General features: G+C 43.2%; 2 protein-coding genes across 5 annotated transcripts; both read right to left on the bottom strand.

The window, feature by feature from the left end:
- Positions 1-66,426: 66,426 nt before the first annotated feature.
- On the bottom strand, positions 66,427-90,481 carry LOC311046165 (SUN domain-containing ossification factor). Of its 4 annotated transcripts, none has more exons than XM_084058333.1 (24): positions 90,178-90,481; positions 85,711-85,816; positions 85,019-85,153; positions 81,810-82,084; positions 81,116-81,223; positions 79,839-79,977; positions 79,276-79,405; positions 78,261-78,385; positions 77,767-77,834; positions 77,240-77,347; positions 76,211-76,316; positions 75,804-75,824; positions 74,859-74,914; positions 73,194-73,276; positions 72,592-72,657; positions 72,403-72,465; positions 71,853-71,949; positions 69,711-71,102; positions 69,293-69,380; positions 68,865-68,969; positions 68,030-68,196; positions 67,449-67,540; positions 67,277-67,341; positions 66,427-67,134 (listed from the first exon to the last, which is right to left on the bottom strand). In XM_084058333.1, exons 1-24 carry the CDS (start codon positions 90,243-90,245, stop codon positions 66,679-66,681), a joined length of 4,119 nt encoding a protein of 1,372 aa, XP_083914459.1. In that variant the 5' UTR covers positions 90,246-90,481; the 3' UTR covers positions 66,427-66,678. The 4 variants fall into 4 exon arrangements, with proteins under 4 accessions (XP_083914459.1, XP_083914460.1, XP_083914461.1 ...); XM_084058334.1 differs by having other exon boundaries at positions 67,286-67,341; XM_084058336.1 differs by having other exon boundaries at positions 66,994-67,134; positions 67,254-67,341.
- Positions 90,482-97,001: 6,520 nt separating this feature from the next.
- Positions 97,002-134,748, bottom strand: dnm3b (dynamin 3b; the record flags this gene model as incomplete). The annotated part of the gene is given in 20 exon segments (XM_084057160.1): positions 97,002-97,078; positions 97,766-97,939; positions 98,376-98,611; positions 98,803-98,970; positions 100,542-100,656; positions 104,826-104,935; positions 112,654-112,794; positions 112,796-112,826; positions 117,580-117,650; positions 118,044-118,130; positions 118,510-118,648; positions 120,136-120,203; positions 121,129-121,264; positions 121,750-121,892; positions 123,398-123,558; positions 124,063-124,161; positions 124,725-124,928; positions 128,400-128,549; positions 128,808-128,881; positions 134,588-134,748. Coding segments are annotated over 20 exon segments (2,511 nt in total). The 3' UTR covers positions 97,002-97,035.
- Positions 134,749-137,630: the final 2,882 nt, after the last annotated feature.

Genomic DNA, 137,630 nt, shown 5'->3' with positions numbered 1-137,630 from the left:
TGCACAGGCAGCTGCTACAGACTTACTACCAGTCTCTGTCACATACTATATATTTAACCGCCTCCACACACACTAAAGCTACACACATACAGATAGACAGGTGCACAGCGCCGTTGCTATAGATGTCATACAGGGTGTGACTGGTTCGGCTCACAAAGAAGTCACCTATATCATTGGTTCTCAAAGTGGGGTCCGGGGACCCCCAGGGGTACTTGAGGGGGTTCCAGGGGGTCCCCAGCTAAATGATGGACGGGAACCAAATGGACCCTTATGGGTCTGTAACTCTGAGAGTGTACAAATGGAACCAAATGGTCCATTTGGTTCCATTTGTACACTCTCAGAGTTAAATTGACATAGATTTTACAATATAAATTGCGGTCCAAGTGATAGAAATGCCATTAAATGGGGGTCTGTAGACCTAATGCATGTCTACAGACCCCCATTTTAATTTCAAGGTCCTTGAAATTAAAATGATTGAGAATAACTGCTAGAGCTGTAAAAAATCTTCTCTTATGGGGGTCCCTGGCATATCTTTTGAAATGGGGGTCCGCGGGCTAACAAGTGTCAATTTGGGGGTCCTTGACATGAAAAAGTTTGAGAACCACTGACCAATATTGTTGGGTTCGAGCCAACAGTAATTCTTGATCAGCTGAGAGACCTTTTGTATACAGTACACACACACAGCCTCAGACCTGATGGTCTCGCAAGAGCCGGCAAGATGATTGAGATGATTCGGTGCACTCCTGAGGCCTATCTGTTAGCAAGATCAGAGTAAATAGGTCAAGTAAATAGAGTGCAAAGAAAATAATAAGTCCTACAAAATAACTAAGATAGCAAATAGAAACCTAACATCTGTCTAATTAAATGCTATATAAATAACATACATACTGTAGTCATTTTACTGTAGTCTTTTGTGTGTTGCCATTTTGTACTGTAATTGCACTGTAAATGGCTGGATATTACATTTCAAAATGTTGCCATTTATCAGTGTTTTGATTGTATTTTATGACCTGTGTTAACTTTTGCTGATGACAACATGAATCAGTCACAGTGACATGCATTTGCTTTGCAGCGTCCATTTCCCTCTGTTTTGTTATGCCATAATATTGCACCACAGCAAAAAAGTGCACATGCAGAAGTGTAGGCTTTTATACAACAGTCAAAATGCCTCTAAATATTAATATTTGATTCTACATTAATATTAACAATTGGCCAATGGCCTGCCTTTTGCTTTGGTGATGGCAAAATCTTGTGCACCCTGTTTTCACAAACACACGCACACAGACATATACAGTACATACACACACACAGGCATGCACACACTGTCACAGTGTCACACAGTGAGACACACACACACACACACACACACACACACACACACACACACACACACACACACACACACACACACACACACACACACACACACACACACACACACACACACACACACACACACACACACACACACACACACACACACACACACACACACACACGGCTCTATTTTGGGACAGGTACACCGCACACTATAGTGTGAGGTGCGCAGAGCACAGGCAAATTGACAATTTACAGAGGCACCTGCTGTATTTTGGGTATTTTGGGGACTCGCTGTGCGCTTTGGTTCCTGTGAACTTTGATTTGCTGTGCGCTGAAATGGCCAGAGAAGCGCAATTGAGGGTGTATCATCTGCAAACCAGTAGCACACTGTAATCTTGGTTTCAACCATTGGGTTTCAGCGAGGACCACCATTTGCGTCATTTGCCACATGCCTGCTTGGAACTGGAACAAGTACACCCACGTATAGAGTACAGTGGTTCTCAAACTTTTCGTATTTGGCCACGGACCCCCATCTGAAAAGGTTTCGCGCCAGGGACCCCCAGAAGAGAAGATTGATGTTTTTCTTTTTTTCAAAATTATTCAAAATTATTCAAAAAAAGCCTGCACTCAAATGTTGTGCTATGTTGTGCTATGTGCCTTCACTTCAGTTTGCGGAGGCACACCCAAATAAATGTCAATGTCATCGCTTAAACCCGCTTTATGCATGTCATTTTTAAGAAGCCACCCTTTGATTTAAAAGCGTGTTTGTTTCTGGCTCACAATTGTTGCCTGTGTTGGTAGGATATAAGCTACCAGATTGCATAATTGCTTAGTATTCAGGCCTATTGTTGAAATAGGCAGGGGGGTTTATGGATTGAATAGATCGGATACCTGTATAACCCTATATACCCATGAAATAAGAATTGCCTAAGCTTGGGGAAATTAGAAATGTTTATGGAAATCGTTTGAATTGTGCATTTGTTGCTCTAGACGGCTGTGGTTGCTCTGGATGTAAATGCACTGTAAATAACTTCTTCTGATCAGCACAACTGGAACACTTGTCATTTTGATCGATTTAATTTAGTAAATTACAGTTATTTGCAAGTTATTTGTGGACTGAAACGTAGGCCTAGTGTGGATCTGTGAATTACAGTGCAATTGAAATGCCTATTATAAAGATTGTATAGGCTCAGGTTTGGTGTGTCAGGGAAACAACATTTAATAAAAGCACTCATGGATGGTAATGCAAAGATTGAACAAACAACTATTTTGTGTTTCCAAATAAAAGCACCGTCCGTGTTATCCCTCTAGCCAGTGATTCTCAAACATTGTCATGCCAAGGACCCCCAAAATGATTATGTATTTGGCAGTGGACCCCCATCTGCAAAGATTTTGTGTCAGGGACCCCTGTAAGAGTTAAAGTGGTTTAATTTGGTTGCTATAGATGTATATTAACTCATTTTGATGGGAACCCCCTGAAACCCCCCTCAAGGACCCCTGGGGTCCCCGGACCCCACTTTTAGAATCACTGCTCTAAGCTGTACGTGGCTTAGAGACTATGCAATGCCGCTGAATAAACTTTCATGCCACGCAGAAACAATTGACATGGCGGCGTTCAGGGGATCACAATCCTACTTTTATTTTTTTAAGCAATTAAGTTATTGGCGAGCAAGAGTGTGTGGTAAACAAAGTGCGATTCCCTCGCTGATAGTTCTAGCCGATGTTCAGTGGCTGTGTTTATCTTTTTGTCTTCTTTATCACGCTCACCTCACATTACAACAAATGTACGCCCACTGCTTTGGAAAACAATTGTGTCACTGCACCAATATGGAAGGCAGCCCTAAGTACTTTGGATTGGTTCTGCAATACAGCATTTTTATACTCTCTAATTGATTCCACCCAGTTTTAGCAACAAAAGCTGGGAGATTGTCCTCAGTCTATAGTTGAGGAAAACGTTTAGAGACTGAGTTGTGAGTCTAATACAGCAGATGTCATTCTGGGCTTTTTTTCCCTGTGTGGGACCAGTTTGATAGAACTGGAGTCTATCATCAGTGCGTCAAATGATTTCCAGTTTGGAACAGCAGCTGTCACACATCTGGCACAGCAATATGCCGTGCTGATCAAGTCCCGCGATAAGTAGCGCATTGTCCAACAGTACATCTTCAAGTTCATCATAAGGCAGGAAATGAAACTTGGGAGTACTGAGGTCCTTCTTCCTACCCAGAGATGATTGCCATGATGCTGACAAGTCTGAAGAGCTTACAGATCTGGCCCATCATGTTGACAGTTGTGGGATCCTTTCAGGCTTCCAGCACTGACTGCAAATGAGAATACAGCCTTATGAATAAAATCTAAACCAAATTCAGGAACCGTCTATATGTGAAAGATATGGATGAACTGATGAGACTGAAGTCGTCCATAGAATCAGGAGGAGCTTAAACCTCAACATAGTGTGTACAGCCACTGGAAGAGTGTCTGTACACAGAAGAGACAGAAGAGAAAAACTATAAGATATGCTCCAAGCTCCATTATTCAGAACAACATCATTCAGTTTCTTTTCAATACAAATTGGACTGTTTTTTCTTTTTATTGAAATTGATGTGCCAATTTTCTATTGACACTAGAACTGTGCTGAGAAATAAACAATAAGGAAGGACATTATTTCTGGAGTTTTATTGATACGAGTACACAGACGCTGTATTGATGCCAGCCCTAGCTGAGATAAAGACAACATGAACAGGAAAACAGAAAACATAGACTTTTCAGGCACTCTCGCCCCTCCCAAGAGGAAAAAAAGGGAAGGGGCATGGTAAAGGGAGGGTCTTATCATCTTCCTGGGCCTAAATCACCAGGTGGCCTTGGCCATAGCAGTGCACAAACAGTCTGTACTGTCGCTAAACATACATACAACATAAGTATACCTTAATACAAGTATGTGTACAAACAAATGGTTCTCTGTCTACAAAACCAAAGTGAGAGATAGAGAAAGGGAGTAACTATGGCCTCACAGAGCTACGGTCTTAAAGGTCATAGGTTACAGGCTATACCCGGACCAGTCCCAGGCACCTACTAGCTCGAACTGTCATTATCTGCAAATTATGGCTGTATTTGTAACTCGCACCTGGCACATGCATTACCTTGTTGACTGGTCGGAATGCTCTAATGGAGACACAAAGTCTTGAATCTATGTGTGTGCGGGCATGTGCGTGTGCTCAGTGCACGTGGACTGCAAATGGTTATAACTGGAAAATTCCCAATCAGGCTGCAGTGGGTCAGGCGATGTGGACATCTTGGAATCAGAAGGTTCCCAGTTCAATCCCTATAGCTGCTCTTGGCTACGTGTTGGGGTAAAGTACAGGGGTAAAGTACAGCACCTGTCAACCACCATGGACTCTAGGGGTTTGAATCCACCACAGTGCATCTGGCTTGGCTGAGCATTAGATACAAACACAATTGGCCCTGTTTGGGGAGGGAAGCTGGGTGGGGAGGGCGATCTTTGCTATGGGCGCGCCCCAGCGGTGCCTGTCACAAGGGGCGTGTTGAATGGAAAGAGTAGACAGAGGTGCTACGTTCTCTGTCTGGGGGCTTCTCACTGCCAGGTAATCCAGTAGTATACCGTACAACAGCAGAGGCAACACAGAGATGTGTGAGGACGGGTTAATTGGCATAACGATTCAATTGGGGGGGAAATAATTTGCTACTCTAAATTTAGAAGAAAAAAAATGTCATGTCTGTGCTGCCAAAATATCACACAGTCTCATATAATTTGTTTGTGTTGTCCGTTTGGTGGTTTGGTGGGTGTTTATCAGAGGCAGCTGACAGAGAAATCACACTTCCTGCCACACAGGATTAAAGAAAATACTATTTAACAGAGCAAGGAGGACCAAAGAAAATACTATATGATTGCAAATGAGAATAAGCCTGCTTCCTAAATGAGGACCAAGAAGTTGGGACTGGTATAATGTTAAAGGTTATGGTATAGTATAGCTCAATACATGCTGGATTCAAAAGAAATGTAGCATATTCACTTAATTATTATATCTAGAGCAGGGGTCTTCAACAGGGGGTCCTAGGGGGTCCTCAGAGTTACTACAGGGGGTCCGCCAAATCTTTGTGTGATATGATTTTTCTTTTTTACCTCCTTAACCACTTAAGATCCCTTTTCTGAGGAGAACTTTAGCCAAAAAATAGCAGATCTACAAGCTCACAACGCCTCGCACTGCGAGGCGTTGTGAGCTTGTAGATCTGCTATTTTTGGCAAAGAGGTAAAGGTGTAGAGGGAAATAAGAGCAGACCAAGTAAACAAAACAAACAAAACAAAAAGTATAATCTGAAACACAATTTATACAATATAGAGGGGGTCCCTGCTTCATCTCTCTCTCAGCTAGGGGGTCCTTGGCCTGAAAACGTTGAAGACCTCTGATCTAGAGTTTGCATCGAGTGGCTGCTCATTTCCTGTGAGCCCAGGTTGTCTGCCCGGGTGAAATACCCTTTTGTCATTGGTAAAAAATAAATTGAGGGAACATTGCATTACCGCAAACAGTAACAGTACGTTTTCTTTGGAAGAGATGATCAATTTCACTTTGGGAAGAACACAAGGTTTAGCATTGGTGAGTGACGTCACTTTGCAGGTCTGACTGAAGTTGTGTGAATGTAACGGTGTAGCCCTGACTGAAGCCCACAAACCTAATAACTCCTCTGGTCAGGGTTATACTCCCTCTTGCATGTTTAGGCAGATGTTTGGTTTCCCAAACAAGAGACTGGGGTTCAAATCTTGGTATCGTTACACGATTCAAAGACACAGTTCTATTTGCATCAGGAAGCTGTAGCATTTCACGTCCACCTCCTTCGTTGGCAAGACAAGACAAGTGAAAAATACTGCTCCAAAAAGACTCTACTATCTCAATCCTGTGTGTACAGTATGTGCACACACACACGTTTGTAATTGGGAGGCCATCAAGATTTTAGGATGGCGATTTTATGAATGCTATTTTATTATTCGTTTTTTGCCATTTGTCACCCTAAGCCCCAAAGCCGAAAATACGACGCTTTGTGAGCTTGTAGATCGCCTATTTTCGGTAGTAGTATGTGACACTGGTGCACAGAAGTACAGCAAAGTATAAATCAGGCATAATTCTAACCCACACTAAAACCTCACCTCTAAATGTCTAATCAATCAAGCCATAACCTCAACCTTAATCTTTTCCAATTGCAAGCCTAACAACCAAGAACCAACTAACAACCATTTCTCTTGTGAGGACCAGGAACATTTTACTCATGTTGTCTATTTCTCACATTCTACTTGACATTTGGCCCTCACAAGTACAGTAATACAAGTATACACGCACAAACACACACGCACACACACACACGCACACGCACACACACACACACACACACACACACACACACACACACACACACACACTTTCACAAGTTCAAGCAAACGTGTCTGACATCTGCAGCCCTGCCCTGGTTAGCCCTGACCTCACATGGTCTCCCTTCCTGCCTGTGTGTGTTGGCTGAGAGACTTTTTGTTTGGCAGTCTATGAAACTCGACAGTGCAGAGAGAGATGATAATGAACCTCCTCCTCTGATATTTTGAGACTCTGACCCAGTTTTGATTTGTTCCACAGGGGGTGTTCCTGTGATACATCTCTCTCAAAACACAACTGTAAAGCCTCATTCATAAGGAATGAGTCCTCCATCTAATTTCCCCGTGATTTGGGCCCCCCGGTGCCAAGCGACTCAACACAGAGAGGAGTGATATTCGTTGATGGATAGCTGAGTTTCATTTATGCCGGCCGGCCAAGTAGCTTGAGATTTACGACCTTACGCCTCTCAAACGGGGAGGAGAATGAATTGCAGGTGTGAAGGGGATCAGATTGGAATAGATGGTTTTAGCGTGTGTTTATTTGTGTGCGTGCATGCGTGCAAATGTGTGTGTGTGTGTAGGTTATTTCAGCATTTCTGAGTGTCTCAGCATGTGTAAGAGTGGGCAACATAAATTGAGATAAAGATAAAGTGTATGAGAGATATAAAGAAAGAAAGGCGAACATGAAAGATACCAGATAGCTTGAATGTTTGAACGGTGGTCTGTGGTGTAGTTTGCCGTGAAGACGGTCAAACCAATTACCCACACGAGAAGCAAAGAGACAGACGCATAATGATGCAAGGGAACAACTAAATGTCAGTCGGTAATGGCAGCCCATTATGGTAAACACAGTCAGGAGCATCCTTAAGGCTCCTTCGTCCTTCGGGAGGGGAAGAGTGTCATAAAAAATAACACGGTGAAAGAGAAGTGCGTGCAGCAATGCAGCATGAAATATGCCCTCCATCCGCAGTGACTCAGCCTGTGAATCCAAGGTAAAAAGAGGAATACATTTTGCCTCTCTCTCGCCCCCTCCCAGCTACCCCCTTTCCACGTCCTTCTGTCTTTTGCTGTTTTCGCTTCGCTTTCTGTCACGCGTGCATTTGAATTCGCACATGTCGATGCACGCACTCACACACACACACAGACGCATCACACACATAGCGTCTCTTGAGATAAAAAGAGAGACACTCACTAAAGCACATTATCATGATGACACACACACATTCATCAGGTTCCTTGGAATTTGTTCGTTTGTTGGAGTGTAAATGAACAAAGGCCTCGTTCATTATCCTCAAAACAGACAGGCACAAATTCATACTCGCACACGTTCAAACAATCTCTCCTGTTTCCCCTTTTTTATAAACAGCGGATCCAGGCACATTGTCCCGCCCGGGGGCCTGCCTCGGTTAATCCGTTAACCACTTGAGCTCCATCATCCCTATTCTCAGGGGGAACATTTGCCGGAAATAAGCTCACAGCGGGTCACACCACGGTGCGTTGTGTGAGCTTGTAGATCGGCTATTTCCACAGCCAAGAGATCTGGTGTGGTGTAGAGGGGGAAAAGAGAGCGCACCAAGTACAGTTGCAACTCAGGTTCGCTTTACTAAGAATAGAGGGCTTAAGTGGTTAATTCTATAGTAGGCCTGGGTGAGACACACAATAAGAACCTTTTGGCCTCCGTGCTAACGTCCCCCGGCTACCGGATCCTCACGGAGAGGCTGTCTATTGTTACGATGCTTTCTTATGCAAATGGGGTGTGTGTACATAACAAGGACTACAAGCGAACTGTCCTGGATAGATACGGCTGCGCGTACGTATGAGTGGTTTGAGGTGCATTCCTACACCATTAAGCACAAAGGCGTGTTTATGCATGGGCGAACACACTCGCATTCTCACACGGGGTAGTAGGCCGAGCGGCAGATTGAGCGAAGCCCCATAAATACGTACTCACTCACGCACAAACGCATTTGTGATTGACTCGTGCGCGCAAGAAAGCAGGTGCACAGTCGCATACACACACACACACACACACACACACACACACACACACACACACATGCGCGCATGCTGCTCTACAATACATAATGTAGGCATGCGCAGTTGCGCACACACACTACTCACACTGAAACATAAACACGAGCAAGTAGTTGCACATTTGTGCACAACATGCAGTATTTATAGAAGAATGCATGCACACAGACGCACGAGCGTGCACGTGCACGCCCACAAACATGTCTGACCATAAATTACATGCTTGGAGAGACTAACGCAGTTAATGCTGTACATAAAGAAATTATATTTTCACTCAGCTCGCTGACATATTGACACCCTTCCCCATATAAAAATAAATCCACGCCCACGCACGGCTTTCATTTCTCCATCTATCTGTCACACACACACACACACACGCACACACACACACACACACACACGCACACACACACACACACACACGTCACATAGATAGTGAGAGCGAGCCAGGGACAGCTTTCTACCGTGGCGTCAGTCATCCGTGGCCTGCTCTGATGCAGATGTGCTCTCGAGCTCGTTAACCTCGGCCAATGGGAGCTGCCCGCTCGCAGCTGCGCAGCCGACAGGCCCGCTCACCCATCTCGCACTCCCTCACCAGGCTGCTGGGGGGGCTGGCATGAGTAAAACCCACTGGCACAGAGTCAACACACACACACACACACACACACACACACACACACACACACACACACACACACACACACACACACACACACACACACCTGCATCATCAAACATCATAACCAGAGACATTGGGACAGACATGACAGTATTTCTAAACAGGTTTGCTTGCATCGCCGACCTCCACTTTTCATCGGAATGCAGCGGCCGCGCCAACGCCCACGTCCACACAGTGCACGTGCACGAGGTCAGCTTGTTCAAGGCCAGAAATATAAAAAGGTAATTTATTGACAGAGGCGGTGTTCCTCAGGCTCACTCAATTATATATGGCGAGGTAGCGGGATGGGGGTGTTCTCTACGAGTTAATATCTGCTCCTGTAAATCTCCACAGCATGCTCCGCATCCACAACCAGCGGGGATGCCACTACTACTACTACCACTACTACACCCGTCTTACCGTAACCATAGCAACTACTTGGGACTACCAGGGTTGCTGCGAGGGGGGTGGGGTCAAGGGGTTGAGTACTGCTCAGGCGGAGAAATCAAATCTGCCTGTTTTTTTGCCGAGACGGCAAAGCTCTGAAAGATTGGACACCCGGGTCCTTTCTTTGCTCCTTTGACACGTGGGGAGAAATCCCTGTCCCATTGTGAGCAAAAAGCCCTATCTGGCTGATCCAGATACTGGGCGGATCGATTCCTGCGTCCCTGGCTATCTGGATGTCCCGTTGCGTGTGGAGAAATAAGTACTCGGATTTGGTGCTTAAGTAAAAGTGAGCTTGGAGATCTATTGTCAGCTGTTCTTATCACTGATGGACAAAACCTCCTAACTCACTTGAGCTGGATTTGGGTAAAGTGGTGATAATATAATGACACATGCAAGTATCTGACAATATATAAAGTCACAATACCAACTTTGATGAGTCAGTATTGTTTTGTTTATAAAATCAAAAATATATGTTGTTTTGGAGTTTCTGCACGACAGCAGAGATTCAAAGAGACACAAAGTCTCATGATTTTTCAAAAGATATAAAAGCTCATAGCACGAAGTGACGGGCTATGAGCTTGTATATCTGCTATTTTGAATAGCCAAAGTATAAAATAATGGCTAAAGTGTTTAAAATCTAAAATTCCCGGTTTTAATGGGTTAAATAAAAGTAGCTAAATGTAGAAATACTCTGTTAAAACTAAAAGTCCTGTATCTAAATTTGTATATGGGGAAAAAGAACAAAAGTTGTCTTATTTACAACTGCAGCCTGGCAAAAGGCCTCTTGAGGGAGTGGGGAAAACAAAAAAAAACAACACAATATAAAAACACAATATAATAGGTTTATAGAACACAGTTAAAGTGCACACAAAAATGCAATACTGCAGAGCCGAATAGACAACAATAAGGGTTACTATAAATAGCATAAAAGTACTCAAACAAATAATATCGTCCATTTATTTCAAAAATAGTAGATCTACAAGCTATAAGATAGCAAATCTGCTATTTTTGAGTGGCTGAAGAGTACAATATGGGTTTTATATTAACAATACAAATCTGCAAAGTAACTTGTAACTTCTTAATGTTTGTAGTGGAGTTAAAAAGTACAATATTCACTTCTGGAGGTGTAGTGGAGTAGAAGTAGAAAGTATTGCTAAATGGAAATGCTCATGTAAAGTAAAAGTTGCACTTATACCGTACTTGAATAACTGTACTTTACTCCCCCATACTACCCACTGCCTGTGCACTGACATCAGCTGGATGTATGATCTATGGAAAACGTAGGGAATCTAACCTGGGAGCTTCTCTGACTGAGTCATTCAGTGTGTCGCTGATTTATTCCTTTATCCTTTCTCCCAGGTAGTTTTTTGCCTCTCTTCACATCAGAAGCGGAACCCACAGGTGGTAGCTTACCTAGCGTAGTCATGGCAACTGCTCGAGGAAAAAAAAAAGGCCAGAGTGTTCAGCAGAGAAGAGAAAGTCCTTTCACTTACCTTGTCTTTAGGTGCCAACGAGTTTGGAGACGTGTGTGGGCGATTCTCACTGAGTGGAGTGTCTCGTTGCGGCCATGATCAAACTCATGACTCATCATAGTGAAACAGGGACAGAGTGGGCCTTGTGCCGTTCATGGGGATCCAGCTGGCCCTGGTGAACACCCCCCTCCCCCCCTTCCCCATTCAGACCCAGAAGAGGAGAAGAGGAAGCTAGTCTCATTAATGTTTCTTCCTATTCGTTTTTTTGTTTTGCTTTGTTCTCCTTTTTGTCATATTGTCCATGTGCTGGTGTATGGCTGTACAGGGTAGAAGCTCTTTAGAGGGTTGAGACGCCTCAAATTCATGCCAGTCCACTTTCTCACAAACAGTCCGGTTCCGGGTGTTGCCTGTCTACATCTCCGTGTATCTTTCTGTGTTTCTTTCTCTCCATCCATATGCCCAGAGTGTTTGACACAGAGACCAACTGCTGGCTGAACACACCTTCTGCACAGCTTCTTCCAAAAAGACGCTGGAATCATTCAGCCTTTGCCTACAATGGAGAGCTGTACATATATTTGGTGGCTGCACACGGCACCAGGACTTTTGAGGAAATTCAGTCCAGAGACCTTCTCCTGGGCGAAGGTTGAGCCCAAGGGGAAAGGCCCATCTCCGACGTATAGGATGTGCTGTTGCGTGGTGGGAGATCGTACCATCCTCTTTGGAGGAATCACAACACCTGCTGACCTGTATGTCTTAGACTTTAGTCCTAGACTGAAGATATGTTATGTAAGCTAGCAGTTACTCAGCATGGTCTGGAGCAGTCAGAACTCCCACACAACATTAGGTGGGAGCTGGCAGCCATGACTACAACAAAAAATAGTTCTCTTAACAAACAAACAAAAACTGAACAAAAAACAGTGAGCCCACTGAAAATAAATTAAACATAATAATTTCATGCACGATGAATGAAAGGACTGGATACCCCTGCAGCTGCACCGTGAATAATATTGTGGTCAGATGGATTAGCTGCATGCATTTTCAGAGGCTGATTATTTTAATGGTCAATTAATCGATTGTGTTCCGGCTCTGATCTGTGGAACTAACGTAGTATACTTTTTCAAAGTTTTAAAGAACAAATACCATGATAATGTTTTTTAATTAAAAAAAAAAATCTTCATTAAAGGGAAACTATGTAAGAAATCTGGTCCGTGTGTGTACAAACCATAGACCGTAAAAGAATATGGACAATGTTACGCCATTGGTTTCTATAGAGCGTAAATGAAGCCTATTTCTCAGCAATTTCAAATCTGCCATCTTTCTATATCCAGTCCAAAATGCCGAAATGTCTTCACTCGATAAAACCAGCAGAAAGCCTAGAAACATACCCTACTTTATCATCATTTTTTTAATTAATGGGACCATAATTTACTAAACGTATATCATGATTTAAAAAATACCTTAAACTAGTGATTGAAAACAGTGTTTGTGAAAAGTTTTACTAAGGTAATAAAATCAAGTGTAAAGTTCGCCCAAAACGTAATGTATTGCAAACGGTAGAAGTTGAAATAGCAACATCTGCTGGGCCATTAATAGGAACAGCAGGCTAAACGAGAACCCGGAAGTGAGCTTCAAATTCAGTGAAGGGGGTTTGCCCCTTGGTACAAACACACTCCCCCCTCCCCCCTCCCATCTCTGACAGATCACATAGGTAGCTGTCTTTGATGCTTTAATTGATTAGAGAGAGCACTAATGAGCACATAACAAGTTTGACACTTTTATGACCCAATCAATCAACTCAGTGCACAACCACTTTGAAGTTCAAAGGGATCAATTAAGAGCTCTGGTCCAAATGAACCCTTATGGGTGTGTAGATTGGGTCACCCTCAAAAGAAGGAATGAAATGAGTAAGTGGTCTAATGCATATCAAACAGGGGGTGCTTGAAATGAAGAAGAATCACTGAGCTACATGGGGTGGGGGGTTGGGCAGGCCATGGCCGCGGGCATGAACGTAGTGTCGATGATGGCGGCGGGGCATGAGTTGGCACGCAAGGTGCTGAGCCATCTGTCAGTCAGCGCTGCTCCATTCCAGGCCCCAGCCCCCACACACACACACACACACACACACATGTTCTCCAACCACAGATGGACAGTCTTCAGAAAGGTGTTAGTCACGCTTTGGACAGCGGAGTGATACGACGTGAGGCCGCGCCGTCTGCCTACCAGAGGCACCGAGGCGAACGCATGCCTCGGGGAAAAAAAGAGGAATGAAAGAAATAATAATCTGTTTGGGATCGACAGGGGTCTGTTTGAACAGGTTGTAAAGGGTTAAGAGGGAGAGGGCTTGGCAAACAACCAATGTTTACACAGAGCACTGGATAAACTCTGGATACAAGATATTAAATGTTACACCCGCCACACACCCGCCACACACGCACACACACACACACACACACGTGTGTGTGTGCACGCACGCACGCACATGCCGCTATCTGCTTCTCCCATCTCTATTATTTGATCTGGTTCATGTACAATCATTCTCAGCACTCTTCTACTTTCACTTCTCCTTCGTCTTCTCTTTTTCTTTCTCTTCATCGTTGCTGCTTGGGCGACGATGGTGATAGACTTGAAATCAATGTCACGATTAATTAAAACTTTTGCCTCGTTTATAATTAATACAAACAATTATTGTTTATTTTATTTTTTTAAATAGTGAAAAAAGCACATCTACTGTACCAGCTTGTATATCGTCAATTTTCACCATTTTTGTACGCCACCTTTGTACAATGAAGTATAATACAAGGTTAAGTGGTTAATCAGACTAATCGAACTGTTCCTTGTCGATTCCTTGATACCTAAGAGAAAAAAAATGCTTCTCAATTATTCGATTAAGCTACATGAGCGAGATTAAGACGACTTTTGGTTAATTGCCCAGCCCCAGTTGCTCCAATCACAAACGAACACCTTCAGCTGTTTCTCTCAATCCTCTTGTCCTCGTCTCCCTTTCCCTCTCCTGGTTCACTCTTTACCACTGGTGGAAGAAGTACTCACATTTTTAGCCGCATGCTGAAAGCTGGCGGCTCTACAGACAGACTAAGACCTAGTCCGACACCCAAGCGACACCTGAGTGACACCTAAGTGTCATTGGCTGTCCTGGCTGTCCTTCACTCCTTTAAGCCAATGGCGACACGAATGGGGAGACAGCCCGCCCCCCGCAGTAACCCTGCTCCGCTGCCTCCCCTCATTCACAGACAGTGCAACTTTTACTGCAGCCTCAGGCAGGAGGGTTAGCCTAAATGCTAGCGCGCTTCATTAGACCTAGTTTGGCTATTAAGTTATTATTTGGCCATGTTCACACTGACTTCAATCTTAGCTATTGTTGGGAAGACCCGTGTGGTGTCACAAAATGTTGCCACCACACCACTTATATAAAAAACATTAGAGCGTTTAGCGTCGCAGATTCTGTGACGCTAAATGTTGCCAGGTTTGGCGAGAGAAACAAGCAATCCAAAAAACAAGTAATCAGGTCTATGAAAAGATTGGGGCAAAAAAAGCCTGCCGCATGCGGCTTTATTATGACTTTGGTCATTTCTTGTTTACTTAAGTAAAAATATCAATACCACCACCAATACACAGTTACAAGTATAAGTCCGGTATTCAAATTTTACTTCAGTAAAAGTACAAAAGTGGTGGCATCAAAATATAAGGTATCAAAAGTAAAAGTACTCATTATGCAGAATGTCCCATTTCACATTTCAAAAGTAACAGGAAGTTTTCAAATAATTGTAGTCGTGGAGTCAAAGTAGGCTACAATATTTGACTATAGATGTGGAGTAGAAGTAAAAGTATTGAAATGTGTCCTTATAAGTACAATACTTGTACTCCTCACTGTTAATGTTCTCCTCTCCTCACCTCTGTCCTCCTCCTCCTCCTCCTCCTCCTCCTCCTCCTCCTCCTCCTCCTCCTCCTCCTTCCTCCTGTCAGTGATAATCCTGTGGGAAGCGGCGGTGGTGGCGTCGGCGGCCTCGCCAGGGGTTTTCTGGGGAGTGGATTTGTAAAGAGAAACACTGGTAAGCCTCTCTCCCCCCCTGTCTTAATGGCAGATTAGAGCAGCGTGCCGACGCTAAGTCGACAAACACGCTGGAGCCCCATCGCCTAGCTAGCAGGCAGGTACAAGTACAGGTGGAGTGCCTAGCATCCATCATGAGACGTGGAAACAGAGGAAATGCCAGAGTGGCATGTGGTAGAAAAAGTACTCACATTTTGTACTTTAAGTAAAAGTATCAATACGGCAACGTAGAAATACTCTGTAAAAAAATCCGGAGCGCAACATTTACTAGAGTAAAAGTACAAACGTATTGGTATCAAAATGTACTAAAAGTACCAAAAGTAGAATGTACTCATTATGTAGAATATCCCATAAATGTATAAAAAGCGTAAGAATCTTTTGAAAATAGCAGATCTACAAGCTCACAATGCGTCGCATTGTGAGCTTGTAGATCTGCTATTTTCAAATGGCAGAAATGTATATAGGGCTGAAGTGGTTAATGTCTGTTTTGTAATAATAGTAATCAAAATCTACAAAGTAACTGTAACTTAAGTTTTCAAATACTGGTACCAGGTAAAAGGCCTGTGTTAAAATGTTTATAAGTACAAAAGTATTGGCATTCTTACAAAACAAAAGTAAAAGTATGTTTTTCAAAAATAACCTTTTAAAAAAATAGCAGTTATGAGCTTGTGGATCGGCTATTTTAGAACAGACAAAGAAATGAAATACGGCTTGATTGGTCAATGTTTGTTTTGTAATCATCTAAATCTACAAAGTAACTTGTAACTAAGGGTTTCAATAATTGTAGGGTAGAGTAAAAGGAACAATATTTGCCTCTGATATCTAGTGGAGTAGAAGTGTAAAGTATAACAAAAACTGGAAATACTCAAGTAAAGTAAAATGACCTCGTAATTGTACTTAAGTACAGTACTTGAGTAGATATACTTGCCTAGCATCCATCAGGAGACAGAGAAAGAGAGGAAAAGAGAGAGTGGGAGGAGACAGAGGGGGGGGGGGGTGGATGATCATAAACTAAACATAAGCTGCTTAATGTACCACTTGCTAATTAAATCTTTCACAGAGGAAAGATCAGGTACGGCAATAAGGACACTCAAACCCCCACCTTTACGCTGATTTGCGGTGATCTTTGGAAAGGCCTGACCTTTACAGAGATGTTGAGCTTGAGTTTTGATTGGCCCACATACTGTGTGAGATTGATTTTTATTTTATTTTACACCTGGACAATCTGAAGATTTGATTTGACGTCTTTCCACATATAGACCAATTGTAAAAGTTTAAAAAAGACCCCCCACCCTCTGTCTATAAATATACCTTTTGATGCTACTGAGTTTTCATATGTCATTGTACTGTATGTATTACTGATGAATTGAGTATAATGGACGACAATGTAAACAAGCTCCCTGGGGCTTTTTGTGTCCTTTTAGCATAACCTCCTGTACTGTTAACAAATGTGTGCCAAAGTTTGGTGCAAAAGTGTGCCTGGGACCCCCCGGGGACCCCTGATGTGGCCCTGGTGTGACTATTGTCATGGCAGACCCCTGAACAGTGTTTGTGCCAAGTTTGGTGTGGATTAGTGCAACCGTGCACCACATCAATAAAAGACAACAATTATTATAAAGTTATGTTGGAGTCTTTTCGTTTGACTTGTCCGGGGGGGGGGGTTACTGAACCTAAGCACCAAAGTAAGAGATAAAGATAAAGATAAATACTACAAAATTGCACTTAAGTACAGTACTTGTATTAAGTTACTTTACACCACTGGTGTCACACCTTACCATGCAGTTCTCCGGACCCTCCTGACTATTTTGGCGTCATCAGTCCTCTCTCTGCCTACAGTCATGAGAGCCCGATATGACCCCATATGCCAGGTGAGGTGAGCTGACAGCTCATGGCTCAGCAATCTGATCCTGCACTGCTGATGCTCACATACACACAACCTGACCTACATTACGACACACATTAGTTGATGGTTTGCTTTGGTTTGGCCTGTTTTTTTGACATTATTTTAAATACATTGTACATGATACAGGCATTTTAAAATAATCAAGGTCGGTACAAACAGGTCACAGACTTATTTCCATTGTGGCTTTTTATGTAGAACAGTGATGTGTATTGTAAAGACAACACACATCCTCTCCACACTCTCCTTAAAATTAAGTCTTAGGTCCTGAAAAACACCCTTGTTATGGTCAAATAATACAAACAAATACAGTACGTATAGTATACTTCCACTGATACATGTGCTTTTTGTCTCCACCAGGCCAAAGGAGTGGCCGAGACTATGTTTTGCCCCCTGTCCGTCCGTCCGTCCGTCCGTCCATGTGTCCGTGTGTCTGTCCGTCCTTCCGTCGGTGAACAGCTAATCTCCGGCACCGATCAACATGAAACTGTGCACAAATAGTCCCTGGAAGCCAGAGCAGAACCTCTGGCCCAAATTATTAACATCGGCGCCACCAGGAGGCTGTTTTTTGCTAAAAAAAACTTTTGGTATTACTCCTACAGATTTTGGCCAGATATCACGCAAATCGGTGCACATTATGTCTATCCTCATGTCTATCTGATTTTTGTTAAAGATTGGCATCTAAAGTTTGCAGGAGTGGCTTGTTTTGAACAAAATGCTTCCGAACATGGCTGGCCCACAATAACCTGACCAGACCTGAAGTCTGACCTGGCGGAGACCTGTGCTCCAGGGAGCACTTTTTCTAAATTAGTTTACTCTGGGACCTTTTCCAGGGGCCAAGGTTTTGTACTTGTTGGATGGCTAATGCATCTCCATTCCATTCCTGCTATGACTGCCTTCCACATTTTGTCGGCCCTGGGTAGGCAACCCAGCCTGGCGGAGACCTGTGCTCCGAGGAGCACACTTTTCTAGTTCTGAATCCATAGCTTGCTCTAGCTGTTTCTGAGGCTGTGGGCTTCTCCTACTCTGGGGGAGTAGTCAGTGAAGTAATTGGGGGCCCTATGGTTGACTATTCTATGAACTGGCGATGCTTGCCTCAATGTGCTGCTCTCCACTCGGTTTCAAATCAGGTTTCGCTACATCTCAGTCATGCTAGTATACTCTCATAGCACTTTGTTTATGCGCTGTTCCAGTACAGCTGAAAGGTCTGACAGAACTCATTATCCTATTGGGATATGGGAAAATAAATGCTCTAGGTTGTTTTTATTTCTGAATTTATATGCTGCCTGACTGTCTCAGCCTCCACAGAGTCAGTTATGTTAGCAGTGGTTAAGCCATTACCAACTCTACAGATTCAGTGAAAGATGCCCACAAGCGCTTCAAGCCGGCTCATCTTTCGCCAAAATAGAGCCCTAAAGGTCGATCAGACCAAACGGCAACGTTGTCAGGAGATGATAACATCGGGTGAAGTTGGATGATGTCTCATGAGGTAAAAGTTGCTCCACACACACTGCACAGACTACAGCTGAAAGTCAGTTGATGGTGCTGTTCTGTGCCTGCATGAGAATAAATATGTGGGTTGTTTTAGTGCCAGCAGAAGATGAGTATGTCTCTCTGTATTTGTTTCTGGTGAGTCATGTTTGACCCAGATCATTATGGGGCATAAAGTCGCTACAGGAGTTTTGTGCATGGTGGAGAATATCCACCACCATATGAAAGGATGTCTGCTATCTTATAAATCATGATGTTCTTTTACCAGAAATGAGTATGTTCCATAAAATGAGTGCGCACGCACAGTAGCAATGCCACAATGAACTCACTAGTGCATCATCGTTGTTCGATTCATCGCACACACGAGAGCGCACGCACGCGCACACACACACACACACACACACACACACACACACCTTTTTTCTCTCTCTCTCTAGGCATGCTGTCGAAATAATCTTTCCTGTTCGCACATATCTATTTTTAGGGGCAAATGTTCTCCCTTCACGATGATCTCTGCTGCTGATTCAACATACTGAATCGGGTGATCAGGTAGCGCTATTGCCTGACTACCACCGATGGAGCGTGACACCCCGCAAAATACGGCTGATCGAGCTCAGCCGATTCACTCTGCCATCATCATCGGGACAGAGATGTTTGTATTTGGAGGCTGGGGCACCAGGGGATTCTCTACAACTGCGGCTCCCAAACCTTTTAGGTCAAGACCCAAAAGAGAAAGGAAAATAGCCGATCTACAAGCTCACAACGCGGCGCAAAGCGACGTGTAGTGAGTCCCACAATCACTGTCAGTCCCACAATCCCTCGCACTAGATTGCTGCATGCTTCCACAGAAAGTTTATGGGGAGCATTTAAGGGCATGGTCCCACATGTGCAAATTAAATGTTAAGCCTGTTCACTTCCATTCTCTATGCGAGCGAGGGGGCTAATAAAACATTTGCTCCCGGTGGCAAAGAAAAAAATACTTTTTAAAAGATTTATTTTTGGCATTTTTATGACAGTAAAGAGACTGAGAGACACAGTGGAGAGAGAGGACATGCAGACAGAGTGCAGGGCACGGTGCACCCTCACCATTCGGCCATCGGGTCGTCTAGCAAATTTGCAACTTCAGCTTCACATGGAGTTCAACTTCAGTGGTGTAGTAAGTACTGTACTTACGTACAATTTTGTATTTTTACTTTACTGGAGAATTTCCAATTTTCACTACTCCACTACATCTCGACAAATATTGTACTTTTACTCCACTATAATTATTTGAAAACTTACTAGTTTTCAAATAATATTTGAAATTTGAAAACTTACTAGTTTTCAAATAATAAAGTTACTAGTTACTTTGTAGATTTTGATTATTATTACAAAACAGCCCGATATACATTTCGGTCATTTGAAAATAGACGATCTACTGTACAAGCTCCGTTTATACATGTGAAAAGTTGTGAAATGGGACATTATGCATAATGAGTACTTTTACTTTTGTACTTTAGTAAGTAGCCTATATTTTGATACCAATACTTTTGTACTTTTACTGAAGTAAATTCTGATTACCCGACATTTACTTGTAACAGAGGTTTTCTATATTGTGGTATTGATACTTTTACTTAAGTAAAAAAATGTAGCACCATTTCCACCACTGTCTTCAACCAATACCAAAGAGGTGTGTGTGGCTGCCACAGCAGGCTTTAGTTTTCTTAGTGAGCCAAGGTGCAGAACACAACAACCACAACTGCAACCACAACCACTCAAACACACAACAAACCAGCATGGTTTCCATGAGCTTCACAATTCCTGCAATGTCCACATTCAGCACGGCAACATACGCATTTCGACATGTGTGACAAAAAACACCTATAGCTCGCTCCTCGCTAATGGAGCTAAAGACAATGGCGTGATTGTGCGGTGGAAATGTAGACAGACAGATCTGCAGGCCTATGAAACGGTACAACAGCGAAGAAGATCTAATATGCTTTGAGCCAAAACCTCAATCTATGCATTTTGTCAAATGTGGTAACATCAAACAAGATCTCTTTTGTTGGACGCTTTCGTCTGAAGTGCCTTGGAGTTCTGCCTTTCTTCTACTACTGCACAGGTAATGATTTATATCTGTTGGCATGATGTGGGCGTGTGTTGACAGTCAGACCGTATGTAGGGCAAGAGAAAGAGGTGTGTGTGTGTGTGTGTGTGTGTGTGTGTGTGTGTGTGTGTGTGTGTGTGTGTGTGTGTGTGTGTGTTTCTCCAGTAATGACTGAATGATTCCACATCACTGGATTTGTCTCCTGATGTGTGCATCCTTTCGGTTCTTCCACATAGGTCCAGAATAATGACCTGTGCGTATTAAAGATGAACACACACACACACACACACACATCAAAACAAATAATCTAGGCCTACGTGAAAAACAAAATCATATACAGGCATGCACAGACACACATACAGTATATGAAAAAGCAAATTGTGTGCGCGCGCACACACACACACACACACACACACACACACACACACACACACACACACACACACACACACACACACACACACACACACACACACACACACACACACACACACACACACACACACACACACACACACACACACACACAATGCATAATGTACAGAGATGAAGTATGCACAGATAGATGCACAAACACATGCATAATGCACACACATACACACCACCACATATGCATGATTTACATGCAGGAATATCAAATATTATGGGTAAGCACAGACATACACACAACAACATACTTTCATGAACATGTATGCGCATTGCGCACGGATGCACGTGCGCGCGCACACACACACACAAACACAGGCATTTTACACATATACAGACACAGACACACAGGTACACTGCACAAGCAAATGCACATAAAATCCATCACAACTTAGGGATGCACAAACAAGTGCACGCTCACACACACACACACACACACACACACACACACACACAGACACACACACAGAGCAGACACAATGCAGACCTTTTCACGGTGTGTGGACAGCCTATTAACAGGACAAAAGCACATGTTTCTCCATTCATTTGAAAAAGATCAGTGGATTTGCACAAATCCAACCCAATTTAGACATTTGGAACAAAGCTTGCCTTCTTTTCTCGCCATCTCCCTCTCCCTCGCTCTCTGTCTCTGTCACGCGCATTCACACATTTGCATGCTCTTTGAGGCAATGGGGGGGTTCTCATCCAAAAACTATGGCTGTGAGAAAAGGGGATTGTGTGGAGACTAGAGACACGGGGACAGAATTAGCGGAAGGCGAGAAAATGAGAGAGAGAGAGAGGACAAAGAGAGAGCCAAGAGAGAGACAAGTGGGTGAGTTTCATGGGTGAGTCCCCCCCTCTCTCCAAAGAGACTTGAGGGGTGAATTTATTCGCCACTCACCGAAAATAACTTTCGGTGAGCCACACGGACAAACTATAAATTAGTCGCTTACGGTAAGTCCACTCTGTTTTAAAAGGCTTTGATCTCTGAGTGAAGCTGCACACATCACTAAAAGGTTAACACTGTCGCTTTATTAAGGACCCTCTCTCTTCTCTCCTCCGTTCTCGCTCTCTCTCTCTCGCCACTTCGCTTTTTTTTTATTATGGAGCTGAAATTAGCAATTCAAATGGCGGCTATTTGGATATGCTCACCCGGCTTCTTCCTCGCAGCTTTCCAGGCAGTTTGACAATATTTTTGTTAAGCCCCAATTCCCCTTAACGCAACTGTAGCAACGAAGCAGGGGGAGGATATTGGGGGTGGCGTTTGGTGTGCGCGAGTGTGTGTGTGTGTTGAGGGGGGGGGGGTGTACGCAGTGAAGTGTAGCTGTGGCTGTGGCTGTGGGAAGGTCAGAGAGAGGGGACAGCAGCAGTGGCCCTTTTGCCATTTGGCAAACTGTTTCAGTTCAGCTAATACAGAGGCCAATGATGACTAATAAAACGGGTCCTTTTTTCTTTTTTTTTTACAGCAAAACGGTTTCAATTCATTAAGGGATTATGGAGCTGTGCCACGCTGACTGTCAGAATATACTGCCTTTTTTCTGTATCAGAAGCTGGCTGACCTGCTGCCAAGCTAGAAATTACTGTAGGCTTTAACTATGTAGCTGAGATGTAGCTCGCAGTTTATGAGAATCTCCAAAACGCTGACACGTCCTCCATCTGTCCCTATATGCCTAAATACAAGGACAGGCAGTCGTAGAGACGGATATAAATAGCAACGCATCAAATTAGCTAACTGCTACCCCGTTAGACGTACCAGCTGCTCGCTGTGTCAGATGTTAGCGTAAAACAAACACGTCTCAGTGTCGTTAAAAAGCCCCGTCGCCTCTCTCCTCATGACTTTAGCCCTCCGGTTCTCAAAGTGGGGTCTGGGCTGGGACCCCCAGGGGTCCTTTAGGGGGCTCCAGGGGGTCTACCCAGCAAAATGTGGAAACAGCTATTTTGACAAATGTTGATAGATCTTCTCTTATGGGGCAAAATCTTTTCAAATGGTCGTCCGCGGACGCATTCATACCAATTTGGGGGTCCTTGACATGCATGAAAATGTTTGAGAACTACTGCCTTAGCCTGTAGCCTAAATGCTCATAGTTTGTGGAGTACGAGCGTTCGTTCAGAGGGTTCCAGCTTTGCAGTCAATCAGTCTCTGTGTTTAATTTGGTGACAGTGTTAGTGATGGCGGCAGTAAAGGGCTTGATACACTTGGCTGAGCACGGTGTCGCACAACTAAGTATAAATCCGGCTTAAGGATTCTGAGGCACTGAGAGAAACCTGTGCTACATCAGGTTTAATTAACATTACCATTAAAGGCACCTTCAGGAGAAGTCAAACACACGCGCACACACACACACACACACACGCATACGCACACGCACACACACGCACACGCACACAGACATTAATTTATTATGCACAGGCAAATAGTCTAAGGACACATGCACAATTAGAATGCAAAGCCACGAATACGCGGAAGAGAACAGAAGAGAACCATTCACAAGTAACACATACATAATATGCATTATGAACATTCATTTCAGACACAGTACATTATCGGCATAATCACACAAATAGGAACGGACTTCAATAGACGCACGTAGACAAACACTTAGACAACATTTGGAATGCAAAGGCACAGATCCGCAATTATACAGAAGCGTACACACGTTGCACGTGATGTGCATATGAGCATATACAAAGACAACATAAGCGCACACACACACACAGGCACGCGTACACACACACACACACACAGGCACGCGTACACACACACACACACACACACACACACACACACACACACACACACACACACACACACACACACACACACACACACACACACACACACACACACACACACACACACACACACACACACACACACACACACACACACACACACACACACACACACACACCTCTTCTCTCCAAGAACTTCCAGAGAGGAGGGAGGATGAGATTAAATATCCATTATTTCCTCTGCTTCACTGTGTGTGTGTGTGTGTGTGTGTGTGTGTGTGTGTGTGTGTGTGTGTGTGTGTGTGTGTGTGTGTGTGTGTGTGTGTGTGTGTGTGTGTGTGTGTGTGTGTGTGTGTCTGTATGTGTGTGTGCAAGTGTGTCTGTGTGTTGCTAATGAGGCAAATGAAAGAAATGTGTAGCCCTTCATTGTGAACTCAGCAAGTGAAGGGGCCTTTAACGGTTGGGTACAGAGCCCGTCCAATTTGACTCCATCACAGTCTATGTTTGCACACTGCTAGCCAAAACATTATGGAGGGTTGAGAGAGAGCAACACTGGCACTGGTGGAAGAAGTCCTCCGATGTTTTACTTAACCCATTGAGACCTGAGGCCCATTCTACAAATGCCTTCTAAATCAGTGGTTCTCAAAAGTTTTTTGTGCCAAGGATCCCCAAAATGATATGTATTTGGCCACGGAACGGAACCCCATCTGAAAATATTTTGTGCCAGGGACCCCCAGAAGAGAAGATTCATGTTAAAGACAAGCAAAATTATAAAAAATGTCACAAAGTGACGCGCTGTGAGCTTGTACAACTGCTATTGTATTAACACATTTTTCTGGGGACCCCCTGGAACCCCCCCATCTCCCATCCCCCCCCAAGGACCCCACTTTGAGAACCAATGGGAGAGCACAACTGGCTAATTCAATTTAACCCCACCAACCCTGCCCCCCCCCCCAGCACTGTCAATCAGGTCGGACTGATTAAGCCCTGTTTGTTCATCTAAATGTATTGTATCACCTCGCTGCCAAAATATAAATGTGATCCTTTCATGCATGGTGGCCCGCAGTCTGCCGGGCGCAGCGCTAAGTCAGCTCTCTACTTAATAAGTCCTTTTCATTAAACAAGCGTTCATTAAACATTCATTCATTCACTCATCCTCATTTGCATTTTTTCATCATGAAAGCATTCATGAAACATTCATTTGTTCACTTGTTCTCATTTGCACGTCGGGATGCCGCAAATGTATTCTTCGCGTGGCGGAGTTTCACATTTGAATTGGGGGGCCGAAATATGGGGAAGGAGAGGGGGTGGGGGGGAGAGAGAGAGGGGGGGAGAGAGAAAGAGAGAGAGAGACGCACGCACGCACACACGCACGCAGAGAGAGAGAAGAGAGACAGGGGAGAGAGAGATAGACATAGAGAGAGAGAGATATACATAGAGAGAGAGAGAGAGAGAGAGAGAGAGAGAGAGAAAGGCAGAGGCAGACAGCGAGGGTCAGAAGAGGAGGGCTAGTTATAACTCCATTTGAGCAATCTGTAGTGTAAGTGAAAGCAGAGAACATTATGCAGAAGCATTCAGTAGGGAAAGAATGGCCTGTTGCATAATACAAGGCCACACTATGAAAATCTATCATTTTCAAACCCAGGGCACATAGAAAACAGTAATAGTGTCCTTTTTTTGTGTTGTTGTTTGGCAGGAGAAAAGCACAATACTTCCTAACCAAAATACAATCAGCTATTTTACAAAAGAAAATTGTGATTGAATATGCAGGCCATTTAACCATTTAATCTTGTGTGCGATGAATCGAACAACGATGATGCACCAGTGAGTTCATCGTGGCATTGCTACTGTTCTACGTCCTCTCTGCTCTCATCGCTGCCTCTTCCTCCTCCTCCTCCTCCTCCTCCTCCTCCTCCTCTCCTCCTTAAACTCATGCCATCAGGGGACAGGCATCAACGTGAGTGACAGCTCGTGTGATCCCCCGCCCGGGGACGGAGCGAGAAGAAGCACTGTCAACATGAATATCCTTCCAGCGAGCGCATCGGTCACTGAGCGGCCGGCGCTCACATGAATCTTCATACATGGCCGCGGCGAGAACATATGAGCCATCAGCATGGCTCAGACACCCCCCACCCCCCTCGGCATAAACGGTGACAGATACTGTCAATAAAGCCTGTCCCTGCATATCGTGATGTACAGTAGGCTATGCAGCTGGCTCTGCAAGACATGCGTGGTGATGACGCAAAAACAAGGGGGGGGGGGGGGGGGGGGGGGGGGCAGTGGCTCTGGAGGTAGAGTAGCCACTGGGGAACAGTGGTGGAGAAAGTACTCAAATGTTTTACTTAAGTAAAAGTATCAATACTGCAATATAGAAGTACTTTGTTACAAGTAAAAGTCCGGAATTCAAAATGTACTTAAGTAAAAAGTGCAAAAGTATTGGCATCAAAATGTACTTAAAGTACCAAAAGTACTCATTATGCAGAATGTCCCATTTCAAATTTTCAAATGTACAGTATAAACATCTTTTGAAAGTAGCAGATCTACAAGCTCACAATGCATCGCGACGCATTGTGAGCAATGAGCATTGTGCTGTGGCGAAAAATAGGAAGCATTGCTTGGAAGTCATGACTGACTTGAGCATGTCACCTAGTAGCACCAGCATGCTGTCGCCAAACCCACACAAGGGATACCCTGAATTAATTACTAGTGGTGGAATAAGTACTCACATTTGTTACAGTAAAAGTATCAATACTGAAATGTAGAAATACTCTAAAATAAAAGTACCAAAAGTAAAAGTACTCATTAAGCTGAATGTCTAATTTCACAAGATTTAAAATGTATAAAAGTCTTTTGAAAATAGTATACACAGGGCTGAAGTGGTTCATGCATGTTTTTTTTTATATAATAATAATATAAATCTACAAGTAACTAAAACTTCCAAATAATTGTAGTGGAGTAAAAGTACAATATTTGCCTCTGATATGTAAGTGGACTAGAAGTAAAAGTATTGAAAATTGGAAATACTCCAGTAAAGTAAAAGTAACTCTACTCTACTTAAGTACAGTACCTGAGTTAATGTACATAGTTACTTTACACCACTGTTCATTACAATAAGTGGATCCTCCATTTCTACCATTTCTTCTATAAATTTAGAGTTGCCAATTATACCCCCCCCCCCCCTCTCAGAATTTTGTTGTTATGGCAGTCCCCGAATTCCCCTCACACTTGTGTGTAGTCTTGTCTTGGCTGGTTCACCTGCCAGTGAGGAGCATCACCAGGATGATGTGTGAGAAGGAACAGTTCAACACCCCCTGCAATCCCCCACTTTGCTGGGGATCCCTTGGAACCCCTTCAAGGACCCCTGGGGGTCCTTGAAGAGGAAACACTGGGCTAATCATCATGAGTGAGGCCGTTTTCAAACCCAAAGATCAGCCGGTTTGAACTCGGTGGGAGGCGAACTTGGCGAGATCTATTCGCAATAGGAAGTGAATGTACCCTGCTTCGTTCAAATTAATGAGGAACACATATTTGTCTTTGCATTCGGTGTGGCTGTGCCATCAGGCATTTTGAATGAGAGCATGTATGCAGCTACAGATTGGCCCTGTGAAGAGAGGAAGCATCGGCCGATTACTTTAAGGACGACTTCACCCATTTTCTAACTTCATATAATTGGTCATCACTAATAGTCATGATAAAATGGTAAAAAAAAAATCTACTCGGTCTGTGTCTCATACAGTAGGAGGGCAGTGGAAACTTCAGAAACCCGCCTACCAGTGACATTAGGGAGGTTTTATTTCAAACATGATTTATTTTAACGATTTATTAAAAGAACAATGGCTTCCATTATAGCATGCTAACTTTCCAGGAATAGAAAGCCTGCAGTTTCTATTAGCTTGGATTCCCCATCGATGATGTCACTGGTAGGCAGGGTCCACAGCCCTCCTCTGTGACAAACTGAGTAGACAAAAATGTCATTAGTGAGGACCGATTATATGAAGATGGGATAAAAATGGGTGAAGTCGTCCTTTAAACAGACCTTTGAAGCCCATGAGGCTCTGTCGGCTTTGTGTGCATCTGGTCTACCTTTTGTCATCATGTTTGGTTCTTCAGTTTGTCGGTTTCTGTTGTATTTTGACTTTTAACACTACACACAGCACCTATTTTCACCCATGATACTCCTTACACATAGCTTACATTTAAAAAATATAGGCTTGTGGGCAGTGGGTGGGCGTCACAAAACGTGACGTTTACGCCACTATCGTGTCCATACATGGAGACCACTTTAAACTTGATTTGGGCCGTAAAATCTAGGAGGTGAAGGCCTCTAACATCTAGTTTATTATTATACAAACGGCCCAGACTCATACACTCAGACCGAAGTGTACAATGTCATGAAAGAAAAGCCTCGGAAATGTAATTTCTCCCAAGAGCAAACTGAAGTCCTTGACATCAAACAGACCGCAAAGAGCAGGTGATGTAAAATTATATTGAGAGGAAAGGACAATAGTCCTCTGAGAAGCATTTCTCATTTTAAGACCAGTTCATAAGCCCAATTCAAAATTGTCAAATAAACCATGCAGTTGGATGTACACAAAATGACTGCTGCGTTGACCTTGGCTGACGTATGTTCACGTCTGGTTTGGGTCCACTATATGTCTGCACGAACGCAAAGTGGACCATGAGAAGTACTCAACTTCTTTACTTAAGTAAAAGTACCAATACTGCAATATAGAAATACTCTGTTACAAGTTAAAGTCCAGAATTCAAAATCTACTTGAGTGAAAGTACAAACGTATTGGTATCAAAATGTACTTAAAGTACCCAAAGTAAAAGTACAAAAATGTTTGAAAATAGACGATCTACAAGCTCACAACGCGTCGCGATGCGACGCGTTGTGAGCTTGTAGATCTGCTATTTTCAAATAGCCTATGTATAAAATAAGGCTTAGGTGGTTCATGTATGTATCATAATATCATCATTTATATCTGAAAAGTAACTAGTAACTAAAGTTTTCAAATAATGGTAGTGGAGTAAAAGTACGATATTTGCCTCTGAGATGTAGTGGAGTAGAAGTAAAAGTTCTGAAAATTGGACATAATCAAGTAAAGTACAAAATTAAGTACAGTATTTAAGTAAATGTACTTAGCTACTTTACACCACTGGTTGGTATGCTCCGAGTATGCTATATGTACACTGGACTATCAAATGCAAAAGTCTACGGACTGCATTTGGTGAAAATGCAATTCTGACTGAGACACCTCTCTCCCCACACTGTCGGGGAATCCCAGCAGAGCTATACCATTCTGATCACCGGGGTAGATCCTTTTTTTGTTGATCAAATGCTATTTCCTTATTCTCTTTGTGAATAAATAAGGCTATGGGTTTGTGATAAACAAATGATCAAACAGCCTTCGTCATTACCCCATATATTATCCAACCAAAGGCAGGCATATGATGCTGCCTGCCCGAGGGCAATGAAGAATGCCCGAGTGACAACCTCCATCCCTCTCTATATACGTCAGGATATATACGTATATCTCCGTATTTTGACAGAGAGCTAGTCATTTTCAAATTGCACGTTCATACATTAAATACACTCTCGCTGGCTTTGAAAATGCCTGTGAGATGAAGCGTTCTTATGCACCCACAATTGTCATGCTTATACATGCAAACTAATCTGGCGGACAAAATCAATGGGTCACATTGAATTTCTGTAATACCATGAAAGACAAAGCCTTCAGCTGTCATTATAAGAGCATTCTTTACATCAGTGATGTCCCTGCTTCATTTGAAATTGACCTGTCTGGGATTACTGGATAGAGATTGAGGGCCCTTTTGTTTCAAAGCCTGAGTGAGCAGAGGTCACGGTAACCTTGGCACAGAGGTCAAGGGAGCTCTATCGCTCTCTCTCTCTGGCTCTCTGTCTCTCTCTCTGTGTGTCTCTCTCTCTCTCTCTCTGTATCTGACTGAGTCTCTCCGCATTGAAGCCAGGAGGAACAGATGCAGCTTATTACACTCTCGTCTTCCTTGGTGGGTGGGACGTTATTAAAGATTACGGGGAGATAATCGCCGCGGTATCACGCCGGGTGCCAGGATCAGCCCGTTACAATATCATCACATGCAGGAGAGAGAGTTCACCCCAGCTGGGGGGGATATTATTGGTGCTGCATGCATGGCCGCTCGGTCCAGTGGGCTCCGTCTGTGTTGAGTCTGAAAATGGACTGACGCTTGTCAGGAGATAAGCCTGTGTACGGGCCAAGGTGGGCCTGCATCCCACACACAGCTACACAAATGACAAACACAGTTTTGACTGTGTGTGTGTGTGTGTGTGTGTGTGTGTGTGTGTGTGTGTGTGTGTGTGTGTGTGTGTGTGTGTGTGTGTGTGTGTGTTTCTTTGCGATAGCCTTTGTGCACATGGTGTGTGTGTATATATGCATTCTCTGGCAATACGACATACCCAACTAAAGGAAATTCTAACTGGAACCATGTCCTTCTTGTCAGTAAACAAAAAACCTCCCCATTTATCAGTCCGTGTGAGGCTGCTTATCAGTAGACTATCATTATCTGAGCCGCAGCCACGGACAGCTGCACTGTAGACTCGAGCACGGGGGAAGAGAGGAGGCCGGCGGAATACAAATCAGATCGGGGCCATATAACAGGAGGAGGAAGGACGATGGTGGAGGGAGGGAGGGAGAGAGGGAGAGAGAGAGAGAGAGAGAGAGAGAGAGAGGGAGAGAGAGGGAGAGAGAGAGAGAGAGAGAGAGAGAGTGAGGACCCCAAGGCCTGGTTAACCCATTCGATCCGGGGGAACGCATCTCTGTCATTTTAGATTTATTTGGCTATTCAAAAATAGCAGATCTACAAGCTCATAGCACGGCACCGAGTGCCGCGCTATGAGCTTGTAGATCTGCTATTTTTGTGAATTTTTTTGCGCACATTTTTTTATATCAATATGTTTTTAAAGCGAACATTTGTAACTCAAATCTTTGCTTCTGGGGGTCCCTGGAACAAAATGTTTCACAAATGTTTGCTTTAAAAAATATACAAATGTTAACACGATTAAAAAAAAAATAGCAGATCTACAAACTCATAGTGCCGCATTATGAACTTATACATTTGCTATTTTTGAATAGCCAAAGAAATCTTTAAAATGACACAGATGCGTTTCCGGGGTCTTAACGGGTTAAGGCCACAGAAACAGTTAATTAGCATGGATGTTCATAAAGCTACTGTATCTTACACCAGGGCTACAGCCAGCTTCCTCTGTGGCTGACTGCAGGACCTGTGTGTACAGTAGACTGTAAGGAAATGGTTCCTCCTAGCATCCAGAGATATGTTACTATAGCCTTCTGAGGATTTGGCATTTTCAGACCCAGGCTATACTGTATAGTATGAATTTATCATCACACGCCAGGAATTGTTTATTTGCAGAAGGCCCAGTGGTGGAAAAGGTACTCAAATGTTTTACTTAAGTGCAAGTATCAATACTGCAATGTAGAAGTACTCTGTTACAAGTAACGCAACGCGATGCAACGCGTTGTGAGCTTGTAGATCGGCTATTTTCAAATAGCCCAGGTATAAAATAGGGGTAAAGTGGTTAATGTATGTTTTATGATGTAATAATTTAAATCTGCAAAGTAACTAGTTGCTTAAGTTTTCAAATAATTGTAGTTGAGCAAAAGTACAATATTTGCCTCTGAGATGTAATGGGAGTAGAAGTAAAAGTATAGACAACTGGAAATAGTAGCTCAAAAATGTACTTAAGTACAGTACTTCAGTAAATGTACTTAGTTACTTTACACCACTGGCAGTAGCACAATCCTACTATAAATGTGTGAAATCTCTGTCTGACCGACCGACATACTTGCCGCGGGCATCGTCAATAATGACCCCAGGGAGTGCGGTGCCCGGCGTCGAGACGGTGAAATAGGCTGTTGTCCAGAACCACCGATATGCCCATATAAAGGCATAATGGAAATCCGGTGGTCCAATTGTTAGCGGGGGAGGGGCAAGCAGAAATTTTAAAGTTTTGCCTTTCAGTGCACGATCTGAAAGTTTGATGCTTTTCCGTGGGGGAAAATTCAGTTGTCATGGCATGAATCTCCCCCATGAGATCAATAAAGGTCTATCTACCGTAACTTTTTAATACTAAATGAGTAAATAACACTTTCAAAATACTTACACTAAGTTTACACCAAATCTCTTTGCCAAATGTTGGTTCCCTCCTTTTTTCTCTCTACACCAAATCTCTTTGCCAAATGTTTGATCCAGAATAGGGTCACTAAAGTACTCACTAGGGTTCATGTTGTTGAAAAAATGTCATTACTGAAGATGCTAAATTGACATGTATATTTCCATTAAGTGTTTGGAGTAAGCTTGATTAATCTGCCCTGAAACCTACATTTGTTGTGTTGTTATTATGACAGAGTGGTAGCTGGAAATTGCGGGTGTAATTCCTACTCCACCGTACGGCCGGGGTCGTGAGCCAAAAATAGCAAATCTACTATTGTGATGCAATTGTGAGCTATAGATCAGTGGTTCTCAAACTTTTTCATGTCAAGGACCCCCAAATTGACACTTATCAGCCCGCGGACCCCATTTCAAAAGATATGCCAGGGACCCCCATAAGAGAAGATTTTTTACGGCTCTAGCAGTGATTCTCAACCATTTTAATTTCAAGGACCCCCAGTTTGACATGCATTAGGGCTACGGACCCCCATTTAATGGCATTTCTATCACTTGGACCGCAATTTATATTGTAAAATCTATGTCAATTTAACTCTGAGAGTGTACAAATGGAACCAAATGGACCCGTTAGGGTCCATTTGGTTCCATTTGTACACTCTCAGAGTTACAGATCCATAAGGGTCCATTTGGTGCCTAATCTATCATTTAGCTGGGGACCCCCTGGAACTCCCTCAAGGACCCATGGGGGTCCCCGGACCCCACTTTGAGAACCAATGTTGTAGATCATTGATTTGCGGCATTGCAACACCGTTGTACCACAAAGTGTATACATCAGGCTCAGGCGTTTGAGACAGCAGCACATTCAAGCGGGGAGAGCACAATTTGAGCACAATTGTGGTTTCATCATCACAATTTCACAGCCAAACAAACTCGCTATTTGGCTGCCTGCTGGCCATGGCTGACACACAAACCCAACAAACAAACGCTAATTAATATAGTTTGTCTGTTCACCCGAAGCAAGGTCGTTCTCACAGCACCTGGGCTATTAGGCCACACAGACTGCACAGAAAGAAAGAGAGATATTGTGTAGTCTATCGTGTCACTATAGAAAATGTGCTATTATGTGCTGCATTAGGAGAGAGTGCAGTTTAAAAGTCAGCGTAAGAGTAAATAACATTTGTTATCTGTTTTAGTTAGAGTATACTCTTAGGGGGAGGATTACAATAGTGAAGGCCACGGACCCCTGGTACGACTGTTTATCTCTGGGACCCCAAATCTACCCTGTAAAACCGTCATCATTAATTTAACACTGAGATTGTTGCACTCGCAGAGTTACAGACCTGCAAGCGTCCATTGGTTTCTAACCATCAATCATTTAGCTGGGGACCCCCTGGAACCCCCTCAAGGAGCCCTGGCGGTCCCCGGACCCCATTCTGAGAACCACTCCACTGGATTACACAACATCGCATGGATAAGCAATTTTGGGGCGGAGGTCAGATCTATCGATCGCTAAAATATGATAAGACGCAAAGTACTACATTGAAAACCATTCAAAAGAATGAACTTAAAGTCATATAAATGACAATACACACAACACAATATGACAGGTGATACAATGCAAAGCAGTAACCTATGCTATGTGACACATGTGACAATATGATACAATAATACTTACTACTTTTAGGTAAAGAGAAGTCCTGCACACTTCAGCCAGCAGAAGGCAGAAGGTCTGGTCGGTGCTCAACAGGGACAACTTGCATCAGAGGAAATAATAATAATACATGGGCACTTCAGAAGAGACTACCAAAATACAATAGCCCAAATCGCACTCGACTGGTCTTCATGCGTTTTATTGTTTTGCAGGGGTGACTGACGTTTCGACTTTTGTCTTCCTCAGAGTCAAACAGTCCTGTTTGACTCAGCCCTGCAAAACAATAAAACATGTGCAGAGTAGACCAGTCGAGTGCTCCAGTATAATTTTATATGGGCATTCTCTTCTGAAGTGCCTAGGTATCATTATTATTTCCTCCGATACGTAATACTTTGCTAGTCAGGTCAATTTGCATGAAAATTAAGTTTGCAAGGCCAGTTTAAAAAAAAAGGGTGGGGGCTAAATCATAAATAATTACATGTAAGAATAAAAATAACACACAGTGCACACAGTACAGCATGGTGAGATTAAGTGGGAATTACTTAATTAAAACAGTATAAGCAGGGAAACACCCATTATGGCAGTGACCCCCGCAGCCTCGTTAATTTCTCCAGAACAAACACAGTGTCACCTCCGCAAGCGAATGCAAATTCCTCCCTATCTGCCGTCATCTTAAAAAATTCATAAAAAAACCACTCACGGCCAAGTCCTTACCTATCTAGCAATAATAATGGCATGTTGTCATGAATAATGCATGAGGGAATTATAAAATGATAGATCCCTTTGGATGCAGACCCACCTGTGTTACCAAACACCTAGGGTGCCATGCTGTAATTACTCTCAGCCAGCCGCACATTACATTTAAATTTGAATTTTAAATTTCAAAGTGAGTACACTTCCATGAAGTCACCTGATCAAACATGTCAGAATGGACCACGCATCAGTGGCCGCAGTGCTCCGGCAATCCCCCCCCCCCCACTTCCTCCTGTGTGTGTGTGTGTGTGTGTGTGTGTGTGTGTGTGTGTGTGTGTGTGTGTGTGAGAGAGGTGGGTCGCCGGGGGGGGGTCGGTGGATAAATCTGGGCTTCCCTTCCCATCATTTCATCCTAGTCATTGATTGGATGTGAGCTTGGACCATCTGTCCCATGTTAATTGCACATGTGCTGTTATGTAGCCCCATTGGGTGGCTAGGTGGCAGTACAGAGGGGGCCTGCTCATAATAAAAGTCAGTGTGCGTGGCTCATTTCCAGCCAAACCTGTCACGGTTTGAGTCAGGGCAGGATTGTAGGACCCAAGTGCAGGAGAGACAGAGGCAGAACTGGTCGGTTTAACGGGTTTAATAACTCAAAAGGTAATAATACAGGCAAGGGACTGAACTCAGGATGTAACAGCACGCAACATAATACAATGAACAAGCAAGGACAGGTAGCAAACACAGGGTTTAAATAGACAGGGAAATAATAAGACACAGGTGAACTCAACAGACAATCAACACTGGGATAGGCTGAGGGACTAAGAGGACACAGGAGGAGAACATGACTAATCAACAGGGAGGTGAGACAAGACAGGTAACAATAACTAAGCAGAACAGGAAACAAGACTACAAAATATGGTACAGAACAAACGCAGGGCAACAACAACAGAGTAACAGAATAACAAGACTAGGTACAGAACAGAACAAAGGCCTAATAAGTCCAAGACCTTATGAGGGCAGGAAGCTCTAAATAATAAAGTCAGAGTCCACGGCCCGAGGAGTGGACCGTGACAGGCCTAAAGAACAGGCCTAAAGTGTCCACGACCATATAAGGGAAAACCATTTATAGCACATTCGGGCAATATTCCAAAAATCACCTGGAGAGGCAAAAAGGAAATAGTTTTTTCATATGCAGCAAACTAGACCAAACTATCTAAACAATACAAGTATCTGAGTCATCTAGGTGCTTTGTGTTAGTGATTAGCTCTCAATAGTAAGAATTACTATTGGACACAGACGGACAGACAGACTGATGGATACAGAGATAACCGGAGGGGCATCGTTCCCTACGGACATCGTTCCCAACGGACATCGTTCCCTACGGACATCGCTCCCTACACACACCATTCCCTACGGGCATTCAGCTAGTAACAAAGTAATAATGGAAAACAAGGCAGGTGCGTGGAGCAGCTGATGGCCTCCCACTGTCTGAGCTGGCAAGCCGTGGTGGACGTACGCAGGACGCTGAGTGAAACAAAACGAGTACCCGATAGGGATGGGACCACATGAAAATTACATGTCACGATTATTGTGGCAAAGGTTTTTGCGATTAACGATATTATCGCGATAGTCAAAATATGCTTTAATGCTTTTTTAACCACTTTAACCCCCAGCATCCCTATTCTGGGAGGAACTGAGCTTGTAGATCGGCTATTTTTCTACTGAATTTGCAGCTCAGCAAAAGCTAAAGCTAGCTCTCCACCGGACCGACTTTTGGGCCGACTTGGTGTCGGGAAGCGTTCGATATCGTCGGCCCGTCGGTTAGAGGTCCGTCGGGTGGTCCGTCGGGACCTTTTCGGCCGACCCAGAGCCGACCGAACATGTTCAGTTCTTTGGCCGACTGGGGCCCGACTGGGAGTAGCCATGTAGCAGAGAAGAAGTGACAGCAACACAGAGAGAGAGCTCTCGGTGTTGCCAGATTATGTGAGAGAAACAAGCGACCATGTCTATGAAAACCTACATTCACTGTTTCTCGTTGTCGCTCCCAGAGAGAGAGAGATTGATTGATTTGACCTACTTTTGCACTGTGGTGATGAAATCCTAGTGTATGACGGAGGACAATTTCACGATAAATTTAAAATCTCTGGGTTCCGATTTTCTTTCAATCGTTTTTTTCAATCACGATAAACGGTAATAAGGATTATTGTCCCATCCCTAGTACCCGACATTACAGTGAATGGCAGGGTCCTGTAGGCGTGCCCATAGAGTGGACGTTCCCTAAGCACCTGCTCACTGCAGATAGACCCTTAATTCTCCCTTGGCCGTGAAACAAGTGAACGGAGGAAACAGCTAGGCTTTCAGTTCCGACTTTAATATTAGATGGTGGTGATGATGAGAGAGGAACGGGGGCAACATGAGACGGGAAGATTGTATGAATGACATAGGGGGATCTGAGCAATCTGTGCGCAGCCAAGATGAGAAAGAGAAGGTGAGAAGGTGGGGAGAAGAAAGGTGAGAAGGTGGGGAGAAGAAAGGGGAAGAAGGTAGGGAGAGAGGAGTAGACAGACGGGAGATGGAGAGAACAATACCATACACAGCAAAATCCAGGTCAATTTTTACACTCTCTGAGTTAAATTAACAGCCATGACTTCACTGCGTACAGAGAGAGGCCGAGAGGGAGACGTATAAGAGCGAAGGAAGCCTGTGATCTTCCATCTCTCTCTGGTTGAAGTGGGGGAAACAAGGCCATGCTAATGGAGCACAGGGAGTTGTGGAACAGAGCTCCATCTCCTGGCCATGACAGGTGTCATGTAGAGTTCCACAGAGCATGATGTCGACTTTCTGACGCGCAGGTTCAGCAGCCATGCCGAAAATGCCAATTTGTTAGCCTATACTGCATGGTACGGTGCCGCTGGGCTCCCCCAAAGGCAAAGCAACGCTTTGTTCCGTTGCCAACTCTGTGGGATGAGAGGCGCAATGTGGGTCGTCCGTTTCCCCACAGATCTTACTTATGAGGATGTCCGATGGTGAATTCTCCGTCGCGCCGTTGTTCCGGGAACGCCGGACGGACTATGGCTTTCATGTTGAGGACATCTAAGGTTAAAGATGGGCAGATTCATGGTGAATCCGGTACATCTCTGAGTCATCACGTCATGCAATGCGGTGACTCTTGCCACAGCAGACAGGGAGCAGGATACCAGCCTCCTCCCCTGAGAAACAATTAGCCGTCAACTTCAGAGGAGCACAATGATTAGCATCTGTGCAAAACAAGGGGGTAGACTCAGTTGCTCTATTGATTTTCCTTACATAATGTAGCAGCAATTGCATAATGTTTTTTTCCCCGCTAACCTCCACCGCGACATTAACCCCCCCCCCCCCCCACAAGCACACCCCCCACACACACACACACACACACACACACACACACACACACACACACACACACACACACACACACTCACACACACACAACCACCTCTAACCCAGTAGTGGAAAAAGTACGGTACTCAGTTACTTTCCACCATTGCCATATATAACCCCATCCCCCTACTACACAGTGCAATGTAACCTCATTTGGACCACTTGGCTAATTAGGGCGTCTACAAACCCGCCATATGCTCTGGCCAACAGTTAACTCCTGAGTGTCACTACTTGGAGCATCAGAGGTAGCCGTTAGAGCATAACCGAGGCACGCTGCGAGCCTGCGACCGTCTGTTTACCATTAGCACATTGTGCAAACCTTATCCTACACGCTCTCCAATTATCTCACCTAATATTTAGGAGCTTGTTGTACGGCTTTTGTTTTGCTACAAAGAGAGAGAGTACATCAATTGCAGTGTCGGCTTGATAACGGGGTAACCGCCGCTTTTATTGTAGTGAATTAATCACTGTATAAGTGGCAGTACACACAGCATGAATTATGCTCTATGCAGTAGTTAATTAAGATGAATGATTAATCATCCCCTATATAATCTACAGAACTCTTCACAATCTATTTAATACACTGTCATTGCTGAGCTCTTACTGCCCTATCACAGCTTAGTAAGGGATTCGACTACTCCACATGTACGGTTGGGGAGGGGGGGGGCAGGGAATCAACTGAAGGGCAAATAAAAAGGCACGGCGGCTTTTCTCTCATATGTACAATTCATGTAATTATGGCCGTAGCGCCGGGGGCCACTCGACTGTACAGACAGGAAAAATAATTTAATTCATAAAGGGGGGAGAAGGGGGCATTTGGTTTTACATATCAAAGAAGGGTGGGGAGCATTTTGCTTTAGAGGCAGATTTTTTTCAAATCCTACAAATTCAATATTCTCTTTTTGATTGAAATGCGGAGGTCTTGCGTGGCCCTGCCTCTTCACTTGATTGGCGCGTCGAAGGGTTCTAAGGTATTGGATTCAACTCCTTGAGGCGATTGTCAAGTTCCATGTTAAGTGCAGTGAGAATCTGGTGGCGCGCTATCCAAAAAAGTCCTAAGATGGCGATTCCCATAAGCGCGGTGGGTTTGCGCTCCCCATTAAACCGAAGAATACAATAGCTACAGCACAGTGGCAGACAGAGCGTTTGAAGTTGGCTCCTTCTTGGCCTCGGGGCGTCCAGCCTTTCAGAATACTGCCTTAACATGACAGCAAGGGGCTGCCAGCAACGCCATTCACCACTACAACAAACGTCTATCAAATCAGATACATTAGTAGGGGCTAATTGTTCCCCTTGGGGGAGTACAGTAGCTAATGAGAAGTTACTCTAAGATAGGACATAGCACGCTGTCCAGCCAAGCAGGAGTACGTATATGCAGAGAAACGCGTAAAGTCAGCTTTCCGCCATGGGTCGTTGCTACAAGTCTTTTCTCTGTCTGAGCGCATCGGTCTCATGAGATCATTCATGAAAACCCATTACTTTTCCATAAATTTTCCATGCGGACACATAGGGGATGAGCGACGTACAAGTTCAAACCAGGTTTGTTCAGATTACAGTATAGAACCCAATAGAGCAATGTAGTTTCTTTCACAGTCTTTTTTTCACAGATGTTTTGTATTATTATTATTATTTACCCCCAATTTAGTCATTGCCAATTCCCCCATATGTATAGTTCCTGTAACTGCCACCCACCCTACCGTTTGGTCTGGGGAGGGTGCAGACAACCACATGTCATCTCCGATACACATGGAGTCACCGATTTTCCAATTCACACCAAACTTGGCATGAAATACAAGTGAGCATATAGTTTAACTCCTTGAACACCTTGGTAGTAGCACCCTCTCCCAACCCCACCCCTCCTTCCTCTGTATATAAACCTGTTGATGCCAAGCTGAGCTTTCTACCAATATGTATTGTATTGTATTATATGCATTACTAATGAATTGAGTACAATGGACCACAATGGAAACAAGCCCCCTGGGGCTTTTTGTGTTATGCTTTTAGCATAACCTTTTACTGGACTACCTGTACTGTTAACAAACCTGTTAATAAAGTAATCAATCAATCAATCAATCAATCAAAACACCTGTTAGTCACACCAAAAAAACTAAACTGCCCATAATGTGTGCTATTTAAGGGGCACTACAGCAGTGTTTAACACTTCAAATGGCCGTAACTCTGCGCGATACAGGACTAGATGTGAAGGCCACGTATAGCGGCCTGATCTACGTACTGTAGGCCCCAAATGGAAATCCACTTGGAGCCTACAGTACAGTAAGACAAGTATGACATACTATGTCATAGTATGACAAGTACAAATTTCAGACAAACTGTAGTTTCTTGGAATCTTGTGCAACGGTAATGCCATTAATGAATGGGAGTATCAAACATATGGCTTGTCGTTGAGTGTTTCTTCCTCACTAAATAAAATATAACCCTATTAGTGATCTGGCCCATCTCCTCAGCAGTGGTGGAAAGTGACTAAGTACATGTGCTCATGCACTGTACACTAAGACAGACTTTTACTTATAACAGAGTGTTTCTACTTTCTACATTGCGGTATTGATACTTTTACTTAAGTAAAACATGCAAGTACTTTTTCCACCACTGTGTGTGGAGTGGACTGAAAAAACGCTCATCCAACAATGTACTAGAAAGTGTCTGCATCTCTCCCAGATGAGCTGAACACCTTCTATGCATGCTTTGAGGATAAGACCCCAGCCATAGATCTGCAACAGAACTAGGACCCCTGCCCACTGGAAATATCGAGAACAGATGTGTGCAAAACCTTCAAAAAGGATGAATAGAAGGCCCTCAAGGCATGTGCAGATCAGCTGGACGATGTCTTCACTACAGTACCACAGATAATCCAACTAATCTATTTGATCGGTTATGAAAAACAATGGATAATTGGTCATTTAAATTCATCCATTAACTAGAAAAGGTGCTCCTCCTGTTGATATATAAAACAAATACAAATAATTGCTAGAATCTATACTCTAGGTCAGGGGTCTTCAACGTTTTCAGGCCAAGGACCCCCTAGCTGAGAGAGAGATGAAGCAGGGACCCCCTCTATATTGTAAAAAATTGTATTTCAGATAAACGTTTGCTGCTCTTTTTTCCCCTCTACACCTATAACTCAAAAATAGCAGATCAACAAGCTCACAACGCCTCGCGCTGCGAGGCGTTGTGAGCTTGTTGATCGGCTATTTTTGGCTTAAGTTCTCCTCAGAAAAGGGATGCTAGGGTTCAAGTGGTTAATGTAAAAAAAAAAATCACGTCACACAAAGATTTGGCGGACCCCCTGTAGTAACTCTGAGGACCCCCTGTTGAAGACCCCTGCTCTAGGTGTAGCCCTAAAGTCTTCACTAACATCTACGACCTTTCTCCTTTGTAGATCCGCTATAGTCCCAGAGCATGTTTTAAAAAGACCACCATTGCCCCCTGTCCCTAAAAAAACAAGCTGTCTGTCTGAATGACCACTTGCACCAGTCATCGTGAAGTGCTCGGAGCGGCTAGTCAAAGCCCGTTTCACCTCTTCACTGCCTGACACATCAGACCCGCTACAGTCTGCCTACAGTGGAAACAAGTCAACAGACGATGCCATCTCCTCCCTCACTCCCCACACTGACCTCTCCCATCTGGATGTGACTGAGGAACACATAATGTGTTGTTGGGTTTTTTTTCCTTCATCTCTCCCACATCTCTCTCTCAGCTAGGGCATGGGTTCCCAAACTTTTCAGCCCGCGACCCCAAAATAAGGCGGAAATTGACTCGCGACCCCACCTAAACCTGGAGGTCATTTATGCACATAAACTTGCACGTTCGGTGTGCATTTGTAATGTGTTAAAATGGTAAAATGTACCATTTGTGATCATTTTAGATGGTATTTCATCCATTTTGTTGAATTTAAAGTAAAAAATAAAAATAAAAAACCCCCTTTTTTTTTTTTTTTTTTTAATGACCCAAAATAATTTCGCGACCCCACGTCAGTCTCCCGCGACCCCAAGTGGGGTCGCGACCCCTACTTTGGGAACCCCTGAGCTAGGGGGTCCTTGGCCTGAAAACGTTGAATACCCCTGGTATAGAGGAAGAAACACAAATGTAATTCTGCGATAGAGGCCTTCAGTATACATTTATACATCTCACACACACACACACACACACACACACACACACACAGTATGGAATAGCATATAGCATGGTACTGTATGGCATATATCATGGCACTGTATGGAAAGAACTCAAAGGAAAGACTCTATTCCATGGAGTGTGGCTGCATTGTAATTGTCAGTGTGGCTTGGAGGAATAAAGAAATTGTCTCCGACAACAACAGACATCCTAAACAGAACAGGTGAATGTGTGTGTTTGAGGTACAAGAAGTGCTACCAGCAGGAGTGCTGTTGGACGCCATCCAAGAAAGATTTATTAGCAGGTGTGTATTTAAAGCCATTCACCCCTGTGCGGTAAACGGTATGACAACAGACCCCGGGCCCTCAAGACACTTTTTTTTTTTTTACTGTAGGAATAACTACCCTCTTTACACACACAACGGGTGTCTTTATTTCCGCGAACAATCAGGCCGTGATGGGATTAACCATTGTGTCTATACGACTGTGTGGTCACAGGATTAGGGGAATGATGGAAGAGGAAACATTGACTGTTCAACACAACAACAGCATCCCGACAAAACACCTGGCATTGGGCTCCACTAATGCCACCTTGGCAGGCCGCCCCAAGACCTCAGCTCATACCCTGAGGATTAGCAGCAGATGGTTGGCTGCATGATAAGATGCGCCAGAAGCTGCCGTTCCCCCCCCCCCCCCCCCCCCCCCCCCCCCCTTTATTGTGGAAAACAGGGGGAGCGTACATTTGACCCCGGCCCACAAAGTCACAAAGTCACAACCCAAAATGTGTTCTTCGCCACTTAAAAACCCCATATGGTTGAGCGGAGTCCCTCGGGGCTCTATGCTAGTGTCTTTTCTGTTTTTCTGTTATTGTGGGGAAATAGGGTTGCCAACATCCAGAACTGTCCCTCGTGCGCACGCGCACGAGGGACCCATGCACGGGTTTCCCGCGGATAAAGTTACTTTTTTTGTTACTTTATTTCGGTTTTAGGGTTAGGGTTAGGGTTGGGAACAGGCTGACATGCCACACAAACAATGATGCCGTTCCCACCGGAGAAAATCTCACACACACGCACACGCACGCGTGCGAGCACTGTGCCTGCTCTGTCAACTGAGCGGTCCTAGCGCCCTTCGCATACAGCACACAAACACGCAGCCAGACACACTGCAGTGTGCGCAAACAGAAATATATTTTTTATTTTTCCCTTTACACCGGAGTCCGGGACAAACAAAGTCCCGTACGGGACACGCCCCTTTTGGCTCAAATACGGGGCGTCCCGGCTAATAATTGGCAACCCTACGAGGAAAGCTTTCGCTGATAATAGCCGATCGACATGCTCACATCGCGTCGCGGTGCGAGGCGTTGTGAGCTTGTTGATCTGCTATTTTTCTGCGGATGCTGGGGTTTAAGTGGTTAAGTTAAAATGACCCTCCTCAGTGGTGGAAAGTGCATTTACTCAAGTACTGTACTTACGTACAAATTGAGGTAGTTTTACTTTGAGTTCCATACATTCTTTTTATACTTCTACTCCACAACATCTCAGAGGCAAAATATTGAGCTTTTAGATTATTTGAAAATTTGGTTCCAAGTTAGTTTGCAGATTTAGATAATTACAAAACATACATTAACCAACTAAGCCCTATTTTATACTTTATCGACTGTAAATCACGATGCATTATGAGCTTGTACATCAGCTATTTTTCAAAGATTTTGAGAACTTGTGAAATGGGACATATTCTGCATAATAAGTACTTTTACATTTGGTATTTTGGTAACCACTTAAACCCTCTATACTTACGTATACTAAACTATACTTAGTAGTTGACTGGGGCCTGCTCTGTACTTGGCCCACTCTTTTTTCCCCTCCACACCAAATGTCTTCGTCGGAAATAGCCATCTACAGTACAATTTCTCAACATGACACAACACAATGCCGCATTGTGTTGTGTCATGTTGAGAAATTGTAGATGGTTATTTTGTAAGCTTGCAGATCTGATATTTTCAGTGAATGGTCATCCCAGAATAGGGATGCTATAGGATTCAAGCAATTCAATATATTTTGATTCCTTTGATACTTTTGAATACAGGCCTTTAACTTGTAACAGAGTACGGTATTTCTACATTTGTGGTGTGGCTACTTTTGCTTAACCCATTAAGACCTGGAACGCATCTGTGTCACTTTAGATTTCTTTGGCTATTCAAAAATAGCAGATATACAAGCTCATAGCGCGGCACCGAGTGCCGCGCTATGAGCTTGTAGATCTGCTATTTTTGAAAAATCTTGAAACATTTTTTTTTTTTTTTTCAAAAAACTGTTAGGATTTAGAATTTTTGTACGAATCGCCTCAGGTCTTAATAACCCAATAAAAAATGGGAAAGCATCTTACTTCTTCCACCACTGATCCTACTGGCTGCAGCTGTGCAAAAAACATCCGCCTGACAGGCAGTTTGGGAAGGTAATAATGCAGAATTCATTAGCCGTGAATAAAGAATAGGTTTAGTACCTTCAACAATAAATATGACAGTCACTGTTCATTGTGCGCATGATATGCCTAAAAATACTGTGATGTAGCAGAATAGCATCCAGTCCTTTTGTCTCAAGCATGCGAGTGGTTTGAGGGCGCAATACATTTTCTGTCAAGGAGCCCGTTAACCTGTCAAGCTTCTATATGTGCACCTTTTACTTTCTTTATGCTTCCTTTACCCTCCAGCCCCAGTGGTGGAAAGCAACTAAGTACATGTACTCAAGTACTGTACTTCAGTACAATTTTGAGGTACGTATACTTTACTGGAGTGTTTCCAATTGTCTATACTTGTACTTCTACACCACTACATCTCAGAGACAAATATTGTACTCCATAACAATTACTTGAAAACTGTATATTTTGATTATTATGACAAAAACGTACATTAACCACTTCAGCCCTATTCAAACCGTGGCTATTTGAGCATATCTACAAGCTTGTAGATTTGCTATTTTCAAAAGATTTTTTGAAAATCGCTTGATAACTTTTGAAACGTGGACATTCGGCAGTCCTACAACCTGTAGTTAGGTTTTAGTTAAGTAAAGTTTGATGCCAATACTTTTGTGCCGTGCGTTTACTCAAGTAAATTTAGATTACTGGACTTTTACTTGTAACAGACTGTTTCTACATTGCAAAAGAATTGAGTATTTTTTCCACCACTGCCAAGGTGGCCGTGGTTTAGTGGGTAAAGAGACTATCTGGTCATCAGAAAGTCACTGGTTGGTCTCCCGGCCCCGGTCTATGTGCCAAAATGTCCCTGAGCAAGACACCCAACTCCTAACTGCTGCCCCCTGAGCGTTTATCATAACCATCTGAGCATCCATCAGCTGGGTGAAGCTGAAAACAGAATTTCCCCGACAGGACTGATAATGTAAATCAATTCAATCTTTCTACTACACCTATCTTTCTACATCTTTTACAATTTTGTCATTTAACAGAGCTGAACCCGGCCTCTTCTACTATAACTATAATTATTTCTGTTTGCTTCTCACAGCACGACTAGTCACACATTTATAACTCTTAAAAAAGTGTGTGTGTGTGTGTGTGTGTGTGTGTGTGTGTGTGTGTGTGTGTGTGTGTGTGTGTGTGTGTGTGTGTGTGTGTGTGTGTGTGTGTGTGTGTGTGTGTGTGTGTGTGTGTGTGTGTGCAGTGCACACAAGAGGAGGGCTGTGACTGTCAAAGGAGTTATGTGACAACTGGGTGTGCAAGACAGCGTGCCATTATCGCAAGCCTCACAACACCTCAGGTCTGCGTGTGGGTGCCTGTCTCCGTGTGTACGGGTGTGTGTTAGCACATGCATGTGTGTGTGTGTGTGTGTGTGTGTGTGTGTGTGTGTGTGTGTGTGATTTAGACCATGATAACAGTTCCTGTGCATGTCATGCAAAAGCGAACCGCACACATCTCCGCAGAGATACCGTGCATGGCAGATTTGTAAGAATAGAAGAGCAGTGCAGTGGATTTCACGGGCAGAAGAAAATAAGTAACGTCGTCGTCCCCTTTACATCCTCAAGACGAGCGTATAAATTACTGTCAAAGCATTACGGAGTGTGCATCTCTTATTTCAAATTAGTTGTTTTTTTTCCCCTATTTAGTCCATAAGCCAGACGAGATTTAATTATCGAAAGAGTGGGCAAAACCATACCTATATTAAATTGTTTATAGGGTCAATATAAGTAAATACATGTATGATAACCTTTCCACAGGAGCAGCTTTTTCATAGTTATCACACATTTTGTTATTTTCCCCATACGTACATGACAGATGAAAACATTACAAAATTTTTAAAATAGTTACAGTATCATAATGAAACTTCCCCAGTTGATTACTTACATGAAGACAATGATTTATTATTACAAGTTTTCTGAAATTGTATATTTAAATATGCAAATGAGGCATTAGGAAAATATGCCCAACTTTCCAGAATCAACATTGGAACATTGGACAAAGCCAGAGTCAACATTCTTATTTCATTTTGTTAAGATGTTGGAGTCAAAGGTTTTTAATGAGGGAATATTCAATATCTGGCTCTATTTTGGGGCTCTGGCTCATGGACTAAATGCCTAATTTGCATATTTAAATATAGAATTTCAGAAAACTTGTAATACAATAAATCATTGTCTTCATGTAAGTAATCAACTGGGTAAGTTTCATTATGATAACTATTTTTAAAATGTCATTTTTTTCACCTGTCATGTACGTATGGGGAAAATAACAAAATGTGTGATAAATATGAAAAAGCTGCTCCTGTGGAAAGGTTATCATATATTTATTTACTTATATTGACCCTATAAACAATTTAATATAGGTATGGTTTTGCCCACTCTTTCGATAATCATTGCTCAATTTTGGGGCTCTGGCTCATGGACTAATTCCCCCATGTGTATAGTCCCTGTCACTGATGACCCCTATTGGTCTTAGGGAGGGTGTATACATATACAACCACATCTCCTCTGATACACGCGGAGTCACCAGCCGTTCCTTTTCACCTGACAGAGAAGGGTTTCACTGGGAGGACTTTAAGCATTAAGACCTGAGGCCGATTCTACAAATGCCTTCTAATTCAGTGGTTCTCAAACTTTTTCTTGCCAAGGAAACCCCAAATTGGCCCAGACCGCCGGTGTAGCGGTCCGGGCACCTAGGCTGCCGATGCAGCCTTACGGCGTGTCGCGGGTTCGAGTCCCGATCCCGACGACCATTGCTGCGTGTCTCTCCCCATGATGTCAGTCTACTGTATAAACAAAGGCAGAAAAAGCAAAAAAAATAAAGGAACCGCCAAATTGATATATATTTGGCCGTGGAGTGGACCCCCGTATCTGGAAATGTTTTGTGCCAGGGACCCCCCAGAAGAGAAGATTTATGTTAAAAAATATAAAATACAAAACACTTTCGAGATTTGTCAAAAACGTTCAAAAATAGCAGATGTACAAGCTCGCAGCGCGGAACGAAGTGACGCGCTGTGAGCTTGCATATCTGCTATTTTTGAGAACCACTGTTCTAAACCACTGTTCTAAATCCTAAGAGTTTTCTGAAAAACCTCTGTTGCTATATAGCTAAAATCTAAAATGACAAAGATGCTTTCCCGGTTTTAATGGGTTAAAGCATGCAGAAGAACACACTATCCCTCCCAGTTTGACTCTCTACTGAACAGGTGCCCTGACCAACCTGCAGGAGTCACTAGTGCAACCACAGAGATCGTCCTCCCCTGCCCAACAACAACAACACAGCACAACATTGTGTTTCGTTGGAGTGCTCGGACAAGCCGGATGCACCACACGGATGTGCATTTCAAACGCCGGGGCAAATCTGTCAGTGTGCCTACAGCACTAGCTAGAGAGAGGCAGTGTTTGGTGTGTTTTTTTGTTTGTTGGTGTGCTTTCAGATGAGGCCACGTCAAGAGACACAGAGAGGCAGAGACATCAGAGGAGGGTTTGTGGTGATCAGGGACAGATGCTGTCTCTGCTCAGTGTGTGTTCTGTCTAGGCAGTGGAGAGGGGAAAGGGGGGGGGGGGTTGCCAAGGCAGACAACACAATGACTCATTGCATCCTTGCTGTGGGCACTGAGAACTAGAAAGAAGGACGGAGGCAGACAGACAGGGAGAGAGGATTATGGGGAGTCACTCATCATCACACTGGTCTTCGTCACATCATCTAACAACCCCCCCCCTGCTACAACCAACACCACCCTCCACTTTAACCCTTCACACAGATACGGTAGCCACGTGCATGTACTCACACAACCTTACGGTTCTTTGAACATGTGCAGCCGTGCAAGCCTATATTCAAACTAATACGGTTGTGTGCAAACCCATGAAAACACACACACACACACACACACACACACACACACACACACACACACACACTCTCTCTCTCTCTCTCTCTCTTACGGCCCTGTAAAAGGAGTAGCCTCTCCATCATCAGAGAGTGTGAGAGAGGGGCTTTAGCAGTAATGGGCCAGGCAGTGAGCAGCTTTGAATCAAGCACTTACCCACAGCAACCATCCTGTATAATACACAGTGCATCACATCATAAGACCAGGCATTTAGACTCGATCTGTGGCTAAAAGCTTGCATGAGTTATCACGTTTTACCGTTTTTTCAGTCCTGATATTGGCATCCTGGCCCAGTGACAGTTCATTGCAGGCCGTAACTTACACTCTGGATTTATCCGTATCCTTAAAGAGAGAACGCTTGATTTTTACCGAGGCGTTGATTTGATTTGTTAAGTTATTTATGTAGCCATGTGTGAAGTGGGCATGTGTGGCCCACGGTCGGTGCCAAAAATGTGTTGAAAAATAACCAAACTATTTTAAAACATCAAAACCTGCCTGGAGTGTAGCGACTGTGATATGGCCCGCCATCCGCCATACACATAAAAGAGCTCTCTCGCATGCAATTACTAAATTAGTCGAGAAATTAATTTCAACCCAGTGAGCTGACACAGAAATGCACTGAACTGCTAATCTGGGAGCAGGAGGGCCTAAAAAAAATCCTCTGGAATTTTAAAGTTTAATGGATTAATGATGTCAAGGCTCTCGAGTGAATAGGGCTGCCAGCACACTGTAACTCCTGAGGAATTAACCCCTTCAATCCGGTGACGCATCTCTGTCATTTTAGATTTCTTTGAGCTATTCAAAAAATAGCAGATATACAAGCTCATAGCGCGGCACCGAGTGCCGCGCTATGAGCTTGCAGATCTGCTATTTTTGGGGAAATCGTGAACATTTGTGCAAATCTTTGAGTATATATATTTTTTTAAAGCGAACATTTGTAACTAAAATCGTTGCTTCTGGGGGGGTCCCTGGAGCACAAATATTTTACAAATGTTCGCTTAAAAATATATATATATTCAAAGATTTGCACACATTTTCAAGATTTTTCAAAAATAGCAGATATACAAGCTCATATGAGCTTGTATATCTGCTATTTTTGAATAGCCCAAGGAAATCTAAAAATGGCACAAATGCGTTCCCGGATTGAATGGGTTAACTTGCTTATGGGCTGTGTCAAAAGAAGGAGAAAAAAAAGAAAAAACGATGAAGACATCCCCCCAGTTAGTCGCCTGGATGTGGAGCAGCAGCTGAACATCCACCGACGGCAGCATGCAGAGTCTACTATCGGAGCTTACATCGGGACGCCATACATTATGAATCACTCATACGCTAGACTTCAGGGCTGTCTCTGTAGTCTCTTGTCACTCTGCTGCTGGCATTTCCCTCCATATGGAAGGGTCTGTGTGTCAATGTATGTACAAGAGGGGTCTGCATGCTTTGCTAAAAGCCCACCCAGGGATAACGGCGTCGCGTAAAAAAGCGCAACTGGCAAGTCACTCGTTTCTTTCAATCAGGGACTGAATGATTATTATCTCTATGGAGCGGTACACAAAATGGGACGCGGTCCAATTTGCTGCTGGGTCCCCACTCGATAAGATTAACAATATGTTTTAATGAGCTTAAGCCCCCAAGGCAGGAGAATTTCTCATTTGGGTTGGACTTTTTTTTAATATTTTTTGTTGCGGGGGGTGGGGGGTGGGGGGCAATTATTGTCATTAATAGGCGTAATTCATATTGTGTGCATTGCAATTTGCAACAAGGCGACGAGGGCAAAAAGGTGTCGTTTAAAAACATTTCACAACACAATGAGGTGAGAGAGAAAACACAGAGGGCAATCATAACCAGAGCAAATGAGAATAATCTCTTGGGGAATTAGCACAGAAAAGCACTGTAGCCCTTTGAAGGTCACGATAAAGCCGTCACACACGCACACACCACCATCATGTATCACTGTATACTTCTGAGGCGCTGCCCTGTTATGAAATTTGACCCACAGGACCAGGCAGAGGTTACGCAAATTACACTGCAATGAAAATAGAACGATCAACATTTATGGTGTTGGGAGAGAAAACACAATATGTGATGGCCTCAAGGTTGGGCTAGCTTGTCCTTCCTTGTTGGCAGTGTTTTGGCCCGACTGGCTGCAACGGCGGTGTCAGCCCTATAAACATGAACGTCTCTGACTGAGACAGTGGGTCAATCCACACATGTCCGTTCGCGACCGTTCCGCGTCCGTTTCCGTTCGCCGGAAGTCCCATCCACTCCCATGTTTTAAAAAAAACAGGACCGTACTGTTCCGTTTTTTTTTTTAACATGGGAGTGGATGGGACTTCCGGCGAACGGAAACGGACGTGGAACGGTCGCAAACGGAGATGTGTGGATTGACCCAGTGGGTCAATCGGTTCCGTTCGCCGGAAGTTCCATCCACTCCCATGTTAAAAAAAAAACGGGACCGTATGGTCCCGTTTTTTTTTTAACATGGGAGTGGATGGAACGGACGCGGAACGGACGCGAACGGAGATGTGTGGATTGACCCAGTGACTGACTGATGAAGTTACGCCATTGGCCGGCCGTTTGGCCTAACGAGGAACTAGCCGTATGCAGAGCAATCGTCCCTCCAGGCTATGGGATTTAGTCTAATCTTAATAACTGACCTTTTCTTATCATTTGCTGCCGGGGCTGGTGCTACTGTCCTTGTACGGCCATGGTGGAGTACTTATCTCCGACCCTTGGTTCCGGTCAGCTTTGATGATGGTTCCCTCTGCCTTCCTGGAGAGGAATAAATTGAGCACAGAAAAGGAATGGCTAAAGCAGTCTTTGTAAAAAGGAAATATTGGAGTTGCAGCACCGAGCTTCTAATAGGATGGGTAAATGCAGAGCACAAATTTAACATAATGTGCAAAATGTACAGTGACAAAACCCCAACAACTAAAGGGCACTACATTTGTATTATTAATGTTCAGAACTAATTAAGGCAAGTAAGCTGTCAGGTAATGCCTTGGCAACCCCCCCCCCCTTTCCACTGCCTGTGTGAGTCAATAACATCTGTTTCACAAAGTTATAAAATATATTAAAAAGATATGTGGTGGGTAAGTTGCATCTAGTATTGTTTAATGACAGAGACAGACAGTGTAGTTATGTTGCGATCCGTATTAACAGGAAATGTCCAAGAAGCTTATTCAGCGCTTAGTGCAGTTGACAGACAGAAATACTCTGTTGTTAAAGATGTAGATTTGAGAGCTCATGAGTTAGTAGTACCACAGGTCCTGGAGGAAGTCTGATAAGCAGTCGAGTTTGCAAGGGCCTTAACAAAACATATCAACAGGTGCTGGTCTGCATTGGAGGCTATACTACTTTTAAAGATCTGTATGATTTGATGGTGCTCATCAAGCAGTTTATAGATTGCATTCCACCTGAGTTGCCACTCATCTTGCTGAGCGTGGAGTACAGGAACTGCCTCTGACAAATACAATATGTGCTGGCACGTATTGTATTTTGTTTTTGCGTCGTGGCTCTGCAGGAGGCCAGACATCTACTGTATAAGAGGGCCGGTCTGTCTGTCGGTGTGAATGTCAGTGTTTCTGTCTGACTGTGTGTCCGTCTGTCTATGACTAATCTCGCAAAATGCAGGACTGAGTGCCGGTTTTCTTGTGCACACTGCCTGTAGGCTAACTTAGTACCTATGTACCTATAGATCACAGAAGTCTGACATCACTACCGCTAGAGGGCGCTATCCCCCTGAGTCACAGCGTTATTTTTTCTCTTGAAAATCCCTTAGGGGAATCTTAGATTGTGTCATATATGAGTCACATACCTGACAAAATCGCCCGGGGTAGGGGGGGGTGGTTTGTTTATTTTTGGAAAACAGTTCTTACATGACGCAATCAACACTTAACCTGCCAGAATTATTTCAGATTTTTTGCAGTTTTCTGCCAGAGATTTTTCATTGAAATTAAAAAAGTACTCAGGAGCCGAGATACAGAATTTTTAAGTTTTAAGTTAACAAGGAAGTGGATAGGAGTCTAGATCTTCGAAAAATCATATCTCCTTGGTCTTTGGGTCAAATTTTAAAAAAAAATGTTTGAAAAATGTGTTTTTATATGCGTTATTGGCAGGCAAGTGATGGATTCTATAGAACGCATATATGCGTTATTGGCAGAAAATGAGTTAAGATTTCTCCATGGGATTTTCAACAGAAACAATACCGCTGTGACCCAGGGGTAGAGGGAGTGACGTCAGGACGTGGTAAGATGTTGTGTTAACGGGTGGACATGTGGCTCAGGAGGTATAGAAAGGCTGTCTGGGAATCGAAAAGGTCACCGGTTCAATCCTTGGCTCCTCCAGGCTTCCATCTGGAAGTGTCCCTGAGTGAGACACTTAACCCAGAGGTCCCCGACCTTCTCTGGATCAGATCAGGGCCCAATGGAAAACCTCAAAAGTGTTTGTGCATCGTCTGATCACTTAACACGACAAGCCGGCTGCCATGTTAAAGGGATAGTTCACCCCCAAAATGTTTTTGTTGCAAGCCAATAATTTGATGACCAGCAGCGGTTCCAGGAGGAGACACAAAGCAGACTCTTCGTGTCTCCTACCGGAACTGCTGCCTACAGGTCCGCTGGTCATCAAATTATTGGCTTAGGAATGTGACAAAAACTAACACATATCCATGAATTCAAATATCCATGGGGTGATCCCTGTAAGTGGTCAGATGGGTGCCAGATCACAATGAAAATTCTATTTTCAAGGTTTTAAAGAAACAAATACCATGAAATTGTTAATATTAAATCATGTCATGTTATCAATGAAATCTTAGTGTTTTGGCAATTATTTGGGGGGCCACACGCAATATCCACACGGCCCACCAGTGGGCCCCGGCCCACATGTTGGGAATCTCTGACTTAATCCATTCAATCCGGGAACGCATCGGTGTCATTTTATACTTTAGCTAATCAAAAATAGCAGATATACAAGCTCATAGCGCTGCACCGAGTGCGGCGCTACGAGCTTGTAGATCTGCTAATTTTTTTTTAATTGTGAAAATGTGTGCAAATCTTTGAATATGTAGCATTTTTAAAGCAAACATTTGTAACTCAAATCTTTGCTTCTGGGGGGGTCCCTGGAACACAATATTTTGAGATGGGGGTCCGCGGCCAAATGCATATAATTTTGGGTGGTCCTTGTTAACCCCAACAGCTCCTGCATGGAGCACCGTTAAAAATAGAGCAGCCACCCACTGCTCCTAATAGTTAAGATTGGTAACAGAGGATGAATTCTGGGGATGTGCAAAATGTACCCCAACAACTAAAGGTGACAATTCTTGTTGTTTTTATGTTATTGTTGTGTGTGTGTGTGTGTGTGTGTGTGTGTGTGTGTGTGTGTGTGTGTGTGTGTGTGTGCGTGCGTGCGTGCGTTCTTTCCTACCACCTCCTTGCCTCAAACCAAATAACCAGCGTTCATTACACTATGCATGAGCTCAGGGTCCTACTTGACAACCGACATGTTCAAAAACACAAGACTAACAACATCACCACCCAAAACAAAACAAGAAGAGAGAGAGAGAGGTCTAATTAGAAAAGGCAAGCAGAGGCTCACTGGGACGTACGGTACTCTTTGATTTACTCTAGATACATATCAATTATGGTATTTTTAGTACACAAGTTGCATGTTCACAAACGTGATGCTCGCTCCTTCCTTCGGGATTCTTAGAGGGGAAACAGAATTCATGTTATCCTATGATCGTGCCTGCATGTACTAGAGATCATGGTTTGCTTTACCAGTGGCACACCTTTCACAGTAAGGCTGATGTCATTCATTAACAGTCAGTTTGTCATTGGCGTTAACTAGAAACCGTAAGCTTTAGTCACATTCCATGGCTTCTAGATTGACAGAGCCGTGTCTGTTATAGTCTATAGTGCCGTGGTCCCCAACCTTTTCTGGATCAGGGCCCACTTGAAAATCTTGAAAGCAGATGGGTGGGCCGCGTGCATTTTCACTGTTTTAATGATCAGATCAATCAATCGATTGTGTTCCGGCTCGTATCAATGGAACTAAAGGCCTTTGCAGACAGGGTCCGATTTTTCGACACGGAAAAAACGGACAGTATCATTTTTCAAAAAGAACACGTATGACCTCATGCACACCGGGTCCGAATTTGCCATCTGGCAAGTGGCTGCAGTGGTGCATCTTTTTCAACCGATCCCTGTTTGATTTGTCTGTTTGAATCCGTCTTTTCGCATGCGTTTTTTTCGACTGACCAATAATATTAACACAGTGTTCTTTAAGTTCTTATTTATCAGTATCACATGGAGAAAAGAGAATCGCAAAAAATGCTGTGACAATATTTTACATCAATGTTTTCAATATCAATGTTATATTATCATTAAAATATTAAGTGTTTTGTCCTGGACAGCGGGCGTAGCGAGCGGCCCAGGCACCTATAAGCTCAATGTAGCCTGACGGCGTGTCGTGGGTTCGAGTCCCGAGCCTGACGGCCTTTGCTGCATGTCACACCCCGTCTCTCTCCCCATTTCCTGTCAGCCTACAGGAATGTCCTATCAATAAAAGGTATAAAATCCCAAAGGAAAATCTTTTAAAAAAAGAAGAAAAAAACGTTTGTGTTTTACAAATTATTTGGAGCCCCATTTGCAATATCCTCACGGCCCACCAGCGGCCCCCAGCCCACAGGTTTGTAATCGCTGGTCTAAAAAGGCCTGATTTCTTCTCCACCGCATGACGCCGTCGTGCAACGAAAATAGCCGACCTACAAGCTCACACCGCGTCGCGGGCACGACGCGTTGTGAGCTTGTAGGTCGGCTATTTTCGGCGTGCGCCGCCACCGTGCGTCTATAAGCAGTATGAATCAGGCTTAACTGTTGCTTTTCTTAGTTGGGGTGGGGGAGGGGGGGTGGAAAAAAGGGGGACAGGCTGTTCTGTATTCATAGAAGGAATCAAAGGACACAAATATGAGCCCGACACAACCTTGCTGGAGGTGCCACATATATACAGTCAACACGCTCCTCTCCATTCCAGTTGCGTGCACTTCACTTCTCACCTGGCTGGCAAGCATCTCCCCAGGGAAGGAGACTGAGGTCAGAGGAACTCATGAGTGGTGTGTGTGCGTGTGCGTGTGCGTGTGCGTGTGCGTGTGTGTGTGTGTGTGTGTACTACCAAATGTCCCCACGGGTATAGTAGAATTATTATTTTTGAGTGGTGCCAACCACTCCTATATCTGACTTTGTCTGTGTGTCCGTCCGTATGTCCAAAAAACAAACATTGATGACAACATCAATACGGGGCTCATCAAGGGTGTGATCAGGGTGTGATTTTTTTAGTTGGGCTTACATTTTACAATTAGGAATCGATTCAGGCTGGGTTTAGGGTTAGGGCTATTTTCCAGCAATTTTCCGATGGTGTCCTAAAATGTTGATGTCCTCACAAGTATGGTAATAGCCTACAAACCTGTGTGTGTGTGTGTGTGTGTGTGTGTGTGTGTGTGTGTGTGTGTGTGTGTGTGTGTGTGTGTGTGTGTGTGTGTGTGTGTGTGAGAGAGAGAGAGAGGGGGGGGGTGCCTCCTGAGGGAAAAACCATCAGAACCGGCAGCATTATCATCACCATTATCTTCATCATCATCACATCTTCATCTGCCAGAGCCGGCGGTGTGCGTAACCATGGCGACAAACAGAACAACAGGGGTCACTCAATTTGGAGGCTGCTGAGTGAGTCACTGCAAGCTAGCATCACTTCTCCTCTCACTTTCCTGCCCATTTAAAACACACTCATTCCAGTGATGGGAGAAGTACCCATATTTTTTGACTCAAGTAAAACTATCAATACCCTATTGTAGAAATAGTCTGAGACAAGTACAAGTTCGGTATTCAAAAATTACTTGAGTAAAAGTACTCATTTTGTTTTGAGAGTCATAAATATCTCAAGTAAATGTACTTTGTTAGCCTAATGTCCACCACTGTGTACAATGGCCCGAGTTGGAAAAGAAAATAATGTTTGAGTTCTTCTTACTTTTGGAAATGTTGACCTGTTGAAGTTATTCAGACCTAGTCTCAGACAGACCAGCATCTGCCTAAAATGAAACTCCCATACTGTATCAACCAGATTTCACAGATCTGGTTTGTCTGTCAGAACTCGCACACAGCGGAGCATCATACAAAATCAACCTCAGTAAGGCCACAGACTTTACGATCAGAGTGGGTGACAATGTTATGTGTTGTATTTTAGATGACAATCTTTCCGGTGATAAAATGGCAACAAAAGTAATCAAGAAAGTCAACCAAAGAATACGATTTTTGGTAAGGATCTCCTCATTGGTCAATAGGAATGCACTGAGGACACTAGCTGGAGCACTCATCCAATGTCATTTTGACTATGCATGCACCTCATGGTGCTCTAGCACCTCAAAGGCACTAAAATCAAAACTACTGTACAGACCTCTCAAAACAAACTAATCAGACTAGACTACTAATAGACCTCACACCTACTGTAGGACTCACCTAACCCCTGCTCAAAATATGCTAGGGTGGGATGGCTCAGGGCAACTTGCAATGGGCCTGGTTTTCAAGATACTCAAGGGACCAGTGCCGATGTACTGTACGTGTCAAACTACTTAAAAAGAGTGAGAAACGCCCACGGGCACAACACCAGAGGGAGCTCCACTGATCTCATTCCCCCCAGATTCGGCACAAACATGGGGATGAATTAATTCTACCATTAAGCCATCAAAAAGTGACTCCCTACCCTCCTTCAAAACCACAATAAAAGAGCACCTGTCTGCAATTTGCAACTGGAGCTAGACATGTCTTCTAGCTTGCCAAAATAAATTACCCCCACTGTTTTTCTGTAAATATACTTTTATTGCTCGTAGTATTGATGATTTCTTGTATAGTATTGTATGTCTTTATGTGTCTTGATGAATTGAATAGGACCACAATGGAATGCATTTTAGCATTATTGTATACCGGTAACTGTACCTCTGTACGCTTTGCAAAGTATTCAATCAAGCAATACATTATAAGAGTACACAGGGTCAGACTGGGAACAAAAATCTGCCTGAGAATTTAAAAGACAGCGGCCCCGCATCTGTCCAAATTTACAGAAATAAAATAGTGTTGTACTCTACACAGGCTTATGAAACAATGTCATATTTTGACAGCACTTGTTATTTTGCACGCTAGGGTAGGAAACTGATGGCAAAAAGATACATAAACAGAGAACAACTAAGTTTGAATCAGAAAAAGTACGGTAGCAGTCGATTTGATTAAAAACTGTTGCAAAATAATCATCCAAAGTAAGTGCACAGTGCAAGGACTAGCTAAAGTAGAGCAATAATTCTCAAAGTGCTGCTTTTGCAAAATAATTGGAAATCTTAAAAATTCATGAAATGTAATAGGACAAAATAGTGCATGTTTTAGTGTTTTTTTTTAAGGTTCTCTCTTTTTAAAGCCCTCTAAAAGTGGAATTAGGCCCATTATAAATAATGTAAAACCTTTCAGCTTTTATTTTATTCTCGTGAACATTTTTGAAGCTCATTTTTATTTGATACCACGTCAGGCCCAGCGTCACGGAGGGGCGTGAGGTCAAGACTGCCAGTTAAAAAAACAGACTTTCTGGTACCTTTTAATTAATAGCGTTTCAGCATCAAGCTTTCCTCAGCGTGTTAAGAAAGTGGTCAGTGGTGTTGTGTGTACCGGGAGGGACTGATAGACATATAGATATGACAAGGACTGCAGCTGCTGTCGGTAAAAAATTAAATTAATTTACAAATCGCACCCCACCGTTGTCGGCTAGCGCCGGCTCTGTACCATGATGTACTAAACAACAAACACAATGGGTGACCTATCAAAATATGTGACTATTGTGGTTGCTATTTTAATCATAAAGATCAATCTGATCCAGTGCCTGTACAATCAAAGCCAACCTGTTCATCCAAGATACATGAAACTATAGATGTTGATGGGATTTCATGCAGTCTCTGCTCCTGTTGAAATTGCAAAATAGCAACCACTGGAGTCCGCAGACATCATTTACGATATACTCATAACTCATCGTGAATGTGCTTAACAAGGGCAGACACATTTGATGAAGGAGGGTCACGCTACAGCTAGTATGTCTGTGTGCAAGAGAGATTATTATTTAATTAATAATTAAAAACAAAAATGTGATTGACTGTCCGGCCCACCGGGAATATTACCCGTGCCTGAAGAAGAGTAATGAAACATCTATCTATAAATTCACAAAATGTGTGTGTGTGTGTGGGTGTGGGTGTGTGTGTGTCTGTCTGTCTGTCTGGCATAACTCAGGCGCCATCCCAACGATTTACCTCAAACTTTGGTGTGTGTGTCCCAGATGACCCGGGGCCCGGGGTGTGCACACTACGCAGGTTGCGTGGGGCCCGGCCTACCCGCCGATCAAAGAGGCCCCCTCTCCGCCCCCTCCCTTCAGCAGAAAATAACGTGCATTACTGCGTTCACATCAGCGCAGGCTGCGCAGCACACTAAAACCGAAATAAAGTAACAAAAAAAGTAACTTTATCCGCGGGAAACCCGAAAAAAAATCACGCGCGCGTGCATGTGTCCCGTATCCTGCGTAGGGCCCCTGTGGAGTCTAAAGCGGCACTGCCAAGTACAAGTGGTACATTGCATAACCGAGTGGGGCATGCATTCCCAACTTGCATCGTTCCTGATTTACAGTAGACTGGTGCCCTAGTTAAGTATTAATATAGCAACAAAAGAAAATGTATATAGGAAAGTTTCAACTCTGTAGCACTTCTGGCAACATCCCTATCTGTTGTGTCAACAGACCTAAAAGGCTGGTAACCGTTCAATGGTCTGCTGTGAAAGTTGCTTGATGGTTGTACAGTACATACTGTATTGACTGTACTTACTACAATATTGGCCTCGACATTGTAAATGTTTAGCATTCGAAACTAGCTCTATTTGCAATTCTCTGGAAGCCATTCTACTGCTAAATATTAAATGAGATGTATATTGATGATGTGAGTGTCCTTGTTTTTCTTCACAATGGAGCTTGGGTGAGTTCACAACAATGATCAACATCACAGCCTTTAATATGGGAAATATGTGTGCTTTTTCTTTTCTTTCTTTGACCTTTATTTATTCAGGGAAGACCATTGAGAGCTAGCTCTCTTTTTCAAGGATGCCCTGATCAGGGCATGTAAAATGAGAATAATGAGAATGTGAAATGAAATAACATTATTTGAATTTCCAGCGTTTTAAATTATCTGTTGCCCTGTCTTTAAAATGGCTTTACAATTAACACTTGCTCTGAGGAAGTACAGAAAGTAAGGGGAAATTGTACAGAAGGATACACGACGTATACAGTACAACAGTGGTTCTCAACCTTTTCAGGCCGTGACCCCCAAAAATCATATGATCATATTTGCACTGTGGACCCCCCAAAATAATCACATTTGAACTGAGGACCCCCCGAAATTTGGTATTCAAAATATGTCTTAAAAGTCATTACATTGTCACTTTAGAAATGTGCAGACACCCGGCATACACGTATACTGTATGTTGGTTTGTTTACTGTTGAAGTGAGAAAACAATGTTGCACATTAAGCAAATCAGCTGGGGGACCCCCCAAAAATCATTACCCACAGGTTGAGAACCACTGCAGTACGGTACCAGTGTTGAACATCCTACATCAAAACTGATATGTTTCAAACCAATGTGAGACATGACTTAAAGGTCTCAGAGCGATGACTAAAGGGTATGACTGCTGGTATGGATATGGTTCGAGATCAAAATCACTGGAGCTCAAAGATCACACACACACAGGTCAGTCAACATGAAGCGCAGCTGGGCTGTGATTCATTCAAGAGCAGGGGTAAAGGTTAGACTGTGACTGTGAAAGTGCATGATGTGTGGACAGTGTGTGTGTGTAAGCCCTGTGCCATGATTAGTCAACATGTATCATCTCGTACTCGGCATGTGTGTGTCTTGTGGTGCCCGTGCGCTCGCTGCGAGAATCCAATGTGACCCTGTTGTGCGTGAAGTGAACTCAATATTGTGTATACGTGTGCGCCCTCGATATGCAGAAATCACATGTGATGAGCGTGTACGTGCGAGTATATCCATTATCACCCCTGAGACACCTCAGGCGTGCGTGTGTGTGTGTGTGTGTGTGTGTGTGTGTGTGTGTGTGTGTGTGTGTGTGTGTGTGTGTGTGTGTGTGTGTGTGTGTGTGTGTGTGTGTGTGTGTGTGTGTGTGTGTGTGTGTGTGTGTGTGTGTGTGGTGGAGGGGTACAAAAGCCCAAGATCACAGGGAATGCCTCATGTTCCTGTGTGCCGTGTCAGAGAGAACGGCAAATCTCAGATGACAGAGAGACACAGAGGACATAATCACATGAAATATTAAGCAGAGGGGGCTGCGTACTCATACATATACAGTGTGTGTGTGTGTGTGTGTGTGTGTGTGTGTGTGTGTGTGTGTGTGTGTGTGTGTGTGTGTGTGTGTGTGTACGGTGTATATATATAAGGCTACTACAGACTGAGCATAATCACATGCACACTAGAATGGGACTGTGCATAGAGGGACTAAAGGCATGGCCGAATTGATTTCAAGTGGCTGCCAACGTCTTATCGGCCCCTCGCTAAGCGGGGCTTGCTAAACGGCCCTGTCAGAACGCCACTGTAGCACAACCATGAAGAAGATTTAACTGCTCCTAAATCACACTAAAGTGATTTCTTTTCTTCTTCTTTTTTTCCCCGACATAGGAAGTCAGAATATTAAGCTGTAGAAAAACAATGACGCCTGTGGTATGAAGACGAGGGGAGGTGTAAAATGACTCGCTCATAAAGACAGGGCGAGAGAGAGAGAGAGGAAAGGAGAAACTAGTGCAGAAACTGTAAATCCTCATTTTATGCCAAGGTTTCAAATGGTATCCGCATAACATCAAAGGACCCCCCCCCCCCGACAAATCTAAGGAGGCTCCACGCCCCAAATGATTCTTCTCCTCCAATCGTATGAGCACACTGAGAAGATGCTCCATCCCCCTTCACAGACATATTCCCACTCCCAGAGGGGGCGAGAGAGGCAAAGAGACAAACCGACAGAGAGAGAGAGAGAGAGAGAGAGAGAGAGAGAGAGGGGGGGGCAATGAAATCCAGGGAGAGGAGAAGATGTGCAGAACTAGGACAGGTGGATAGATGGATCATCAAGGATGGGAAAATAAACAAACAAACAAAAACTTTGGGCCTGAGATGATGATCGACCTCCTAAAGAATGGAGTAGTGTTCTCAGCTAATGAAAACCAACACCAGTCACCACAACATTTAGTTAACACCCCCCCCCACACACACACACGCAGTCACCATAACATTTAGTTAATCCCCCCACCCCACACACACAAACGCGCGCACACGCAGAAACCGCTGGTAGATAAGCATTCTTGGACACCCCCCCCCCCTACATTTGTCAATAGGGCATGGAAGCACCAGTAACTTTCAGAAAGAAGCTACACTAAAGTAAGAAAAAGGCTTCACATCACAGCGCTCTCAGAGTAGCCCATAAACAAAACAAGAAAACAAGGATTTAAAAAAAACCGGTATCCCCCTGGGAAAAGAGGATTGCAGCCCTAGCTGCATTTACAGATAATCTGTGGAAGGAGGGAGGGTGAGAGAAACCCATGGAATTCCACTAGCAAAATGAAAGGGACAAAAAGGACCATATCACAGAGATGCTTATAGCTGAAAGGCTCCAGCAACCCAACCAGGCCCAACCGGGTCAGATGAATAAAGAGGTTTTAACCTAATTTCTCACATATACTCTCACCCTGTTTGGCCAGACAGAGAGAGAGAGAGAGAGAGAAAGAGACAGTGGAAGAGGAAGAGCAACTGAGAGAGACAGAGAGGAAGCCTGAGAGAGTTAGAGCAAATGAGAGATAGAGAAAGAGAGACGAAGCCTAATAGAGTAACAGAAAATGAGAGAGAGAATAGCTTTCAATTTTCATTAACGTACTACAGAAGAATGTTATATGTTTTTGGTCAGCAGTGTACTAAGAGAATCCCATCTTTAATGTTTTAATGAGCTATGGGATCTATTAATCACACCAGTCTGCACACTGATATCGTAGCTTAATATTACATATAAACATAATAAGCTACAGTATGTATAGAGCTACTGTGTGTGTAGTCTGACAAGCACATTAGTCATAGAACAAGCTCAAGAGGAAAAGAGCAATCATTGCAGTGCCGCTGTGGCGCTGAAATTAAGACAAAAATAAATGAATTCAGGGAAGGATGACATTTAGTCAGCCATAATATTTCTTAGTAATGACTCATCTGATGTAAAATGAGGGGATGGTAAATCAACATCACACACCAGCAGTATCCCGTCAATATAGCATCCTATTCTAAGGCTATAGTGCCCCCTGCTGGAATTGTGACAATACATATTTATGTAAATGCAGTTGCTGGAGCCCAGCATTCTGTGACTGAAATGACCAAGCTACATTTTTTTCCCCATAATATGGGAGAAAGAAAACTACATTCTAATACATTCTAATTCAGCTTATTATATGGACACTGTCTACCTAAGTTTACCAGCCTCTAGTGGCCTAGTTCCGTTTTGTTTTAATGTTGTAAGTGTCATGTGGCTCTGCCCATCTCTCAAGAAGATCCTCTCTCCCAGTTCCACTGTGATAACGTCACGCGTGTGACTCTTCAGGGTGACATTGTGATTGAAACTTCTGTCATGCTGGCTGGCTGGCAAACGAGAAGGAACACGCCTCACCTCGCGCACAAATGATTTTCTTAAGCCTAATTTCTGCTGGCGAGGCACATTTAATGTTCGCAAGAGGCTGCTGGGAAAAAAAAAGAGCAGCTGGTGTAATTGCTATGCTGAGATTGTTTTAAGTTAATTTGCTCATGACAACAGAGTGAACAGACACCCTTCCAAGTTGCCAGTTGCCTGATGTCGCTTTTGTGTTTCAGTCTCTCCATTAATGCCCGTCTTTACCCACAATTAGCATTCACATCAAGACCGGCGGCACAAATTGATGTGCAACAGATTTAACCTCAAAGTGCAATTTGTTTGTAATGTCTTTTGTGTTTAATTATGTTTCAGAACATTTGCCAGTTTTGCCTATGTAGCAAACGGGCCATATCCCTGCTGGCTTGACACCAATTCTGGCTACTGCAGCAGCAATAATACAGTTTGCACAAATAATTGGGATGCGGTCAAGTGGTTTAATTTAACCATCCCTCCATGTTCTGTTTTTATAAATGGAACCTCTGAGATTGTCCTCCACTGAAGCATCTTTTTAAAGGCCTACTGTGTTCCACTGAAGCATCTTTTTAAAGGCATACTGTGTTCCCACCATATTAACAATGGAATGTTGGTATTGGGTAATGGGTTGGGGTTTTAAAAGGTAGGGTAAGTGACCCTAACCCGAGTAAAATAAGTGTTGAATAGCTCTATATACCCCAATCCAACCCTTTTTTGGGGAACAAGCAAAAAACAAGCGTTGTGTAAATAAAATCTAATATGCCTACTGTAAATGCTATAGTTGTATTGTATTACTTCGGTAACATTACTCACCTACACCTTCAATATCAGCCATCACATTGGGATGCTCCAAATAATGTCAGTGGTCCTGAAAAGGGAGAAAAATTGTAAAATATTGCAATGTCTTCAAACATGGTTAACCACTTAACGCTTAGTTATTTTACTTCATCTTACGATGGTGTCGCCCAGCAAAATAGCTGATCTGAAACTAAAAGCGACTTGTAGAGCTGCTATTTAAAAAATATTTGTGACACATACTGAAAATGACATGCCCAAAATATAGGGACATCAGTTGAGAGTGATTCTGTGTGATTCCCTCACTCTTTCAGATAGGCCTAGTTACAGTAGTTAGTGAAATGCCAAGTAAATAGATTCACAGAGACAGAGAGACTAATACAGGGGTCTTGAGATGAAGCAGGGACCCCCCACTATGTATATTGTATAAAATTGTGTTGCAGATTAAACTTTCATATTTAACTTTCATAGAAAGCTTCATACAGACTTGGTTGACAGCATTATTATCAGTGTATGTTGGATTCATGTTAATGTGTATTTTCAGACATTATTTTAACCACTTAAACTGTCAATACTTAACCTTGACCTTTCACTTTGTACTTGGTCGGCTCTTTTCCCCCTCTACCAAACCTCTTTGCCGAAAATAGCAGAGTTTGTTGAACTGCTATTTTTGGCTAATGTTCTATAGGTTAAAACAAAACAAAAAGTAGTAGTAGGCCTACCCTGTAGGACCCTCGTTGAAGACCCCTGCACTAATACACTATTTGCATTTCAAAACAAGTTCATGTCACCTTTCTGCAATTTTCACCTGCATTGCTTGCTCATTGAACCAGCTGAAGTCAATTACAATAGGTTGTTGTTACACAAAAAAAGGCGGGCTTACTTTTTCTTAGTTTGAGGTCCGCGTCTCTTTTCCTTTTCACGTGTGTCTCCTTTGATACATTTTGTAAACACCACAGGTCAGAGGTCACATGAGGCTTGAGGTTGCCAGTTTGACGACGTCTTCAAATATTATTGTTCAGCGAAGAATTTTGGGTCCAAGTGTTGCCAGATGTTGTGCGATAAACAAGCAAACAAGCCCAAAATAAGCAACTAACTAGGGAAGGTCAAACATTATTGTCTAATGTTGTTTTAGTCACAGCAGTGGTTCTCAAACATTTTCGTGTCAAGGACTCCCAACAGAACAAGCCCAAAGTTGCTTATAAGCAGACTTGGCAATGCCATGTGCTTTTTTCTCTGCAAACTTCTAAAGTATTCAATCAATCAAAAGCGACTGTCATTTTGCAGGTAGATACTCACAGATTAGAATAGGCTCTAAAAACATGCAAGAAGAAAACCTATGTTTTTAGAAGAGTTCAAACAATGAAGAGTTCTAAAGCAAAAAAACAATATTTAAAAGGGAGCATATTTTTAGTTTAAAAAATGTATAATAAACTTCAGTAGGTAGCTCCGCCCATTTTTCATCATGCTTAAGTGAGTCTGTCCAGCCATGTTGGGGGTTCAATCCAGCCAAAGACTATATAAATAGCACCCATTTGCCCTTCCACTTCGCATCTACAGGGTGACACACAAATACATAAATGAATACATAAATAACATACCCCTCCCACTCCGATCCTGGTGATTGGTCAAACTTGGGTCGTAGACAGTAGGCTGTCCCATGGAGATGATTAACTTCTGGGTTGAAAAACGGTCAAGTCACCATCCAGGTGAAAATGATTATCAGTCATATATCTGGTAGCTAGAGACCGAGCAAGACATTGCGTTTTTATAGTTTACGTGGCATTGCAGCAGGGTAATGGCAGAGCTGGGAGGGTTGTCAGCTGATGCGGTGCACCTGGGCACTGAGGGATATAAAAGCTGGCCACATGAGCTCAATATCACTCTTCCCTTGAAATAATTTACATCCAGCATGGGTGTGTTTCTCTTTGGTTTGTGCACCCTTCAACATTTCCGCAGCACAGCTCTCGCATATGCACACACATTGCATTCACTGTTGACATGGTTTACCCCCACACACACCATTGCTTGGACTCCCTTCCTGTCACTTAACTGAGTTTGTTACATGCAAAACTATATATATATTTCACTGTCCATCTGTGGGGCCTGAGGCAAGTACACGACATACTTCTAGTATCATGTTACTGGGTGCAATTCATTTTGAAATGTTTTGCATTTTATGCGTTATTTCAGGACAGGACAGGAGAGTGCACAGAGACAGGAAACCAAGGACAGAGAGAACGGACGTGAGAAAAGATGGGGGTCGGATTCAAATCCAGGACCTTATGCTTGAGCATAATGGTCTGTGCCAACCAAGCGTCTCAATGTTTTTTGTTTTTGCCTTATCTCAACCCATGTTGTCAAGTTTAGACACTTTTTGCTTAAAATTGCATGTTATTCCCTATGAAGAGATTTCACAGAATGAGACACGTTCGCCATGAGACAAAGGAAGACTTTAATGGTAGGATTGGAAAGACTTGATTCATTTGAAGTGTCACAAATATAAAAGCCTGACGAGAAGATTTCAACAAAAGAACATGGATTGAAAACGAATGAAATTAAAGCCAACAGTGATGGGATTGTCTTGCATCAATGCTTTAAGCTGTCCTGTGCATACAGGAAATAACATCCACCCTCCTTTTAGGAGAGTTTTACAGTCGGTGGGAGAGAGCAGAGTGTTTTATTAAGCAGGACCTGAGAGGGCAGTGTTAAATGTTCCTGAGCTCAGCTCATTGCTCCTAAGGTCCTGCAGGGTGCTGGAGGCGGGCAGGTGATCGCTCTTGTCCCTCCTCGGGGCCTGAAGCAAGTCCACAACCGAGGAGACGGGCTTAGGACGCCTGCGTCTCAATGCCCGCCTCTCCGCCTTGGTCCTGGCAGGCGGGAGGCCATCATAGAGTCGCGTGCAAACCGTGGCAATGCCGCAGAAGGAGGGGTCGTCCGAGTGCGATGAAGAGCCTCCCTCGGAGCTACCCTCCGAGGGCGAGTCTTTAAAGGCTGGGTGAAGTAACCGATTTGCCGGGTTTGCGGCGTGTGGCACGCCATTACACGCAGCGAAACCGTTGGTCAGCTCTGGAGCCGGCAAGGAGGCGGCTTTCAGGGTCTCCACTCCTTCTCTGGCTTTTACCTTAGCACGTCGTTTCTGTAAAGGAAGGAAAGACAGACAGAAATGCCACGTGCTCATTACCATGTGACAGTTCTTAAAGATGTTCACTAATCATCAGTTAGACATCTCTAAACCGGTGCTTCTCCCAAACGCACCACATTCACATTTTTGTAGGTACCGTCCACACCTTTCTGTTCGCTGGAGAAAACCTCTGTGTCTCCACTGTAGGCAGGGATTCTGGACCTGGGCAACAAGAAAAAATAGCCACAGATATATTAGTTATATTTTTCATGTATTAGCAATACATACAAATATTACACTGACACCATGGCACAAAAAAAGTGACTTGCCTTCAGTGGTAGGGATCTGCAATGAATCAGAATGCAGCAGCGGATAAGACGCTCGCCTTTTCAACCACGTATCGTCACACGAGGCGAACTGCCTGTTGGGGAAATTTTAATTAATGTTAGAGGACGAGAAGAGTCATATCGCATCTGTTGAAACATGTTTGACGGCTTTTGCGAGATTCGCCTGAGATTTAACTACGATGGTAATCTCGTCGAATGTCCCTATTGACGCAGTATACGCGCTATAAAACTCCAAATTTGACAACAGCTACCCATCGCTCATTTCAAACATGCCCCTCTCCTCTACAGCTCTGCCTTTGTCATGGTAATCATATCACAGATGTGTCTGTCCCCCTTGGATCTCATTTTTAATTAACTCCGCTATTAAGTAGAGCCCGACTGAGTTTTGGCGGTTACCGATGCTTTGACCGATATTTAAATCTAAAAGTGCAAATACTGCTAAATCAATTCTACACTTTATATTGATTAGAGTTTTAAAGTCAATCTACAACGCGTGTGAGGTTGTAGATCAGCTATTTTCGGTGCATGACATCGGCGCGCAACTAAGCATAGATCAGTCTTACCTCTCACAGTTGCTGTAGCTCCTGGGTTCTGGGGGCTCCGGCTGCTCTGCCAGCAGATCTGGTGGTTCAATGTCTGCAGAGGCATTGCAGCGATTGGCGCACAGAATCAGCCCCAGGAACAGACACAGCGTGAGAGATGCCAGCAGATAACTCTGTCTGTCAGACACCTGCGAGAGACAAGCCATCATTTAGCGATCAGCTAAATAATAATGAGACCAAATTACACGGATAATGGATAATGGAAATGGATAGATAATATGTAGATAGCTGGGTTTAATAACGCCAGTTTGTGGCACTTTTTGTCAAAAACACTGTAAGCATCTGTGATGCTCTTCACAGGTGAGACCAGTACATTCACAAAGCATTTATATCACCCCATATTAAAATGTATTTCGGGCAACAGTGTCGACCCCACAGGGCAGCCTTGCCGAGCCATGAGGCCCATAGGGCAGGAGCCTATCTACTGTTTCTGTAGCGTGAGGCAGCTTGAAGTAAACCCCCTGGACATGACGCTAGTATGTCACAGGGACTTACCCCAATCCAACCCTTGATGCTGAATGCCAAGCAGGGAGACATTGGGTCCCATTTTATTTTTAATCTTTGGTATGACCCGGCTGGGGAATCGAACCCCGGCCTCCCAGTCTCAGGGCGGACTCTATAACCACATGTATTTCTTAATAAACCTGGGTCCCAGTAAAGAGCTCACAGCATGTTGCAGCAACTGTATTTGCCCAAAATAGGGAAACCAGGGATAATGTGGTTCAAATGGAATTTTTTAACACACCCCAGATGTAGCATTACTGTATATTCCACAGATATACTGTACATACAGTACCTCACTCTGTAGCTGGCTGACCCTGACAGACAGGTTGAGAACTAGTTGTGTGATGTTCTCCAGCTGGCCCTGCAACGAATGGATGGACTCCGTCTGACGCAGGTCCTGGGGGGAGGGGGAGTTGGTTAGTAAATCAGATGACTGATCACACACAAGTGGGGGGAAAAAACCCACATCAATGATAGATGGTGGAACATTTACAACTCTAATGTTAAGCTACAGTAATTGTAGTCTGGTCTTGGTGGAAATCCATCAGTGTCTTGCAAACAGTCCCTGGGTTTCATATGGGACGTAGATTACGTCTCTGTGGCCATCTTTCATCATCCTTGTAAGCAACTGGTTCGGGTACTTATGGGGAAATGATCTAGTATTTAAACACAATCAGCGCCATCTTTCTAAATTAACATTTGTTTCCCTCCGGCGCTCACCTGCTCCTCTGCCATCCTGGCCGTGTTTTGCAGTTTAATGATGGTTTTGTTGAAAGCCTTCTGCATCTCCTCCATCTGCTTCCGATACCTTGAATTACACGTCATTGAATTACACGTCATTGAATTACACGTCAGAAAATGTTCTATTTTTGCACCTTGGAGTTTCATTAGACTCGACTAATGGCCCCCTCATCTTCTGTCACTTACTAATTATGTTCCTAATCAATTCATTAATAGCTAATGTATCTTAAAGAAAAGTGTCACCAAGAATTTAGTTCCCAATATTTTAGTAAAAATAATCAAGACTTCTGGCTGCTCCTTTCAGGTCTTAAACGTTGCATGAGCAAACAGCATGACTCATATTATTATTTCCATATTATGCTAATAATGCAATTTCTTGGTCAGTAACAAAAGTCACCTCTGGCTGAGCTGTTCCAGGTAGCGACCGCTGAGTGACATGTTCATCTCTAGAGCCTTGATCCTGTTATTGAGTCTCATGAACACAGACTCCTTATTCTGGCTGGAGCCGTGCACCTGGTTGCCGTTCCCTTGCTCCGTCATGTTGTGGAGCTCGGCGTAGAACTCTGAGTGGGTGGGGGAGGAGGAGGAGGGAGGAGAGGTAGAGGAAGGGCGAGGCAGCTGACCGTTGGTCGAGGTGAAAATCATGTCCTCCGTGAGATCCAGATCCACTTTGGACTCTGTTGCGGTGGCAGACAGGCCTTCAGAGTGGTCGGGCTCCGAGGCAGTGGTTGGAGCTGGGAGAAGTTCCTCTGGGGCAGGGCTCCCGTTCTCTGGTACGGCTGGAGGGACAGGCTGCTGTTCTGAAGTGGTGCTTGGCTGGGGAGTGTGAGCTGGTTCTGCGGACTCTGATGCCAGGAAGGGGGGGTCTTGTCCGGATTGACTGAAATCCAGCTTAGGCTTGTCGTCCGTCGGGGGCACAGAGACGTGTTCCACTGCGGCGCTGCCACTGGGTCTGTCAGGGACGGGGACCGAGACACTCGGAGAGACTGTAGTCCCTCCCTGCTTCTCCGCAGCCTGCTCATCCTGGCTCCCATCAGGTCTCGGTTCCTTGGGCAGGTCTTTGGATGAATGCTGGGGCAGCTCGGCGGCAGGGGTGGACTTGGCAGTGGGGGACTCCGTGGCGCTGGGTTTGGGGAGGCTTGATGTTTGACTGGGCTCCAGCAAGGTAGGCTCAGACACAGACTCTGTCTGAGGCTCGGTGACGTTTCCTGGAATATGTGGCACCTCTGAGGGACCGGCCGCTGTCTCCGCCGCCCCGGGGTCAAGCTCCTGGTCCTGGGGTTGGTATATTTCAGTGTGGGGTGGTTGTGCCAGGGGGCTGGCGGGAGGTGAGAGGGGTACCTTCAATGCAGGGAGGTAGGGGTGAGGAGTAATCGTTGCCTTGCTCTCCGGGATTTGCGCTTTCCTTTGCTTGGACAGCCGGGTGGAACACTGCTGCATGAGATACTCCTGGAGAGAAGACGAACAAGAGCAAAGAGTAGAAGAAGAGGGATGGGAGGAGAATGAAAACGGTCCACAGCAGTCAGTGCGTTCATACTGTCGCTGTCGCTTCTCCTTGGCCTCCCTCTCTTCATCCTCATCCTCTTCCTCACCCAGAAGGGTGATGGTAGAGCTGATCGACTCCTCCACGTCTTCTGGTAAAAGTGTGACGATCCCGTCCTCCACTGGGGGGAGCTCTAGCTCGGTGGACTCAGTGATGGGTAAATCTGGAGTAGGGAGGTCCAGCAGGGGGGCTTCAGTTGCAGGGATATCAGAGTCTACAAGGATCTCCGCCTCTTCTGCATCAGGCCTAGAGAGGTAAAAGGAAGGACAGCACATTAAAGACTAAAAGAAAGTAGTACTGAAGATTTAACAAAACCTCAAAGCTAAGTTAAGTAGGTCGGAGAGGCTTATTGTCAGTATCACACAAGAAACACGAGTCAATCCCTGTTACCATGTGCTAGAACCTTGGGAGATGGTTTGCGAAGGTGGAGTGCCACATAAAAGGCAATAGTTAAGTGTTATATTTATTAGAACAAACTAGACCATACCCGGTCGACGCATCCGTGGGGGGATATGCGCACATGATCTGGCAACCCGGGAGGAAGTTCGTCCCATAGCTGGGCAGCCCCGTAACCATGGCGACATTCTTTGACACAAAAGCGCTAATAAGAAGCTGAGATTTGATGAAATTGAAAAACGGGCTTCACAGTTAAGTTCAGATGGTAATGGTCAATGGCTGTGTGCAAAATCAGAGCAATTGCTCCAGCCACTGAGGAGAACCGGGTAGCTTCACGTACTCACGTACTCACCTACTCACCACTACAGACAGAGGTTACTAGAATTATAGTAGGATGTCAAATATCTATGTCTCGATTTGGTCATTTTCTCTAAATGCCCTATTTTATTTGTCTTTATTTACTTGAAATCAGATTAACAGGTTAAAATGGGAAGCAACAGACAGATTCTGGCAACATACTGTTAATTAATACCAGTCTTTCTAGAAATACTTTGACTTTCTGGCAGTGAGTGATGTCTTCCAGAGACATCTGGTACTCACATCGGGGCGACGGTTGTAGCGCTTCCAGCAGCCTCCGTGTTGGCTTCAGTTTGCAGTGGTGGCTCAGTCATGTTCAGTTCCTGAAATGATGCATTCCCTTCAGAAAGCCAGGGCGAGAAAGAAACAACATCAATTGTTACAGTAAAAGGTTAGAAATGGTACGAATCTCTCTTCATACTTTATATTCAATCCAGATCATTTGTGCCTGTATGGCCCTTGTGTGGTAATGGGTGTTGGGTGAAATAAGAAAAGAGACACACAATAGACTCTATGGTAAAAGGGACGTCCACACAATAACTATAATAATGACTATAAACATATCCTTCTAAATCAAGTGGAGTCCACACCACAACTATAACGACTATGACAGTGGTGAACGATATCATTGGGATAACTTTCAGAGCAATTTTATTAAATGAAATTTTAGAAACACTGTCAGCCAATCAAAATACATCTGAATTTAGAGGGCACCACACGTTCAACATGTTTAAAGAACATCTCTTATAGTTATCATTCTTCATAGTTGTCAGTCTTGGTGGGTCAGACATACCTTGCATTTCTGAACTGCCCCCGAAAACATTGGCGGCGGTGTTCACTATGTTCAAAATGGCATCTGTGCGGACAAGAGAAACGTGCGTTACGCTTCACGTGCAGCAAGTCCAGGTACGGGATAATATAAGTAATCTATATTTGAATGAACAATATTATCCAAATGTAGACAATAGTACTAGGGACTTACCTTTGGCTGATCCAATCAGATTCTTGGAAGACTTGACCTCACCTGGCACATAGCCAGGAGGGTAATCTGTAAGGACAATATTATAATAATTTAGTCCCCTTTGGTTGTTCTGGGGGGTATTTTTGTCACTGTTCATTTGCACAGACCTCTGCAATTACCTATCCTAACTATGAGGAGCAGTGGGTGCTATTAATACAGCGCCTGGGGAAAAAGAAAAATAACCCAGTCTGCCAGAGCCAATGGCTCAGAGTTTGCTATTTGTATGGTGCCCGGGGTGCAGTTAGGTGTTAAGTGCTTGCTCAGGGACACTTTGACACGTGCACTGGGAAAAACAAGGGTCGAATCAACGACCTTGTAATTCCCAGGTGGCCTCTCCACCCACTCGGCTATGGTCGCCCCTCAACATTAGACAACTTGATGGTCATTACTGCTAAATGCAAGTCTAAAAGACCCTTCTGTGTTACTGTGTTAAACATTAGGGCCTCCATGCTCTTTATGACTATACTATATATCAATGAACCCTGATGTGGCAGCATAGTTGCTCCTATGCTGCATTTTTTTTTATCTTACACTGCACAATGGACAAGCTATAGTGCTCTCACCAAGGTCATCATCCTGATCATCTGGTCTCTCCGAGGGGTCTGCTATCTCCTCGTATTCCTCCACCATGCTGGTCCCAAACACCCTGGTGAACAGCACATATGGGGATCAGTCTTTTAGTAATGCTTGGGTAGCAGTGCAAAGCCTATTTTGTATACATCCTACTATCCTACTATAATTCTAGTAACCTCTGTAGTGGTACGTGAGTGTAGTGGTACGTGAGTGAAGATACCCGGTTCTCCTCACTGGCTGGACCAATTGCTCTGATTTTGCACACAGCCATTGACCATTACAATCTGAACGCAACTGTGAAGCCCGTTTTTCAATTTAATCAAATCCCAGCTTCTTATTAGCGTTTTTGTGTCAAAGAATGTCGTCCCATAGCTGCGGCTGCCCAGCTATGGGACAAACTGCCTCCCGGGTTGCCAGATCATGTGCGCATATCCCCCCACGGATGCGCTGCGCCGACCGGGTATGGTCTAGTGTACACTAAAACTGATAGTGTAGTTTAATCTCTGTAGAATCTCCACTGGCCACCAGAGGGCAGATTTGAGTGGCATTAAAAGGTTTGTGAGGCAAGTAGCCAAGTCAAGGAATGGGAAGTCCCCAGCTATCTTGGGTCCCGCCTGCTGAACATGAGTTATTCACCCACATATCAACCTAACCATCTTGACAAACCAACGGTTGCAAATACAGTAGGGCACAAATTTGTCAAAATGATTTAACAACAATGACACTCCACTGCAGAATCTCATAGAATATATAATCCCTAGTAATCCCATAGAATACATAATCCCTAGTAATCAAAAACATTTGGTAGGCTTTCATGGAAGTAACATACAGTCCCCGCCTTTATTATAACAGCATGTTGGGGTACATAACATTATGTGCTAGGTTTCTTTAGCATGTTGGGGTACAGTATGTGCTAGGTTTCTTTAGCATGTTGGGGTACAGTATGTGCTAGGTTTCTTTAGCATGTTGGGGTACATTATGTGCTAGGATTCTTTATAGCAGCATGTTGGGGTACATTATGTGCTAGGATTCTTTATAACAGCATGTTGGGGTACATTATGTGCTAGGATTCTTTATAACAGCATGTTGGGGTACATTATGTGCGAGGATTCTTTATAACAGCATGTTGGGGTACAGTATGTGCTAGGAGTCTTTATAACAGCATGTTGGGGTACAGCATGTGCTAGTTTGCTGTTTGTTTAAATGTGATCCATCTGTAATAAAAAGGGAAAAAAAGACAACAGTACTGCATGTTCTATGTAGGCTAAGGGGAGTGGCTGTACTGTACATTTGAAAATGTGCTGCAGGCTGACTGTTGTTGCCCCCTGCCCCCCCAACAGCTTTTTTTAAGCAGGCGTGCCAAGCCCAGCAACAGTACAGTAAGGTCTGTACTCACGAGGTCCTCCTTCAACCCCCAGTGACTGCTACAGTAGAGGGGAGCGGGTGAGGGTAAGATAATGTCACCAGTAGCAATTGCGCACTATTGCATAATATGACATCCTTTTCTGCAAGTTGTGTGAAACTTGATGTGTGGGATTCGGGGGGGAGACACTGCACTAGAAAGTTTCCGGTGAAAAGGTGCTGCACCTTGTGCTGAATTGTCATAAACCCACAACCACACTTCAAACTGTTGCCACCGCGTACCGTAGCCTTACCTTATGAGACTGAGGGGACAGAAATGCTCAGAGCCGAAATGAGATATGAGCTCCACCTGAAAGACATTTGTTTTATTCGCACACTGTACTGAAGACATACTACTTCTTTTCTTTCTTTGTTCACAATGTTCCACACCATTCAGCATACGTGCAGCAATAATCACATTACTGTGTGTGCAAAGTGCAAAGCTATAGTTTAGTGAGCGGCAAAAGCAACACTGTGGCTCAGTTAGTACCGTAGATGAAAGAGTGCAGTAGCAGCGAGCAACCACATACAACCTGTGATTCATATAGAGCTGTAATTGGATCACCTCAGAATGTGTTACACACAGAATGTGCTCAATGGGCTGTTTTTTAGCAAGATCATACTGTGTTTATTTTACGGGTGCAACAGTTAATCAAACGTATCCATGTATCAATCAATTATTAAAAGATAACTGATTCTAATAAAATAAGATTTTTTTTTTCAATTGCAAAAAATAGCAGATCTAGAAGCTCACAACACTTGTAGTTGTAGATTGGCTGTTGGTGCATGATACCTTTGTACAACGAAGTATAAAATATCGCTCAAGTGTTTAATCAGAAAAATCCTTTTAGTCAATTATTAAGAATCAATTTGAATCTTTTCGTGTCAATTCGTCGACATTTAATAAATACGTTTCTGTTACACGCTTCAAGATGATTTAATTAACCGAAAAAGTAATCAATAGAATAATCGTTAAGCAAATAATCGATCGCTGCAGCCCTAATTTTGTTTCATTTATAGCGATGAAGCTTTATGATCTATCAGTTTTCAAGGCCTGTTTCATGAAGCAATAAGGTATGGATTTATTTTTAAAAAAATACAATAATCCGTTAACTGCACTCAGTGGCATGGCTCATTTCCCTTCACCTCCTCTACTGAACTCACTCATCCACAAACCTCTACGAGAAAACAGGGCTAACCTTTATGTACTTGGTGAACATCTGATGCAAAGGGAAACAAGAGAGAAGAGAGAGAGAAAAAAATTAAAGGGATATAACCATGCATTTGTTCAACAGGACCTTCAAATGTATGCTGGTTTAGATTCAAGATGCTATGGAAACAAAGCAAGAGATCTGCCAACCTCTCCCATAGCTGCAATGTTCTGTACATTCTGTCCTAAGTTTGTACTTCTCTGTGAGCACACTGGTTTATTGCCTATGTGTGGACCATAGCATAGAATCAGTCAGCATACACAAGCAGCCCTGCTAAGAGACCTCTACTTTCCCAGTCCATTACAGTGATTTGTTGTACTCCACTCGAGTACAGAATAAAAGTTAAAAAAAGACAGAGGATTTAGTAAGGGCACCCGATGGATTTCTGTGCACACCTTGACATATTTGGCGTACAGATGTTCGTCCAAAGGGAAGCTCTGCACTGTGCGTTCGTCCCTGCCGTGAAAGGTCCCCAGCTTTAGCCACTTGTTGGTCGGATATCTGAGGAAACATGATCATATGACAGAGCATGCATGGATTAGAGTTGTGTTGTAAGCTTGTAGATTTTTGGTGCATGGCATGCTTCCATAGAAGACATGCAGACTTCTATGGAATCCAATCAGTCTGTAATCAGTTGTGGTGACTGAGAGCATTAATCCATGAGCATGTCTAATAACCTGGATTCTAGCAGATTGCTACGGTTACACAGAAGCTGCAACTGCTACATTATCTCTATATATTATTGTAAGTCTAATGTTTTCTGACTCTGTGAAACACTGTTGAAGTTCTGCTGAATAGTTTACTCCAGTGATGTCCCTGAGGTTTTAGCCACTACTCTTGGTGGCAGCGACATTGCCCTTGATCACTGTGTTTATGGCAAAAAATATTGATCATGACATCAGAAAATAATAATCAGTTTGATGTTTGTGACAGCTATGCACCATGTGGGTGTATTACGCACACAAACTGCATTGCAAATATTAATATGGTTCTAGACCATGATAAACAACAATAATATATAAGTCGGACCATCCCACCCATTACCCAACATTGCATTATAAAACAAAATGCCAAACGCCAGAGGATTACAGATATGCACATAAAAAAGAGTGATAGTGTCCCTTTAATAGTTGTTCCATTATGGAACAAATATATTTTACATGTAACTTTTGTAAAAGAATAATAATAATTAGCTAAATGACATTCTGCCCACAGCAAGCATTTTTTTGAGCAGCCAGCACCCTTCTTCTGTGTATTTCTAGGTACAGATAAATCTGCTGGGTGAAGCAGTAAAATCAATTAACTCTCCCGAGGGACTATAAAATACTCCCTTTCCTTCAAGGTTCAACAAACATGTCGGTGTGATGCTCTGTGTTTTTTTTGATGTAACAGCAATTTCCTTAAACAGTAGCAGCAGTGCTAACCTGTCACTGATGGAGACCAGGAAGTCTTTGGGGGTTGAAGAGAAGAGCTCAAAGTTGGCGATGTCCAACTGCTTCAACTGGATGGGCTCACAGAGCTCAATGATGAACCTGAGAGAGAAGCCAGAGTGAAAAATAAGGTTCAACTGGAAATTAAAAGTATTTTCACAGCTGTTCACCGTGCCCTCATCTCTTCACCATTACTCAAGGGTTAACAACAACCAGAACATTGTCCAAATCATCTGCACTTCCAGGCACAATAAAATTAGACCATTATACCGTTTGGCCAAAGATGTGGCACTGATAAGCACCATGAGCAACAAAGACAATAAGAAAAAAATATATTAAAAAAAGAAGAAAAACAAGCCAACAATTTCCCACCAGGAATCACCATAATCAATAGCAGTTATTAATAACTAATAATTAATTAATATCTGTAATTGCGATATTAAGCAAAAATAATCACAATGGTCGTTTACGCCATAGCTGTGTAGCCCTACAGTATGTAAAAATGTATATACAGTACATACCATATCTTATTGCTGCAAGGGTTTAGCATGTACATGTCCATGTTTTCCATTAGTATGGCTGAGGTGCTCTGTGTAAAAACAAAGCACTAATAATTATTATAATGTAACATTAAGCACTTCTCTAATGAAAGTGCTTTACATGCAAAATACCAGTAAAATCTGATAAAACTCTACAGCAGATAAGAGGGAGAATTATGGGAATACGTCTGTGCTTTAAATAATGTCAAAATAGGTTTTCAACTTCACACATTGGTCTATACATTAGCATTACAATTGGCATGCTAAGACATCTTAAATACTTGTAAAAAATAAATAAAAAATATTTATACAAGCAATTCCGACAGCATTTTATTCAGATAATCAACTAAGAGAGAGATTTCTAAAAATGGATTTAACATTTTCCTAAAATAATACATTATACTATGTGGTTCATCATTTACGTATGTTATGATTGGCACTGTGAATGTGAAGCCTACAGTGGGTATCAGGTGTACCTTTGCTTCTGGGTTAGAGCCCAGGATCTTGGCACCACACTCCACTGACGCGTAGTTGTTGAAGTTCTTCGGCACTTTCTTCACAGGAACAGGAGCCCCATTGGTAGAGGTATGAGTAGCCTGAGCTATGGAGACACAGAAAATAATGTTTTACACACGTATGTCTCAAAATCACTTTGTAGATTCAAACAGTTTCACTCTGAATATTCTCTTAAACTTCCTGGTTACTTTCAGCCAACCACAGCAAAGGCAACAGGGCACAAAACCAAATAGTTTATCAGAAGCCATAGTGGCTGATGGATTACAAAACCCACTTTGTCTCTATTCTAAAAGCCAAAACGGTATTTTAAAACCAAACAGGGCCCTTGAGTGATGGTTGGTTCCTGTCTAAGTGGCTGCTTGTATAGACAAAATATACCAGCCGCAGTCATAATGGACCAGCATTAGCTTGTGCAAAGTGTTATTTTCACACCCTGACGAGCAGCAGAATTGACACCAGCACAGATGAAAAACTGCCCCGACATTATACACTGAAGAGAAAATGTGAAATCGGGTAAAAATGCAACAGAAAGGTGACGCATTCAAGCTCAAACTCATTTAAGCACACTGGTGTAAGGGTGCAACAGTTAATCGAACTAATCAATTTTAATCGATGTTCGATAATTTACGAAAATATAATTTCATTATAGGTAAAAAGTAAAAACAAACAAACAAAAAAATAGTGAAGACAGCGAATTTACAAGCTACAACATGTTGCACTGCTACACGTTGTGAGCTTGTAGATTGACTTGTAGATCTTCACTCATTTAGCATGACACATGCAAAAATAGTGGTTAATCAATTTCCCAATTCTTGAAAATACTACTTCTCAATTATTTTATTAATCGAATAAGTAATCAATAGAATTATTGCTAAGAAGATAATCAATAATTGCAGTCCTACACTGGAGCTTCACATGGATGCATGACTATGAGAAAGAAAAAAAAGACATAATGAAGATGGTGCATATCCTTACTCTTCTCTTTCTCCACCTCCAACACTTTTCTCTTCCACTCGTCAAATGTGGGGTAGTCCTCCGGGTCCTTGCTGATTGCGCTGGAATCTGTTTGTGTCTGTGTTTCTGCAGCCACAGGAGGACTCAAAACCTGTCAACAATTAAGAAAAAATGTCATGTATATAAATGTAAATTTATAATATTTGCAGGTGTATACTTGTGTATAACTTTTAAAAAACAACAACCATGAAGGCATAACTTAAAGCTGTAATCCGGAATTTTAATGAATAAAACTTCATAAATACACTTCATAAAAAATACTCTAACCACTGCATATCTGCAGTGGTTGGAGGCGTCTCCCTAGTTCCTACTCTTCCATTGAGAAATTTAGAGCGGACACCAACTGGTTGACGAGTACTGCCACCAGGATTTCTACAAGGCGGAAAGCCTGGTTCTCATTCCAAACTGACCAGTTGGTATCAGTGAATTTCATCTTATTTGCCGATACACGGTGGCAGTCAACAAGGCGACTATCGGCCGATACCGATGTACAGCCAATAAATCGGTGCATCCCTACTGCATACCTTTTCCTTTAGCATGTGTGATGTGTTGCCCCCCAGGCTCTCAGCGCTGCGTGCTGGCTGAGGACTCATTGCTGGGTCTGCGTGGGTCTTGGTACCCGCTATGTGAGCGTTTGATGTGTTCTCCAAGACCACCGGAGGACTGCAAAGGCAGGAGGGCGCAAAAGAGAATTAACAGAAAAATTTCACCTTGTTACATAGATCTATATATCTATAGCATATCTATACCATCCAGATTCTATATAACATGTCTGGATTGTATGGGTACAAGGTAGGGCCAGACCAATATATCGGTTGTTATTTGATTACAAAATCGGCAATTATGCAAAGCATAAAATGTGTTTCAATAGGGCTTAAGTGGTCAAATAAAAAATTCACTTCATGTGTGTATTTTATATCTATTTATTTACTTTGCTTGCTCATTGTATAATTAAAGTTAAATATTATTTTCATACATTGAAGTTTACATAATTTGAATGTTTTATTTGTATTAAGTTATTTGCTTGTAAGTTAAATCTCAAATATAGGTCTAAGTTTTTCCAAATGATTAGAAAATGTTGCACCTTTTGACAAAATATCAGCCAAAACGTCAGTAGGTTTAGGACTCTCCGAAATCGGGATCAGACTAAAGAAATCTGGAATTGGTCGAGCTCTAGTACATTTTGAGCCACGGTGAAAGGATAACAGCGGTGGTCCAGACCAGTAATATAAAACCATGCTGTACCAGGCACTACCCCTTTGCTCTCCCCTTGCGGTCAACATCAACCCACACTACCACACATACAAATCAAAAGAGCTCTGGCAACTAGCTCTGGTATCTAGATTTGACTACTTTATCATGGGGGCATTGGTGTAACAACAAACGTCTTTAGAAACAATACAAAGTTGTTTATTTCTATCAGAGAGAATAATACCTGGGCACCTCAGGAGAGACTACCCAAATAAAATACTGGAGCTGGTCTGCAACAACAGACCTTGCGTCTTCCTCACAGTCAAAACAGGTTTGACTCCTGCTTGACTCTGAGGAAGACGCAAGTCAAAACGTCAGTCACCCCTGCAAAATAATAAACACGTGCAGACCAGTCTAGTCCTCCAGTATTTTATTTGTTGGGTAGTCTCTCCTGAAGTGCCCAGGTATTATTCTATCAGATTCAAGTTGTTCCTGTTGAGCACCGACGAGCACTTCTACCTTCAACTGGCTGAAGAGCGCTGGACTTGTCTTTGCACTTATTCATTTCTATTTAGGTTATCCAGTAGGGCATGGCACCAACTGTACCCACCTTGCATCATCATAAGGGTTGGCCTCGCCTGCTTCGCAGTCAGTCGTGGCCAAATGTTCATCGCTGGGCTCAAGCGGAGGCATGTCAGACTCGACATGGTCTGAACCACTGGAAAGAGAAAGCAGGCCGTGTGCTTTGGTTTAACAGCAAACCAATAAAGACTTGAGCAGAGAGCAGCCAGATTCAAAAGAGAAAACATTTCAAAAGGAACTTGTGTAACTTATACCGCAAGATAAAGGTTTGCAGGTGAAGCAATATACTCTGACATGACTAACAGAACATTATAGTATGTTTTTCCCCATTGTTATTTGATCTTGCAAATCAAAGGGAATAGTAGAGCACTGACTAAAACAAATGTTAATATTTTAACCCATTAAAACCGGGAAAGCAGGGCGCCTGCTGGCCTAGCGGTCCAGGCGCATACCACATACGCTGGTAATCCAGCTTGACAGCGGGTCGTGACTCGCGGGTTCGACTCCCGAAATCCGTATTTTCCCTATTATTTATGTTTGTCCGGGACGTAAATGCATGGACGCGCATGTGCGCGTCCGTGCCCGTGTGAACTGTTCGGGTGAAACCGAATGGGACGGAGGTGCGGTGTTTGACAATAGTTTTTTTCTTTTTTTTATATCTGAACTTGCCTACAATCCCTTTAATGGGTTTTAATCAAGAGTTCTCTGTGACGGCGTCTTACCTGCTGAGTGTTTGGTCCTGTGAAGCAGAGATGCTGGGGGCCTCTGCAGAGTCAGACACAGCGTCAGGGGTAACGACCGCGCCAGAAGATACAGGGGATGCGGGGGAGGGGTCCGAAGAGACGGCGGGCTGCTGCTGGTCCTGAGTAATGGTGGGAGGAGGAGTGTCTGGAAGTTGCGCGTCTGGCTCTGGCTCACCTGCTGCTGCTGCAGCTGCTGCCTCATCTGTCTCCGTCTCCAGCTTCACCTCTGCAGCTGGCTCGTCTGCTCTCACAGCCTGATAGGTAATGAAATAGAGAAATACTTAGGGCTGCCGCCTGCAACTATCGATACTTTTCTTAGTGATAAAAAAATGTTTTTTTTATGAAGAAAAGAAAAAACGACATTTCAATTCCCCCCAAGAAAATCTATCTATTATATCTTATTAACACATCGGGTGCCAGCATTTTTTCATAACAACTTACCGTGGGTGCCAGCATTCTCCCCATTGACTGCGCTTTGCTGTTTAAAGCTTCCGCGTGCGTTACAAGCAAATCCACGCAAAAAAAGCATCGATTCATGTTGTGCCATGAGCCTGGCTACAGCCTGGAACCATAACATTTCCCTCGCCAGTTACAACGGGGGGGGATCGCGCATCGCGCATGACCGGTTTTCCCCACAGGAAACAGATTCGGAGATATAGGCGTTTCAAAGTAGGAAATAGACAGGAAGTGGATGGGATTATTTTTTTTGTTTCCAGTGAGCGATCTGGCACTTCCTTCGCAGGATTACAATGGGTGCTCCCAGAGCTGCTCTAGCCCCGCCCGCGCGGAGAAAAACGAAAAAAACAAAAAGACTAAACTCACGGTTCAGACCGTGTTCGGCACCGGAGCGCTACTATGTAAACACACGGTTCAGACCATGTTCGGCACCCGATGTGTTAACACATTAAACAGGGAAAGAGTCTGTCAGATTTTAACCACTTTAACCATTATTTTATACTTCGGCTATTCAAAAATAGCAGATCTACAAGCTCATACCGCATCACTTCGTGCCACACTATGAGCTTGTAGATCTACTATTTTTGTAAAATCGGGAAAATGTATGCAACTCTTTGAATATATATATATATATATATATATTTTTTTTTTTAAAGCGAACATTTTTAACAAAAATCTTTGCTTCTGGAGGTCCCTGGAACAAAATATTTTGAGATGGGGGTCGGCGGCCAAATACATATAATTTTAGGGGTCCTTGACATGAAAAGGTTTGAGCACCACTGATGTACTGTAGCAACTGCCTGGTGAAATATGGAAGTCAAAATGTAGTTGGCCTCTTTGGCTGGAGGAGTGAACAGATCACACCCTCCTATTCTCCTAATGCTCCACCTGTTCCGGGAACAACAGATGAAGTGGACCGTTGGCCAGCCAGTTGGACCACTGCCAGGTCTAAATCCATCCCCACCGTAGCCACACTGTAAGCTGTTTAAAAAACAAAACTCCTGGGGCAGCCCGATAGCCGATGTGGGCGATGGCTGATTTAAGCACTGTGCAGGGGAATGCTACGCACACCAAAATCCTTATCGTGGTGCCGGCCCACGGCAGAATAATCCAAATAGTGGTGGAGACAAGAAGGTGGCCGAAGGTGGCCGCACACACTGGTAGCCAAAGTGCCAATATTTTATTTTATGACGCAGAGTAAAAAGACACCAACGTTACGGCAGGTAACTGCCTTCTTCAGGGAATGATTTAAAGGACGAGACCAAAAATAATTGCTCCATTGATTAGAAATGGATCATTCTAAATGTGTTCCTCATTGACTTACATTGTACGGTGAAACAGCTCTCAAAGTCACTCTTTTAGCATGTAAACGAACGTTAACAAAGTTGATTTTATTAGGAAGGAAACCTGGACTGGATCCAAATAGTCAAATCAACAGGAAGTTGACATTTTTATAATAATAAAAAACAGTACTGGGTTTGGAGATTTTCTATATTGTCTGAATCAGTTTTGTTTGTGTTCGTTTATGGGCTAAAAGAGTGACTTTGAGAGCTGTTTTACCGTACAATGTAAGTCAATGAGGAGCATATTTTGAATTATCAATTTCTAATCAATGGAGCAATTATTTTTGATTTCTTGTCCACCTTTGGAGTTAAATCATGGCCAGGTGACTACACAACCCAAAGCTCTACCAAAGTGGTCTTGCCCTTTAAGCACTCACACGTGGCCTGAGTCCAATCTAATTGGACTCTGAGCTGGGCGTGACTTCACACCCTAATCAATATACACAGGATAAAGCAGTCATCCCCACACACTCAGGGACAGACTGGGATCAATTTGTTTTGCAGTTTTATGATACGATCTAGAGAGAATCGGCGATTACGGATTCAGCCTGTGCTCCCAAAAACGGGGCATAATTGACAATGATGTAGTAGGGCCTACTCATTCACCTCTGAAATCGCATAAATCCGGCAAGTTTCTTCCAAGTATTTCTTGGTAGATTTGGTTTGGTATGTCCATGTTTTAATTTAACTCATAGCGACTGGCAGGACTAGGCTACTAGATTCAGCATTCATGTGGGGGGAACAATACATTGCAGCGCCCAACCAGGCAGATACAGACATTAGTAGGGGAAATCGTAGCCCAGAATGTATCACACTACTAGTCAGTGTCGTAATGAAAACCAGGCCTCTTGTTACGACAGCATGTCCATTAACTCTGGCTTGTAACGTCTTGCCACTCTGTACAATATTTAAATGTGTTTGAACGATCTAACTGTGTCCCTGAGTGTCTGGGAAGCCCAAGCAACAGAAGTGGCTGGTGTCACAGGCGTATACCATAGATAAGTGTACTTGATGTACATACACATACTGTATATCTTAGTTCATTGTGAATTCCATTATACTCGCCTCTAATTGTACACATTCCTCACTATACATTCCATGTGGCTGCCAAGAGGGTTTTAAAGAGGGTTAGCCACTTGTGTACTCCAGTCAACTAAGTATATATGGTTTAAGTGATTAAAAAACAAAAGAAACAAAAACCTAAAACACATCATTTTTTGAATCGCTGTGTCACAACACCGCATGCCTTCGTGAGAACATTAGTCTTGGGTGGTGGTCTATAACACCCGAGTGCACTGAATAAGTGTTCCTATTGTGTAATTACAAAACTCCACATCTTCACGGAAAGCAGGGTTGATGCCGTTTCATCAGATCGAATCCCCGCCGTACCTCGGGACCTTGTTCCTCGTCCTCGTCCTCCTCCGCCAAAGCTGGGGTATCCAGGTCCTCGCCTGGCCCCTGTCCAGCTGTCATGAGTTCATCGTCGGACAGAGAGTGGACATGTGACACCCAGCTCTCCTCAGCCTGGGGAAAGTTAGTTGCAGAAATGTAACTCCGCCACATGCCAAAGCTGCTTACCCACCACATTCAAATATTACTATAAGCCCTGACTACAGTGTACTGTATGTAGAGCTGCAACGGTTAATCGATTAGATGTCAAATGTTAAAATGAATCACCAACTATTTTGATCAATTAATTGGCTTGAGTAATAAAAAAATAAAGTCTCTGATGTAGCTTTTTTTTATGTGAATATTTTCTGGTTTCTTTACTCGACAGTCAACTGAATATCTTCTGGTTGTGGACAAAACTTTTTCCCCACGCCATTTTCTGACATTTAATAGTGCAAACAACTAATAATCAACAATTAATTCAAACAATGGTTAGTTGCAGTTGCAGCCATAGTGTAAAGTGCAAGCAGTCTGGTTCCTAATTACGTTTAACTCTTTTTTTAATTACATTTACCGTGACACCAGAGCTCCCAAGGCAGTTGTTGAACATACCATTAAATACCTAATGAAGTATGTTTACGTGAATGGGTTGAGCATTTCCGGAGCCTTGTGTTTGTGGTGTGTGGTCTTACCGTCTGAGTGTTTTCACTCTGCTCTTCCTCTGACACGATGTCCTGTGCAGGCAGGGACGTTGCTTCCTGCAGCTGCTCTGTGCAGCCGACATAACAGCTGGGATGCCTGCGGGACAGAGAGAAAATTGCAGAGTCACGAGTAGGAATGTTCCGTTGACTTACTTTGAGCAATTAGAGGTTATCTGGTAATACGTTCGCACAATATTGACAGAAAATTGGCACACAATCACATTTTTGGAATAGTTTATTTTATAGTCCTTGAGAAGAAAATGGGACGTGCAATTTGGGGTAAAAGGATTATGCCTTAATTCATCTATTCAGTTTCATTCATTTTTCCCCACAATGCTTCTCTAGTGGTAAGTAGAACTAGACATGACAGTGCTTGGTTTGAATAATAAGTTGTGCTTGCTACCATGCATGGTTGCTCTAAAATAAAGGTATGTCTCAATTTTTCACCAAGCAAACAATCATTTATTGATTGATTGAATACTTTATTAGTCAGAAATGTAGACAGCACGCGGTACAGTCAGACATAAAGGCTAAAAGGATAGCACAAAGAAGTCATGGGGACTTGTTTCCATTGTGGTCCTATGCAGCCCTTTCTAAACTGTACTATAGGCTGAAAGGAGAACATTGCAAGGTATTGGATCAGACAAATTAAGCGGGTCATAAATGAAACGTAGACAACTTCTGTCTTGTTCAGGCTCACAGCATGAAGTTATGGGAAAAAGCAGGTGGCCATGGACACTAAACAAGGTCAGTTTCTCTTATCTGGGTGTGCAAAGTCAGGTAATGAGGACAAAAACAGAAGCCACACATCTCCCAGCTTTGACTGGGAGAAGGCTTTAACGTTGCTTAATTAAATTAAGTTCCTTGAAAAGAAGGCGACATAGACATGAACAGATGATATAAAACAATGTCATGTTCATGTCATCGTGCTGGTCTTTTATGGGAAATGCTCTTGGACAAATGTGTCAAATAATCCCTCCTTTCCTTAATGCCATGCTGTGTAACATGCTGCTATGTCTGTGTTGTGACATATTGTCAGGAAAGCAATCAGACAGTGTCACTGCAACTGAGGTCACTCCTGGCAGAGAAGCAAAAATAATCGGCCAGTGACGTGGCAGTGATGTAACCTACAGCCTCGTCACTGCTGACTGTTACATGCAAAGTCATGGCACCTGCCACCCACCACCCCCATACCTTCACGACACATGATCCAACCCAGGAATGCTGTCTGAACCATCCCTAAAACACTCTGGCCAACGCTCCACACATCTTAGACTCTTCTCCCTCCTGGTTCCCAAACTGTGGAATAAACTCCCCATTGCAGTCAGAACTGCAGACTCACTCCCAACTTTCCACCGCAGTGTGAAGACTCGCCTCAGCACTTCTCTTTCTTTGTATCCCTTCTTGTCACCTTTGCTCGATAGTTGCTAGTTTACTATGCAGATATATCTTCTTCTCATGTTTTTTGTTTCTTATATTTGCTTTTTATTTGACCACACATGTTAAGTTTCTAGTTTGAGGCACTACAACATTGTTCTATATGCTCTACTTATGTGACTATTTACCTTGCTGACTAGGGTTCATGCTTACTCTGCTTATTCCAATATTGCACTTGTAACTTGCTCTGGCTAAGATGTCATGATTATCACCTTATGAATTGACATTTATTACATTAATAAGGTCCCTGTGCATAAAAAAGTACAAATATAAAAATAAATAAATAAATAGCAACATTGTGCGAGTCTGTTTTGTAAATTAAATAAAGTTCAACTGGCATTGTGGCATAAGAGTAAAACTGTAAAACTGAACAACTCAGTGGCGCAAAACTGCTGGACTTGTGGTCCAGAGAGTGCCAAATTGTGTTCCTTTTCAAGATAGACTGAAGTGCAAAAATGTTAGCATGTTCACTTTGTCTGGCTTTAGTTGTGCTTGTAGAGGTGTGAGAAATATAACCAAGTGCACTAAACACTCTCTTGGAAACAACACTAATTGCAATCGTGAGGAAATCTTATATCGTCTCATTCCTACTACTGTAGTTACAAAGATTCAACACGTTCCAACTGGCGGACAAAGGTCAGTGAGTGTATAGCACTCCGGTTCTAAAGATCACACTCCAGCACCAACTTGGCCTTGTCAACACAAGTTCGTCCCATTCACAAGAATCTCTTTAGGATTTCATTTTAAGCCGTCTGCTTGGCCACCGGTGTGGCTGACGCAGTTCTATTGTGGTCCGTCTCGCAAAGCTGGCCAAGTCATAAACAGAGAAACAAACAACACTCAGTTTGTGCTCTAATTGAAAGCCAGCAGCTGTAATGTACAAAGTACCCTTCAATGGAGTGTTAGTGGTTTTAACGCATGGCTTGCATAAATAATGGCATGATAATACATAAATAGCTATGAAAATATCATAACGCTACACACTATGCATACAAGTAAGAAGTGCTATGTTTGAAGAAAGATTCTATGTCAATGGGAGATAGATATATTTTAGGAAATCATCCATCATCCTTTTTTACAGCGTGGCACCTAGCGGCCACACATTCTAGTGTAGAATGTGTACTGACGTCAGAGATGACTGACATCATACACTGTCCAAATGACGTACGGATCCACAGGGAAGACAGGCCATTATTAGACCCCAATCCATCTTGCTTCCTCATGAGTACCAAATTAGCTAGAGACCGCTGATAAAACGGGACCCATAAGTAGGACAGGTTGTTAATAGAACACAGTGACACAGAGACATTTGGCTGCCTGATACAGAGAATATCGCCATGAAATATGGATGAAATATGAATGACTGAGCAAAACATTCATTGGAAGCATCGTTTCATCCTTACACGAGTTGTTGCCTGCTTATTCCCTCAACCAAACAGCACTAACTAACTCCCTGCTGAATGTGTTGGGCCTTGCAAGCGGTAGCCTGGCTACCATAGCTCCACCTCCTGTGCAGGGGTTTGGCAGTGGCACTGAAAGTCAGGAGAGTGGATGGGCTCCTATACAACTGTACGTAAGAGATAAACATGCATCATATCAGAGCAGAGCAAAGATCAAGTGTATCTTTACACATCATCACATAATCTTTCAGACACACCTTATATAATTGGTAATGCGTGATTATAAACACAACAGCCGGTATGACTATCCATCTGCTAATGAACACATCTGATAAATGATATCTAACCGGAGCTAAACCTGGAACGTGATTATGGGGAGTTATCACCACAACATCTTTTACCCACTGATTTGCTGTGGCTCGATCAGTTCCATTACATTTCATTTTCTGCCTGGACATATTCACAGACTGAGACTACATACATTCAAAGCATCCTGACTAGGCTACTAACTTGATTCTGTGAGTCAGAAGCAATGGTGCAAAATGTAACATAGGTCAGCTCCAACGTCACGTACAAGATCTCAAACTAATACTGTGTTGCATAAGATGTAGTAGTGTAGGGTCAGGGGACAGTGTGCTCAGTATCATCAAGCATACCGGTTCAAACCCAACCCATCATCAGTAACATCATCATCCTCTTTCATAATCTCTCTCTCGCTCTCTCTAGTGCCCTGTGTGGCATCATCAGATTTACTGAGAGCATACAGCCAACAGCTCTCATCAAGCTTATTGACATTAAAGGAGGACCGGTGCTTGCTAATGCCATCAAGAGCTTACAGTCCAGTTATGTTGGCTCAGTCAGGGAGTCTTTCAGAAACCTGTTAGACCAGATGGAATGGATCTCTGACCCTAGATCTGCATCAGTACAAGATCACACAAACTCTGTTGGGTCTACAATGATTGACAGGCGACCGCCACCACCTCCATTATGATGTTGTGAAATACAAAGCCTTGCTATTGAACAAAAAAAAGCAAACCCAAAGGATTACCAGAAAGTGGAATTTTGAAAATAAAAAATAAAAAGGAACAATGCCATTCTGATAAATAACTGGTACAATAAATGAATTGAGAATTTGAATTGTTTTGAATTATTACAGTTTCTTTACTCTAACTGCATATACTGCAGCTTGGATTCATGTTATTGATGATTTATAATCATATTTGGGAATTTAAATTATCGACTCTCATGGTGGCATGCAAACTACTTTCACTTTTGTTTGAGATTAAATTATAGGATGTGTTTCTTTTAGCATTTTAGCATCACACAAGTTAAAGTCAGCCCAGGTGCCACATCAAGCCTCGTCTATACTTCGTAGTACGACGGCGTCGCTTACCAAAAAAGAACAGATCTACAAGCTGACAACAACGCGTCGCATCCGCGTTGTCAGCTTGTAGATCTGTTGTTTTTTGGCAAGCGACACACAGTAAGCAACGTTAGCTCTGGCTAACGTAGCCTTAGCTAGCGTTAGCTGCACTGTGTTTGTGTCACAGTGTGTGAGCAATTTCCCTAACCTATTACGAAATAATCTAAACAATAAATCTATGTATTTGAATGAACTTACCAGGAGACTAAAGCCAGTACACACAGCCACACTGAAACAAGTCTCCACCACAGCACTGCTGGCATCATCCTCCTGTTGGAGCAGACATCCTAACTAACACCGTGTTTACATGACAAGAACACACATGATAATCCTTCTTCTTCTTCTTAGTTGGCTTTTCTATTCGATGTAAACGTACACGGCATGCGGGTAAACGTTAAACTGTCTCGTTTTACTGTTTTGTTACAGTATCTAAATAGTATGTAACTGTATTTAAGTCTGATGTAAGTCTAGCACACTGTCACTTATTGGTTTCATATCAATATGAGCCGTGATGCTGCTTTGCTGTCAAACGGCTCGAGCTGAACACACTGTCGGTGTCCTCCTCCCGTCCAATAACAACGCGCCGTCGGCATCCTGGTCCAATCACAACGCGGCAGAGCTGTTGCGCAGTTAACGCTGAGCTGGACCGATTCACTTTGCGGTTTGCAGATCCGGTACAGAACGGATAAGGAAACGGTGAGTGTGGGTGCGTGTGTTACATGTGTGCAAATTAGCGGATATAGTAGGCGGGACTCTAGATCTGATATGAGCACTGAGCGGTTAGTCTCGCGTAGCCAGACCCCACAGAAAATGAAAAACAGCGACCTCTGCTTTTCTGATATTCTGTGGAGTCTGGCAGGAGTATAATGTTAGACTAGAGCGCAGGGAAACACCGGTTTCATGTCTGCCTATAGCGCATCACTTCCGGTTGGTGCGACCATGTTTTCATTCCCACTAACAATATTTCTACACGGAACACTAACACCACTTCTCCCAGAGAACATGGATGGTTTTGGTTATAAGCCCACTTGTTTCTATGATGAAAGAGTAATTTAAAATGTGAATATCTTTCCGTGGTTTTGTCCGCTCCGAGGACGCTATTGTTAAATTAGTTTCGGCTAGTTTCGAGGGGGGGAGGGTGGATCATGGTGGATGGACACGTGAATCCCGCCCACTACATTTGATTGGGTAAAGCGCGGCCCACTTCCTGATCTGAAGGCACGCCCACTTTTAGCCAATGCGCACTGGTTAGGACGAACCGCTCCGACAGATTCCACCGCAGGTCGGAATCTGTTCTTGAGAGATTACTGAGCGGTAAACAGAAACCCATTGCCTTCCACCGGTATTATTGTTGAAAGTTAACGCAAGTTTAATGCTGAGTAACGTATTGGAAGGGCATGTTATTTGAAGGCAAGGATCGTGTTGTCCACATGGATGGAGATTCAACCCCGCTCCGCGCTATCTTGATGTTGATGTCGGTGATCTTAGCATCCATAATGTTACTTTACCGCCATCTGCTGGATTGTAACATCTTCCCAGTGCAAACTATATAAAGTCCATGTCCATATAAAGTTACATACCCCACAAATATGTAGGCCTATAGCCTAATAACTCAGGAGCTTTACTGTCGAAACCAGCTTCAAGCCCTGGCTAAAGCGAAACTTGCACAATGTGTCACCACAATCAATGACTGCCTTGTTATTGTGTTTGTCATATTGGTTCTTTGATGTCACACTGATGTTTAATGTAGTGTGTTGTTTTTTGTTGTGTATTTCGTGTTTTGTGGTTGTTGTTTTTTCTCTTACCTGTAATGCCCACATGGACAACAGCTACAAATATTCATCTCTGTGACAGACAGTCTTTATTGCACATACAGGGTAGTAGTACACACATTTCCAGAGAGTAGGTCACTTCCTGTTTCTAGCATTCACATCATTGAGCTATGGTTCCCTAGCCCTGTGTATGATTCACATTCACAACCTGGGATAAACCACTTTGAATGGACTGTGTAATAGATACTATTACTGTACATCTCCCATTTGAACACTACACTACATAACCACAAAAGTCCTTTATCTAGCCTACATAAAACATCTTCCGTTCTTCCCATAATATTTTCTGATACTCAACATACAAGTAAACATTCCCCTTCAAGTAAAATATTCTCCCTCTAACGTAGCTACAGAACACACCACAATATATATATATATATGTTTTCTTTTTACTTAAGGCCTGGGTGGACTATACCGGAACCTGCTGAGTCAGCTGTGGGTAATATTCTGACCACCTTTTCCACCTGTGAGTACAGTACCTCTCTGCTCAAGTGATGTGAGCGACCATGATGAGTCACTCACACACCAGGCATCTGGCCTCCACCCCCCCCCCCCCCCCATCACTGCAGCAGGACTACAGCCAAGTTTATTGGACAGTGCACTTCAGACAGCTTGGTCTCATGAGCCAACACGGGGATGACAGGTCCTCCTTTAGGGTGTTAAAGGCTTTGACTTGGCTGCCCTCCTCAGAACCAGCAATTCTTCTTGGACAGAAGATCCCTGAGAGGCTTGTTCCTTTCTGCCAACTATACTAAATTAATTTCCCCAGCTGGTTGACAATTCCCAATAAGCTCCTTAGCTCACTGTCACTGGCTGGCTCGGCCATGTCCCTGACCGCCACTGTCTTGGTTAGATCTGTCAGAGACATGAATTTTACCTCACGCTGTGACAGAGCACACTTCTCGATGTCGAGGGTAATGACAGACAGCATTCTGAATCCTACCAAGCACTGCATTAAGACGCCAGTCGTGCTCTTCTTGTGAGCTGCCCCACACCAGCACATCATCCATTTGGCAAAATATCCCGTCTAGGCCCTTTTCTGACCTCGGTGCCCATGCATTTTTGAAAGCGTTCAGGCACTGATGCTTTTCCAATAGGCAAGTGGTGGAAATAATAGTGACCGAACAGTGTTATGAACGTTGTGAGCTATTGTCTAGCAAGCCGAGGGTCTGCATGACTGAAGGGAGCATGTACTTCTCTCTGCGTACAGCTTTGTGAGGTATATGCTGTGTGCTGTGTGCATGGATCACCTGTCTTTTTAGACGCCACCACAATGCCAGAACATTGCACCGATGTCATTTCTGCCATCTTCCACCAAGATCCTGCCCTGCCATTATGGGACACAAAATCTTTTACATACTGTATGTCAACGATTATGTTGGTTGGCTATTTAAAACAAGTATTATAACAAATGTCTATTGCATGCATCAATTATTGAGAGTAAATTGATGCAAAACACATTGCAGACAGCTCAATCATAACCACTAGGAAAAACGGGTGATGAATTCTTAAAGTTGTTTTCAAACATTGTTGAAATGTGAACAGACAATGCTTAAATGTATCCAACAGCTATAGTCTTCTTGAACTACATAAGAGAACTGCAGAACACCACAAAAGTGGTAAGACGTTTAAGTCAATCAATGGTCCACCCACATATATCTGGTAGCTGTATGTTGGCATACTAGCTCCCTCTTGTGTTGATAAAGCTCTGCTCTTCATCATAATAAATATAGGTTTGACAATTATTTCTGGAGAGCACGTTTGAATTTTGAGATAATATCTCAGCCTAAGAAAATTCAAACGTGCTCTCCAAAAATAATTCTGTCTGTCTGTCTGTCCTCAGCTAATTTTGCAAAATACTAGGCTATTTCTTTATATTTATTTGTATATTGCATATTTCCCACTGCCAGCAGGCCAACCTCAATTCCTGAATATTTTTCAAATCGGTCAATGACAACCATGTCATTTTTGTGAATGAACCACTAATTCACCCTAACATCTCTATTCTGGGGGAACATTTGCTAAAAATACTGTAATGCATAATTGATGTGTGATTGTGACCTGAAGGATTGGGCTGGTTCACTGTGTGCTCTCTCCTTTGGTTCTCCATCAGTCGTGTTTTGTCTTCAGTACATTTGACCATTACACAGTTACAGTTAGGATACAGTTAATCTTGTTTAATCTTATTATTTCCCTAATAAATATGTTTGTTTCAGTCTCCCTTCGTCAACAATGATGACACCAGTAACAAAACAAATGAGGGAGTGAGGAAGAAGTTTATTGAGGAGCGATACAGAGACAGAAAATAACAACTGACGCAATTCCTCAATTATGCCCTCCTTTTGATAATACCATGTGAAGACTACAGGAACCATTCAGTTGTTCTGCTGGATGTTTTAACTGTCTTTCTACAATTAGCTTTGGCAATACAGACTTGTAATTCATGCCAGTAAGGCAGTCTAAATTTCAGAGAAGAGAGTACTTAGTGAACAGAGACACAGAGAGAACAATTAAAGCGCTAGGATCCTTAATGAGGTCATTATAGTCAACAGGTAGAGTACCGCCTTATTACCTACATATATACATCAGAACACAGTTTCAATAGAGGACAGGCCCATGTACACAATAACAAACTGACAGAGAGCACTTGAACACTGAGAACACCACCTAAAGCCTAAATATTGATTAGGCTTAAGGCTCAGACACAGACGCTGACTGAAGCCTAATTTATATGCCTGGATACGAAGGTGTCACTCGCTGATAAGGACTGATCTACAACTGACAACACGGCGTATCTACGAAGTACACATGAAAGCCTGAGTTATACTCAATTGCGTTAGCTTGTCGATCTACAAGCTAACAACAATGACAATGCGCTGTGTGACACAGGTGCACAACTAAGTATACCTCAGGCTTAAGCTTAACTGGCCTAAAGGGCTGTGAGGAGAAGACAAGATGGTAGTTCCGAACAGGGAGAGAGTGCTGGCTTCGTGATGTGCATGAAATTGCATGATTCAAACCTGAGGAAAAGACTAAAATGGAAATGTCCCAGTGGTCCGTCTTTCAGGGACTTATTCTATTTTGCCACTTAGCAAACTGTTAATGAACTCTCTCTTTTTTTCCCTTCTCCCTCTGAAGTATCACGGTACAGTTCCCATCCGTTATTTGCAGTCAGCGTCTGTGGGCTGGAGCTTAAGGCTGCAAGGGTCAAAGACTTGACCAGTGATACAGCGTAGGTCAGAGGCGTCATTTCAGAAAAAGGGTGGCAAAAAAAAGGTTACAATTTAAGCGTTATTTCAAAAATAGCTAAAATAGCAGATCTACAAGCTCAGAACTTGTGAGCTATTTTCGCTATTTTAGAAAATTTGAAAAATTACAAAATGTAAGATTTTTGGAAAACGTTTGTCTATAATGACATGCCCCAAATCGGGACGGCAGGTTGAAAGTGGCAAAAGATTGCATGGCTGACAAGAAAACACGCGACTATAACGTGTGTCACATTGTGTACGGTAGATGGATGGGTGTGGATTGAAATGCGCAGTGCCGCCGCAAAAAAACGAGAAGAAACGTTCAAAAGGTGGAGAAAATGCATACAATGACTGAATGTTTTGTCATTAGTTTGTACTTGACATTAGCCCCCTGCTAGGGGGAGGTAGTTGCCATCCCCTGGGACCCAAATGACGCCCCTGGCACAGGTGGACACCTATGGCAAAGGTGAAATGCTTTTGTTGTGACTGCTTCCACACAGATAGATTACACTGAAGGTGCTCCTCAGCCTTGCTATGTGCGTATGGCTGTTACTACAACAACACAGGAACAACTCACAAAAACCCAACATTAAATGACCCCCGAGGGTTTATTATGACTTATTATTATTAACAGCTTCGACCATGAAAACAAAAACAACTGAAACGTCAACAAACGTGCAGACAGGAAGTACATGCACACAGTGTCCTTATGCACTCATACAAACACATACAATATGGTATTGTTCACACATTTGCACACACACACACACACACACACACACACACACACACACACACACACACACACACACACACACACACACACGCACACACACACACACACACACACACACACACACGCACACGCACATACACACAGCCGATATTAAACACAGTAGGGGGCATTGTACAATAAATAATACAATACTAAAACAAACATAGCCTACATATAGGCAAATTATTCCCTCCCCCCAGCAAACACACACACAAACACTCATAGAAATGCACACATGTGAACAATCACACACACACACGCACACGCACACGCACACGCACACGCACACACACACACACACACACACACACACACACACACACACACACACACACACTCACATGCAATAAAAGCAGCTTATGTGCCATGCTGCATTTTGGAATGAGTAGGGCAGTGCCACTGCTGAGCGTAATATTTTCATGTGTAAGCAGCAATGGGGTCGGGGTCGTGGTGTGGTGTGGTGTGTTGGGTTGTGGGTATAAGGTTACTTGGAGACAGTGGCGGAAAGTAACTACGTACATTTACTCAAGTACAACTTAGAGGTACTTTTACTTTCCATCTTTCAATGCTTTATACTTCTACTCCACTACATCTCAGAGTCCAATATTGTACTTTTTAGTCCACTGCAGTTATTTGAAAACTTTAGCTACACGTTACTTTGTAGATTTGGATTATTATTAAAGAACATAGATTAACCATTAAGCCCTATTTTATACTTCGTCTATTTTCAAAAGATTTTGTCAAGTATATTTTGATGCCAAATATATTTTGATGCTTTTGTACTTTTACTCAAGTAATATGTTGCATGCAGGACTTTTACTTTTTCTATATCGTGGTATTACTTTTACTTAACTTGTATTTAATCAGAGTACTTCTTCCACCACTGCTTGGAAAGGGCTGGGGTTCCAGGAGGGAAAGTTCGGGGAGTGAATCTGCTAAGCGAACCTGGAGCACAGGCGAAGCGACGAGTGCACATACGCGTTACACCACAAGACAAGCACCGCACTGTACATATAGATACATGGACATGGTCACCTGGCGGAAAACGTTCATGGTCTCCACTAGGGATATGCCAGGAGAGCACAGTCATGGCTAAGAGAGAAGAAAGGGATTTGATATGGACAGAGAGAGGGTCGAGGGGTGAGAGGGGAACAGAGGCCTAGTGAGCCCACGAAATATGAACCAGAATCCCTTGGAATGATTATGGCGGGACTTGTCTTGTTGGTGAAGGAGGGGGACGCCGGCTGTCGCAGAGCACAAGTGGCGGTGTTGACAGAAGAGAAGAGTGGAGGAGAGAAGAGTGGAGGAGAGAAGAGTGGAGAAGAGAAGAGAAGAGAAGAGAAGAGAAGAGAAGAGAAGAGAAGAGAAGAGAAGAGAAGAGAAGAGAAGAGAAGAGAAGAGAAGAGAAGAGAAGAGAAGAGAAGAGAAGAGAAGAGAAGAGAAGAGAAGAGAGCAAATTAGTCTTCACACAGGGTTAAGAGGTATAAAGCATATAGCAAAGATAAATATGAAAGACACACAGTCATACAGAGGAGAGTGGGACAAAGAGATGAGAGTTTATCTTCTTACTTCAGTGAGATATGACCAGTGGTGGACAAAGTATTCAACAACATTAGATTTTCCAAGCTTCTCCAGAAACTCAAAACAAATATCAATAATAGCGTTGTGTGTATATTTGTATGCAGAATCTTTAGAAAATATCAATAATAGCGTTATGTGTACATTTGTATCCAAGTATCCAAAAGTACAAATACTCAAGTAAGGTACAGGTACTAAAATGTGTTAATTAAGTAGAGTACTCAACTAAATGTACTTCATTACTGCCCACCACCGATCATGAGCACACTGTTATGAACATGCATCACACACAGCACTCACCTGACGGTGTTCAAATCCCCTGCTGATATGTAACACGTGAAGCTTGTTCTCACCTGGGGATGCTCGGCGGGGCCCTGTTAGGGCGGCTGGGAGCCTGAGGGCTGTCAGCAGTGTTATTGAAGGGCCCCAGGGGTCCTGGGCGGTTTGGGGGTGGAGGGGCCCCTCGGGGAGCCGGGCGCTGGCCTGAGGACATCCTCCTGGGTCCAGTTGGGCTGGCTGGGGGAGACCTGGGGCCGGGGGATTAGATCAGATTAGATTGGCACCAACCTCTGGCCTAGCGGTCAAGCAGAAAAGCCCCCCCGCCAAAAAAAATAAAAATAAAATAAAAATGTATTTGAATATTGGGTTAGGGAGGGAATACCATAACAGTAGACAAGAACGTACCTGTAGTACTTCAGTACAAATCAGTTTAATTAACAACTACACAGTGTCCCTTTAAAGCACTAGTTGATAGCTGATAGAATGTGTTATTATTATAGATGTGAAATGAAAATATAAATAAATAAATAAACAGACGCCCGACTGCACCCCACCCCCCTCCCCCCCAGCATTTCAGATGGGTGGAGCTGAAAACAGATTTTCCCCAGGGGAATGAAACACAGGTATGTCTAATAATTACATAATTGACCGACCAACAGACAGATAGATGTAGTGTTTGTGTACCTGCGGCCTCCACTGGAACCACCCACCCAGGAGCTATCGACAGGTGGTGGCATTGGGGTGGTCATGGTGGTGGTGGAGATGTCTCCTATGATAGCCAGAGCTTCCTTCAGGGCATGGTGGGTCCTCAGCACCTCGTCCCTTCTCTGGGCTTGGTCCTGGGATTCATCCATCAGTGTGCTCTGGTCCCCTGCAGAGTAAAGCTGGGCCAGCAGCTCTGCATTGATAAAGTCCTTCACCTGGTGGCAGAGAAAGGTAGTGCAGGTTCATAAAACAAAAGTCAGAATGATTGTAATGTAATGATTGTAGGATGGGTTAAATGCAGAGGACACATTTCACTGTATGTGCAAATACACAGTGACAGGAGTGGGGACCATGATTGTTATTGTAATTACATTAGTAACCCTTATACTTGGCCATAAATGCTCACATTGTTAATCATGAGGTGCATAATAGTCTTCGGCATGAGATCCCGGATGCATTTGTTGACGATGGACATGTAGGAGTCCACCAGGTTGCGGATGGTCTCCACTTTACGCTCCAGCTGAGGGTCCATGGAGAAGTTCTCTGTCTGGGTATGGGTCTCACCCTCAGTAATCTGTTGGGAGGAGCACAGGCAAACATTACTGTCAGGCAAAGGGAAAGAATGAACATGAGCAAAATACCACCATAACACCAATTGTATAAGTTATATTGTATTAACATTATATAAAAATTACAAGTCCTCAGATTTGTCATGTTTGTGACTTGTGACTTGTACGACGTTCTGCATAGTAGTGTATATCTGTCTGTTTCCTTAAATGTCATCATGATTTGAGTGTGTGGGGATCTCATTTTAAATAAGCCATTGTGCTTTTATGAGCGATCCAGTTTAGAGGACCTTGTATTGTGAATTGTACTTCCATGTACTGTTTCCATGTCTTTTCTAAATAAAGTATTCAATCAATCAATCACTTAACGCCTGGTAAATCCTTCATCGTACGATGGTGCTGAATGATAATAGCAGAACAATAGCAGATCTACAAGCTAACAACGCTTCACGTCGCGACGCATTGTGAGCTTTTTGCAGTACAGTATTTGAGTACAGACAGCGGTATTTAGAAGATTCAGTAAAGCTTTCGAAGGGAACACCAAGGAAAAATGCTTCATGTTGCCTTCAGTAAAATACAACCGAATTCTCTGCTCAGTTAAAGGTTCTGCTTGGTAACCGTTAACTTTCATCTGTAAATAACAGCATCTGTAAATCAAATTTGAGGTTGTTGTGAATACAAGAAGGAAAAATATACTAACATAAGAGGCTAAAAATATATAATAAGTAGTGTGCTGATGATGAGGATGTCTCACTTGCACATCTGTGTAAGTCACTGTGTGCAGATTTGTCCACTAGAGGACACTGTGGTTCATCTATGCATACCGACAGGTATAGCTTGGTGTTTAGAACTGCAGTGGCAGTGCAAGTCAAAATCTCAAGGCACATACAGTATTTTATTATTTTTTTTAATTCAGGAGGGAGAACTCATACAGGATACAAGATAAACAAAGTTAACTTGGTAGTGATGACATAAAGCAATTAGCAGAATTTATTTTAAACTGGAACACTATAAAATTGAGGCTGATAAATTGGTACTCGCTCCTGATTGGCTGAAATTAGCAATCCACCAGAAAATCTATTTTATGTTTATTAAAGAGCTGGAGAGAAGGGGAGACCCTTGTTATAGAACAAACACTCTATCTATAGCGAAGATTACTATCAGAATCAGAATATAGCGTTTTACAAAGAAAATGGGTTTTGACCAAAAAATATCACTTTTAATAAAAGAATAAATGAATCAGCAACTACAGTATCAACGATCAGGCCTTTGGAACAACTTACCTGAGCAAATTCATTTTGCAACCCCAGTACATTTCTTTATTTTTTCAATTCTTTCAAACTACTGAACAGAAATGCATTTTTATAACCTTCTGTTTTCGTTTGAGTTGGTTTGCATTTATTAAAGGGTGTCGGGGGTCCTTGGCACGAAAAAGTCTGAGAACTACTGATTTAGAAGTCATTTGTAGAATCGGCCTCAGGTCTTAATGGGTTAAGATAGCGTTGGAGGATTTGACTGCGTACACTGTGAGACGTGCTACTATATAAATGAGATATAGTCCAGGTTGTAATCTACTGACCGTAACATTCTTCTCCGGGTAGACCCCGGCACGCAGGAGAGACGACTTCCAGCTGTCTACATCATCCTGAGAGTCACAGGCCAACTCCAGCGTGCGATTGTCCTTGTACACGTTCCTGAAAACACACCAGAACATGTTATTACACTGTTATTACACTGCTAGTACATGTAGGGGGTGCAACAGTTAATAGAACTAATCGATTTAATCGATTGCAAAAATGAATTGATAATCAATATTTTAATATTAATGATCGATTAATAATCTCTATTTTGGGTCATTATAGACAGAAAATGTCAAAATCTGCAACAAAAAAAAGGTGTAATTTCCCATCTACAAGCTCACAACGCATCGCAAGTGTGGGCTTGTAGAGCTGCTATTTTCACTACTTTTTCGACAAAGTAAATTAAAATAGGGCTTTAAGTGGTTTATCGATTCAATAAATAATTACATGTGTTATTACACTGTTACAGTACATCCCCATAACATACAACCAGGTCATGATTAAAGCCTGAATTATGCTTAATGCTTTGACCATGTCCACCGCCGAAAATAGCCGGGCTACAGTACAAGCTCATAACGGATGGTGATGCGACGTGTTGTGAGCTCGTAGATACAGTATGCTGCTATTTTCAGCGCTGACACACACTGACACACAGAAGCGGGAATTGCCAAAGTGTTTGCGATATTCTTCTGTCTGCCTTATACAGTATTCAAAATTCGGAGTTGTGCTAATTTAACGTGTTTAAATTGGAGTTAGAAGAACGCTTCTGATTTTGCTGGGTCAATTACCACCACAGACAGAAAATATATATCATTCTACAATTTATAGCAATCGTGTTATTTATGTAGAAACAATTTGGATGTTTAATCGGTATCTTATGCTGGATGTTTAATCCATATCCTATGCAACCACAAACACTCGCACGTGCACGCACATGCACGCACACACACACACACACACACACACACACACACACACACACACACACACACTCACACTCACACTCACACTCACACTCACACTCACACTCACACTCACACACACACACACACACACACACACACTCACACTCACACTCACACTCACACTCACACTCACACTCACACTCACACTCACACTCACACACACACACACACACACACACACACACAGACACAGACACACACACACACACACACACACACACACACACACACACACACACACACACACACACACACACACACACACACACACACACACAGCTTGCAGGTATGGGCTGATTTACTGAAAGCACATCTGTGAAAGACTTAGAATTCACTAAGCTGTTTACGCCAATATTTTGTGCGTACCGCCATTTACGAAAAAGGTTTCTGATCAATCTTTTTTTGACAGTGACCTTTGACGGACCTCATTCTCACGACTGCTCTGAATTAGACTTACATGAGACCAAAGCTTGCGCATGTCATTAGAATGCCTTAATGCAAAATCAATTACAATAGTGCCAAACCTCAAATAAAATATCTATGTGCCCAACATTTGTCAACACACCACACAAAAAATATGTCAATTGATCTATTACTTGTATGCATATCATAGACATGATACAAATTGACGCATTTAGAGCTGAAAGGCAAAACTTTGTTACACCTGCGATACACACAAACGAAGGCTGTACACGCCGTTTGGTGAATCGCACGTGAGATTGTGCTTGTCGAAAATACGCACCCCTTTAGTTACTTTATTTAGGCACTATTTTCGAACAGCTTAATGAATCAGGTCCAATCATTTCAGCACACCCAGTGACTGAACATTTCAACAGAACAGAACATAATAATCTATATATAAGTAGGCTACTCAAAACAAGGAATATTTTTGAATGTGGGACATTTTAGTGTTTTAGAGGAATATGCCGGGACTCGGTAGACCCAGCTTGAAACCAGGAAGCCTGGTCACCGTAGTGCAATGAATCTCAAACACGAAGTGACGCGCTGTGAGCTTGTAGATATGCTATTTTTTAATAGCCAACGTATAAATGGATAATGTGGTTAAAATGACTGTGATGCTATGAAAAACACTTTTTGCTGGGGACCCCCTGGAACCCCCCCCCCCCCCCCCCCCCCCTCCCCCCCAAGGACACTTTGAGAACCACTCCCATAGTGTACACTAATTAACATGGTAGAAAGATCTGTCTCAGTGTTGAACATACTGTACAGTGTACACAATAGATCCTACAAATAGGACATCCTTTAATCCTTTTAAAGGATCATACGGGCATCAATACATGAACTGTAATTATCTATTCACAGCCTCAGCCATTATATTGTACAAAAACCAAGACAATTTCCCCATCAATGATGTTATCTTTAGATTAAATATTATTATTCGCCTATAATTCACCTATAATGACATGCCCAATATAGGGATCAATTACTAATCGATTATTTTTTATCAAATCGATTAGTTCGATTAACTGTTGTACCCCTACATTGATTTTGATAATGTACTCATATACCCACGGTATGTTATGGAAAATGGTCATCAGTAATGTCTAGTACAGTGGTTCTCAACCTGTGGGTTGGGACCCCTGGGGGGTCCCCACATGATTGGGGGGGGGGGGGGGGGGGGTCCCTAGATGACAGTGAAGTGACAATTTAAGGAATTATAAGGCCTTTTTAATACCTCAAAAAAAGAAAAAGAATAGAAAAAATACCATTACTGCATCAAAATAATCAACAAAATATACTATAAAAACTGGTCAAACATTGGCCAAATTGTTAAATAATATAAGAACGTTTTTGAAAATAGCCGATCTACAAGCTCACAATGTCTCCCAATGCGAGCTTGTAGATCGGCTATTGTCACAATATTTATCTGTAGAACCGAGTCAAACTAAATGTAATGCCTCAACTCCTACAATTCCAAGTGTGTGTGTGTGGGGTGGGGTTTAAAAGGTTGACAACCACTGGTCTATGATGATTCACAATCAGTGGGCTCGTTAAGTGTGATTCAGTAGTACATACGTATGACAACGGTCCAAGCAGTCCCCTATCATCTATTTTGTTTAGATTTGTTTTGATGGACCACAAACACTAAGAATGTTATTCAGATGTTCAGCACGTTATTCAGAATAAAATAGCCGTTTACCTGATATCCTATTCATTGAAGCATCAAATTGTTTTCACACTTGTAAGTCGCTCTGGCTAAGAATGCCATAGATGCAGTAGGCCTACATTGTACATTGTAAAGTAATTCATGTTTTATTGTAATTAATTAATGTTCTAGCAACCTCGTCACTCCGTCGTATTTTCTAAATGTTATTCTTTCATGTGACGTTTTCAATTTAAAACAAAATGAAAGAAGATATGGTTTTACCAAGTTTTTAAAATACAAAACATAAGTGTGTCAGAGACTTAATGGCTCCTCTGTGGAAGCTTGAATGAAACCATACATGCAGAGCAGGAACACAGACATTCACATAAAAGAAACATACATTTGCAGACAATACATACCCACACACACACACACACACACACACACACACACACACACACACACACACACACACACACACACACACACACACACACACACACACACACACACACACACACACACACACACACACACACACACATAACCCAAAACACATTTCCACCGGCATACACACAGCAAAAGTCCTCGTGTTCATTTGGACCAAATGGACCCGTATGGGTCCATTTGGTACCCGTTTGAGTTAAATGAGCCCTGAGGATTTCTACAGTGCATGCCTCAAACTCTTTAACCCCCTCTACTGTATGTGATTGCTGTCTAGAGAGATGTGTGCTGCTTGTGGTGGAAGCAGACACACATGAGCTGCAAAGCTACTCAGTGGTCTAATGAAAACGGAACAAAAGGACGAAAAAAACACAAACACAAAAGCACTACAATAGCCGAAAACGGCCCATCTACAAGCTCACGAAGCGCCGCTGTGCGACGCATAATAATAAAAAAATGTTTTTCTCCACCACAAATGTTAAGAATTTGATTTAGATAGCATGTTACTTAGACAAATGCTAGGTTCGTTGTTTACCTGGTATTCCATAGTTTCAATGTACAGAATGTTATTTAGATTAGCATTTTGTTTAGACAGATATACTAGGTTTAATGTTTATACCTGGTATCGTAGTTTCTTGAGGCACTACACTGTTCTCTCTGCATTCTATTTATGCCATTATTTACTCATGTTTATTGTAAGTCACTCTGGATAACAGCATCTGCTAAATGCCTAAATGGCAAATAATCGCTCAGGTCACTCGACTGACCTGGACTCTGTGTTGAAGATGGAGAATATGTGCTTGCTGGACATGAAGCTCTTCTCGATGTCGCGGACCTTCAGGTTGTCCAGGGGGAGCATGTATTTCTTCTCCTTCTCCTGTGAATGATGACAAGAGCAGAAGATGATGCACGGAACACATGCAGCTTTATTATTCAGGTATGCTGCCCTGGAAAAGCCAAAGTGCAGTAATTACGCAAAGAATCAAACTGACTTTGAAGTGTTTCAATTGGCCAGTCAAATGGGTTATCGGTAGTGATATTGCACTAAGCGTATATCTATTCATGAGGTAATTGCTTATCCCGCAAAATCAAGAAGGCTGATCTTACCTTTGAGACTAATGAATAAGTCATAGCCACCAAAGATTTAGCTTTTGTACTTTTTTTGTTTGAGTTTTTTTGCACTCTCCAGTCTCCTCCTGTTTATTTTTCACTTTTATTTTATTTTAGGGTTGGGGCTGTGGGGACAAGTGTTAAATAAAGTAAAGTCTGAAGGGGTTTTTGCGGGTCGAGTGGGGGGGTTGGGGAGGTGGTGGTTGTTGTAGGGTGTTAAAAGAGGAAGAGGGGTAATGCGGGGAGATATGGACGGAGGGCAAAAGCAAAGAGGGGTAGACGGGGGGAGGCTTGCGGTGTGGGGGCGTGGGGAGGGGGTGGGTGACACACGGGAGGAGGAATGGGGGGAGGAAAGAAACTGGGAGGTAAAGGGGGGGGTGAGGTTTGGAGAAGGGGAGGGAGAGGAAAGAGAGAGAGAGAGAGAGAGAGAGAGAGAGAGAGAGAGAGAGAGAGAGAGAGAGAGAGAGAGAGAGAGAGAGAGAGAGAGCACATGTGGAAGTCATTACAGTGTGGGTCAAGACGCAGTCGTTCTTCACGGGTTTTGTTGGGGAGGGCCGGGGGCCTGGTGACTGAGGCAACTCTTTGGCTATACGGCAGAGAGAGAGAGAATGGGGGGAGATACAGACATCCAGAAACAGGGGGTCCCGAGAGCAGGACGCTGCCCAAGCACCAACGTTCATCTTGGGGGCGGGCGGGGGGGGGGGCTTTCTAGGTGGAATTGGGGGTGGGGGGATCTGTGTGACAGATATTCAGTGTGTGTGTGAGGAAGTTCAAGGAGTTCAGCGAGATGAAGGAGAACTCATAGGGATCGACCTTAACACTCCATCCCAGACCCCCATCTCTCCCCTCTCTCTCTCTCTCTCTCTCTCTCTCCCTCTCTCCTTCCCTCTCTTTTATCCCTCCCCCTCTTTATTTCTTCAATATTTTTTCTTTCCATTCCAGAGGGGCCCACTTCCTGCCTGCCTGATTTTTTTGCAAGAGAGAGAGAGAGAGAGAGAGAGAGAGAGAGAGAGAGAGAGAGAGAGAGAGAGAGAGAGAGAGAGATTAAATGACAGCCTGGCGTTAAGTCTCCACATCTGGTAGTGCTTAGCAGCACACAGAGCACCAAGAAAGTGGGAGAGCGTAGAAGTTACAGAGAAGAGGGGTGCTGCTGGAGGACGAAAAAGGCGACTCTAGAAGACAGACGTGAGAGCTGCTGGATTTCTCTAAAGTTCCACAACCCCAAAAAATAGGGAGCCAATTGAACCCCCCGCCCTCCCCCACCGGTCCGGGACGCCTCGGACAGCGATGGCGGACGGCCGCAGGTAAGGAAACAAGAGGGATGAGGAGTCAAAGGAGAAAGGCAAAGCGCTCAAGACCTTTCTCCTGCTGTATTCCCCAAGGGGTCACTGCGACCCATATATGGTCACACGGGTCCCTCCCTCTTCCTCTCTCTCTCTCTCTCTCTCTCTCCTTCCCTCTCTTTCTCACTCACTTTTTCCCTCCTCTCTGTCACCCCCTCTCCCTCCCTCCCCCCTCTCTCTCTCTCTCCCTCTTTCCCTCTTTTTTGTAACATCCCCTCCCTGAACGTACAGCCAGTCAGTCCCGGTCGTCTGAGCGCGAATGTGCCACGTCAAGGCTGGATACTCTACATGGCCGGCGTGAGCGCAGCGGACGGCGAGCAGACGAGGACAGGGCCCCCCCCACCCCCCCCCACACCACCCAACAACCCCCAGACGCCGGGCCGGGCCACGACAGAACAAACAGGTCAACAAACGCATGGCGATGAAGACGAGACGAGACGGGGCGAGCAGACGGGTAGGGGGGGGGGTGGTGTCTGGGGTTTGGACCCAGCGACGCTGGACCAGGGAGGCAAAGTCGCAGTTTCGGGGATGGTGTGGGTGGAGGGGTGGAGGGGGGGAGGGGTTTGACGAGAGAGAGAGGGGGGATCCCAAACTCCCCGGTGCCAAAACAGAGAAGGGGACGAAGGGAAGGTTGGTGGACCGGCGGTGAGCCCATGGCGAAGCCACAGAAATCCTGGACACGGCGGAGGAGTCGCGGACCGTCCGACCGCAAAAAGGCCCCGGGTTCTATTCTCCTGGACTGGACTCCGGTTCCGTCTGCCCAGTGTTCAGACTACCTGTTCATTGTCATACTGGTGTACAGTAGTCTGCACATTGGTTAGACTGGGCATGGACAATCTACTGTCCGTCTGTCTGTCTGTCTGTGTCCTGTCTGTCTGTCTGCCTGCCTGCCTGCCTGTCTGTCTGTCTGTCTGTCTGTGTCTTTCTGTCCGTGGACTCATGTGCAGGCATTCAAAGATGTGTTGTTGTTTTTTTATTTTATTTTTTTGTTTTGTTTGCTCCCTTGCTCCTCAGCATTTTTTGTTTGTTTGTGTGTGTTTGACTTATTTGATTATGTTACTACTAGGCATCCGTATTCTACGTCTGTATCTTTATCACTTATTTTTCTTTACTTTCATGTGGAATAAACAAAATTATCTATAAGTATATATTTATAATTTCACAGATTCCCCTATACTACACTCTTAACAGCAGATTTTTTTTTTGACAGATTGCTGTGTGTAAAGACCTAAAACCTAAAGCCCAGAACGCTGTAACGACCTCGTAAACTAGTCCACTCCCATAATTTATTGTATAAGAGGCGAGTGAGTGAGCGTGCAGGCTGCTTAGCCTGGCATGCTGATGAAGATGTGGTCCACAGGAGTGGGAGGAGCCACTGTGGCTGAATCAAACACAGGCCAAAAGGAATCAGTCAATCAAGAGGAGTTTGAATATCGTCGGTGTCGGGGAGAAACCTCTTATCTCCATATTTTGCCTTGTTTCGTTTTTTCCCCGGAAAATTAATGCCCTACTTGATCGTACTACAGTATCACATCAAAAGTAGCAGATCTGAATTGAATTTGAATCCTGAAAAGGAACAGCTTTGGACATATGAGGTTTCCACCCGACAGAGACCATATACAAGTCAAACACATCTTAGTCAAGTTATTCCATTGGGAGGCCATAGTAGACCGGTGTCACTGTCATGGGGTCAAAATGACTGCGAAAGCCCTGTAAGAAAAAAGTAAAAGTATTTTCGCAGATGGTACAATAAACAACACAGCTAACCCCCCCCAGCCAACCCCACTCCCCCACGGTGCATAATGACGTATAGGCTGAAGTTGTTTAGATTATGGGTCAAGTTGTTGGTAAAGCCCCGCAAGTCTGAATCGAGGAGTTATTATGAGTAGTACAACTGGTAATATGTGACATTTCACTTGGATTTTTCTTTGGAAGGCATTAGCTCAATATTAGTACAAGATAACTGATAGTATGGGTCTGAAATGCTGAATGGATGGAATGGAATTGGTTATGAGGCGGTATACGGTTCAGAGACAGACTGGTAGGGGGGGGGGGGGGGGGGGGGTGGCTATTTAATAGAGGGGTTTCTCCCCACTGAAACATTGGAGGCTGATGTTTGGATTAAAAACTTGTGATTTTCCTGCCAAGAATGCACGCAGTTCCAGAGGAACTGCCAACCACACCAAGAGAGAGAGGGAGGAGGTTGTGTGTGTGACTGTGTGTCTGTGCGTGTGTGACTGTGTGTGTGCACCCGCATGCGCGTGTGTGCGCGTGCGTGTGTGTGCGCGTGCGTGTGTGTGCGTGCGTGCGTGTGTGTGTGTGTGTGTGTGTGTGCATGCGTGCGTGTGTGGCTATAGAAAGTTCAAGGAGTGTAAAACAGAAATATACAAGGCGAAGCCAATGGAGTCTATAATTTCCTACACCACCACACTAACGTATCAAATGACAATCTGTAAAAACCAATGCATCGCACGGGTCCATTTGGTTCCATATGCACTCTCTGCTGAGTTAAATGAGCACTAAGGGTTATTACTGCGCAGTCCATGTGCTGTCTGCTTTCATTTATTTTTTGCGTCTGTGAGTGAACATTTGGTTGCATTTGGGACAGTGCCAGATTTGCAAAAGAGAAGCAAATGCCTCAACTCCCACTGGAAAGAGGTGGGGAGAAGACAGACAGACAGACAGACAGACAGACAGACAGACAGACAGACAGACAGACAGACAGACAGACAGACAGGGGGGTGGGACTAAAAGACAAAGCAATGGAAAAAATTAGTGAATGACAAGACAATACTCAAAAGTTCCTATAACACACAAACTGCATCGTCATGTTAAGGGCCGCGGGCGCATGCTGTGTACTTCATGTATTACTATGCTTGTGAGGGCCAGATGTCCCCACAAGTATAGTAGAATCTGAGAAGTAAACTTTGTGAGGACAATTTACTAGGTCCTCTCAAGAGAAATGGTTGAAAAAAAAGAAAGATTTTAGAGTCACACTGCGTTCACACTGGTAGCTACAAAAGATACAAAGCTACAAAGCCACGCAGCATGCCTGTCGCCGAGTCGCTGTTGATCAACATGCTTGTTGGCGTCAATCGTGCGTCCGACGAGCGAGCAAAATATAATCCATTGAAAATGAATGGTAGCCTGTAGCTTTAGTAGCTGGCAGTGTGAACGCAGCATTATAGCACATGGGTCTTCAACGTTTTCAGGCCAAGGACCCCCTAGCTGAGAGAGAGATGAAGCAGGGACCCCCTACTCTATATTGTATAAAATTGTGTTTCAGATTAAAGTTTTTTTTTTACTTAGTCTGCTCTTTTTTCCCTCTACACCTATAGCCTCTTTGCCAAAAATAGCCGATCCTATCACACAAAGATTTGGGCGGACCCCCTATAGTAGCTCTGAGGACCCCCTAGGGGTCCCGGACCCCCTGTTGAAGACCCCTGTTATAGCAGACCAGGCCGTTGACTCACACACGAAGCGTAAACTGCCCTGTCACCTGTGGCGGGGAGTAAAGTCACTGACTCACCAACTCATCATTTGGGAAAAGCCAGTTAGCCATGTGTTAGAAATGTGTTGTGCACCCGATGCGGGGGAAGAGACTTTGTCTTTGAACCTTTGTTTTAAATTGTGTTTTCTCGTTGAATAATTCACCATGATGTTTGTTGTGAAGGAGGACTCTTGGAAAAAGCGACGAGAGCTTCGTGTGGCCGAGGGAGTTGCCGTGTGTCTGCCTGTCTACACTTGCTGTGCAGAACTTCCTCCAGCCTGTACAGCAGGCACAGACAGGCAGACACACACCAACCTGCCGAAGCCAAGATACTACAGCCCTCACCAGCGTCACCATCACTTCAAATGACCTGTACTGTAGCCAAGATACAGTACTACAGCCCTCACCAGCATCACCATCACTTCAAATGACCTGTACTGTAGCCAAGATACTACAGCCCTCACCAGCATCACCATCACTTCAAATGACCTATGTACTGTATCCAAGATACAACAGCCCTCACCAGCATCACCATCACTTCAAATTACCTACTGTAACACACTTGCCTGCGAGCAGTGGTTCTCAAACTTTTGTGGTATCTGACAATACATTATCATTTTCCATGTCAAGGACCGCCAAATTAATATGTATTTGGCCTCGGACCCCCATGTGAATATATTTTGTGCCAGGGGACCCCCCCCATACAACATTTCTGTTGTTTCAAAAATATTTAAAATGTTCCAAATTCTCTCAAGATTTCTTTGAAAATAGCAGATCTACAAACACACAATGCATGGAGTCGCGACACCTTGTGAGCTTGTAGATTGGTTATTTCCAAATAGCCGATGCACATAGGGTTAAACTGATCTTGATTCTATATTTACTCATTTAGCTGGGGACCCCCTGGAACCCCCTCAAGGACCCCTGGCGGACCACACTTTGAGAACCACTGGCCTGGGAGACCATTATTACTGTCATGTTATTCATCACTCTGTAGCAACAATAAAAAATAAAAATAAAAACAACATTAACGTTGTATCTATTCTTTCAAAAAGCACTGTTATGCTGCCTTCACACTCGCTAATACAAAGCAACGGTCCACCATTCGTTTTCAATGGAAGCTAGCGGCATGAAAATACAAATACACATCCGACACTAGGCCACACGGACCCCCGTTTTTATCTCTGAGACCCCAGTCTACACTGTAAAATCATCAATGTCATCAATGTTAGTTCAACTCTGAGAGTGTTTGGTTCCACTTGTATGCTCTCGGACTCCATTTGGTTCCAGACTATCATACATTTTGCTGGGGACCCCCCCCCCACACACACACACACAAGAAACCATGGGGTTTGAGAACCACTGACTTAAAAAAAGGACTTATTTTCTATCAATTACACACCCCATGAAGCCTTGAATTCATGGAGATTCTTTTGTTTTTGTCGCATTCCTGAGCCAATATTTTGATGACCGATGACCCGGTCATCAAATTATTGGCTTAGGAATGCGACAAAAACAAAATAATCTCCATGAATTCAAGGTTTCAAGGGGCATGTGTAATTAATTGATAGAAAATAAGTACTTTTTTGGGTGAACTACTCCTTTAAGATACACATACAGCATCAAGAAGACCCCAAAACACCAGCACATCCTTGTTAGCGATTGATCATCAGTGTGGATACACACATCTGGGCTTTTGGTGTAAAGAATCCAATACGCCAAAAAGGGGAAAAAAGCAAAACCCATTACCCAGCTATTCATGTCCGTATCTTGATCCAATTGCAATTAGACTGTTTGTAAATCCTGTGTATGAAACCATTTGTTGGTCTCAGTAGAAGAGTGCATCAATGACTCTTAGTTATATAGACAATAGGCTTGGATGACGTAATAGACCAGGGTTTCCAAAACCTTTCTATGCCAAGGACCCCCAATGTAAACGGAGAAAAAAAGCCGATCTACAAGCTCACAAAGTGTTGTGAGCGTGTAGATCGGTCCGCTATGTTCGAAAACCTTTTCAAATATTTCAAAAAGTAAGAACATAGAACATGTCGAATATTTTGGTCAATAATGACACGTCAAAATAGGGACCACAAGTTGAAAGTTGTTAAAGTGGAACAATAATCTTATGAAGATAATTTGAATTTAAATCAAACTCTTGGAAGGGGGATGGGGTAGTTGTCTATAACAGGGGTCTTCAATGTTTTTCAATTCAATGACCCCTTAGGTGAGAGAGAGATGAAGCAGAGCCCCCCACTACATATTGTATATCTGTGTTGCACATTAAACTTTTTCATAGATGGCTTTATAGACTTGTTTGACAGCACTGTCAATGTGTAGCGTTGTGTTGGATTCATGTTAATATGTATTTTCAGTTAACTACTTAAACCCTCAATACTTAGAAAACTTGTACTTTGTCTGCTATTTTTTTCCCCTACAGTTCTACAGTGAGCTTGTAGAACTGCTATTTTCTACTAATGTCCCCCTCAGAATAGGGATGCTAAGGTTCAAGTGGTTACAAAAGAGTTCCTATCACACAAAGATTTGGTAGCCCCTCAGTAACTCTGAGGACCCCGAGGGGTCCCGGACCCCCTGTTGAACACCCATGGTTTATAATATAGACAACAGCCTCGGATGAGGTCATAAAAGACTCACCTCATCGTCCTTGAACCAGGACAGGCTCTCGGCCGTCAGCACGAACCAGTACTCCTTAGCTCCGCCCTTGATGATGCTGATGTTGTTGATGGTCAGCCAACCCTTGCGGATAACCTGACGGAAGGGCGAGAGGTCAGGGGTCAGCTATGACATGCAATAGTGTCTGACGGCAACTGTGGACGGAGGGCAGTGACACCAGGAAGTCGTCATTCTGTTGATGACTTCCATCGAGGCCATAAAGTCAGTGACGTCCATAACTGCATAACCATAGAGACGGTTCCCAGTGAAACTGTACAATACACTGATGCAATTAGGGCTGCAACCATCCATTGTTTCCTTAGCTATTATTCTATCGATTACTTTTTTATGTGTTATGTTATACTTTGTTGCACAACAGTGTCGTGGAAACTTGTTAATAGCCGATTGATTGATATTTTTATATATCTTTTTTTAAAGCTTTTCGCCTATAATGACATGCCCAAAATAGGGATTGATAATTCATCGATTACTTTATTAAACTGTCGATTATCGACAAAAGAATATATATAATCGATTAGTTTGATTAACTGTTGCACCCCTAGATGCAATGAAATGCAATGAGTGAGTGTGTCAGAGGGCAAGGTTAAGTGAGTAGGTATGTGTATGTTGGTGAATCATCCAGACCCAAAGTTGTGACTGTGGCCCTGTTTACACCTGGCATAAACATGCATCCTGTAACTGGATTACAAATCTGATTTACACCTGCCATTAAAACGCTTCCCCAGTATATAGTATACACACACACTGAAATCAGATTTCACTTTCACACGCACACACACGAACGCATGCGCACGCACGCACGCACGCACGCACGCACGCACGCACGCACGCACGCGCGCACACACACACACACACACACACACACACACACACACACACACACACACACACACACACACACACACACATACAATGCAGATTTACTTCATGTCACTTCCTCACAATACATGGATACCTTAGACCTAGTTCAGACCACAGATTTTCGACGAGAACAAAATAGTTTTTAGCCCAACGTTATAGTGTCAAATTTATCATTTGAACATCGTCTGAAAGACCCATTAGGAAGACGGCAGGCACTCAGACCATTTCCTTACAAACGCACTGTCATCTCTTTCATTTGTCCTATAGGGTACCATTTGGCTGAATATTACGATCTGACCCTTTGATTGTACAGTACATGTGTGCATGCACCCATTACTTGTATGTTTATTTACGTGCATTCAGTTGTTGCGGACTTGAGACGCTTTTGCGTTTACACATTATTACTAACGTGCTCTAATGCTGCATGGTCGTCTTGTGCGTCCTCTGTGCATCTTGAGTGTATTACACCCCACATTTTAGCGGTGTCTGATTTCAATCGGACCACCCGTCAGAGGGGGGGCATATTAATGCCAGGTGTAAAAAGGGGGGCTGTGTTTCAGTGCGCTGGTTCTCAACATTGGATTCAGGGACCACTGGGGGTCCAACAGACCCTCATGGGTCTGTAACTCTGAGTGTAGAAAAATGGAACAAGAAGGTCCATTAATTTGGTTCCATTTGTACACAGTTAAATAAGCACTGAGGATTTTACAGTGCTGATTGGAGTTACAGTATAGTTTGCTTCAATCATTCTCAACCTTTTTAATTCCAAGGACCCCCCCCCCCCCCAGTTAGATTGGACCACAGACCCCCATTTGATTAAAAAATAATATCTCTGAAACACCAATCTGCACTGTAAAATCCTCTGTGTTCATTTAACTCTAAGGGTGCTCAAATGGAACCAAGTGGATCCGTTACAGGTTCATTTGGTTCCATTTGTGCGTACTCGGATTTACAGACCCATATAAGGGTCCATTCGGACCCCAGGTGGTCCCCGGTCCCTATATTGAGAGAAACAGTGTTTCAGTGCATCCATACTCAAGGCACTGTGTGGATCACAAAGCCACAGACAAATAAGGCCCGTGTTAAGCTGTTCAAGTGGCCATTGTGTTAAGTGTTTGGCACACACACACACACACGCACACACATAGCACACACACACACACACACACACACACACACACACACACACACACACACACACACACACACACACACACACACACACACACACACACACACACACACACACACACACACACACACACACACACACACACACACACACAGGACATAAGCTTATATGTAGTGAGTTTATCTACTGTACTGTTAGAGCTATTAATCCTACAAACCCCTCCCCACACACACACACACACACACACACACACACACACACACACATAGAGTAGACAAGGCAGTGGGCAGTGCTGAGTGATTATAAGGTTAGCTTAATGTCAGTCCTTTGCGGCCACAGACTCACTTAGGAGGTTACCCACAGACAGTCATTTACAAAGCCATCTAGGCCTTAGTCCTTAGCAGAGGACATTATTATAATGAAGCCAATAATGCAGTGGTTCATGTCAAGGACCCCCAAATTAATATGTATTTGGCCACACGAATCCATACATTTATATTAAAGAAAACAATTCAAGATTGTTTTTGAATCCTGTCTACAAGCTCACAACGTGTCGAGATGCGACGTGCTATGAGCTTGGGGGGGGGGGGGGGGGTCCCCGGACCGCACTTTGACAACCACTGCCCTAAAGCAGTAGGGTAATAAATGTTCTATGTCCTAAATTTAGGCCACAGTGGCTCAAAAATAAGTTTATTTATTTCATATCTAATGTATAGTATACAGTGCACATATATAGTGTATTTGTAAATCTTGTAGGCAACCTCTTGTGGTCTCAGGGAATTTGGAGAGTGTTAGACAGTAAACAGCAAACTCTTACAATCAGGCCTGAAGCGGGCGGCGAGGAGGCCTAGAACAGGAAGGAAGTGGCGGATTAAGATACCTGGGGGCACGAGAAAATTACAAGGCACCGTCTCTGACACAACACCCTCCGGTGGTAAACAGTGTTGCTGAACAGTGTCGGCCTGCCCAGAGAGACCCGGGCGGATAAATGCCAATCTTGAAAGGGTTGGCGTACAAATTACGGTTGAGACTCTTCAACTCCTGTCTGATGTGACCAGAGAACACATATACAAAGGGACATTCATGGGGGGAAAAAGTGCAAAAGAGCACCACACAATGGACAGAAGTGTTACTGCAGGCAGAGTCCAACACGGCACACTTTATTCCCCACAGTGACTGATACTCACCAACAGATGTCTCTCTAAGAGGACAGCTGATATTCTCACTAAGGGATGGAGATGAGATGCAAAGAGGCACCTTTGTGACACAGGAGGGGGGTTTAAACAAAGGGAGACGTCTCAACAACAAAACAAAAGTGACGGTTGCCATTAAATAACGGTGGTATAAAGAAACAGCGTCCGGTTTGATATTTAAAGTTAAACCACACCCAAATAAAGGTCATCCCGGTTTAACACAATTGTGCGCAAAAAAGGTGCAACAGAATGACGTGAATTTAACCACAAACACAAGCCCTATGGTTCACTTCGGCTAATCGAAAATAGCTGGACGTACAAGCTCAGTTTGTAGAAATACAAATAAGATGCTGCACAGCGTCGCTGTCAGGTGGAAACCTTGTATGTCCAAAACTGTTACTTTTCTGGTATTAGAAAAAATCACCTGTGTTCCAAATGATCCAATGTGGTTATTATTTAGCCAAAAGTGATTGTTAATACTTTATCTATAAAACCAACAGACAGATCTTTCCCAATGGAAACAAGACCACCAGACTTTTTGGGTGATATCCTTTTAGACAAAGTGTTTGACTGTACTCGTGCTGATTTCACATATCTGTCTAATAAAATATTCAATCAATCAATCAACACAAACTTAACCACTTTCACCATGTTTCAAAAATAGCAAGAAAATTGCATATTTACAAGCTTACACTCTTGTACGACGAAGTAGGCCATTAATAAAGATTTTAAAAACTCTAGAAATTTGGAGATACAAGGTTTCTGTCTGGCAGTTTATTCCATGCAAGGCATAAATGAAAGAGAAAGACAGAGCTTGATGAATGGACTTCTCTCCCTGGGCAGCAAAATGTCTGTGCACCGCGTGGGCACACGGCACACAACTAACTCCCTTCACCTTGCACTCTGCCATCTGTCTACGACAAGCGAGACAGACAGACAGACAGACAGACACACACAGCGAATGCTCACCTGACTTCCGGATCCCGCTCCAGAGCTCTGGCTCTGTTTTTTCCCGCTAATCGCGTTCTGTGCACTGCAAAGCAAAACAGCGACAAACAGGAACAAAGATGATTATCAATCATCAGTGCGACATGACATGTCCTATCAAGGTGGTCTGGCCAAAGTAAGTCAAACCACAACTCCAATTCAATAGTGCAGTCTTGATCTAGCCTGACATGGCCAGACTAATATCACTGAGTAGATATTAGTCTGGAATCTCTGTGTGGAACCTGCATTTCCGAGGGGCAAATAAAAACAAATGCCTCTGGTGATAAAACTGCCCCATATTTGCATACTGGGCCCTGATTGGTCCCTCACAACTTCAGAGGGAGAGAAATAAAATCTCTATTGAGAGGGGCCAGACGTAATCTGCCAAGGGCAATTTATTTTGCAATGGCAGATTCGTCTGGAACAAGGCTAGTCTTGATCCAGTCCGATCAAACAATGTGGGGCTCTACACTAGCTTCATGTTATGCCTGATTTAGACATGGTTGTGCATAATGTTGCAATGTGACACGCTGTGAGCGTGTAGATCGTCTCTTTCCGATGTGTGACGCCGACTTGCAACAACTATAAGTATAAATCAGGTCTTTCAAATGCACTCATGTGATTAACAGTCCCTTTTCTCTGCTCCCACCCGCGGCTGCATTAAACATACATTATGGTGGAGTAAGTGTAATGGATGGATATGCAGACATTTACTTAGCAAAGCCAATGAAGTCCTCGTGGTTAGTGTTGATGTAGGAGAGCTGCACGTCGATCAGCAGGAGAACCTGTGGACAGCACACGGATATGAAGCACGTTTTAACCGGCTCTCTGTCATGTACAGTATGTTGTAGCATGTCTTCAATCGCCTATTTTATAATGTCTTGTTGCAAGCATTCTTTAGGTTAGATTCCTTTAGGTTAGTGACATGCTTGACTTATAACCGAGTCTAATGTTCCAGCGGCAAAATTAGATCTGTGTGTGTGTGTGTGTGTGTGTGCGTGTGTGTGTGTGTGTGTGTGTGTGTGTGTGTGTATGTGTGTGTGTGTGTGCGTGCGTGCGTGCGTGCGTGCGTGTGTGTGTGTGTGCCATGTGTGTGTGCTATGTGTGTGCCATGTGTGCATGATTGTGTAAACAGCATTATCATTGTCTGCTTGCAGGGCAGGGGGGGGGGGTGTTACCTGATCTTTGGCACGACTCTCTCTGTCTCGGATGTGGGAGGTGACGATTTTCTCGGTCTCCTCGCGCAGCATTGGGAAGATGTCCAGCTATAGGAGTATATATAGGACACAGTGTGCATCAAGCCAAACTTATGACAATCGCAAGAATTCTGTTCAAAGCTACAACTTTCATCATTTTGTCATACCCTTCCCGGTATGCTTCAATTCAAGCTCCTTCGCGCAACGGTGTCTTTTTTTGGAAACAAAAACGGATTTACAAGAAATCATTGCTTCTTGTCAGCGAGCGACATGGCGTACTATGGTGTAAAAAGTAGGCTTTAAACTTCCACAGACTTTTTCATGTCAAGGACCCCCAAATTGATATGTATTTGGCCGCGGACCCCCCATCTGAAAGGTTTTGTGACAGGGACCCCCAGATGTTATGTTAACTATCACCATACTATAAAGGCAAAATCAATTTATTTACCTTTTCGGAGCACTGTCGCACGGTGTTGATCAGCTCTTGGATGACCATGTCCACACACTTAACGCACGGCTCCTTTAGCTTCACGATCTGCTTCTTCACAATGGCCTCAAAGGCCATGTCAGGGGTGAACAGACCAGTCCTGTACGCCACAGAGGAGAAGAGAGAGGTGTATCACACAGTGTTGATTTTGTCGACTAAAACTATGAAGAAAATGTCCGTCAACTACCTTTTTTCACGGACGAAAACTAAATGAAAACTAAATGAAAACTAAATGAAAACTAAATGAAAACTAAATGAAAACTAAATGAAAACTAAATGAAAACTAAATGAAAACTAAATGAAAACTGTCAAAATATATTGACAATTTCGTCAACAAATAAAAACTAGACTAAAATGTTAGTGAGGGATGAGTGGAGAAAAGTAGAACTAAAAGACATTTTATGTTTGGTTGTGCTTGGGTGTTGTGCTCTGAAAATAGCCGCTGCGACGCGTTGTGAGCTGCGACGCGTTGTGAGCTTGTAGATCGGCTATTTTCAGCATGCAACCAGCCATTACAACGCCATCAAGGCCAGCCAAAATACATTATAGTCGACTAAATCAACTGTAGATTTAGTTCAGACTTGAACTCTTTATTCCATTTTTACTGTTATGTTAGTTGTATCTCTCTATTCTACTTGTCTTTTACTGCTCCTAGTATTGATGATTTCTTGCATGTCTTTTTTTGTGTTATCCTTTTAGCATTATTGTATAGCTGTTCATCTGTACTTTTTGCAAACTGTTAATGTCAATCAATCAATATCTGTCCTGTTTTAATGCCTACAGCAGTCTTGCTGCGACACCTGAATTGCCCAAAAGTCTGTCTGTCTGTCTGCATTTCTTATTGCAATTAAAAGGGCTATTTATGGAAAAATGTCCTTAAATTGTTTGTGTTTTTGGCAGAAACTGTAGTTGAACTGTAGTATTTCTTTAACTTTGCTTTCACCAGAGCTGAAAACACACACAAGGAGAGGTGGGAGTTGTGTGAAAAGGGGGAGATAATAAGAAACTACATACGCCTCCCCATTTGCAGATTCCAATCCAAACCACTTTTAGATCTTTGGTAAACCAAAACTAAACATCTGTTTTGTGTTTTGATATTCAGCTGTTATGATCTTGCCTCCTTAGATATTTGGCTGCCTCCATTCAGCATATTATGCAAGAAAGTGTATCATATCACTGCAATTCTTAGATCTATACAATGTCTGTCTGTCTGTCAAAGAATTTATTTCAAAAATACCACTGTTGGTTTATAAAGCATTGATGCCAAAATAATAATACATTTCTGGTCGTGTTATGTATCGTCTCTGTCGGGTGTAAACCTCACATGTCCAAAACACCCCAGAAGCAAAGATTTGAGTTACAAATGTTTGCTTTAAAATACATATATGTATTCAAAGATTTGCTACCCCTGGGGCTCCCCGGACCCCACATTGAGAACCAATGGCCTAGGGAAAGTAACGCCTCAAGTCCTTTTTATGGTCCATGTGTAAACACGGGTCTGGTGAGAAAACAAAATGGTGGACATAGAGATGAATAGTGAATGGGCAGGTCTGCAGCGGGGAGGAGGAGTGTTGAACGAATGCCCACCTGATACCGTGGATGTTCTTGATGGCGTAGCTGATCTCACGACGCATCTCCTTCTCGTCGCACTCCATCTGAGGAGGAGGAGACAGAGGACAAGAGGAAAAGTTAGAACAAGAAAGCAGGTCATGACTGTGTTGTTGTGTACTAAGGTACCACGTTTTCATTTGGTTATTTAGTTTGTTCTGTGTCTGTCCTTCGGGCTATTGTATTGTCCCAAAAAGAAAAGTGTCAAAAATCAAATAAACTATTCATCTAAAAAAAAAGACAAAGAAAGCAGGTGGAAGAGGAGACACAGGAGAGGTGTGAGTGAAAAACAGAGTGGGAGGCACAGAAAAGAAAGAAAGAATAAAAGAAAGAAAGAAAGAAAGAAAGAAAGAAAGAAAGAAACAAAGTACAAGGTAGAGACAGAGTGAGGGTGAGAGGGAGAGAGAGGAGTGATGGTGTGAAAGAAAGAGGGGAGAAAGAGAGCAAGGAGAGAACGAGAAAAAAGTGATAAGAGAGAGAGAGAGAGAGAGAGAGAGAGAGAGAGAGAGAGAGAGAGAGAGAGAGAGAGGGAGGGAGGGAGGGAGGGAGGGAGGGATAGAGACATAAAAATGGTTCCATGACCCCAAAATGGGGGCAAACTGCAAACACATTGGTTTGTGAACCCCTGGCATAGAGAGAGGTGAGGAGGGGTGGAGGGAGAAAGGAGCAAAAAGAGAATGGTCAGAACTTGGGAGACCAAGGAAGGGAGAAAAACAGTAACGTGATGTGAAAGAGCGTGAAGACAAAAACACAAATGAAAGAAAATCGCAAGGCCATAAAATCTGCATTCCATTACATGCAGGAAGAGAAGGAATGAATCTTTGGGGGAAAAACACGAGTGAACAAAGACTAGACTAGAATAAGTAGGCCGTGTGAGGGCCAGCGGAGGTCGAATAAGAGAGAACAGATACGACAAAACAGACGAGACGCTATGGGCTGTCTGCCAGTTTGGCCATTTGGAAGGCGGATCACCTTGACCAGCTCGAAGGGGAAACGCTCGTGGAAGATGCGGTTGATTTTGGCTCCACCAGACAGCTCCACCGTGTCCACCTGGTCTCCTGAACCCTCGATCCTCTTCTCAAAGTCCACAGAGAACTGCTGCACCATCCTGGACAATTAAACACAGTACAAATATAAAAACACTTTTATCTGGCGTTCGATCAGAATGTTCGATCAAACGGAAGGGAAGGCTATTAGTGCAGCGCTTCCCAAGCTGTGGGCCGGGGGCCCCACTAGTGGTGCCGTGAGGATATTGCAAGTGGGCCCCCAAATAATTGACAAAACATTTAAGATGTAAATGATAATATAACATTAATATTTAAAAAAATATATATGCAAGTCATGGTATTTTTTTCTTTAAAACCTTGAAAAAAATGAACATAACCGATGTATTTATCATTAAAACAGACGTGCTCTGAAAATCCAGCCGTCTGAACACTTAACATAGTGGCCGAATGGCTGCCGTCCACTGCACTAAAGTGACTCTAAAGTGACTCTAAGGTGTATGTCTTTCTATGAAGTTTAAGAAGTGTATGGGAGTATGTTTGTGTGTGTGTGCGTGTGCGTGTGCATGTGTGTGTGTGTGTTACTGACTGCAGCAGCTGCTTGGTTTTGCGGGACGGGTCATCGGGACGGTATCCCCGGTACTCCTCGGCCTCCTTGTCCAGGGATAACATCTGGGACTGCAGCTTCGCTCGGAAGGCCGGCAGCGTGTCCCGGATGTGGTTGGTCAGTTGCTGTGGAAACCAAACGCCAAGCGGCCACAATGAAATGATCACCAATGATGCCCCATGTTGCTAAGGAGATTACATTTGCGCATATGGTTGTATATCGTCGCTGTCGGGTAGAAACCTCTTATCTCCATGTTTTAACTTTTTGTGTTTTTTCTGTAAATTAACGTCCTACTTGATCACACTACAGCATCACACAAAAACAACAAAAGTGGCAGATCCACAACCTCGAAACGCGAGGCAACACATTTTGAGCGTGTCGATCTGCTATATTTGCAACTTTTGAATTTGAATCCTGCAAATGAACAGTTTTGGACATATGAGGTTTCCACCCGACGGAGACGATATGAAAGAAGTAGAGCTGCAGCTATCCATCATCTTCTTAGTGATTATGCTATTGATTATGTTTTCCATTCATCAAATAATAGAAAAGCACTTTTTGGTGTTTTTTTTAATACTGTATATCAACGAATCGACACAAAAAATGGCATTTATGATTATAATCGACTAAATCAATTAGTTACTAATTAACCACTTAAGCCCTACAAGTGTCGCACACAAATAGCTAAACAAAAAGCTGATATACAAGCTCACAATGTGTGACATTGTGATGTAGATCTGCTATTTTTACTATTTTACTATTTTTAATTTGTTTGAAAAAGCCAATCATTTTTTTATTAAATCGATTATTGATCTTTTTTTTATCAGTTTATCAGTCAGTTTATTGTGATATTAAAATAATGATGTTTGAGCTGTTGGAAATAACTATAGGCTACACTTGGTTGGCAAAGCCTATATGACAACAATACAACTATTGAGGATAGTGGGATTTATATTTATGCATATTATATTTGTTGTTAGAGTCTATCTGTCCTCTGAAACAATGTGGTTTACAATTAGTGATAATTACTTTACTTGTCCCTTATGCTTGTATAATTTTATATTATTAATTTTATTTTTGTGTGCAAAGCACTTTGTAACTTTATTAGATTTTTATTTGTTTAAAGTGCTTTATAAATAAATAATTTTAAACTGAAGATGATGGCCAATGTTGATGTTAGTTGAAAAAATGATAAAAAATATATATATATTGTATCGTATCGTGAAATTAGTGACACCCCTAGTAATGATTGATATTAACACTTGAACCGCATCAGAAAGAAGGTGACATTTCCACCTGCTGACAGCTTTGCATAAAGTAGGTGGCTCTGCTCTGCTTCTGCATTAGAAGTACTGTACAGTATGTAAAGCAGGGGTTCTGAAACAGGGGTCCGGGGACCCCTAGGGGCCTCTGAGGGGGTTCAAGGGGGTCCCCAGCAAATTGAGGAACAGTTTAAGCCCTATTTTATATTTTGGCTATTCAAAAATAGCCGATCTAAAAGCTTGCAGATCAGCCATTTTTGACAAATCTTGACAAATCTCTTTATGGGAGTGACTGTATCAATTTGAGGGTCCCTGGGGATACTGATGTGAAGGGCGTTTAGGAAAAGCGCAGAGAATGAACGTCTGACCTGGTTGAGGGTCTTCTGCAGACGAGGGGTGCCCATTTTGTCAGCTAAGTGTCTATATGAAGCGTGGGAAAGGAAGAACTTCTTCTCTGCTTCCAAGGCAGCCTTGATGTCCTTCCTGCCATCAATGTCCTTTTGACTGCGATTCACCACCCCGAGGTAACCTGGGAGGCATCCAACACACGCTCATGTTAAAGGCAGGGTAAGATTTTACTAATGCATTTTTATTTAAAAAAAAGTTCTACAAGCTCACAACTCGTTGCGCTGCAGCGTGTTGTCAACTTGTAGATTGGCTATTTTCAGTGCACGTCAAAGGCACGCAACTATGTGTAAATCAGGCATACCTCTTACACCAACCCCAAAACCGTATCTGTAATACTAACCAAGCTGAATCTTTTTCTATACTGTAAGCCTAACTCCCCAAATTTGTTTTAACCATAAAACAACTATTTCTCTTGTGAGAACCTTCAAAATGGTCCAGCAAAAAAATGCTATTTCTCAAATTCTAATACTTGGGGCCGTCAAAAGTATAGTAATTACACACACACACACACACACACACACACACACACACACACACACACACACACACACACACACACACACACACACACACACACACACACACACACACACACACACACACACACACACACACACACACACACCTCTTCGTAGTGGCAGTAGTTTGTTCTCTAGAATTTCCCTGGCATCGGTACCCTCGTCCATCAAGTCCAGCTTGGTGATGACACCAATGGTCCTCATTCCTGAAGAAGTGCAACAATACAAAAGTAAAGTTTGCAACTATTATTGTTACATTCATCATTAACATTTTGAGACTGCTGCAAAATCCATAAAGCTGCAATCCAAGTTGAGCTGGCTTCAACTGCAGTTACAAAGCCACAAAATAACCAATTGCTACTTGGTCAACCACTTCAGAGTTCTTTTCAACCCCAGGTTTTATATTTTCTTTTACATGTTTTGTGTTGATCACCACTTCAACAGTGTCTCGGCGACAGATAAGCTGCGCCACTTTGTAGCTTTGTATACTTTGTGGCTGCCAGCCCAGTGCTAACGCAGTATTACTCCACTCCAGTGGTTAGTGTGTTTTGTAATAGTAATACAAATCTACAAAGTAACTAAAGTTTTCATATAATTGTAGTGGAGTAAAAGTACAATATTTTTCTCTGAGATGTAGTGGAGTATAAGTAAAGGTATTGAAATGTATAAATACTGAAGAAATTAAAGATAGAAAGAAGTATACTACTTGAGTATGTACTTAATTACTTTACACCACTGCTCCACTCCACTCCCTTCCTCCCTCCCTTACCCTGTGGGTCCACTTCCTTGGCCAGCTTGAGGGCGTCAGAGTTAGCCAGATCACTGTTGGCCGGCGTGACGGCCAGAATGAGACAGCTCTCCTTGCTGATGAACTGCATGATCATCTCCCGGATCTGCTGCTCGATGTCCACTGGCTGGTCCCCCACCGGCACCTTGGTGATCCCCGGCAGGTCGATCAGAGTAAGGTTCAGCACTGCAGAGTAGAATCAGTGTTAGCTTTTTTGACTGAACTCGCTGAGATTATTCTGTCTAACAACTTTTTCAAGTACTCTGGTCATTTTTATTTACAATGCCAAGGGACTGCTATGGGTAGTGCTTTTGCCCCGTCATATGCCTGTCTGGGCATGGGTTTTTTGGGAAGAAAGATTTATACATAACCCTGTAAATAATATATTTCTCCCTAAAATAGCTCTATGGCGTCGGTACATTGATGATGTGCTCTTGATCTGGAAGGGCACCGTAGATGAGCTGCAAGCGTTCCTCCTGTATGTAAACTCCACCACTAGGTACTTAACTTTTACCTTGGAGTTTAACAATAATGAAATATTCATTTTCTAGACCTCACCATCTTTAAAAGTAGTGATGGTCTGTTTGATACCACTATCTACCGTAAACCACTCAGCAGGAATACTTTACTAAGAGCGAACAGCAATCACTCTAAACAACTCATTCGGAATATCCCTATTGGCCAATACCTGCGCCTTAGGCGTAACTGCAGCTCCACCATAGACTTTGAATCTAAAGCTACATATCTTACTAAGCGCTTCATAGAAAGAGGCTATAACCAAGTGGACCTAGACGCAGCGTATAATAGTGCTCTACATACAGACAGAACGTCCCTACCCATAAAAAAGCCCAAACAGACACCCACTCGGCTCTGTTTCTCAACGCAATATTCTCCAGCGGCAGGGTTAATTAAGAATGCTTTCCTAAAACATTGGCACGTCCTTAAAAGTGATCCCAAACTTGCTAACATGTGTACTGATCCTCCTCTCTTCTCTTTCAGGTGCTCCAGAAGCCTCAGAGACCGTCTTGAAAACACCCCCCCCCCCCTGGCTCCCTAAATCCCCCACAGGGTTTTTATAAATGTGGCAATTGCGCCCAATGCTCTAATTCATCTAATACTACATTTTTTTACCCATCCACGTACTGGTAAAAAATACAAAATATCCTCATTTATAAACTGTAACTCAACCCAAGTGGTCTATATGCTCAAATGTCCCTGTGGACTGGCATATATTGGTCAAACAGAGACCACTTAAACTCCGTATAGGTGAGCACAAAACTGCTATTCGCACTAACAACCCAGAATATGCCATGGCCAGGCACTATAAATTAGCAAATCATGGCTCCCCAGCATCCCTGAAATTCTGGGGAATAGAAAAAATTTCAACCCCACCACGGGGTGGTGACATAATTAACAAACCGCTTCGCAGAGAAGCAATGTGGATCCACAACCTTGACACTTTAGAACCCAATGGTCTAAATGAAGAACTGAGCCTTTCATGCTTTTTATAGACGGTCCCTGAGGCTTCCTGACATGTTTATGAGTGTTTCCCCTTTTTTTTGTGTCTCAACAATTAAAAAATTGTCATAAGTTTATCTAAAATGTTTTTGCATTGGCCTAATATTCTTTGGCCCCTATCTCCATATGTACACTGTTTTAAACTTACCTTATCATGGCATTATATGGTTACACTATTTTGTATATTCTGTAATATGTTAAATGATCCATATGCCCAGAGCTAACCCTAATCATCACTGATTGTCGCAACCTTGAGACTGTGACGTGTTGTACTAGATAATTACCACTAAACAGAGGGCCATCCACCATTGGTTTATTGAGAGCACAGCCCATGCTCACCTCTGTGTATATATATGGCGACCTAGAAGCTGCCACCCATGACCCTGAGGAAGGTCGAAAGACCGAAACGTCAGTCAATCTTATTACTTGCACTGTAACAATAAAAGGCTTAAATTGTCCGTGTTGCTCCAGCGTTCATTTCTTATAGAATCAGTGTTCATTTCGTTGGATAAAACTATGATGTTTTTTTTTTCGTCTACTACCTTTTTTCACTGACGAAAACTAAATAAAAACTAAGCTAAAATGTTAAGGAGGGACTAGGGGAGAAGAGATCCAGTAGAACTAAGACAATTGGTTGTGTTCGGGTGTTGCAGATCTATAAGCTCACAACGTGTCGCGCTTGGATTATAACACCTCATTGGTATTTCTGGCACACTATCACCTCCACCCCCAGAAGCAGAGAAGGAGACTGTTGCCTTTAATGTCAGATTGTTAACTCAGATTGTTGTTGCATTTACTAAGAATTAGGGGTGTGCCGATACACTAATTTCACGAAACGATACGATACGATATTTGGCTCACAACTTCGATACGATTTCGATACGATACGATACGCACTTTTTTTATTATGAAAATATATGGAGGAGAAAAAAAGAAAATGCAAACAAATAATTCTGTTTTTGCATTATTCAGACATGCAAACTTGTAGCTTTTCAGCTACAATAGCCGTTTTGAATCCAAATAGTATGACAAAAAAAATAGTATGAAAAAAAAAAAAAAAAAAAAAAAAATTTTTTTTTTTTCAAAAACGATATTTTTTTCCCCCAAAACGATACATATCGTCGCGAAAACGTATCGCGATATATCGCGGGACGATATATCGGCACACCCCTACTAAGAATGGAAGAATACATTTAAAGGCTCACTGATTGTTACAACCAAGTGATTATAATATAGTGGATTAAATATAGTATAATACACTATACTATAGTATAGTATATTACAATATTACTAATAATGTCAGTTTTTAAGTGAAATGTTCTGCAAGGTGCTGTATATTTGACATTATATCAGTGGTTACACAGAAAGGAGAAAGGTCAGCCTGCTTTCTTCTTGCAGGGGAAAGCAGTGAACTTTAAAGGACACTGGCCATCTGCTTAGTCATGGGCTACATCCTACTTGTCCTTCGTAGACATCAGACAAATTCAATTATTTCCCTTTATCTAGACAACCTATTCCTGGTTCTTTGGCAACGCTGACCTTGTTTTGAAAACAGGCACTGCCATATATTTGTTGACATAACCAGAACACAGTGACTCACAGCTCGCCATGGCCTACTTTGACGCAAACGATGAGCGTCGTGCATGGTACATGCGCAGAGCAAGTTCAGTACAGGAGACTCGGTGCAGTTGCTGCTGGCTGACCATTGGTCGGTCTCAGCTCCATGCTTCTATTCTGAACCAATCACATACTCACTTCATAATAGAGCACCCCATTTAAATGGGGGAGTTGCATTGCACATTCCTTGCTTGCTGTTTGCTGCTGCTTACCGCTGTCTGTTCTGCTGCTGCTTCCTACTACCGCTGTTGCCGCTTTTAAAACTGGCTGTTCACCCTCCACCACCCCAGCTACCACCTGTTGCTCTGGGTCTGCTTTTATGTATTATGGGGCGAATTCGAAGCCCCTATCGATAGGGGACATGTAGTGTGCTCCCTCAGAGTACGTAAAAGCTGATCCATTCATTGCCAAACCGAAATTAATGTAAATGTATACTGTAACTCATTTTATATTCATTAAAATATATTTTAATCCATTCATGAGTTTGACTGAACGTTCTTAGTGATATCATATGATGCGTACCATGAGGGGAGTAGACGCGCAGGTTGATTGGGACGGGTGATATGCCTTTGTTGGCCCCTGTGATACGGTCAGTCTCCGCCTCAATCTCCCCGCGGACCTCTTCGAAATCTGTAAATTTCTTCCCCTTGCAGTGCAGGAATTCAGCCCACTCTGTGGAAATGCAACATGACAGTGATTACTGGTGTGTGGGAGAGAGAGACAGAGTGTAGGAGTAGAGTGTACATGACAGGAAAATAAGAGCAAACGCATCACGTGTGTGTGCGTGTGTGTGTGTGTGTGTGTGTGTGTGTGTGTGTGTGTGTGTGTGTGTGTGTGTGTGTGTGTGTGTGTGCGCGCGCGCGTGCGTGCGTGCGTGCGTGCGTGTGTGTGTGTGTCATGTGTGTCATGTGTGTGTGTGCGTGTGCTTACCTGCATTGGCACTGATAAGCTGCAGAACCAGGGGCCTACGGGTGACAATACCAGATCCGCGGGGCAGGAAGTCCCTGAGGAAAGACAGCAAGGAAATCACACAATGCTGAAACACACGTCCCGTTCAGAATAATCGATACAGAGCATGGGGGGCTTTGTATGACATACAGCAGTGGTTCATAACCTTTTCAGGCCGCGAACCCCCAAAATAATCATATTTGAACTGGGGACCCCCGACCCTGACAAGCACTTGGAATTGTTGGAGTTGAGGCATTACATTTAGTATGACTCAGTTCCACAGGTACATATTGTGAAAATAGCCGATCTACAAGCTCACAACAACTCGCAATGCAAGTCGTTGTGAGCTATTATATCAACTATTTTCACAATTTTTGGCTCTTTCTTATATTATTTGAAACGTTTTTATTTTGTAGTTTGTTGATTACCTTTGATGCAGTTATGGTCTTTTTTCCTTTCATTTCTTTTCTCTTTTTTTGTATTAGAAGTCCTTAAATTGTCACTTTACTATCATCTGGGGGGGGGGGGGGGGTCCCGACGCACAGGTTGAGAACCACTGACATACAGCAACAGCACCAAAACCCATAGATTGGCTGACACAGGACATCTGTCCCTCAGACTCTTCCCTAAAACACCCTGGCTAGCAAGCATCCAAGACTGACCTCCAAGCTGTGGAACTGCCCCCCTCCCCCCTCCTCCCCCAGTCAGGATTGCAGACTCACTCCTCGTTTTCCGCCGCAGTCTGAAACCTCACCTCTTCAGACTCCACCTCACCCCCCTAGCACTCTGTGTCGCTATCAAAAAACATGTGACAGAAGTCACCTGTTTTTTGATAGAGGCTATAATTGTACTATGCAGATGTATTTGGTTATTTAGATTAGACACTGTTTGCCTGACCACAAATGCTAAGAATGTTTAGGTCGCATGTTGTTTAGAATAGATAGTTGCTAGGTTAGATGTTTACCTGGTATCCTAGTTACTTAGTCTAGACTGCTGGTTCACACAATTTCCAAATGCAAATTCCAAATGTCTATTTAACAGAAGCGCAGAGAATGAGACAGGAGTAAATAACTATTGTGGAATAGTTAGGCTGGCTTGAGAGACTACTTTAGCACTAAATTGTTTTCTTTACGTGACCGTTTACCCTGTCCTTTGTTGACGATAGGGTTCATGACATTTAATCTGATTTTGCACTTGTAAGTCGCTCTGGGTAAGAGCGTCTGCTAAATGCCTACATTGTAACTGTAAAATGGTAAATGATGCATTTATATAACGTCTTTATCCATATAGTACAATGTGCATTACATTCACCCACACATCCACACACTGACAGAGGAAGGAACCATGCAAGGCACCAACCTGCTCATAGGGAGCGGTTAAGGGTTTAGTGCCTTGCTCCCGGACACTTTGACATGAAGCCAGTATGAGGTTAAAGGCCTTAAACTCTATCCATTTTTTTGGGAATTTGAGAATAGCCAATCTACAAAGCTCACAATGTGTTGCATCGCAACATGTTGACCAATCTTCTGTTATGGGGTCCCTGGCACCAAATCTTTTCAGATGGGGCGGCCGCGGCCAAATACATATACATTTGAGGGTCCTTGACATGAAAATGTTTGAGAATCACTGGTTTAGGGCACATACCCGGACTATTTACTAATGTCATGCCCCTTCTCTCTGTCTGCATTTCCGGTGTCTCCCTCCATCGCTAAAAAAAAAAAAGTCTTAAACATTTTAAACAACTAGGAGGAAGAACAACAACAGGTCAAAACGAGCATCATGATTTGATTTTGATATTTGATATTGTATTTAAATGGGGTAGACAAAATAAGCTTTAGCTTCAGCCTACACCTTTTCGGACCATTTTAATGTGCATTACTGATATGCACCGTACTACAGTATACTTGATTGTCTAAAATGACCGAAATAAATAAACCTAACCTAGCATCTGCAATCCTGGTGGGTAAATAAGGCCAGACCGCACCAATACAACTCCTTGCAACTGCCAATGGGGATAATGGTTGCAAGTACAGTAGTTGCATGTTGCAAGGAGTATTGCAGGAAGTTGCATTGGTGTGGACATGTTGCAACCCCTTGCAACATGCAACTACTTGCAACCATTATCCCCAAGTTGTAGTTGAAAGGAGTTGCATTGGTGTGGAGTGGCCTTAAAACTGTTTTGTTGCAAGGAGTTGCGACTAGTTGCATTGATGCGGTCTGGCCTTAAAACTGTTTTGTTGCAAGGAGTTGCGACTAGTTGCATTGGTGCGGTCTGGCCATAAAGGAGCAATGTCATTTTAAAAACAGGTGACTTCACTAAAGTACCTATTGGAGATTCTGCACACGTATGTGCTTTCCTGTGTGTGTGTGTGTGTGTGTGTGTGTGTGTGTGTGTGTGTGTGTGTGTGTGTGTGTGTGTGTGTGTGTGTGTGTGTGTGTGTGTGTGTGTGTGTGTGTGTGTGTGTGTGTTTGTGTTCTCCTTGCCTCAAACCAAATAACCAGCGTTCATTACACTATGCATGAGCTCAGGCTCCTACTTGACAACCGACACGTTCAAAAACACAAGACTAACAACATCACCACCCAAAACAAAACAAGAAGAGAGAGAGAGGTCTAATTAGAAAAGGCAAGCAGAGGCTCACTGGGACATACGGTACTCTTTGATTTACTCTAGATACATATCAATTATGGTATTTTTAGTACACAAGTTGCGTTCGCATGTGCCATTATGTGTATTATGCACATGCACGTGCACATGTCACACACTTGCCAACGGTCACAAGTTTGCTCAATCTCACGCGATGAGACTCGGGAGGCACCTGATTAACACGTATATCGATCGCTGGACTTTCCTCGAAGAGGGTTTAGTAAAAAAAAGAAAAAAGAAAAAGAAAGATGAGTCCACATCTTGTCCACTCAGCAGTGTGGGAGCCAGCAGCTGTGGACAGATGGGTCATTACTCAGCATCACAGGTCTCAGGGGCAGTCCGGACCTGACTGATGCTGCTGACCAAAGTTGTCCAATTTGTCACAAAAAAATCAAATAAAACCACATTGCAGAATGTTGTTAAAATTAACCACTTAAGCCCTACATACTTTAGCGTACAACGAATAGAAAGAATAGCCAATCTACAAGAAAATAGTGTTGTGAACATGTAGATCCCCATATGTTTGAAAATTATAAATGTTTGGGAAATATTTAGAAAATTCTGAGGCTAAACCTCTGAAGCGATGTTGTGCTTCTTTCCACAGATAGAGAATACGGTATAGACGGGAGTTACGAGCACACAGCGGGGGACGATTGAATTTAACAGCGAGAGCTCCCTTCAGGCTACGACATGAGTCATCTTCGAAGCATGTTAGAGAAAAATGAGCAATCATGGAACTGAACCACCATTTTTTTTGTATAGTGAGAGCTTCTCGTAGGTGGTGGTGACTGGAAACACCGGTGGGCTTCCTTCTGTTCTGCTACAATGACTACATACTAGTGTTTTCTAGACTTACAGGTTCCCTTTTACATTCTCTGTGTTACATAAACACTGAGGATATTACAGTATAATAGTTTTGTTGCAACAGCTGCAGGCATAACGTGGTTGTGGGACCTCCATCAGTCATCAGTATGGTATCAGTTACAATATCAATATAAGTAAGACTATGCCTCAGTCATCAGTATACATGTTATGAATTATTGAGGTAATACGGCAATTGCCCCACATTGTTTTGTTTTTCGGGTGAACAACATCATAGACTACTAGATGCCTGATTCAGAAAAGGTTGGGAACCAGTGGCCTAGATGAATAATAAATGATCATTGTTTCAACATAAGTTGGGAGTTGCTACTGATGAATAAATGTAGGATGAATGTGGTTGAGTGATACATGCTTCTTAAGATAAATAACAGGTATTAGATGCGAGGGTATTCAGAACAGAAACATTTAAATGTCATTTGAACTGATGCCTGGAGCTGTATAGGGAAATATAGGCAATACATGTCCTGGGCTGCAAAAGAGCACACCCCGGAGTTCTGTCTGAATGGGCTGGAATCCCTGAAGAGCAGCGCTAACCCAAATACTGCCTCCCCTGCTGTACGTACAGTTGCTTGTTAAAAATAAAACGGTGACGTCCACGCTCTGCTGGTGGAAAAAAATAGGAAAGGAATGGGGCCATCAAGCTGAAACTGTGCACATCAACCATGCACACAGCAGCATACTGGGAACAGCAGTTACTTAAGGCATTGGTTCTCAAAGTGGGGTTCGGGGACCCCCAGGAGTCCTTGAGGGAGTTCCGGGGGGTCCCCAGCTAAATGATAGATTAGGCACCAAATGGACCCTTATGGGTCTGTAACTCTGAGAGTGTACAAATGGAACCAAATTGACCCTAACAGGTCCATTTGGTTCCATTTGTACACTCTCAGAGTTAAATTGACATAGATTTTACAATATAAATTGCGGTCCAGGTGATAGAAATGCCATTAAATGGGGGTCTGTAGCCCTAATGCATGTCAAACTGGGGGTCCTCTAAATTAAAATGGTTGAGAATCACTGCTAGAGCCGTAAAAAAATCTTCTCTTATGGGGGTCCCTGGCATATCTTTTGAAATGGGGGTCCGCGGGCTAATAAGTGTCACTTTGGGGGTCCTTGACATGAAAAAGTTTGAGAACCACTGACTTAAGGCCAGTGGTGGACAGTAACATGGTACATTTACTCAAATACTGTACTTAAGTAAAAAGAAATGTCAGTGTCTGAGTGTTCGTATTTTTGGATACTTATGACTTTCACTACACACAAAGGTACATTATGAATTAACCAATAAAGCCCTGTTTCAAATATAGCAAAACTAGCAGATCTACAAGCTCTCAGCGTGTTGCATTGCGACACGCTGTGAGCTTGTAGATCTGCTATTTTCACTATTAATAATTGTTTTTGAAACTTTCTGGAAAATCGTAATTTTTTTTGTAAAATGTCTACATTTTAACACAGCTATAAATTTATATTAAAACGTTTTTTTTAAAAGCAAGTACTCCAGTACGTTAACTCGAGTACAGTTTGGCTGAGCAACGTTCACTTGTAATTGAATAATATATGACCAGGAGGAGCATACATTAAATTGAGTACTGAAGTTCAGTACTTTGTCCACCACTGCTAAAAGACTAGATGGTGTGTGTTCAGTGGTGTAAAGTAATTAAGTAAATGTACTCTCAAGTACTGTACTTAAGTACAATTCTGAGGTATTTTCTACTTTACTGGAGTATTTCCAATTATCAGTACGTTTACTTCTACTCCACAACATCTCAGAGGCAAATATTACACTTTTACTCCAATGCAATTATTTGAGAACTTTAGTTAATCGTTACTTTGTATATTTTGATTATTATTACAAAACATGCATTAACCACTTCAGCCATAGACTTTGGCTATTTGAAAATAGCAGACTTACAAGCTCACAACGCGTCGCAGTGCGACGCGTTGTGAGCTTGTAGATCTGCTATTTTCAAATGATTGTATACATTTTGAAAACACGAAATGGAAGATTTCTGCAAAACGAGTACTTTTACTTTTGGTACTTTAAGTACATTTTTATGACAATACTTTTGCACGAGTAAATTCCTAATACCAACGTGTTGTGTGTTGTGTTGTGAACCCTAGCCAGCCAAGAGATTGTCCCTATAGTCCCTACGTTAATCCGCAAGGTTAACGAGATAGGGGATTATCCTATTTCTGGTGGTCGTTGCTGCTAGCGCCTGCATGGCTTGCCTCACCCTACCTGCCAACAAAGTTCTCCAGCACGGAGCTCTTGCCAGCGCTCTGTCCGCCCACCACAGCGATCTGTGGCAGGTCCAGATTGCAGGCCTGACCGATGGAGCTGAAGGCATCCTGTAGCTTGTTGACCAAGGGGATCAGGTCCTCCATGCCACGGTTCCCCATGGTTGGCTTGTACAGATGGAGGAGCTGGAGATCAGAGAATTGAGGAGAGAGGGCGAGAGAGAGAGGGCGAGAGAGAGAGAAAGAGAGAGAGAGAGAGAGATAGAGAGAGAGGGGGAGAGAGAGGGGGGATGTGGTGGTGCTGCTGCTGCTGCTATATATCACTCCAGGTTGCTGCTGCTACCGTGGTGCTTGTTGATAAGTCATCTAGTCGAGCATCATCGCCCCGAGCCAAGCAAGGGTCGAATGGACTATAGGAAGGAGAGAGAGACACAGAGGAGAGGACAGAGAGAGAGAGCAGAGAGAGAGAGAGAGAGAGAGAGAGAGAGAGAGAGATGAAATAAAATAAAATGACAGGGGCAGGCAGACTATTGCGCAGTTGCTTGCCACACACGCACGCACACGCATACACACGCACGCACACACACACACACACACACACACACACACACACACACACACACACACACACACACACACACACACACACACACACACACACACACACACACACACACGCGCGTTATTTTCAAGGGCATCTAGTCAGTGGAGCACCATAGGCGCTCCGCTCCATAATCACATTTACACTACACTGTGCAATGAATCCTCGAAGCTCTGCAGAGGGAACGTCACGCAAGCCACAGTAAATGAATAAAAAATGCGTCGCGTTTATTGTGTTTCTACAAACGTAAAACTGTGTGAAAACATACGCGCCGCATAGAAATATAAAATAACATATAGCAACCTCCTGTATTTGAGCAGAACGGTTGTCATTGCCACCTTACCCGGCTTTAAGATTCCCCTTGGCGTTTTCAATGTCGCTGTCCACAGTGTCCAGTGCTGAAAGACGTCCAGATCAGTGACAACCAACCCCCCCCCCTGCGTAATAATTATAACATACAGCACCTGCTCGTCAAACGCTGCATCGGATTTGATTTGAATGAATGTCCTGTGCACTAATATTAATAACCGCTATGCTTCGTTATGCTCGGCTAGAACCTCAGCACGTTCTCATCCAGACCCCATCATAATTCGCCGTGGATTAATCATATTTCTTTTCCTTTTTTTCCTTTTACGTAGTCACGATAATTGCGAAGCTCGGCTGCGCCTCGAAGCTGCGCCTCCTTCGTCGCCAGATTGACGCGGCGGAGGACCAATGACAGCCGCGGAGCCGGGGGCGACTCAGACAGACGCGGCACGGTATTGGCTTAGCCCTGATCCATGGCTGTCATATCATGACAGTCATGGATGAACTTCAACCTGGTGTTTGCAGCTTCTCCATTTACAGCCCGTACATCTACATAAACGTTCAAAAAAAATATAAAGTGTAAACCCCATGGCCACGGATGTTAAAAGTATGTACGGGTCTTCAAAAGTACCCATATGTTTTGTATTGTTCAATAAAAAGCATTTTAATCCGATTGGTGGCCATTTTCTCCGTATTTTCACCGCTTCCAACTACGTGACCCTATCAGTTGGGAGGTGTATTGCACTCTGATACATTATAACTCTATGAGAAAATGGCTATCGATCGGATTAAAATGCCTTTTATTGAACAAAACGGAAGATACGGATACTTCTAAGAGCCCGTACATCATTTTAACATCCGTAACCAAGGGATTAAACACTTTATATTTTAAATCTGAACAATTATGTAGATGTACGGGCCATAAATAAAGAAAGTGAAAACACCAGTTTGAAGTTCATCCATGACGGTCGTGATGGACGACCGTCGTGCATCCATGCACGGTATTGGCTGAACGCACGCAGGTTAGGGCACAACAAGCCCGCCCCCTGTTTACATCATGGCTTTACATCCGTGCCATTCCGTGTCATTTATGTCGTGAGCCTGCGACACACTGCAACGATGATGCGCTCTTGTACATAATAATGATTTTACCCCGCAGTTAACGCACAAGACATATTGCTGTCATAAATGTTATGTTATATATAGGCCTAATTCCCGCATCAAAGTTGGGGGAAACGGTGCGCACGGTATTTATGTTTACATGCTTTTCTATTTCTGCATTACAAAATTAAAACATGATAACGAGCCATGCTGATGGGAGTTTTCATATAATATTACGAGACATTTCTGATGATGTTTGGTCACTGCCTGCTGTAGTGCTGTCATGCGAAAGGAAGGACACTGTCACGTCGTTCTATTTTAATCTCACACCAGCCGACATCTGTGGCACGTAGCAAAACATTACATCTCCTCCACTGGCTGTTGAACAATGGCTTATTAATTTTACATGTCGTTGACAGGTCTATGGGGAGGTATTTGATTTGCTCCACAGGCAGTGGCTCCTTAACAGGGTAAACTAAGCACTGTGCAGCCTGCCACGTCCACTATTAAATAACAGTTGTGGGTCAGAATAAAATCCATCCCTTTAGGCTATTTATCTTTTATCCTTCACATAACGGTCAGGCCGACTGGTTATCCACATATCACGATGCAGTACATCACAAATGTCGTTAGGTGGCAGTAACGATCTAGATTAGTAACAACTGGGTTCTGTTCAACGAATACAAGACAGGTGGGCACTATATAGGGACATCTCTGGGCACCATATTTTTGGGATGACTGGGCACCTGGATGAGTGGGCACTGGGATAAGTGGGCACTAGGACATCTGGGCACCAAAAAACATCTGGGCACTAGGGACATGTGGGCACTTGGGGGTGGAGATAACTGGACACCTGGATGAGTGGGCACCTGGAGAAGTGGACACCGAGATAACTGGGCACTAGGACGAGTGGGCACTAGGGACATGTGGGCACCTGGACGAGTGGGCACTTAGGGGTGGAGATAACTGGGCACCTTGACAAGTGGGCACCTGAATTAGGATTTGTGTCCACAAGTGTTTTTTAACTTGACATAGT

Source organism: Gymnoscopelus microlampas (assembly GCF_963454915.1).
Source record: "Gymnoscopelus microlampas genome assembly, chromosome: 5".
In the NCBI taxonomy this organism is placed as follows: domain Eukaryota; kingdom Metazoa; phylum Chordata; class Actinopteri; order Myctophiformes; family Myctophidae; genus Gymnoscopelus; species Gymnoscopelus microlampas.
The sequence above is the reverse complement of the archived record's forward strand: the minus strand, read 5'-3'. Positions and strand labels throughout refer to the sequence as shown.

What these genes read in the sequence shown, in the direction of transcription:
- LOC311046165 (XM_084058333.1), bottom strand. Translation starts at nt 90,245, where the DNA reads ATGATGCCAGCAGTGCTGTGGTGGAGACTTGTTTCAGTGTGGCTGTGT. An exon ending in AGAGTGAAAACACTCAGACG is followed by an intron (nt 85,154 to 85,710) that starts GTAAGACCACAC and finishes AACTTTCCCCAG; the next exon opens with GCTGAGGAGAGCTGGGTGTC. An exon ending in AACCCTTATGATGATGCAAG is followed by an intron (nt 79,978 to 81,115) that starts GTGGGTACAGTT and finishes CTGCCTTTGCAG; the next exon opens with TCCTCCGGTGGTCTTGGAGA.